This window comes from Copidosoma floridanum, unplaced genomic scaffold (assembly GCF_036245765.1).
Source record: "Copidosoma floridanum isolate Cflo_tuat_1 unplaced genomic scaffold, Cflo_Japanese_pri ptg000020l, whole genome shotgun sequence".
Lineage (NCBI taxonomy): Eukaryota > Metazoa > Arthropoda > Insecta > Hymenoptera > Encyrtidae > Copidosoma > Copidosoma floridanum.
The window spans coordinates 31124788-31268966 of record NW_028321897.1 but is presented as its reverse complement, the minus strand read 5'-3'; the positions used below and the strand labels follow the sequence as shown (position 1 = coordinate 31268966).

General features: G+C 32.4%; 1 protein-coding gene across 1 annotated transcript; it reads right to left on the bottom strand.

Moving 5' to 3' along the window:
- Nucleotides 1-40142: 40142 nt before the first annotated feature.
- On the bottom strand, nt 40143-127996 carry LOC106639717 (uncharacterized). Its single transcript, XM_014353472.2, has 2 exons — nt 126084-127996; nt 40143-44202 (listed from the first exon to the last, which is right to left on the bottom strand). The coding sequence occupies exons 1-2, from the start codon at nt 127001-127003 to the stop codon at nt 41757-41759; spliced, it is 3366 nt and encodes a 1121-aa protein (XP_014208958.2). The 5' UTR covers nt 127004-127996; the 3' UTR covers nt 40143-41756.
- Between the last annotated feature and the right edge of the window lie 16183 nt (nt 127997-144179).

Sequence of the window (144179 nt, the reverse complement as noted above, 5' to 3'; positions counted from 1 at the left end):
TAGTGTATATATATATATATATATATATATATATATATATATATATATTGCATTAATATATTTAAGTTGGACTATGTGAGCATCTATAAGTATCTACGCTTGCACTATATCAGTATTTTGCATCATAGTACTCTTCGTATTGCACTCTATTTTTCTATATATTCTCATTTTATAGGTTTTTGACATCCCATATGGCGACATCTATTTTTTACAAATGATAACTTTTTTTAATCAATAAAAGTCTTCTCATTAAATAATTAAATTCTGTATTTAATTAGACACTTACATTTAAAACTTCAAATATGTTTTTACAACAAAAGTTAAAGGAATAGATTTGAAGGCAGCTTTGTGGCGCTCCATTGGCATCAGCTCTCATGTACTGTATTTAATTTATTTGTGGTTACATATAATCATTACTCATGCTATCACAATTAAATCTGTGTATGCATTAGAATTTACTTTGAGATACCATTAATTCTTTCTGTTTTAAGCAGTACTTTTTGAATCCATGTAACGTTATTCCATACTGTTAACTTCCCCTCGTAAATTGGGCCAAAGTATAGTTGCGTTGCATAAAATGTCACTGATATTTCCTATGGTCAAGTTGCGTCTTGATTATTAAAGTGGATTATTCAGGAGCGTATTTTTTAAATCAAGGAGTTTATATTGTTTAAAATTTTGTTTGTACAAAACTTCCTTTAATTTTGTTTAACTATTGCGTATTTTTCTATAGCAAAGTTTTAATTGCTCATTTCTTAAACTTTAATTATTTACTTTGGTATTTTAATTTCAATAATTTAGAGTATTAAACTATCATCAAGGGGCTTGCATTTTTTTTGTATGGTTAAAATATGTTGATTGATAAACAAGAGAAATAAACACATTGATATAAACTCAACTATAGAATTTATTAATAATTCTCAATGGTTAAATAACAACTTTATTATAAAAATCGGTTCCAAAACTTCGTATTTAATTACAAGTATACGTGCAGCATCAAAATATAGACAAAAAACGGAAGACAAGAGAATTTTAAATGCCACAAGGACCGGGTTCAAAAATAAAAGAATGTTGCGGTGTGGTGCTCTGCTTCACGAACCGTGGTAAACTGATGAGAGTTAGCACCAATATAACAGTTGAGTAAGCCACTGCTAACTTTACAGTTATTAGTGAAGGCGGTGACCAGTGATTGCTGGTTCTGAAGAGAGCTCCTACATACTATCTGTGCGTGAATATTAGTGCGAACTGATACTGAAAGTTGACTCCACGCAGTAGACAACAGTGAATTTGTAAGGTTATAATCTGTAAACAGCCAACAAAACAAGGTCCTCATAAGCCACGCATCTCTCTTTCAGAGACACTGAACAGTATAGTTCCCAGATCTTGAGCCTCTCGGTGCACTAGTCACAATCCGAGATAGGCCAATAGTAAGAAAAAGCTTTTTCCGGACAGTTTCATAAATATATATCATATGGCTGGTGTCGGAGGCGAGGCCTGGGATCGGTTTTGCTGGCTTCACGTGACGGGAGAGACGGGGGATACGAACCAATAATCCAATAACCCCGAAAATTTGTAAATAATGGCACTGAATTTCGCGCAATTTAAATGTTATCACTGACATTGCTTGGCCGGTAACAATAATTTTTTTGCAGACGTCACGAGCGAGCCAATAACTTAATAAGCAGTGTGCAGAAGAAGGCGCGAGATGTCCTGCGTAGTTTTAATATTGCTTGGATGGTAACAATAATTTTTTTTCTCCAGCAGAAAGAAGTTTCAATGATTACCGACATTGCTTGGTTTGTAATTTTTTTTTTTCCAGCTGAGGGAAAACTGAGGAGTACTCCAATTATCAGCTGTCACTGTGAAAATTAATAAATTCGAAAGTGCAAAAAATTGATTGTTTAGTAAAGGGAAAGGTTACTATAAAAACAATATTTAATTCATTTAATACATATATTGTTGAAAAACATACACTTTAAGTTTATATATGTGTGCACATAAATTTAAAAAATATACTATTCTATGATTACACTTAGGCCTGCTAGTTTAAGTACAAAAATTCATAAAACAGTTTGCAAAATTTTCAAAACAGTTTGATTCACCTATATCATACAACAAACAACATTTTGAAATGCAACGTCAAACATGATATTTAAATATCCTACAACATTAATTCTATTTCATTTAAAATTTATGTTATTTAAAAGTATTTCTAAGCAGTGCTCATCTAATAACTCTAAAAATCCCATGTCAAAATTTTTTTTCTAAGATTTTAAAAATATTTCCTTTATTATATTTTCGTAGATTTCAGCATTTTCTTTAATTAGCTTTTCCAAATTTTAAATACTGTTTTTATTCACAAGAGTGATACTTTCTAATAAAACAGTCAACTCGTTAACTATAAATTCCTTGCAGTTATTAACTAATGTTGCTGCACACTCGATATAGCGTAGTCTTTCATCTACACATATGACAGCTTGAGTGAGTCCTAAAAAGTGTTGCATGACAATGGTTGAACTGTACGTTTTCTTTTTTTTCTTATTTCCATCTTGCCCGTTGCTAATTTTATTTTTATCAAAGATTACTGATTTCATTCCGTAAGATAATGTGAATATCAACTCGATATTACCCACTTGTATGCGTTCCATTTGATTGATGTTGTTATCAGTAAAGTAATCATTTATATATACAAAATAATCTTTCAACTGGCTCTATACATGTGCATTTATAATTACACATCCTGTAAACTGACATTTGGAAAGTTGCAACAAAGGCTCGAAACACTGACGATTTACATTATAGTGAAGTCCCACGACGATTTTTTTCGTAGCTGTTTTGTTGAGTGGATACGAATGTAGTTATACCTTTGCAGTGGATATTACAGCACTTTTATTGTCTTTTTGGTTTTCTGTAAGGTTAATAAAATCTGCTAGGTATTTAGTGCTGTCGCGTGATAAACAATACATTTTTCTTAATTCAACACGAGCTATTTTTTACAGATTTGTACGACATAGTTAATTTAAATTAAAAATCACTCAACCAACAAAATTTTGCAGGCACTATGAAAATTATCTGTGTCAAATATTATCTAAACTGTAAGGAAGACTATATCAGGTCTGTAGAAAAGTGAGACCCTATCGTTCAAAAATTTAGCTGTTGCACTTTCCCTCTCAAAATTTTCATATTCGGTGTAATCTCCCACTCAAATTTTTTGAGCAATATATGATTCATAAGGAGAGATATAATGCCCTTCATTTTATCATATAAAATGCTGCGGAAAAACTCGTCAAACATGCTCAAACCTGAAAGACGTTTCTTGTTTAGTCACACGAAAAATATCTGCGAACGGTTGTTTAGAAAAAAAAAGTGACGACACCGGATATGTGCAATTGTCCTTCAGCTGCAATAATTTTTTATCTTTTTTAAAATATGAAGAAGAGTAAGTAACCGCGGCGGAAGTGAGCAACTGTCCCTTAGTTACAATTCAAATTTTAATGGAAAAGGTCTCCATGACTATGATTATCGAGAAATATGATACTAGAATCAGATACACTTGGCAATTACAATCTTCTTTATTCTAATACGATTCAATTTACTTTTTTTCAACACAGTCACTATTTTAGAACTTATTATCATCTTGATTAATTACAACCGATAGTTAGAAATTACTCAATGCTTGAACGCAGAAGCGGTCTTACAATAAATTATTACGAGGTGGCAAGACTCGAGTTACTACGATAGAACGCTCGATTAAGACGTCCGGAGGGGCTCAACGATCGGAGGCGGACTGGACAAGCTCGCGTCGTTCTCGCAGAGAGCTGCTGCTCTCTTTACAAATTGCAATGATTGGTCAAAGAAGTGACGCTCGTCGTACTTGAATAGGTACATGCGCTGACGAATAAAATCCAGAAGTGAGCGCGCCAAATTTTAACTTCAATACTAAACAATGATACACTACACTAACACAGGTAACTAATAAATTTTATATTTATATTTCTCAAAAGCTTTGTATCACATTCTAATTACAACTATTTTTTACTTTACAGATACAGTTGATAGATTTAAGAGTGCTCCTATCGAACAACCCCAAGAAAATCCCCCATGCCATCGCGAGCATTAACATGGAAGAGGCGTTGCAAGCGTCGCTGTGCCGACCAAGGATGAATTGGACATTTCAAGAGGTACAAAATATATTATTTTAGAAAGTGGAAAAAAAAAATTTATTGAATCATTTGAAACAACGTATCACGCGATAAAATTTAAAATTAGCAAGCCTACGGATACATCGAATACTTTAGAATGCTTTAAAAATAGTTATCGGTAACTTATTACAGTTATTAAAAAAAATTACCCTACGAGTAATTATCTTGTAGATATTGACTTGCACTCAAACGCATTAACTGAAGGATCGGTGGGTATTTATTTCAAATTAATAAATCAAATAAATTTTTAAGATATCTTAGATCCCTGCGAAAAATGGAACAGAACAAACGAATAATCGATATTGCAATAACTTTAATAGGTGAGGTTACGTACGTCAAACTCTCTCAAGGGTGGGGTGCGCCGGAAGATGTTATAAATAGTTTAAGTAAAAAAGGTGTCTTAGTGATGAATAATAGGGATAACTTATGTTTAGCTAAGGCTCTTGTATGTGGTAAGGTTTTGACCGCAAAAAATTGCTCACGCGCATGGTCTCGAATGGGAGAAAATAAAAACAGAAAATAAACAAAAATCAGAGGTTGTACAACTAATGCAAGAGTGTGATATTGAAATAAATAATAAACAAGGGTATAAAAACATGTAGAGTTTTCAAAATTTCAACGATATTTCGAGTAACATTATATACGTATTCGGGTATTTAATTACGACACTTATGGCGATGAATCTTCTTTAATTTATCAAAAATATTATGTATTACGACAATATTGGTCACTATAATTAAATTAAAAATATATTAGCCGTAAACTCGAGTTATTTTTGCATTACATATATCAAATCATACAGTTATGTAGAAAGTCATGATTATGTATCGGTACGTTCTGCCTGCAATGGAAACCCCAATTGCAGTAACATAAATAACTTCAAAAAAATACTATGTACGGATTGTGGGTGTAAATTTCATGGTCAGAAATGTTTTGATAATCATAAAGCTAAAGGTTCTCTTTCTAGAATGGAATCTCCTTAGCAGGCAAGAAAAACCATTTGTGAGACAATAAAAATATGTAACACCTGTGACAGATTCATAAATTTGTCAAAAGGTAAGCAGGATTGCAAAAAATATTGCAAAGAGTGTTAAAGTATTCATAAATTTAACACGATGTGTAGTATGCAATGTAATACATCGAGTAATAAATTAAATACTAAAGAGAATTGTTTTATTTTTTACGATTTTGAAACGTGACAAGACAGAATTACATGATACTGCCGACAGGCGTGAACACATAGGGGTAAACGGTACAGTTGTTGACCCCCCGATAGTGTCAACCCCCCGCCACATGCATTTTGAAATGGAGCCTTTATATATAGATATACAAATTATACAGGGGTCAATCACTACCTTAAGGTGTCAATAACTGTACCGTTTACCCCTATCGATCCTTTGTGTGGTACAAGTACAATTCAATGCATGTATCGATGAGGTAGAAGAAAATTTTCACGCGATTTGTCCCCTTTGCAGTGTTAAACAGCTTATTTTCGAGGGTGAAGAGTGCTTAAAAAATTTTGTTGATTTCGCAGTAAGGTTTGAAAGTAAAACCTTCACTTCATTTATTTCTGTAGAACATAACTCTAAAGCTTTTGATGTTTAATTTACATTGAAATATATTGTAGATAGTAAAAGGTACCCCCAAGGTTATTCGTAACGGGCGTAATATAAGTCGTATGTTATTAGGAAAACTAAGTTTATAGATAGTTTAAATTATATACCTATGAAATTAGCTGATCTACCCAAAATGTTTAGTCTTGCAGGAAATATACAAAAAGAGTATTTTCTACATTTATTTGTTACGAACGCCAAACATTATAAAGGTTTTTATCCCGATTTACGCTTCTACGTGCCAGATTCTATGAGCACCCACGATCGCACAGAGTTTTTAGAATGGTGCGATAAAGTAACTTTAAACGTAAGCGCACAGTTCGAATTTAAGAAATAACTTGTTAGATATTGTGTGCAAGAAGCTAAAATATTACGCGAAGCTTGCACAGCTTTCTGAAAAATGTTTATGCAAGTCGGAAAAGTAGACCCCTTTGTTGGAAGCGTGACAATAGCAAGTGCGTGTTCCGTTCGATACAGAAAAAATAAAAAAAAAAGATATAATCGGTATTATCTTTCCAACTGGGTATACACACGCAGGGAAATTATTTTAAAAATTCATTCATTGGCTTTTGTGGGAAGTAAAAGTAAGGGATATAGAGATCATTCATGCAGGTAGATCGCGAGAATATGGTTTAATAGAAGGCTCTATCGTTGATGGTTACTTAAAACCTCAAGTAGAAAAAAAAAAAAAAAAAAAAAATTGGAAAGGAACCGTGTTTCAGTTTTGAGGGTGTTATTTTCATGGTTGTGTCCGCTGTTTCCCTAACGATCGATATCAAAAATTACACAATAACGAAACTTTCACTGTACGATACGAAAATACAATAAAAACAAGTTTAAAAATAAAAGAACATGGTTATGAACTGATTGAGATGTGGAAGCATGATTTTGATGAGTTTATAAAAAATAGTAACGAGTATTTAGAATATATAAAAAATCACCCAATTGCTAAAATCTGCATTTTAAACCCTTAAGATGCTTTTTACGGCGGTCGTACGGGAAATATTATTACTCATAATACGGTTAAAGATAGCGAAAGGATAAAATATTTGGATGTTTGCTCACTGTACCCTTATACTTGTAAAACAGGGACATTTTCACTTAACCATTCAAAAATTTATACAGGGAATGACTGTTTAAAATTATCAGGAAAAACTTTGAAAATTTTAAAGAAAATGTCGAGGGTTTAGTAAAATGTACAATTTTCCCACCACAAAACTTATTTCACTCTATACTCCCTACAAAAATGAGGAGTCGTTTACTTTTTTGGTTATGTCACACGTATTTGGCAACATCCATTCAAGAAGAATATATTCACGATTTAATGTCGGATAGGGTTTTATCCGGTACATGGGTATCCATAGAAATAAAGAAGGCTCTAGAACTAGGGTATAAATCAATAAAAATTGATGTCATTTGGCAATATGAAGTTGGTAAATACGAACCCATTCCCAAAGTGGTAGTTTATTTACAGACTATATAGACACTTTCTAAAAATTAAGCAAGAAGCAAGTGGTTGGGCCAGTACAGTTAAAATGAAAGAAGATAAACTACAATAAATAAATTATTATTAACATAAAGAATTTATTGAGTGAGATATCGAGAACATTAAAAAAAATCTGGGTTTGCGTTCTGTAGCAAAATTATGTTAAAATTCGTTTTGGGGATAATTCGGTCAGAGGGAAAATTTACCTTAAATTAGTGTAGTTAATGATTATAAAGAGTTAGTAAAGGTATTATGCGATGGTGAAAAGGATGTAGAAAATTGTCTACCAGTGAATGATAGTGTTATATATGTAACGTGGTGATATAAAAAGGAAGCGTCACTTTCTTACCCGTGTACAAACGTTGCTATAGCTGCATATACGACAGCTCAAGCGCGCTAATACTATACTATACTTGTAAAAACTCGATCAAATAGTTTTGTACTATCATACAGATTCGATAATATTTATTAGTAATGACGAAAATCTCAGTGAATATAAACCACCCACTGGTTTGTTATTAGGACAGTTAATTAATGAATTAGAAATGTACAGTGAAGGATTGTATATAGAGAGCTTTGTTTCAGAAGGTCCTAAATTTCATGCGTATCGTTTGCGAACAGCTACTGGAGGATTTTACGATGTATGCAACGTTAAGGGTATTGAACTGAATTAAGAAATTTCGTTCAAAATAAAAAAATAAATTTTCATTCATTGTAACTATGTAATGAAAAAAAAATTTGTATCATAGTTTTAAAATAGCGGCAGTTTATCTCAAAAACCTTATCGTATTGGGTTATAAGAAAAAATAAATAAAAAAGAAACAAATTATTTTTGTTATAGATACAGTACGCGCAATCAAAAAAGTCTGTGCTGACGGAAATTGTGATTGCCATGTGTACTATTGTCGTGTACCAACATGCAAGTACTATCCGCGCCACAAATCTTCTTTAGGGAGGTTTAGCATGACACTTCCTTTTACGGAGAAGTCAGAGTATATCGTAAAATGCATAAAAAGCTGTTTAAGTATGATTTACTTGAAATGTCGTTTGAATACGTAAGAGTATTGGGTTACTTTGATAAGTCAAGCGTCATATGGAAACTTCAAAAACCTGTTGAAAATTGGGACTTCGACTATGAGTTAAACACTGTACCGTGTTATAAGCTATTAGATCCGCATGATTTTTTAAACATTTAAACATCGGAACTCTTACATATAATCGATATACATCGAATTATAATAATTTCATAAAGTTCGACGTTTGGATGAAGAGTAGCGTGATGACGGTGTAATTTATAAACGTTGCAACGGACATTTGATAAAAAGATAGTATTACAACCTATAGATTGACATAATTAAACATAGACGTAGGCTGAGATTATTAGATAATTAATTGTAAAAATTTTTGTTTTTATTTATATTACAATTACTTGAGTAAAATAATTTAATACTTTAATTTATTTGTTATAGATCTCTCTTCCACTACTTAAACATACTGCTCTTCATCACAATGTTCATGTTCTGAAAAAGTTTGTAGATTTACTGAATGTGTACGCTTTCCAACTTTTCGCCAGACGTTGCAAGGCTTATCGTGGCACTCATTATTTCACACACTGATAGAATTAAGAAAATATGCAGATACCAGCCTACAGACAATTATATAAAAAATCTACAGTATTCAAACAGGTTCAAATATATTATTCCATATGAAATTTATTGGACAATTCATAACTTCAATTATAATAAATTATCATGGTTCTGACAAAAATAATGATAGTATTCAAGAATTTGAAAATATAACGATATCTAAAACTTTATTTATAATAAATACAAATACGATAACAGATATTTTTGTAATAGCTGTGCAAGATGATGACTGCCAAAATGAGTGGTGTGCGTCTGTTGGTATACATTTGTAACAGATAAAGACAAAATATATTGAAAGTACTATTTAAAAAAAAATTTTTCGAAAAATAGAGTTTTTCTCTAATATGAATGTGAAACCTTTTATTTTTCCCTATTTTTATATTTTCTTATAAAATTTTGATACCAAACATACATTATTTACCAACGCTGTAGAAGAAGACACGACGACGATGGTTATAGTTTTGAAAGGTGAGTCACTTGCTTTTTTTATCTCTTTTACTCATAGCATGATGATTTTTATGGTATTTTTGAAAGGGCTTATTAAGATAAAGGAGAGAGTGAGACAGAGAGAGAGAGAGAGAAAGAGAGAGAGAGAGAAGAAGAGATCTGTTGTAAAAAAGTTTGCGTACACATTATTCTAACACAGTTAATCGTATGTTTGTATTATTGATGATTTTCTTAAACATATAGGGGAGATGGCGCTACATTCTGTAAAAAGATATTATAAATGCATGTTGCAACTTGTTTTTACTTAGTATTTCATGATGTTGAAAAGTAGTAAGAAGGAAAAGAGTGCTATAGAAGAGAGGACCCCTTCTCTCTTTAACAGGGAGGATGAGGAGAAAAAAAAGAGATCGCTATTTTCGTCGGTAAAAAAATTTACGACCGATCAATTCTCCAGTAACCAAAAATCTTGTCCAGAGAATAAAGATTACAAGAAAATGTGGTGGTTCACCATCATGGATTTCGTAATATATATCCAAGGTTTCTATGACTCTGACAGAAATTTTATACCAAAAGAAGTTGCAGTGGTATCGATACAAGCAAATGTCATAGGTTATTGGTTAATTAAGCCACCCCGCCTATTTAACAATTTATTTTACGATGTCAGAAAGTAAAATAATCAGCGCAAGCTAGAAGCTTACGGCATAGAGTGGTTTGACAGAGGTATCACAATAAATTATTTAAAGTATTGTCTTATTGCACTTACTAAAAATCTCAAGAGAATTTATATGTATGGTGATGACGGAGCCAAATTCATAAGTTCAATACTAGCACGCAAGGTTCATGCCTTTTTTCAAATTCGTAACTTATTTACAATGCATGAAAACAAAAAAATTGGTTTGCCAATTTTTCTAACGCATGCGCAAAAACATTTTAAAGACAAGCAGTCATTTTGTGCACTGTACAGATCGTGCGTGTTAAAAGAATGGCTCATCAAGACTTTATCCCTAAAAAAAGCCTCATTGCAGGATAGTGATATATATGCATATTACAACGCCTTCCAGAAACTTAAACGTCTAAGTCCACTAGTGCCATTCCCCGGATGTCCAAACGTTGTGGATGGTATCAGTGATCATAAAAAAATGAAACAAATATTTTTACTGCACCTTTTCGAAAATAAAGTTTAACTAATATTTAAAATGAACCCAATTACAGTTAGAATAAACGCGTCATAAGTAAGCAGTACTGAATGATTTACAAGCTTCTTTAATTACAATTAAATAAGTAATGTCATTGCATCTTTTACATGTTTCAAAAAATTGTTTCTAATTTCTGCAAAATTATAACCTATGACATAAACTTATTATAATGTTATTCTAAATCATGCAAGTCGTGTCTTTTACATTACATTGAAAAAAATCATATTGTCTTCAATATAAAACCGTTTAACTAATATTTTTGCTATTTTTAAAGTAGTACTCTAACCAAAAATTTATTTAAAAAAAATTATATACTTAAAACTGTTAGGAATAGTAACAAACATGAAAAAATAAAAAAATAAATTATAATATGCAAGTCCAAAAGAGCTCAAATTGAATTAACGTTCTATATCAATGAAATCATTAACCAACTGAGTCATTCAGGACTTGCATCTTCGAAAATTCAAATAAGGTACTACGACTACCTTGTAGGTAAAAAAATATACTAGTTAATCATATGCGTTGTTAGTTACCAAAATAGATATTGGTTTTTGCTGCATGCTCGTTCCATTTACCCTAGGGAGTAGTTGAGAAAAGGAGAGAGTGGTGTTTAATGTGTACGCTGAGACAAATCAGCTGACGCTCACACATCGAGCCATCTCTTGCGTAGATTTATAACTGTGAATGGGAGTATACATAAACGCATAAGTATTAGCTACAACACCACAGCATCGCAGCTGCCACCACCTAGTAGGTATGCTTTTTGGAAAAGTATTTATCTTACAAGCTTTTCAAAATATAATTAGTAAGAAAAATATTGCCATAATGGATACCCGCTAGCAACAACCATTCAACTGTCTGCGTAAAAACATTTTTCGTTAAAAGATTTTAAAATAATTTAGAAAAAATGGCAAACGTTACGTTTGACTGTATTTTATTTTATTATGCTGAGTGGCAGGTTCTACGATCCTCATCTTAAAAGCTTTTAATCATAGGTGATCTGATGCGTGAGTCGTCAAATCATGTTGTGGTAGATATTTTTACAAAAGGGAGTCACCATAAAAATATTAGCATAATGTTTATAACGAAAAATATTTTTTATAAGTCAACTCATTCGCGAGACATAAGTCTGAACGCGTCCTATATCGTAGTATTTAAAAACCCTCGCGATCGTGCGCAAATACGACATTTGGCGAGACAGATATATCCTAAAAATCCGAAATTTGTGCAAGAGGTATATGAAGACGCAATGGCTAAAGGTCATGGTTATCGTATGATTGATTACAAGTAAGACACTTTGGATGAGTTAAGATTCCGTGTAAGTGTATTTCCCGATGACGAGTATCAGTACGTTTACCTGCCAAAATACGCTACGAGTGCATTTATGCATCTGAGATAAATTAACAGATTAAATAGTTAGCAGTAACGATCAGCTCTCAATTTTCTTTTGACTATGAAGCCACCAACATCAAAAAACAGGCGTTTTATACAAGCCCCTCGTCGTATAAACGAGTTTTACGAAGCTCTGTTTGAGAGAAGGTATATTGCAATTTAAGAAGCTCTCACTCATCTTAACAAAAAACAGAGAGCTGCATTGTTAAAAAAAGGAGACAAAAAATTAATCGACTGCTTGTGTGAGTGTGTTCTAGATGTTCTCAAAGGTGTTGTTTCTCTGAAAAACAGTTTAAAAAAAAGTTTAAAAAAGTTTAAAAGTATTTTGAGATAATTGATTGCAAAGTAGATGTAAAAATTCATGGAAAAAAAGAGGAAAATAATCGTAGATCAAAAAGACAACGGTTTTTACCGTTAATATTGCAACCTATTCTAAGTAAAGTATTATCAAAAATACTGTCAAAAAATTAATAAAATGGAAAGAGGGAAAAAAATGATTTCACTCTTTGAAGACCAGCTCAAAAGAATAAAAAAAAAGCACTACCATGAGCGCTAACCCCGGTATATCTACCCCAACATCTGCAAATAATTTTTTTACGCAATCTGTTTTACAAACCACGCAGAAAGTTGAAGATAACTTGAGTTGGTTCGATGACTTGATGATAAAAATTCTAGATTCAAATTCATTTAGTGATAAATACGATTAATTAAAAGAATACTTAAGAGTTTTACACAAATATTTATACTTTATTGATGAAAAGCGTGAGCCAATGCATACTACAGAAAACAAGGTTGAAAATATAACTATTACAGATTATGGCATGAATGATGAAACGATTGTCAGTTCTGTACCTAAACAAAAAACTTTGTTGCTTTTAATACATCTAAAAGGAAACAAAAACAATATTACGTAGGATGGTTCAGGTCCAGTAATTTATAAACGTAAAAAAATTGGGTTATTGGGGGTCGAATATTATCGACTTAATTATTAACGCTGCAAGGCGAAGAAAAAATGCTAAACCAGTGTGTAAAAAAGTATTTACTACAGTACTCCGACAGATAAAGACTCCTCAAGAACTTATGGGACACTGACCTTTTGAAAATCGTTGACCGCAACAGTTCAAGTTTGCTGTTGGATGGGACCAGTAATATAAAGTCGCGCGATGAAGATGGAGAGACGTTTGAAAACGAGAGTTTTTCACTATCTTAGGAAAAAACTGTACACCATAGAAAATCTAATGATGATAAGCATGTAGTACAATCATTAACTCCAAAATCAAGCGGTGTTGAAAATTGGCTACGCTATTATTAAATAAAGAATACGTTAAAGCAACAATATTTTAACTCACGCCGCGAAGCAGCATTTGCTTGTACACGCAGTTTAATAAAAGTAAATAAAATCAATGAGTGGCTACAAAAACATGATGCTTATAATTGTGGGAGGCTGATCTCACTCAACTGACGTCATTAAAAAACTATAACGATGGAGTCTCTGTTATTTTAATTGTAATCAATGTATTGAGCAAGTTTGTATGAGTGCAACCTTTAAAAGATAAAAGCTGTCGTAGTATAACAGCAGGTTTTAAAAAAATTCTTGAAAACAGGTAATCTCGTTTCCCTTCATGTTACAGATGGATCGAGGAACTGAATTTTTAGGCAATGAATTTCAATGCTTTTTAAAAGACATTGCCTCAAAATTTCGAGTTGCCAAAAATCCTGATGTTAAAGCTGCCGTAGTAGAGCGTGTCATTCGAACGTTTAAAGAGCGTATATATAGTGATCTTACATACAAAAATACATACTGATATGTAGACGTTTTACAAAATTTAATTAATAGATACAATAATACCCCTCACTCTACAACTAAGATAGCACCAAGCAGTATAACAATACATAATGCACATATAGCCCGACAAAATTTAGTCAATTCTCGACAACCTCCAACAATACAACGTAACAGTCAAAGTAAAGATAAATATATAAAGTAGGTGATTATGTACGCATAAGCCGCGATAAAAGTATGTTTGAAAAAGGTGCAGTAGAAACCAGGAGTGTAGAGAAATTTAAAATTACTGGAATTTCTACAAGACAAAATTTACATCTGTATGATCTTAGTGATTTAGATGGTGAAAAAATTGAGGGGTTTTCTTACTCTCAAGAACTTAACCCTGTTCACTAAGAGCGTATCTCAGAACAGAAGCATGAAATTGACAAGATCTTGAAAACCCGAGGAAAAGAAAAAAAAACAACACTTTGTAAGTTAGCTTGGATACCCTGAAAAATTTAACTCGTGGATAAATTCAAGAGATTAAAAAAACAATGCACCATGATTAGTTTACGGTAACTCTACCTAGCAATAGTAGTATGAAGTTTTTTCCGAACAACTTTACAACAAATTTTTCTACTCAGTTACCGAAATAAATCGAGCTAAGCGGAGGAGTATCCTACACAGCACGGGGGAAGGAGAGGAGTCAAGCATATGTTTGCAGGATCGTATAGACAGAGAGGGCATGGATTAGGCTCATTTTTCACTGGACTATTTCGGAGTGCTATGCCTTACATAGTCAGAGGTGCTCGTGCCATTTGAAAAGAAGCTTTATAAGTGAGAGTAACTATAATTGACGATGTTGGAGAGAACAATATACCGTTTAAGCGTGCATTCAAGAATCGGATAAACGAATCTGGTAAAAATTTAGACGCAAATCTACAGAAAAAATTGTTAAGCTGATGTAAGGATTAGGCTATAATGATTTACCATGTAAAAAAATAGCACAGTCTCAGCGTAGAAGTGGTGGTATAAACTCTCGTTAAAAAGGGCGAAAAAAAAAAGAAAAAAAAGTTAATCGAAAGTAGCCAGACGAAAAATAGGTGCACTTAAAAAAAAATAGTAAGAAGAAAGAACCAAACAGAAAAGTAAAAAAAGTTGGTCGTAAAACAAAGAAAAAGGTGGTAAAAAATAAAAAATCAAGACCTGTAAATATTTTTAGATAATCATGTCTGGCCTACACAGTCATACAGATCCTTGCCTGAAGAGCGAGTTGGATTTATTTTCCGTTTCTCTCACGCAGACTGCATGTTTTGTCTTTAAGCGACGAGTGTCCCATAGAATTCGGTATCAGTTCTCAAAATGAGGATTGCATCGACTTGGCCCATACGATACTTAGAGTGAATGTCAAATTGACACCTTACGATAAGAATGGGGATGCGCTTTTACCTCCAGTGAACAATTTTTTACATTCAATATTTAACCAGATTGACGTTTATTTTAATCAAAAAATCGTGACTCCTCCAAATAATGCTTACTCATACAGAGCATACATTAAAACTTTTTTAAATCATGGTCCTGCTGCAAAATCATCGCATTTGTCAACAAATCTGTGGAAAACAGATGTTGCTGGTGAAATGGACGAATTACCCGGCTCGAAAAAAAATTTAGCTCTTAGAATATTTCAAAGACGGAAAGATCATAGACCTAATGGACTATTAACACCGTGACGTATTCAATCAGGATAAATTATTATTAATTGGCGTCAAAGTTCTTCTACGTCTAGTACGCTCAAAAGATGCTTTTTGTCTCATGGATGCATCAACGAAAAATTATTCTGTCAGCATTACTGAGGCTACGCTTCTTGCTTGGCGAGTAAAAGTTAGCCCTATAGTTTTGATCGCTCACGCAAAAACTCTGGCAAACACTACGGCAAAATATCCAATTACGTGCATCGAAGTCTAATCTTTTACCCTACATACCGGTGTAAACGGCGACTGTATACATAATGTTATCCTTGGACAATTTCCAAAAGGAATCATTTTAGGTTTTGTTGACAACAACGATTTTAATGGGGATCGAAGAATGAATCCTTTCAACTTTCAAAATTATTCCATAAATTTTTTGTCAGTATACGTTGACGGTGTACAAGTCTCTAGTAAGCCGCTACAACTGACTTTTACAGGAAGCAAACCTATGCACGTGGAAGCATTTTGTACTTTATTTTCGGGCACTGGGATCCACAGCATGAATGAGGGAAATAGTATTTACAGGAAAGACTATCCCAATGGGTATTGTCTGTTTGCATTCGATTTTACGCCCGATCTCTCGTCACATTTTAATAATAATGAAATAGACTCAAATCGTCAAGTAGTTGTGGATTTCAACTCATAAAAATTCACACATCTTTTATTATGAACTCGTTGCAACTACCTGGAGCTCTTTGCAGTATACATGCAGCGACGGCCGGAGTATGCCCTGCGGATCAGTTACTTTTTGTTTTGGGCGAGACCGCGAGCTCTCATAGTTGACACCGATGAAAGTTTTAAGCCAAGCACGCATTGGATAGCTATATATGTTGATATTGAAGGTCATGGAATGTACTTTGACAGCTATAGTCTGCCTCCCGTGGTATCACATCACATCGATAGACTCAAAAGAAATCATGTTACTTATTATTGGAATGTACAACAGCTTTAGAATATTAATTCTAGCGTTTACGGAAATTACTGTTTCGATTTTTTATTTTTTATGTACAACTATTTTTTAGGCATATTTTGTTAATTTTTTTCATCAGATACTCTCACCAACGATAAAATAATTGTTACCTTTTTAAATCGTATTACTAGGGGTAAGAATTCTAGAAATAATTGTTTTGTAAGCGATATACGTACTTAACCTATTAATCCTAAGTGTAATCATAGAAAGCGCATTTTTAAAATTTATATGCGCTCATATGTAAACTTAAAGTGTGTGTTTTTGAAAAACATATGTATTAAATAAATTAAAAATTGTTTTTCTTTTAATAACCTGTCCCTTTGCTAAGCAATTAAATTTTTGTACTTTCGAATTTATTAATTTTCACAGGTACAGCTGATAATTAGGGTACCCCGTAATTTTCCCTCCGCTGGAAAAAAAAATTACCGACCAAGCAATGTCAGTAATCATTAAAATTTTCCTCTGCTGAAGAAAAAAAATTGTTGTTACCATCCAAGCAATATTTAAACCATGTGGGATACCTCACGCCTTTTTCTGCGCACCGCTTATTGGCTCGCCAGGTCACGTGACATCTAAAAAAATGATTGTTACCGGCCAAGCAATGTTGATAATTATATTTAAATTACGCTCGAAACCTGGCGCCATTATTTACAAATTATCGGAGTTATTGGGTTGTTGGTTCGAATCTCCTGCCTCTCCCGTCACGTGACGTCTGCGAAAAACCGATCCCGGGCCACTCCTCTGGCGCCAGCCGTATGACACATATCAATAAAACTGTCTGAAAAAAGCTTTCCCTTACTACTCAGGCCCCTGTGGTGGAGGTGTAGTATTCAAGAAAGGTAAGCAGAGTTGAAAAGTAAGTCTACAGGCACAAACTATACTATTTGGGACTTGGGAAATCGATAGCGTCGTTCATGGATTCTACATACCTCCCATGTTGTCGAAACCCCTTGAAATCAGAGCATACGTTCCTTAGGTAAAGTTGGGTAGAACACTAGGACAGTATCCTAGACGCCCAAAGACTTCGAGAACGATTTGAATTGAGACCATTTCATTCGCGTAGTAGAAGCTCCTACACTAACATATTATTGCAGTTAATATTTGTTTCAAAAAGTATATGTACAGTAATTGTACTTTTGCATTAATCAAATGTTCCAAGGAAGTAAGGCTTAGATATAAAATGGATAAAGACATTTAGAAAATTAGTTATATTAACTTTCAAAGACAACAGATTTGGTGAATTGACAATATCCTCTTGAGAGAATGAGTTAAAAGATAAGGAGGAACAATTGAATGATAAGCTTAAATAAATAGAAGTCAATTTTAACATATTAAAAATATAGATAAGTTTCTTGACGTAAATATTAGTTTTTAAATTTGAATTATGAATCCAAAACTCATTTTAACAAGCAATCCTTTTTAGGTAATGTAAGAGTCTTAATATTTACGAAGATATAACATTATTTGTACAAGTACATGAATAAAAAATTATTAATAATATGTTTTATCATTACATGAAAATTTGATGAGTATGGGATATTGAAATGTTCGGGGAAACTTAAAAGTTTTAAGAAAAAATTATATTTTTAAGCAAAAAAAGTAAAGGAGGATGTGTTTTTTTCATCTGTTTCATAACGAGAATATCAATACAGAAATAACTATATAACAGTTGCTGTGTCCATTGCAGAAATTACTTGGTTATTCGACAGATAACGATAGTAGTTGCAGGTTTTTTGGTGACATACTCTTTTAAACTTTTTTTGCACCGAGGCTTAAACTCAGTTAAGGCTTCAGTTAACTTAAACTAAAGGCCTTTGATTGGTGGAAAAATCCGTAAGTCCATCTCTAGTCACTTATAGCATGCGTAATCAAGATGCACCTAAGAGGGGCCAAGAACTTCGTTTTTTATCAATGTACATAAATATAAGTGCTTGTTTTTTATATGCGTGTGTCTTTGCGTGTGAAACTAGATTTTTCTCAAATATTTTATACATCTTATTTCAACATTTTCCTCATCCAAGAGACATCCTAAGTACATTCACACATTCTTGTTAATTTTATATTTTTGTCTTTTTATTTAACTTGCTGTCTTGCTTCTCCTTTCCTTGAATTAAAACTTTAATGTTATTATGGCTCTTCAAATATATCTTTTTATTGCTGGATTTCTAAACTGATACACCTATTAAGTTTAATCATCCATTAATTAATTATCATCAGAGCTATAGATATTTCTTGCTTGTTTTCGTTCCCTTATTCAAATCCTTGTCTTTTTAACTTCTTGTCTTAGAATTATTGTACATACAAATTAAAGATTGTGTTATTATGTCTGCAACTTCTTGTACTTATTTTTTCATTATTATCTTCGATCTCTTATCATAAATTCTGATGCCTCTGTATCAGTATCTGCGTAGGAGAAAATAAGACTATATGGTCTGAGGAATATAAGATTTGATACATTTCATAAGTTATACTATGTTTAGGGTTGATGTATTTTTTTTAATATCATACTAATGTAATACATTACGTAATAACGCGAAAACGCAAAATAATTTACAGAAAAAAAAATTTATTTAATCAAAGTTTGCCAGAGAAAAAAATTTCTAAGTAGTTTTTACGATTAAAGAAAGTATAAAATATTTTTTTTCAACTACCTATAAAGCTCCCTTAATGTCAGTGAGTTACGTGTTGAGCTCTTTTTAGGCGCCTTTTGAACGAATAATTTTTTTTTTTTTTTTTTTTTGTTACTAATGTAATTGAATGTTAAAAACATATTTTGACACGGTTACTCAGAAGCTAAGTGAACTAACAAAAAGTAGGAAACCCATGTCCACATGTATACAAACGTTTTTACTGGGTTAAGTATAGCTAAATTTGTTCAGAAGTAAAAATTAGTTATTATATTAAAATTGCTACGAAAACATTCGAAAAAAAAGATTGACATTCAAATCATGTAGGTTTTATGTAAAAAAATGTCACTTACATTTTGCTTACACGTTCTTTTGTTATTTGAAATTCAAAATGAAAGATTAAGTGCGTAAAATTATAAAAGCAGTTAATACCAACTAAATGGTTATTAATTATTTATAGATTATTAAATGATAAGTTTGCTCAATCATCATATTTGTTTCTGGCAAATCATAATTTACTATTCCTTTTTCTTACTTACGTTTAATTTAAGCCCCTCACATAAAATGTATAACCTCATTTAGCCTCACTGTGAGACCCACAATGCCCTATATCTAGGGTTCGATGAATTATTAGACGTTATAATCTTAGAAGTTATTCGTCTAAAAAAGTTCTACTTTGTATGAAAAAAAAAAAAAAATGTTGTTTTGGTAACTTCTTAACATAATATTTTCGTTAAATAATAAATATTGAAAGGCATATAAAGAATTTTTACTTATGTAGCCCAAGGTTCTCCTACCTCTTCAAAAATTCATGCTTACGTTGTTATTATTTCGTGTCAGCGTATCTTTCTCTAAAGTTTTGTATATTTTTTACAGAGTATTTAAACCTGTAAACATGCTTCTAAACATCTAAAACCCTTCAATTTTACTATTATTATTCTACTTTAATGTATGTTAATTTTTTTTAAAGTTAACCTATGTTTGTATCTCTATCCTTCTCTTACCTAGTGAAAATTATTCAGTGTTTTATCTCTCACGAGTTCTCAAAATTTGTATTTTTAAATTTTTGTAAAAATATTTTCAGACTGATAATTTGTGTTGCCAAGTTTCACCCTTAAAATCCTGTTTTTTAACATCGTTCATGCGAAATTATATTTTTGTTTGTTGATTTTTTCATGTATTGTATCCCTGTTTACAGGTTTCTGTATCAATAATATAAGTCATGACTTTACTACAGAAGTTATTAATACATGCTAGTCTCATTACCCTATCTTATAAAGTATATATATGAATATAGTTAATTCTTACTTTTTTACTTATTATTTTGTTTTCACAACTGTGTCTCTATCATAAAGTTGATATCTGTGTTACGTCGGCGCAACGTATTATTTGAGCCTAAGCTTTCGCTCAATAGCTCGGGATTCACACTGGGCGCGTATGTGGGACGCGGGGTTAAAAGAGTAATTCAGCTTAACGACGCGTTACTCAAAAAAGGGTTACTATTGCTTTCACGCGACTAAGACTGACTGCTGTGCAATATTCCGATGCACTTGCTCGCGGCTTTCTTTTGTCAAGAGCGGTGTATAACTCGTTCACGATCCGAAAACTGTTAACACCGTCACGAGTAAGGATATCGTACGTAATTTGATCTTGACACACTAATATCACGGTGGGTATTTGCCTTAATCCGATCGTTCGTTGTTATTCTGATGGTATTATTACCGCGGAGAGCAACGGATTGTGCGTGGCTAATTTGCTATTACCGGTGACCGACGGGTGCCAATACTGTGGCGAGTAATGGCGTTCGCGAAAAACACTTTATACTTCCCCGGTGATCCACGGGTACCAATACTATAGCGAGTAATGGTGTTCGCGCAAACAAAGCACTTTATAATTCCCGGTGATCCATGGGTCCTAACATGGCATTCGCGCAAACAAACACTTTATACTTCCCGGTGATCCACGGGTACCAATACTACCAGGCGAGTAATGGTATTCGCGCAAAAGGAAACACTTGATCAAAAGAAAGAATATGATATTTGGTCACTTACTTTTATTTAAACGTGAAAGTTGCTACAGGCGTTGAACCAGCGTGGATGTAAGCCGCGCTCGAAGAAGATCAAGTGGCAGTAGAGACGGACTCTGGTAACCAGTTAATCGTTTGAGGGTGGTAACGAAATTCGACTGTGTCCTCGCTTCGTAGTAAACTGGGTTGTAGCAGAGTCGGACTCTCACTACTCAGTCTACTTTGAAGGGTATCGTCGAATTTCGCGTGCCGAACTGAATTGAATTGTTCTCTGGGCCTACGGGCCTTTTTATGGCGAGAAGTGGACCTCGGTCACGCACTGGCTCGAAAAACGCAGGAAAACTTGCCGGGGGAAAATTTTGGAGAAAAGACAATAGCCGAAAATCTAATTGGCTAGAACTGCTCTAGTTTAGCCACTTAGAAATTGGCACATCCCACATCCGGCTTATTCTCCTCTGTGCGTCAAGAGAAGGGAAGGTGATTCACCTACTCATGCCCTTCCTTTCCCTTTTACATCAAAAGTCACAAGATTTTATCAATACTTAATATTAATGTTAAGATGTAGTATTAACAAGTATTAACTAATAGTAACCGTTGTTCGCCCATTCAATCGAACCCAATGCAAAAAGAGCGGTGAAAATCGCTTAATATTCAGGTTTGATTGAATAAGTGTTCGGTACTTTACAATATTAATAATAGTCTTAGTAGTAGTAAATAATTGTAATAATTGCTAGCTTTTCCGCTTTACACGTGAGCATTGATCGGACTGATGAATTATCATGAATGATTATTTAACAGCAGCGGTTTCTTTGGTTAAAACACGGACATCTATAGAAACGGTAGTAGGGGATCGTTGCGAACTATTATATTGTTAATTTACTTAAATTTACCAATAGTTTCCATTCATTGTTAGTTGTCAATGTATTTCAAAATGTTAGTAGCATTTCGTCAACTATGGGTTTTTCTGCTTGTTGTAGGAGAGGAAGTCGGCTCAGGGTGCCCTGGGGAATCGGGAATTCCGTTACTCGTGTTGGGGCAAGAGTGCGGACTCTCTCTCGACATCTCTGCGTCAGGAAAAGGGGGAAGTGCCGTTGTCCCGTCTCTTTCCCGTTGTCCTTTAAATTTGAAATAGTGACAGTTTTTAACAAAATTACAATTTGGGCTATTGCAGTATGTTTATGAAATTGTTGACGTGATACAAAAGGGTTGTACAGTAAACCATGAGCCTGCGAACATGAATGGTGAAAATTGGATAATTCTTTGAAAGTCGATAGGATTGATTTCGTAGGTTTATGTAATATTGTTGCTGGCTAATGGTACTGCAGGTTCAATGGTGCAGCGTGTACAGGTTGTATTAGCAATATGTAATAATTTTACCATTTGCTACTATCTTCGCTTAGCCTATGGGTTTTAACTCTAAGTTATTCTAGTTTTTAACATTATACTAATATCTAATATTAAACTTCAGCGCAGCTGTTCCCAGTTGGATTATTGCATCAATTGATTTTCATAATTATTTCGTTTTAACTTTGCTCGTTGTTTCCGGTTAGCATAGACCAGCGTGCATGTATGTGAGTCATGCATGGTCGTAGTACCTTAGCTAGGAGCATTCTTGCAGGTGATTCACCTCTTTGCAGATGCGCGCATTTAGTATTCTAAAATCAGCGCGGAAAGTTTTGAAGCAAGAGGAAAAAAATTAATGTGGAAACACCGATGTTACACCTGTTTTGTAGGTATATACACTATAATTTTCAAATAAAGTTCTTTGCCTTTAAACAAACTCAATAACCATCAGTTATATAAATTATTAATACCTCAGTTATCTTAATTCAATTTTCTAGAGCTCTTATCTTTGTAACTTACAACTACTGAAACAAATCAAATGTTCCATTTGTACAGTACACAAAAATTTTTTCTTAACTTTTGAAAATTTCGAAAAAATATGAAAAAAATTGTATCGACAATTATTTATTTATTGTTAAAGTGACAAATTAATCATAGAAGAATAATTATTTATTAATGCGTAGAAACGCTGCGCTGCTAAAATATACTAATTTGTAATTTTTTGAAATAAATAATTAACTAAAATGGTTAGTTTATTATGTACACTATGTAAGTTGTTTATTATAATTTATTTATTATTTCAATTTCTAACTAAACAAAGTGAATAACTATAAAGTAACTACAAATATACATTAAAAATTAGTTACGAACTACACGATAAGAAGCAAGAATCGTATCTTTATATCGAGATCGCTCATAGCAGAGTGGGTAAGGGCCTTTGCTAGTGATCAGATGGACAGAGGTTCAAATCTCTTTGAAAACTATTTTTTATTTTATTTTATTTTTTTCTAAGAATTGGCTAAAAGAAAAAGAAATACAATTCATAAAATTCAAAATGTGTGGTGATGTGGTATGGTGTGGTGTTGTGGTGCTGTGCGATTCAAAGGTAACCGGATTGTTGTTGTCGTCGTCGCCGTTGCCATTGTGTCATCTGTCTACCAGCATTGTGTTAACTGTTGAAAACCTAACAAAATTTGATCCATTAAGATATATACATACATTGTCGTAAAGATATGGCAACACAAAAATTAAAAAGTCTAATAAGTTTATAAAAGGTTTTGATAAGTTTTTATTTTTGTAGCATTTTAACAAATGCCAAATAACTTTGATTTTGAAATCATTTCTGAATAATAAACAATAATGACCACGTCACTTATTGTTGAGATTGCAGGATATTGGTCCATACGTTTTCATCCTTATGTTTATTTTGTTATTATCTTCTCGTATCGACCAGCACTTTTCGCAACTTTTGTTTCTGGCGTCTTGTTTTAAAAATTTTTTTTAATCTAAGAAAAACTAAAAATTACTACATTTTTATTTTATTAAGTAGGTAATATGGTTTCACAGTTGGGATTTTTTCTTTATTTTTCAGGTTGTTTATACAAGTGGTCACGAATTTTTGCAATTAATGTATCTTTCTATACTCTCAAATATATTTTGGAGGGTGAGTAAATTTAGTTTGATTAAATAACATTTTTTATTAAAAAATAAATTATTTCATATAAAAAGAAGAATACATGGGAGATTTTAAAAGGAAGTAAAATAATTGTTGTCAAATACTTAAAGTGTAAAGGATAAATATATTTAATAAACGAATTATAAAATTAATAAAATAATACATTGGTACTTGTATCTCGGTGTTTGTTTTAATGCTTCACGCATTATTGTTCTATCGTACATGTAAACGCATCTTTATTACCATATAACTAATGTAACAGTAAAAAATATTATCTCACAGGAACAAAAACCATACATGTATTTAACACAATTAATTGATCGTTTAGCTTAAAATTACCGTTATATTAATTACACAATTTGGATTTTATTTTATGGCACACATAAGTTCAAATTACGAAGTCCTAATCACCACTATGCAATTAACATTTTGTTTGGGTCTATTTTATATGAAAAATTATTTGTATTGCTTCTAGCAGCATCACATTCTGTTTTAATACATTACAATCAATTCAAATATTGTGATAAACTGTTACTACTATCTTCATTATGACAATATTTGTATGAACAACTACATATATTAGAAAAAAAAAATTTTGGAGCCTGGTGACAACATTTAGAATATTTGAAAGCGTGGTAAGCTTGACAAAAAATCATAAGATCAATGAATGTTCCTACCAAACTGTGAAATATCATCTACAGTGATCTGTGCCATGCTGCTTCTGCTGCTATATAAAGTTCCTCAGGTCATTGATGACATTCCTTGCATACGTTCATCATTTTAATTTATTTATCTTTATGAATGTTTCCGAAAAATATCTATGTACTTAGACAAGTGATATCGAGATTGTTAGAACAAATCTAATTTTTTTTATTGCGGTATATTAGTCAATTAAGTTGAAAGTATTTATGTAACTTAAAAAAAGCATTGTTTTATTGTCAGAGTCACTAAAGTCAACTTCGTTTAAGTAAACTTTTATTATTTCATTACTGCTGCACTCACTCTTACAAAAACAATAGCAGTATTTGCAATTCAATGAAACGACATTTTGTAATTATAAAAAGTGTTATTAAAATTAACTACAATCGAAAAAACTATTTTTCTGTATTCCGTTAAAAGCATAGTGGCAATATATTGGCAAGTGTGTGAAAAGCATAGTTTCGTAACTTTGCTGGATACCGTATCTCACGCGTTCTATCATGTTTACAAAATTAAGTGCACAGTAATACTGTTGGATATGTTTACTTGTTTTTTTGTAACTATTTTATTTGTGGAGTACTTTCAGTAATGCGCTCATAAGTACGTATTTTTTGGCTCGCAAGTATACTCAACACCCAAATAAATTATGTCAGTTGTGTAATATACATTCTTGTTGAGATACACGCTTGTAACAGATCATTGTTCATAAGTTTCTGTATATTTTTGTTATTAATATCGATAACTTTTCTCCTGCAGGTGGCATTGTTTCAAGTTGCTGCACAAAGCGAATACTCATGACTCTTGCCCATATGCTAGCCCTATGCGTTATGTAAATATTATTTGTCGATTGTATTTAAGTCTATGCTAAAAACTTGTCTTTAAAATTTTTTTAATTCTAAGTTTGTTATACTACTGCGTGAGAATCTTATTCTACTCAGTACAATAACAAAAATTATTTTAGTGAATTACCTTCTCTTTTGTACGCGTTATTTTGCGAGTTGTAGGAGTTTTTTACACAAGGAAAATTACTTAAAAATTGTTACTAAAATATTAGAATCTTCAAAACATTGAAGAATGCCCATAAAAATACCGCACTATCACATCCTAAAGTTGAAAAAGTTTATAATATTAAACATTACTTTACATTGTTCGTTGGGCATGTGATGATTGATTTTTTTATTTACATTTTACTCATATTTTTATTTTAATTAGTATCGTTTGCCATGTCAATCTTGTTTCAGTTGTAGTTATGACTATTATTATTAATATTACTATTATTATTATTATGATTATTATTATTATTATTATTATTATTATTATTCATATTTCGTTTACAAGTAGACTTACGATAGTTATTTTTATCTTTCTGTCATTTTCATTATTTTCAGTTCTAAACGTTTTATATTTTTTCTCAGTTATTGTCATTATTATAGTATCAATGCATAAATTATTTTTTCAATCTTAATTCTGTCAATATATTCTGATTTTATCATCAAAACTCTAGTTTGCTTTAATCATTACAATATAATTGTGTGTTAAGATAATAGAAAAAGAGGCTACTATTTCAGTTGTAGGTCTTCAATAGCATTTAATACTAATACCATAAATAGATATTTGAAGATGCATTATATAAACTATTCACAGTTTTTATCACATGCCAGTCTGCTTTTTTTTTACGACCAACAACATATTTTATGATATTCATTATGTTGCCTGTATAAGAGGCTATAACTTAAGCGACAACTAATACATATAAATTTAAAGACTAATTGCTTGTGAGCCACTGTAAAACCATTTGAAGACATAAGAAATTTTGTTAAACTCTAAAATGAGCAAGAAATGCTTTTTAGATGATTGATCCTCGTTTCTTTTTTTAATAGGTCACATGTTTTACAGTTGTAAATATTGCGAGCTTCTTTCAAGTACAAAACGCATTTTTAACGCAGAAGATATGTGATTATATCTGATAGCCTAATCGATACCATATTCACAATTGTTTCCTTGAACAACAACAACTACAAATATTAAGAGTTGGAAACATGAGAAACAAGACCGTTGGATTAAATTTTGAGGAATCATTATGGCAAAAAATGGTTTTAAATGAAAAAATAAAGTTATAAATAACAAATTTTTCATTTAAAACAAAATAAATGCAAATAAAGATAACGTCAAGGCTTATGTACTAGAAAAAATTAACAATAAACTATTGTATTGCAACTATTAATTTATCGTATGATTTCTCTGAACCTTTAATTACGTAGTATCACATTTTCATACTGCATCAGGCTAATAATGTGATTTCTGAAAAATTAATGCTAACTATGAACATTCCATTAGTACTGAATCAATGAAAATTTAATTCTACAGTTTTAAACTTGGTTCCCCTGCTGTCATTTATTTTTTGAGTTATTATTAGACTGTTTTAAAAAATATGACCTCTATTAAACATATAGTACATTAAGACACGTTTCCTTTTCTTAAACAACATATATAAATTTGGTTTAGACAAATCTTATCTTGACAGATTGCTTGTTACATTACTAAAGCTTTTTTATTTGATATGTTATTGATTAACTCAGATTGCATGGCTTATCCTGTGTGTTTTTACCATATAGATGGATGAGTAGAGCACACCACATGCCAAGCTGCTTGATACAAGCAGTGAAAGTGACTACTGCAATATTTCCCTCTGTTGTTATCTTATTCTTATCAAAATATACATACTCACAGTTCAATCTCGATATCAAAAAAGATCAGCAATAAAAAGAAATCTGGCAGCATTCTCTTTCTCTCCTATCGTTACCGTACATTATGACATTAAGTAGACATTTTATTTTTTTATTTAAGATTGTTTTTGTTGTATATTACATTTATTTAGAAAAATAAATACTGTGACTAATTATTCATTTACTTATGCAAAAGTTTTCAATTAAAAAATATGAAAGATTACAAAAATTTAGATTGTTAGTAAAGATAAAGCAAGAGAAAACAATTGAGAAAAACTTACTTAAATGTAAATAAGAAATAAGTTCAGTAATAAAACAAAAAGGAAAAAAGCAAAATACTAATTAGATCATGCGAAGCACATCTAATATGACTGAATTTTGATTATAGCAAAGTTTTATTTGTACGAAATTATCATACTTTACACGAGTGTTTTTTACAAAAATCTGAATTGAGTATACATCAATGTACTTAAAGAAGTAGCTAATAGTAACATTAATCAGATTAATGAATTAGAAAATCTAACTGTGCTTCACTATTAAAAAATCGAGTATCTGCAAGCCCATGAACGGCTATCAATAGTATGTTATGACCTTATAAAATTTACCGTGCATAATAGCTTCATCTTGATTTTACTCTAAGTGATTTAATCTTTTGAGACAGAGTAAGCCAGAAACGTTGAATAAGCCAGATATTTCGATTTTAAGATATTTTTATAAATTTATTCTCAGTTTTGCGTCTTGTAAATTACTACGTCAGTAAAATTTTATATAAAAGTGATGAAACGTAGACCAAATTAGTAAGATACTAAGACCCTTGTTTGGAAAAAAAGAAAAGAATTCCAACAGCCACTTTGTTATCTTACGTGGAAGCCTTGAGTAGTGAGTATTGGGATTCCAAAACGTCACGTGACTTTCGCAATATATATATAGCCGAGTCGGGGTAAATTAACACAGGCCTTATGGGGACGAATCTATTTTTAATTTTTTTTACACCTACAACAGCTGTAATACTACAAAAGCTGAAAAATAGCATGTTTTCCAGGAAATAATGGTTTTGCAACTAATTTTTTTTCCACCTCAATCGTTACATAAAGCTTAAAATCTTACTTCGAAAATGTGAAACGCACATTTAACCTAGATAAATGCCTTCCACCGCTGCCTATATATAGGTGTATAAACAGTACTTTTGTACAGGTTAAATGTGCGTTTCACACTTTTTAAGTAATGTTTTGAGCTTCATGTAAGGATTGAGGTCGGAGCAAAATTAGTTGCAATACCATTATTACCTAAAAAACATGTTATTTGCCAGCTTTTGTAGTATTATAATTATTGTAGGCGTAAAAAAAAATAAAAACAGATTCGTCCCCATAAGGCCTGTGTTAATTTACCCCAACTTAGCTATATATATTGTGAAATTGACGTGATGCTTTGGGATCCCAAATCAGTTGATAATTGTTTCGGATAGCCGTATTTGTATAAAAAATTTATGGTAATTCAATTACAACAAAAAGTACTTCTATGACTGTAGCATTTCGACTGAAAGAATTATTATTAAAAAGCAAGGTAGATAACAATTAAATATTATCATAATATTGAGTGGCAAACATTTTTTTATGATAATTATATAATTCAACAGTCGTTTTATTATGAATTTTTCTGCGTTTATCAAGGAGTTAAGGAGACTTGGGCGTTTGGTGTCGTATCTACTGAGGGGCCCCTGTGGGGTACTTATCATGCAAATGATTATTTGTATTTTTTTTCACAATCATATTTATAATACAAGCGTGTCAACTAAGTATCAATAATACGCGGAAAAGTCACCAGGAAATAGATATTTAAAAAATTATTAGTTTCCCCGCGGTACCTTGTGTAAAGATGACGGCCCTGCCACGATAAAACTGACAACACCGTACTCTCTTGCTCTCTTCTGCTATTATATACCTATACTTGTGTTGGACCTAAATCTTTATGCTCATAATATGTTTAAGTATATACAGTGCAGTGCATGCACACTTACTATACCTGAACAAAACAACTCTCACGTTCAACGTTTTCCTCACTGTTTTCTCAAAATTTAACGTGTTGACCCAATTTTTTTCAAAGTAATAGATTCTTTATAATTAAAAGTATTTGTACCAATTCGACTTCTGGGACCACAGCTTTTTATTGCAGTACAATAGTCAATTTAATTTCGGGTTCCGTAAGATTACGCGCGTACTAAAATGACAAACTTTCACAAGCGATTTTCTCGAAAATAAATGAGTTGACCTACCTATTTATTTTTCATAAAAAAATCTGGCGTTCTTTATTTACATAATCTCTGAATTTCAGAGCTAGATATCATTTAATTCAAAGTTGTCTAAGCCTCCTTAATGTACACAAAGCCAGGATTTAATTCTCTCTACTGTTGCTATAACAAGCTGAGCAAGAGACTTTCTCACGATAATGAATGAAAAAAAAAAAAAACCATTGTCTTATTGTTTTACTTATTTTGCAAGCAAAGAAATAATCTGATCATTAACCATCAACCATCAACGAACCGATCTCTCCGTAAACAGAAAAACGCATTAAATGCTCTTTAACATTTTCGTAAGTGGAGATAATTGACCACATAAATTTTTAAATTTAGTTTCTTATAATAAATCGACTGGTAGCAGTAACTAAGTTGCATCAGAAATATTATTATTATTTTTTTTTTCAGTTAAATAGCAGGGTATGGTATTGTATTTTCAAAATAAAAATATTTTATGAGTGTAACACAGTGAAAAATTCTGTCACTTTAAAACATTAAATATTTTATTTTGACTACTGTGCATTAATACGCACTATTAAAAAATTTTACTCGTGAATAATAATAAGATAGGAGTTTTCACAAATTAAAATAGCAACTTTTTTGAACACGTCTACAGATCTGTGTATTAACCACTACTTCATAATATTATAACATTCCTTACGTATACATTAGTCAAAGTCTATTTTGCCATGCTTCCAAGAAGATCATCGTAAGAAATCGTACATCTAAGATCTTAAAAATTTAAGTGGAACGAAGATAAGTTAATTCGTAAGTGAAAAATTTTAAAAGAAAGTCAATAGTAAAACCATCATCGTCTTTTTGTACATATGCTTGAAGTAACGTGTAGTGTAGGGCTCTCTTAAGAGAAACTGTTTATTTTTAAAAATTGTATAATTTCGTGTAAACGTGATTTATAATGTGACCTATCAATCTTTCAAGAAAGATAATAAACAAATTTTTGATCAAATTGACAAAAAAGTACAATTTTTGTTATTCACAGAAAGAAACTTTTATACAAAGTAACAGTCAAAATAAGTTTAAAATCATCAAATAATTTAAAACTTCATTTTCATCACACATCAAAATAAAATTTGCTTTTGACGAAAATTGTGAAAATTACGAATCTTTCTTAAATATCTTTGAAATAACTCCAAACGCCCAATTTTATTATAAAAATAATAGGGTTCTTACTTGGAATTTTTAAAACCATTTCTAATTGATGGTTTATAAACAGTTAACTTATGAATAATAACTACACCTTCTTGCAGCTGTTCAGTTTTTTATTTATAATAACTTAACAGCTACTTTGGTAGCAATGCCGTTGCCAGAAGCTAGACATAAGCTATCATTAATTTAAATTTATACACACAACAAAACACAAATACACTATTGTACACAAATAATGCGTTTACATTAATTTTTAGCATTTTTCATACTTTAGCGTAAGTGCCTACACAGTGAATATTCGCTCCGAGACGATGCAGAGGTTGCGCCCCCTCTAGCCAAAATCAGGCAAAATTTCTTGCATGTAAACAAACGGTTTAGAACATATATACATGCGTATAGCTGCTTGTGATTGGCTGAATAAGACAGCAGGAGAGGATCGTCGTTCTCTCTCTAGCCTGCCAAGTGCCAATCACAAGCAGCTGTACGCATGTATATATGTTCTAAACCGTTTGTTTACATGCAAGAAATTTTGCCTGATTTTGGCTAGAGGGGGCGCAACCTCTGCATCGGCTCGGAGCGAATAGCCGCATATGTCATTACGCGTATGTCGTAATAAAATTAATGGCGTAATAGAACATATTATGTTATATTACGCCATTAATTTTATTATTTTGTTATAATATAAGTGTATGTTTATTTGCGTATAATTAGATATATATATGATATTTTATATGTCTTAGTGACGAAAAGACAGTGTAAAATAAGTGGTAATTCAGGAAGATAAAAGTATTTATGTCTTGTGTCTGAAATAATAGATTCATAGCTGCACATAATCACAGAACCTTATCAAGTACACTTAAGGATTTTTAGAGTTTTATTTAGCATTTTTCTGGGCAGATCATTTATCCAGCATCTCTTTCGTAAAATCTCCTGGCGGATCTTCATAACGTTGAAAAAACTCGATGACACAATGGACAAGCAAGTTATTTGTGTGTATACATGCATATAGAAGTATGTTTCTTTGTGCGAACTTTTCCAAGCATATAATTATAAAGTGAGTTTTGAAAAAACAATTCCGATTTTCTACAGCGTACTTGAAGATGATTTATAAAAATTTTTTTTTTTTTTTATTGCTCATTTAATAATAAAAATGTGTGACAACAATTTGTATTCGGTCTAAAGTATTCGCAGTTAAGTATAGGTGTGTATTACTTCTTCAAGTTTGCGAAAAGTCAACTGGCAAATGATTAGGTATATATGTACTGTACAGAATACTTTGTATTATCAAAACGGGTTAAAGTGTTTAGTTCTTATCACATCCCTGCCCTTAGCTTCCTGGAAAATATCACAGTAAGTAAATTCACAGTCTGTGTGGATGTACTATTTTACAGACAAGTTGACAAAGAATTTCAGGGTACTTAATTGACTTGTGGTATCAAGACAATAATTCACAATGGGTTTTGAAATCTGGCAATAGGTTTCCTTAAAACGATCCAAAACCGCACAAATCACAGTATAGTAAGGTTTTGGCCGTCTGCAAATACATACCTTAGATCATACATTATATACAAGGAGGTAACATTTAGTGGTTGCCGCGCGAGACAAGATGTGAGATAGAGATCCGAGTGTAAAGGTATTGTCTGTCTCTCTGTAAGCAAATCATAGATCAGCAAGATAGAAAACAATGCCACCTTTTCGCTTGGATCTCTTTCTTGCATATTGTCTCGTGCCGCAAATACTGAATGCTACCTCCATGTAGATATGCTTTAAGGTACATACTTATCTAAATCCATGTATGGCATAAAACTAGAGTAGCACCTATTTATTTAGCTTGATCAGTCAAAAACCATTGTTCTCGTTCTTTTAATATGCATTAATATAGCTTTGCAAGTTATAATGTTAAAAAAACACTGCTGTATCTAGTTTTGCGCCACACAATAGTCCAGATAAGTATTCACATGCAAACGGTAAAAACTGTCCTCTATTGTGACTTGTGAGTTTGTAGATAATTTGACAAAAATGAATTGACAGTTTTCAGAACCCATTATGCATTCTTGTCTAGGAATCTTTAGTTGATTAAGCTGATTTTATAATCATGAATAGTAATAGTAGCACTAAAAAAATTATTTGAAAAAAAAAAATACATAATAATATAACAGAAAAACGTTTATCGTTTTAATCGCATAAGATGCTGGGGGTGGAGATGAAATGAGACTACTTCAGTTTACATCAAGAAACACCGAGAAATAAAGAACTTGCACTGTCAAAAATTTCAGGGCGTAGTAGTTGAATCATGTACCTCTACTGATCTTATTCCCAGCGATGACTTACATTTTTTTTGGACACTTTTATCTTGAGTTTACGTAAATATTTCGCACTTTTTGCGACTATAATCCAAATTTGAACTCTTGTTACACAATTTCATCATTAAATGAGCAATAAAAAAAATAAAATAAAATAAATGCTTGGAAAAGATCGCTTGAAGAAAATACTTACATAAAATAACACACACACAGAAATAACTTACTTGTATTGGCTACAAGTACATCTCAGGTAGCGCTGCCAATGCCGAGGTTCAGTACAAAATTTCCTAGCATAACAACATTGGATATTTTGGGAACAGTTCTATTTTATTAACTACAATATTCTATTTTCATGTGGTAATAATGATTACGAGTTCTTATAAAATCATTAAAAAATCAATATTATGACGCACCAAATGTATATAGTAAACTTAGCCAATAAGTTTTTATACTACATACTCAACAGCTATATTTTAATTCACCATCTTCCGAATTGATGGCCTAAAAACCTAGCAAAAGCAACGGCTCTAAGCAAAAAAGAAGTGTTGCGGGTTCTCGTGAAATTGTTGAAAAACTGACAGAGTGACGCATCCAATGGCTATCAAACTTCGCCACTGCACTTAAGGATGTTTATCACAATTAGCGTTTTGGGTAGAATCTTCCTTAAATTTCAACAGAATATTCGTAATGATGTTAGAAAGTCACATCTAAAATTTGAGATTCTGTCACAACACCGGTTTTTCGATATTAAATGTTGTCAAAACTTCAATATAACACGTAACCTTATGGAACAGTCCCATAAAAATGGAATTCATGAGAAAATGGTTGGTAGAATTCATCCAATTTTTTTTTTTTTTTTTTCATGACGCAACACCATAATACTGGTATTATATTCATTTCTCAGAGGGGTCGACAAGTTATTTTTGCATTTAAAAAAAAAAAAGCAGTGTCAGACGCTTATATATACAGGTACACAAATGCATGAAAAACAGTTGCCGGGGCTGCCGCATGCTCGCTCCTCCCTCACTGTACTTTCTACATTTCCCCTCAAACTGTAATGAACGTCCTTAATATGTAATACCTCGTAAAGTTACATGAGATTCTTTATCGTTGTGGGTTCTAAGTTTCATTTTAGGGGTAGCTGAATTTACTAATTCGCCATCCTGGGGTTCAGTCGACTGCTTTGATAACGCAACAGGGTTCGAGATTGACTGTCATGAAATAGTAGCTTTAACTACCGAGTGATAAAAAAGAAATTGTAGATCCCAAGTTTTCTGGTGACAAAGTGATAGGTATATAATATTTCGTGACCGTCAATCTCGAACCCTAGCACATTATTGAAGCTCTCGATGGAACCCCTATAGCACTGGCTTGTCGTGATGCAAAAATCGAAAAAAGTTCCGGAAACATCTTTAATTTCCCTAAAATACAAAAAGTCTAAATTGGAATGCTCAAATTCAATCGTGTGCGTTTGTGAGAGAATTTTCCAAAAGGAGTTATTGAGCTTGTCACATTTTGGTCCTGTAACTTAACACCATCCAAGTATAGGATACAAATTTTTTTGATTTTCTAAAATGTGTGAAAATATTGTTTATGTAAGTAACTTTATGATTTCATGTCTTAGAAAAATTAATAAATTTAGTTTGCTTTAGACATCGTCAATAATAAAAATTTGAGAGGGGGACACAAACCCGTAACGCTAATTGAGCCCTTTTTTTGTAGCTTAGACTGAAGCAATACTTATTTATGATCTGAATTCTGTTGTACCTACAGTAAAAAGCATCCCTTGATTATTTAAAAAAAGCTTTGAAATCGATATCTCCATACATGACGTTGTTATTGACTGGGACACGAAATATACTATTTTTTGTACAATGGGTCATGAGTATGAATATCTAAAGTTATACACTAAAATTATTACAAAATATAAAAAAAATTTTTTTTTACTATTTATTATTGTTCTTAGGCTAAGACATGGTTGTTTTACATAAGTATAGTGTTTTTTAGCCATGAATGCAAACTCACGTCATGATTAGTATAAACACGTATGAATACCAGGACTTATTTCATCCCACTTATGATCATGTTGACGAAGCGTAAGAGAAACAGTAAATTGACCCTTACAAATTAACAGCACAGGCGAAACGGCAAGACTCCAACAGTCGCTCATCCAAGTACTAACTACGCCAAATGTTGCTTAACTTTAAAAATCTACGGAACTACATCTCCATTGCTGCACTATTATGACAACTTTAAAAAAAATAAATAAACAGATTGACAGCGTGATACAAACGATCGTCACTGTGATGCAGACGACACAGCTTTCTGTATGTATTGTTACGGAACAAGCTTCGGGAATTCTCGTATAGATGGGGAGCAGGTTATTTCGATTTATTAAATAAATGAATTAAAGAGTCCTAAATATTGTAGTGAAATGCTCCATCAAAAAGGCGGAGCAGAGGCTCGAACCCGTCAACTAAGGATTCGCGAAACTTTACGCTGACCGCTCAGCCATGACCGCCGCCACGAGCGGCTGTATTAATTGCACTCTTAAATGCACTCTATTGTGTCGTCAGTTGTACGCCAGTGTGCCAACATATGAGCGCTGGCTTGACTGGAGCAAGCCACGTCCGTGACAGTATGTACATTGTATACTCGCTTGTAATAGTGACCAATTAATATGATATAGTCTAACCAAATTAGATGTCCTGGTTGCGATGAACTATACCGCAATGATACATCTAATTTTATTGTAAATATTTCTCTGTTGGAGAATTTTCGAAGCTGTATAATTCAATCAGTTTTAGACGAGAAAATTGGAAATTAGTAAGAAATTGAAAGTTACTGCAATAAAGGATGTCTATTGAAAAAAACTTTAAAAGTAGGTTTATCATACAGTAAGACTGTTGTAATTGCACAGTTAATGTTATATAAGAAGACTGATGAAGGTATTGTGAATATGATCTTCTTCAAAATAAGTGCCATACTGAAATGTAAAGTAAATACAAATGGTAAAAAGAATCAGGTTCTAAGTAGCGTTAAATAACGGTAGAAAAAGTAGTAAAGATCCTTACATTTTATTTTTAAAGTAAATTTGAAGTATTTTAAGGAGTTTAATGAAAAGAAGGAAGATTTAAATAGGACACCAAAAGAAGATAGGTAAGTGGGTAGTGTAGGGAAGTAAAAAAAGTTGATTATTAATATTACAATTCTTAGAGTGTGATTTTGGCAACAAATAGTGCATATTTGAATTTCTGAAGTAATAAAGTTTTTATTTGATGTAAGGAAAAACTGTCACTCATCGTAGTACAGATAAAGCAATATAGAAAGATATCGATAAATCATTAAGTATTTTTTAATATTTTCTAACAGAAATTTTGAATATTATTTCCAAAGTTCTACACCTCATCAATTACATTTAAAAATTATAACAGTGGTGAGGTTAATTGGATACTTAAGTAAAGTAGTGGTATTTTTAACGACATTAAAAATAACAATGTTTACAAAATATAGTATTTAATCCAAAAAAATAACTAGTAAAAAATGTACATTAAAGTGTATATTTCACCTGAAAACTTTATTAGGTGGCAGAAAAATTAACATAATCATTTAAACATGAAAAATTTTATATCGCTTCTTCTAGTTGAAATAATTCAAAAACTGTTTTCATACAGTATCAAGTCAGAAAACGATTTATTAATAGAACCTATAGCATGAAAATTTAGTACTTCTTATTTGCTTTTTCGAGTTAAAAAAAAATATATTCCCATAAAAAAAAACTAATTAAATCTAAAATAAAAGGTTAGGCGAATTTGATGCGTTTTGGATATCTATTTAAAAAGATTCATGACTACAAAATAATATCCTAATACAGTGGTACGTACTACAGAAGTTATTTTAATAGTAGACACTATATTAGTTTTAAGTGCCTTTTTTTCACGTATAATACTTTATACTGCTTCTTATTCCAAAGTATTGAATAAAATGATAAATTTTGAAAGTAATAAGATCAACAAAAAAAATCAAGTTTGTTGTTCCATCAAAGAGCTGTTATTCTCGAAAAAATAGCTTAATGATGAAATAAATATCATTATTACCATATTTGAGTGAAAAAATATTCTACAAATGAAGTTTTAAAGATTTACAACGTAACGAGATCAAATAGTTATTTTTGTTATGTTATTTACATGCTGAAGAGTTCTTATTTACTTTAACTAAATAAATAATAAAATAAATATCATGATTAAAATATCGAAGCAAGTAAAAAATTTCACTAAACGAAATGAAAGATTCATAAAGTAGTGAGATCAACAAAAAAAATCATGATTTTAAAAATCACCGTGAATTTTAATTATAATTATTGTGATACTTAAATAAGGCAAATATCTCATTACAAAATAAAACATGTCAACATTTTGCAAAATTATTAAGTTTGTTCTATATAACTGGAGTAGCTGGCTTTGTACTGTTAGTTGGTAAACAATAGACATTAAATTTACAAAAAACTATATGCTTTATCTGTTTACGTAAAATTTATTATAAACTGATTTGCATGCTAAAACTTTCATTTATTCACTTAGCTGTTTAGTACAATTAATTTTTACAGCCTTCAAGTATTTTTTTACGTTTATACATACAGTTTGTGCTTCAAACAATGAACAGCTAAAATTTTTTTGTTTAAATGTAACTAGGTCATAAAGTCATACAATCATAGTAACAAATTATATTAAATAAGTTATTTCAAACGGCAATGCTATCAAATGATATATAACATTAAATGTTTACTCTTATATTGTAACCATTAAAATCATTACTCATTTTTAAACGAAACGAATGCTTCATATATTTTTGTTTGTAGAATTCAACAATTTATGAAATTTTCTTACAAACAATCGGGGCAATTTTTTAAATTTAAGTATCGCAATATTTATAATTACGATTCACGATGATTTTTAAAAACATTACCGTTTTTGTTGATTTTGTTCCTTTGTGAACTTTTAATTTTGTTTTGTGAAATTTTTTTTTTGCTCAGCTGTTTTAAATAAAGATATTTTTCTAATTATTTAATCATTTATAGTAAATAACAAATTTTTAACATCTTAAAAAACTTTTAAAAAAATTGAATATTTGATCTTGTTACTTTGTAAATCTTAAATTTCCTTTTGTAAAATTTCTTTTTACTTATATAGTATTATAATGATATTTATTTTTTCATTTAATTATTTCAGAGAATAACAACTCTTTGATATAGCAACAAATTTGACTTTTTTTTGGTCTAATTACTTGTAAAATTTTTTATTTTGTTCAGTACTTTGGAACAAGTAGCATAAGAAATATTATACATCTTCAAAAAAAGGCTCTTATAATTATTGTAGTATCCGCTATTAAAGTAACTACTGTAGTAAGTACCACTATAATAGGACATGAATTTTGTAGTCATGGTTCTTTTTTTTTTTTATATATTCAAAACACATGAAACTTGCCTAACCTTTTACTTTAGATTACAGTTGTTATTTACAAAGTTAAGAAGTCCAAGCTATTTATACTTTCTAGCACAAATGTGAGCTTTTTGCCAGGTACTAAATTATTTTTGTTTGTGATAAAATTAGTTATACTTTCCTCTGTCTCCTTCCAAATACAAAAATATCACAAACTTACCTGGACCAGTGGATGACATTTCTCCCCCTTTTTTAAGAAAAATATTTATGCCTGCCATGGTGGATGTCATTTTTAGCATTGCTAAAACTATTGCAAGAATTTTCCTCCACTAATCAAGATATGGTGATGATGTTTTTTGCATTTGGAAGAGAACAGAAAGAAATATAACAATTTTTTTATTATTGTGCGTAGTTTAGTACCTGGTACTAAGCTTACACTTAATGTATTAAAAAATAATAGCTTTAACTTTGAAGACTTAAAAATCATAAGAAAACATCACTAATTATCATATAAAATTCATAGAAAACCTTCATTTACAGATACCTTGGTGCCACAGGACTCAAACTGTTCATAAGTTTTAAAATGAGCGCCTTTTATTATTTTATAATAAACGCCTTTTATCTATACTTTTGACCAAAGTTATTTATGACAAAGAAGTTAGATTACTGAAATGTCTTGCAACTAGTAGTGGTTACAATAACATTCTTCTAGATATCTTAATTAAAAGGTACATAAAAAGCTCAACATTTAAATGCAACTCCTCCTCAAGGACAAAAATTCTATGAACTCAATTATGTTTTTATAATTTTTGAGAAAGTGGCTAAACTTTTTAAAGACTATTAAAAAAAAAATTCATTATAAACGATTATCTTAACTCCTCTTCATCGCTGGTGTTAGAAAATGTAGTGAATAATATTAGTTCACACGTTTATGTATTTACATGTTCGTCAATCTACATGCATCATTTGTGTACATCAGTGTACTGACGTAGCATTTCGTGTGTACATTCAAATCAATGGTGTCGTCTTTGGCAACTGTAATCATGGTGTGTTAAATATTACAATCAGTATATACTGAGCTTTTAACAATGGTATACTTATTAAAACAGCTGTTAAGTTTATATAAATAAATAATTTGTGGAACAGCAAAAAGTTATTATTATTAGTTATAAGTTTATTTTCATTCACTTTATCATGCATGGGTATTTCAAAGTTACGGAATACTTAATACGTAACAGTTAAGATCAATGAAAGTAATTTTATAAAAATAGCTATACTTAAATCAGTAACAGATTTATTAGATAACTTATATGGTTTGGTTGACCAATACAATAACATAATGTACGTAAAAATAAAAAATATTTGTTTACATTGGCAGAACAAAGAAAAGTTTAGAAAATATTTTATTTTAATAATGTATTTTTAATTTGTTTGATATAAGTACTAGTGGTAAAACAAAAGTGCGTTTTGAAAAGCTTGCGAATGATTAAAGCAAAATTAAAACTCTCTTTAAACAAAAAGATAACATCATAATAACTGTTCTCGATAGTCATGAGAACCATCACAGATCTTAAATAGTGAAAAATATAGCAAGAGACTTCAATCAGTTTTTCGCTTAATTAAAAAAAAAAGAATACAATAAAATTAATATTTTGTTGATCTTGAAGTGGACTCAGGTATCATAACAGCGACAGTAATAAGATGAGTCGCAGTATCAAATAGCCAAGCAAAAGTTGATATTCTCGTCCAAAAGTACAATAAAACATCCTTTTGAGGTCAACAAATCGAGCCGACTAAACGTTGGTTTTTAATAATTAACACTGTGTTATATTTATTTACAGTATTTTAAGCCCCTCAAAAATCAAAAGAAGATCAATTTCATTGCGTTGAACAATATGGGACAACAAAAAAGATTTTAACAGAGTTAAAAAACTAATTGCAGGTCAACATCTGTGAATATTTTTATAATTGTGAGTTGTTAGAGTGTATGTAAAGTGTCAAGTTGTATAGGACAAGAAATTGAACATATAAATTTTTTCTGGCATAAAGTGTCATGCAGAAATTTAGATGATACATAATTACAAGTGCAAGGTGTTCTAGAGAATATGAGTTGACATGACAGAGAGTATGACATTTCAGCAATCAAAACTATAAGAATTCCTGCAATGGTTTTCACCAGTAAGAGAAGTGTTTTTATCATTTTTATATCTTATACGCACTAGAATAATGCGTAATTGCAGAGAAATTCACAAGTATTAAAGAGTGATTTGGTTTCTCACCCTTAACTTTATATTTGACAAAAAAAAAGTTAAAATCTTAGCTACACTGCAGGAAATTAAAGATTGGCTATTTTTTTCATAACTTTCATCAAAAAATATTGTAGTTTTACAGAATTTTTTATTTATTTTGTGTTTAAATCCTCTGTGATCTCTCAAATTACAAACTTTGGCCATAGTTGGGAGTGCCACTAGTCGTTCTCTAAGCAAATAACTATTTTAGGTATTTTTTAATGAAGTTAAAAATAGTGGATTAGTAAATTTTACAAAAAAATTTAAAGAAAGGCACACTGTGCATGTCTATCAATATTGTAACTGCCTATTTTGTTATTGAAACTTTTTGTCTTTTGAAGGTCTCATTATTACGTGAAAAACAATCTAAATATTTACTATTTTTTAGAGTTTTCGATTAAGAAGCACAACTCATATTTTCTTTATTTTTTTGAAGAACACGTCCGTCGTTCAAATATAGTAAGCTTAAAAAATATGTTGAACTGTAAGATTACAAATGATCTATTAAAAGAAACTATTTTTCGTACTTTTGGTTCATCTAAGTTTTCATTACAATTCTACAGAAAAAATTTAAGCGATAAATCAATAACAAAATATTTAAGATAGTACGCATTTTTCTATAAAAAAATTTTTATTGTAAAAATTTCTTCTTACATCTCCAATCACTCGACTTTTTAAGCTTTACTATAGTTTTTAAGGATTCTTTTATGACTTATGATTAATATTACCACTGGTCAGTTCATATATGTTTTCATCATTGTTAAGGCCAATAAAATTATTGCTCGAAGTCATTTTTATGAAAATATTATTATTATTATCATCATGGTTTATATTATGAAATGAATCGTAATTGTTAGTATTATTAACGTCGTTTTTAGTATTTTTTATACTTTTTTGTTTGTTATACTTGTTATTTTGTCTGTACTCACTATTGTTGTTAAGAAATTTGTTATTATTGTTTCTGTTAAATTTTACATTATAACTGTTATTCTTAATTTTCATTCTAGTAGTACTTTTTTTAGTATGCCCTGCTACATGCTTTTCCATGTGATCTTTGCGAGTGAATTTTTTGGCACATAAATTACATTTGTAAGGCGTGATGCCAGTGTGCATACACATATGGCGCCTCAGGTCAGTTTTGTGATTAAAACTTTTCGGACATACCTCGCACTTATGAGGCTTGTCATTGAGATGGACCCGTTCATGTACCTCATGCTTTTCTTTTTCAAGAAAGCGTTTGCCACATTTGTCACATTTAAAGGGTCTGACTCCTGCATGAAAACTTTTATTGTGCTGCGTGAGATAGCAAGATTTATAAAAAGTCTTAGAACATGGTTCACACCTTAATTTGACACTTTCAGTTACATAATTATCTGTTGATATTTTTGACAAAGTTAAATTGATCTTATTGTTGGGATTTATTTTTTTTTTTTTAACATAATTTTTCTTTTTAGAAATGATATTGATATCAACATCTTTGGCTTCCCATATTTTATTGTCCTTAGTTTGGTTACGTTCATTTGTGTGTCGCTGCTGATGTTGTTGCTGCTGCTGCTGAGAAACGTGTTGAAATGATGATAATACATTAGGAGAGATACTTTCACTAGTAAAAGTTGACGATTGAATTGACTTGCTCAGTATCTGTGTGTTTTTTTTTTGACTGGTTTTGCCTAAGTTGAAGCCTTGAATGAAGCTTTGATGAATTGCAAATTTTCCTAAAGAAGCGTCATTTGTATCATAAGTGCGGAATGCTGAAGCTTGCTGGTTAATTGTAGAGAAGCCGGGTAACATCTTAATCTGATTTTTCCTTTTGCTACTACTCATGTACTGTCTATTAAATTTACCAGTGGTTGTTAGTTGACTGATAGTACACACCAGCAGCTCCGGAATTTTGACAGCCGTTGTAACGTGGGGGGGCAGGACGTTTGGGTAAATCTGATGAGGTGTTAAAGTATCCTTCATCATGGCTTCTGGTGACGATAAAGTCATTACGTCTGGTATAACTCTCGTTACTGTAGGTGAAAGTAAACTCTCGGATTGCTGCTGGTGGGTTATTGTCATTTGTAATGGTGAATCCATGTGTACTTGCTGGTGCGTGGGAGATCTGATCATAGTCATGGGCTGGTAGTCTAATGTTTTGATTGGAGAATGTGAGACCATTGGTTGATGTGGCTGTGGAGATAACTGGAGGAGTGTCGAAGCCATTGGTTGTTGAATTTTTGGATAGATGTGCTGATTTTGTTGGACTTGATCCGTTGTTGAAATTGTTGACGAAAATGTTAGTGTCAGCGGAAGTGTAGGCTCCAGAGATTGGATTGGTTGTTTCTGAATTTTTTGCTGAAGCTGTAACGATGGTTGCAGAATTTTCTGAGGCTGGGTTACGTGGTTCGTTGTAAGCTCGCTGCTGACGCAGGCAATGTTGCTGCTGCGACCGCTGGGAATATTCATGCTGATAATAGGCGTATGAAGCAGGCCCCTCGGTGCCTTTTCCGAGGGACCTGCCATCAAGTTTGGGGGACTGTTAGAAGTTAATTGATCGGGTGAGATTTGGTTACTAATTGTTTTTCTTATTAAAGAAGAGTCCCCACGATTTGGGTGATGGTGTGAGCTTATTGGTTGAGTAGCTGGATCAGGCATATTACTTTGCTTCACGGCATTTTTATGAAGAGTTGTATTGTAGTGTCTTTTGAGGTGCCCAGAGCTAGTAAACCACTTGTTGCACGCCGTGCAATTGTAGGTCTTTGGTCTTCGTGCTTCATTGCTTTTCCATGATTGATTACCACCAAGTGGTGGTTTATTACTTTGTGGGATTATGCGCCCAGATACAGGATGTATAAGCATTTGTTCTGTACTCGTAACGAGTGGTGAGCTATTGAGTGGTCGTTGATCAACTGGAGGTATCAACGGTTGGCCATGTACAAACTGCTTCTGTTGCTCCTGACGAGATGGAGGGTTATCTATTAGCATTGGACTATGATAATCCTGTGGTAGCACGGTTGTCCAGTTCATAGACTGACCAGAAAATAAAATGGGCATCTGTTGATGGTGATTCTGATCGGATCGATTCTGTTGATGTACCATGTGAGCCTGTGTATACATATCCATTTCATGAGAACGATGTGGATGAACTCTAGAGTACTCATCCTCGTACCTGTTGAACATAGGAATAAGAACATATCACTTATTTTTGGTAGCATAATAAATCAAGACATAGATATATATTTTAATGTTAAACAAATATAACTGAGGCCACCTTTTTTTGTAAATCTGTTTAGTTTATTACTTTCTAAGCATAGTTGGTGAGCATCTTTATTTACAAATATTAACAATAGTCTTACGCAAGTAAGAAAGCTAGTATTTTTATTGCCACTGAATAGAAATTTTTTTAAAGTTACCTTAACGTAAACATAAAGAAAATTTTTAATATGATGTACTGTTGAGCAATGAGACAAAAGATTAATTGTTAGAGCACTAATTATTGGGGTCTTTACTGACTATCCGATTCATCAGCTTATCATTTGTCAGTGTTAGTATTGGCATACGATATTTGTAAAAAGTCTTTATGATTTTCTATCAAGAAACAAGTATCGTCAAGTAAACAAAGTTAGATAATTAAGTACTAATAAAATCCTTAAAAAACTTAGACTCTGACTCTCTATCCCAAGTACTCGAATTTTTTTTTTTCACTGGAACAGCAGATGTCTTAGAAAAGCCTAAAAGTAAATTCTTCCACGTTTTTCAGGGGTTCTTATAGGGTTATTTACCAAGCTTTAAGTTTGAAAGCATTGAGAGAATTGGTAAACAGTGTGAAAAAGTTAGTTTAAAAAAAAAGGAAAAGAAAAAAGCTAGACTTTTGGGATGCATAAATATTATAAAGAAGTTAAAGGAAATTAACTATTAAGTTTCGATAATGCATATTTTGTTACATAAACAAACTTTCATTAAATAAAAACAGAAAACCATGGAAATAAATTGGTAAGCTTAACAGGATTTGTTACTATGTATCCCTATAAAGATGAGCTCCCGATTACTAAGCTCTAGTAATTTATGTCACGAAGAAAATTTAATTAATTATGTTTAGATTGCTAGATTTTATCATACTTATACAGTTACTATCTTCTTTGAGTGTTCCAACTGAAACTACGTAATATAATCTAAAACAACAACTTAAAATTTAGGTCAACATTACGAATGAGTTACATTACTAAACACCTGATACTTACTACAATTTTAATCAACATGTTATCGTAATCAACAAAATGTTACATGAAACCTTAAATTAAGAAAAATAATTAAACAAGGATTACTGTAACGTAACGAAAATAAAACTTTCAAGGAAATATTTATTCATAAGAATTTCTAGTATCCACGTAACATTTAATGATAATCATTTTGTATTGTCAGAAATATTACGTGGTAATTATTCATAAAACTTCAATACTATTATGATTAGTATTTCATAAAGAATAAATTGACGAGCCATCTATTACAAAAAATTAAGTAAAATTTGCCATAACTAGTTATCAAGGTATACAAAAAAAATTATTTTCAGCAGATATAATATGTAAGGCAAATTTGGTGTGTCAAGATATATTATCTTTATTACCTTTAAATTTCGTTTTTCTTATTCAACCTGATTTTTTCCATTATAAATTTATATTATAAACTTAAATTTTTACCATGAAACTTTCAACTCCCAAAGAAATAACATCAACTTCGAACAAGACATGTTTTGTACTTTTAGTGCTACATAAAAATTGTCAAACATGTACGACTTTCCAATGATTTGTTTTTTGTTTTACTTATAGTCTACTATAAATATTTGTTTATAGCAAGCATACTTCCAGTTAAAAAAGGCAAAGAATGTTTATTTCTAATTTTTTTCTATGAAAATCATACCGTTATTAAAATTAACAGAATTAAGTGATGCAGCTTAAGAAATTGTTTTTATAAAGAAAATAATATACATCATAGCTCCACAGAAAAAGTTGTGTAAAGACTTAAAACAGTCTCACCATACGTTTTTGCGGTTACTTTATCCGAATCCAAGGTAAATTTTGTTCTTTCACGTCAGAATTTTTCATAACCCCAAAAATAAAGCTCAAAAAACCTATAACACGAGAAATTATGAACTCTTAGGAATGTTATTACATAAAACCCCATAATTTTTCCACACTACGAACTAAAAACCACATAAGCACTAAAACCTTAGAACCTCATGACTTCATAACCTCAAAACTTGATCAAAAGCAGAGATACATATGTCTTATGTCGAAAAATAGCAGAGAATGGGCTGTGCTTCACACCTCGGTGACCTTATGGATTTCAAGATCGACATTCTATTAATCAGAGAGACTCTTAAACCCAAGTAAAGCTATGGCAGAACAAACTTTCGCCCCTTTTTTGACCTTAAGATTCTTAAGATTCTTAAGATTCTTAAGATCGTTGAAAAATCGGTGTAGAGACTTACAGGGTTACAGAGATTAGATAGGGTCAGCAAGAATGATACATTTTTGTATTACATGATGTAAAACTTCTTAGAACGTGTTCCAAAATAATGTACTTAGGGGTAAACGAGGGTATTATTGTGATTTTTTAATGATTAGCTTAAAACGTTTTTTAAAGAATTCAGTGTGTCAAATCGTTGTAATTTTTTTTTTTTTTTTTTTTTTTTTTTTTTTTTTAATATTTGACTCAAAAACTACTGAATTCCGCTTTCATAAATGTATAAACTCATAAATATTGATTTCAATTTTAATGCTAAATCAACGAGGTATCCGAAAAAATACCATCATAGTGAAAGAAATTATGTGTGTACCAGTTATTGTAGACATGATTTTTTGTTATGCAAGTGTAAAGTTTTTAAGGCTATTTTGGAACTAGCGTTCAATGAATTAGGTACTCTATAAGTTGATTTAATGATTTCAAGTGTTTACTTACCATAACTCATCAGCTGAATTAAAATATGCGCATTATTTGAGAGTACCGCAATAATTAGAGCAACCGCAATAATACCCTTGTTTACCCCTATGTTACAGAGATAAATTTCTTAAGGTATATTACGTGTGTTTGTAATGTATGGTTATGTGGTTAATCTATCGTTATGGTTACGTGGTTTTGGAAAGTTTAAGGTGCCAAAGTTGAAGGGTTCAAAAGTCTAGGGGTCGAAACACAATGGGAATTACGATACACTGACCAAATGCCTATTAACTCCATTTTTCGGCATCAGAGACGCGTATCTCTACTGCTTACCAAGTTTTTAGGTTATGAAGTCATTGGATTGTGAGATTTTAGTGCTTACAAGGTTTTGAGAGGGTGAGATTGGTAAATTAGGGGGTTTTTGGTAATAATTTTTTAGGAAATTCATGACTTCTCGTATTAGGGGGTTTTTGGATGGAGAGAAACTAGCTTCAGATTCAGATTCAACGACCATAAAAACGTACATTAAGACTGGTCCAGGTCTTTGCACAATTTTTCTTGATCTTCTCTGAATTCTTCTCTCTTTTCATTCTCAATGAAAATAAATATCGTAGAATAGCATATACAAAATTTACAACACTGCAAAATACGAACAATGCAAAAACAATGATACATCACAATTTCAATAGTATTCAGTCACGTGAAAATAAATAATTATAAATAGCCTCCTTAAAGCTTGGCAGTGAATCGATCTGACGTATGTCACGAGTAATCTCGTCCCAGAAGCTCAACACAGAGTGCAAAGGATCTATTACATGACAGAGTACGAGCCCTTAGATAAACAAATAACGATGCCACCTGCCGAGTTGATCGACACAAGTCATCATTAACTACAAATATTTTGGCTTTATAGCTTGGTCTGTCAGTCTGCAATACTCGATACATTTGCAGTGCAAGGAAATATTTTCTGCACACATGTAGTGATACTGAGACAGAGTAAAGCTGTATGAGAGGGAGAGTGCATAGTAAAAAAGAGAGATTACAGAGAAGTGGGCGTGAGAGCGTAGGTCAGGGTACACGAGAAGAAGATTTCTAGGTTGGGGACGAGAGCCTGGTGGACGTAAACACTGGGATCGCGGGCGAGCTAGGGCATTCAGGATGGCCAAGAGTTACAGCACTACTAGTTGTAGAGGTGTATCAAGTGTAATAGTCGAGATGTAGAGTGTTCGAATCTCGGCAGTCGGTGGGAGTTCCTCTGACCGCTGTGGTAGGATAAATGTGTGAGTAAATTCGAGGAATGGTCCGAGTTTCAGCAAACGGCGAGAAATTGTCTATCCATTGTGGTAGGACGCCGAAAAAAGAGTGTGTGTATGAGAGTTTGCAAATTTGCCTGAGTCTCAGCAGATCGGAGAGCGTGACTGACAGCCCATTATGGTAGGACTTGTAGGACTTCGTACGAACAAAATAGGTAATGTGCAGTGTGTGCTCTTGTTGTTGAACTGGTGCTTAGGATATTTCGCAGTCGTGAGTATTGTGCGATGACCGGGTATTTATGTAATGAAGCCAGGTTGTTGTAACCTTGGAGTTGGACACTCTCCGGGTGCAAACCTGGAGGTGAAGATATACGGATGTAGGTGTGAGTGTGGGTGTGCAGACTTGCAGGTGAAAATGATCGGATCTCGGCGTGTATGCGTGAATCTGCAAATTATGAGATAGTGCTGGAAGTGGTGAAGATTTTTGTAAAGTTTATCTTATGTAAATAAATAAACCAGTTATCTAGAAGAGGATTCTGTGTTTATGTGTATTTTATTGTATGCATCTAATGTGTGTGTCCTGGTAATTTCCTTCCAGAACTGTTCGATTCTTGACGGACAGTTCCTGGCGTGGCCTCTTCTAGGAAGAAAGTTTTCATCGCGAGAGCAGAGCAGAGCCAAATAAAGGTATGAGAGATAGTTTTGACTCAGAGCATTTTAGTGTTTTAGGTGGTATTCATGTTTTAAGGTAGTTTTAGTGTGTTGCATCGGGACGGTTTCTCATTGGTATAAGAACGTCAACAGAGCTCGCAAATACAATGTCACAAGATAAACAATATGAAATTTGATACGAATACAATTTTTCCGGGAGAAAGTATACAAACTTGTTGCATTTTGGATAATGTTTAAGGTTTTCATGTACAACTACTTGATTATAAAATATGAATCTATTTAACAAATTTATTAAAAAATATGTACGTATACATACATCCATATGTATATGCATGTGCCTACTGACATAACATTTTCTATGTTAGTAATTTGCCATTTGATAAAAAATGAATACGTACAGTAAATGAACATTGTTTATAAAGAAAATTAAAAATAATACAAAAATTAATGTTTACTAGTATTTAATAGTAAGTAGTTAGGGGTCGTACCCAAATGTCATGGACAGTATTAGGAAAAGGGAGGGTTTGGTTGAATTATACGCTGGCTGTTTACGCTGGGGGAAGAAGGACCAGGCAATAAGCTTATGTGTGACAAAACACTCTTTTTTATTCTAAATTATTAATTTTTAAATTATTTTCTACGTACAAAACTTTTTTGTTACATTGAAAGTCACTTCTTTTAAGATCCCACTATGATTTTTAATGATTAAGGCATTCTTGGACAACATTACTAAATATGCTTATATTTAGATTTATACTTACTATCACTAACGTTGCTTCGTTTGCTCTTATGCTTCGTTGTAAGAAATTGTTATTGTAACATGATAAAAACTTTAAATATTTCAATATTACAGATAGACAGTAGTTAATCAAAAAATAAATTGTTCAAAACGTTTTGTCAAAAATGTAGAAAAAAAAGTAAATCAACGTAACTTTGAGGAGGAGGGATTCAATTCTGATTCACACAAAGTTTACACGGGAAAAGGGGGATCGAAAAATCAAACAAATCGTCCACGGCATTTGGGTATGACCTTTTAATAATGAATCTTCACCTTACTCATTTCTAACGTTATAGCTGTTTCAGTATCACAGTATTTTCCTTAGATGTATGAACAGCAAAACTATTTAAACATTTGCCACCACTACGCCAAAGAACTAATATCACCCCTTCTAAGAGCATGAAAAATTTATTTTCACACTCATGTATATATATTGTACAGTTGTTACCCTACATACCTCCTTGCCTCAACTGCACCCTGTAAACCCTAAATAAAAAAGCAAAAATTCAGTCTTCTTCTCTCAATCCTCCTGCACAGATGTAGACACTAAGTATCATCGTGCATTTAGAGCGTCAATCAGTGGCGAAAGAGAAAGGGCTTAAGTGAAAAAAAGAAGCAAGACGCCAATGAGCGGTCGATAAAAGAAATCATTAAGATCCTGAATCGAGAAAAAACCCCAATCAAACCCGAGGAAACACGGATAATTCGTGAGTAAATTTTCCGGTGTGAGAGATCTAGAGTCTTGCACTCTTTTAGGCGTTAGGTAGTAATTTTTGCCCATGATTGTTTAATAATCAGTCAAACGGTATATCAAAGCTGGCCGATCTTTTAAACCGAAGGTTCTATGTGTTCATTTGTCATTCAAAATAGTCACCAAGTTCGATTTGTATTTTTTTTTTTTTTTTTACCGGGTTTCCACGACAGCCTACTGGCCTAGTCGTGGGGGCCACCCACTCACCACCTATGTGTGGGGGTGTATTGCCACACCCATCTCCAAACCTTTTTCTTCATATCCTACCTGAATCCATGGGGACAGTGTGAGTATCTCCAGTGGAACACCTTGCCAGTTAAGCTGACACTCTCTGCACCGATGGTGCATCGGGTCCACTCGCCACTGTGTAGCCTTTCCCCGGAGAAGACTCCATTATTCCAGGACCTCCACTCCTCGCCGGTTAAGCCAGCACTCTCTGCCGAAGGATCAGATCCAGGCTAATGAGCATCCCCGGAGAAGCTCCATGTTTCAGGGACCACTCCTCACCGGTAAGGCCGACGATCCCTGCCCGACGCATGGCATCGGGTCTGCTGATCCCTACCTATAGCCCTAACACTGTTTCGCATTCACCCAGGCCCGAAAACCTGTGGGGCAAGAAAAAAACCCTCGAATTACTCTGAAAGAAAATTTCACGGAAAAACCCACCCCGAAACAGCCGGGGTTACACAGGAACTTTTCCCGATAAAAACAATTTTTGAAAAAATCTGCATTTACCGGGAATCAAACCCATGACCCCTAAAACTGCGTTGTATCAGTAAAAAGCACGCTTACTACTGAGCCAACGCCACTCCACGTTTGATTTGTATTATATTTACCTTTTAATTGTTCGGTCACATAATATTGATTTGTTCGTTTCTCGGCTTGCTCCCTATATCAGCGTTCGTGTCGCCCTGAGTCTTGAATCCTTTTATATAGCTAATCTATTTATTTATTTTCCACATTGACTTAGTTCACGATTATTTTCTTTTATTTTATTTGGGTTATCTACATGACGTATCAGTTTTAATACGCAAAAACTGTGATATCGCGTATGCGCCGATTTTTTGGTAAGATTCATCATTGTGACGGTGTGATTAGTGTGTTAGTTATATATTATTTTGAATCAAGTGCAAGTTCTATTTTGATTAAGCGTTTATTGTTAATAGACCTCGTAAATCTCCTGTGCGCTCTACAGGTCTCGCGATTTCAGCCAAAGCTTGCAGTGTAGTCTGTAATCTTATTTTGACGTGGTATGCGATCCGTGTGTATGATTTCGTTTGTCAATAAATCAAGACATTTTTTAAAAGTCATGTACGTTTAGCGGCGAAGAGCCCTGTCCAATCCATTTTTAATATCAATTCACTTCATACTAAAAATGTATCCTTTAATCTAGTACCCCTGGTGAGACAGAGGTTCTTTGCTGCACGTATTCCATCATGATGCAACACTCATCATCCGGCGCATCGGGGTGGCTGACTGATTTTTCCCTTGATCTGCTAGAGCAGACCGCCGAGGTTTCAGGTGCCTGTGTCAAAAAGAAAAAAAAGAAAAATAATGATAACAATAATAACAAGAATTTATTGCTGTCTTCACGCCTGCTACGATCACACGAGCGCTTCCAGGATACAGAGTGTATCGCCAATAATAAAGAGATCAGAGGTTTCGAAATAAACCCGACTCATAATCAAAATCATGGCTTGATTGAATCAGACTTAAACCTAAACCTGCCACCAGTGGAGATACGCGAACTTAACTATGTAAATTCAGACGGTCTTTCAGTCCACGACTAGTTGAGGGAACTTGAATCGGTATGTCAACGTTTAGCTGAGGTCAACATCCACCTTAAGAGGAAACCTAATAATTATATCGATCAGGTAACAAGCATGTCAGGATTTTTGTAATTAGTCCCAAGAGCAAGACAATCGCATACGGTGTCTAGAACAGGCTAATCTTATTTTTCATACCATGGGTAAAAATTTGTTCGTTGCCCCGCAAGCACGCAATGAAATACGCTAACCAGAGTTGGTGGGGGCGGGGGGGCGAGAAATATCGGCCCTTATAATGGATTTGCCAAATTTTTTAGCGGCAGCATACGACCACCCAACGCGATTTATATGCGGACTTACCTACTATATGGATGGAATTAATATACTCCCATACGAGGGGAGAATTCAACGGAAATCACCCAGGTACAAACTTCTTACGTAGCAATGATAGTAGTTCCAGTTCAACGACTAATAACCAAATCGAAAGAAAAAATTTGGCGACAACGGCTGCACGTCCCCAAAATTCAAATCCAACCCCAAGAAAACTAAATTTGGTTGCGGATTAAAATTTCCCGTGGTTTGCAACTATCAAAATGGGGATTAATTCCGTTACGATACAATGTCTTTATACAATGTTAATCTCTCCTTAAATTAAACAATTAATTATAAAATTGATTTTTCCAATGTCGGTTTCTTTTCGATCAGGCGACGAATGAACCCTTGGTGTATATTGCCCGAAAGTAAATATTCAGATCATGACTGTACCGGTATTAGCTTTAATCGATACTGGCTGTTGCATTACATGTGTATAGTATCAGTTCTACCAAGCTAACAAGCCTGCTTTAGCACATTGTGCTTCCTTCCCGGTTATTGGGGTATAAGCAACCGGATCTATGGGAGAAAGATCAGCACGAATTAGACGACAATTTAGAGGATCTATTCAGCTTGAGGAAGGGGAAGTTGAATTGGATTTTTTGGTAATACCTAATTTGTTGCGTGAGTGTAAAATCAGAATAGACAACATCAAACGCATTGGGGTAACGATTGACACGATAGGTAAATCGATATCATTTTGCTGGAAAAAAACAACCCAGGAAAATCACTTATACTTTTTCAGAGCAAAAAAATCCTATGTTTCCTTCGGTTGAGCTAGTGGAAGGGTCTGATTATTATCTCACTGACTCTCAGATCAACGAAAAAATCTATAGAATCAACGAGCTCTCTTTGGATCAGAAAAGCTTGCTTAAATCTTTAATTGCCGAGTACTGACATACTTTTCGAAATGAGCTGGAATGCTTTTAGAATCATAGTTATCTCTCTCTAGCTGAATCAACGAAGCTCTTCTCTCCTCGATAATGGACTTTCCCGTCACGACGCATTTTTATTTTTGGATTGACAGTCAACAAACTCGCTGATTAGAAATTAGGTTATCCACAGTTTAAGTTGGTGGGGCAACATTTTTTAATTTAACAATTTATGAAAAAAATGACTTTTTTTTGCAGAATATCTCCTCTCCAGTACGTTTTTTGCCATATGTGCTTTAAAAGGTTTTTTGTTTCCTATATACCTACAAAGTAGTGGTAGGCAAAAGTCGCTAAATTTTATTGTACATTGAGAAATTTAGTTCAAAGTTCAAAAAGGTTATTTTTTTCCAGTATCTACGGACTTAAAACTTTCAGAATATATCACTATCACTAATACGAGTATGTTTACCAAATTTCAGAACAATCAATTTAAACTTTTTGATTAATTAACATTCAAAAACTTTTAAAAGGCTTAGTTGCATAATGCACCAAAACTTTGGTATGGTCTTATTTTGATTAAACTCAGCTAAAAAATTCTGGAAACAATTGAAATTTAATATTCTGTTGGAATGAAAACGAAAAATTAGTTTTTACCGATTTTATAACGATTTCTGTGACCATATTGGTTCACGACGGACGTAAGTAACAACATAACATTTTTAATTGTGAATATTAAGGATTCACTTTTGCACAGTTCAATAGCTGATATTTTTTTACGAATTAAAAAAAAAAAGATTTTACTTTAGGACCTTCTGGAGCCAAGAAGAAATATTTTCTTCAAAATATTCGTGACAGCGTATTTTACGTTGTTGATTCCTAAAGTTTAGTAAGGTTCAAGTTTAATAGTTGTGTTTTGATTAAAAAAATATTTCGGTTCCTTATTGCTATTTTTTTTAGTATGAGAAAACAAACGTCAAGTGTACCGTGCGGTAGCCGAGCGCGCTGACAGGCATACAGCGGTGGAGTGAGGGGAGGGACCAGCGCTCGGGTTTGGCTCTGCTGCTGAACTGAACTTTTAGGCTCGAGGTCGGACGTGCTCGTAACGTCTCATGTAACTTATCTGTCATACTACACGGAGGTAGATTTTGTACCACAGGATTACGAGTGGTTGTGTTGCTGAAGTTCGATGCATCACTGAGATTCTACAGTATGGATGATGCCTGCCACCTAACCCAAATTTTGAGCGCATACAATACAGCGCAGCATTGAACGGTGGAAGTTCGAGAGAGGGGGCTGTTTGAGCCCAGACGTTTGGACTCTCTGAGTTCAAACGCTTGAGCTCGCAGTCATGAATGTAATATACACCTGTCATGACTGCGAGGCGAGCTCAAGCGTTTGGACTCAGAGAATCTCAACGTCTGGGCTCAAACAGCCCCCTCCGTCGAACTTCCACCGTTCAATGCTGTGCTGTACTGTATGCGTACAAACTCTGGAACGAGGAGAGCCTGATTCATTCGTACTGTAGCAGTGCAGTAGGGTTCTAAACTGTGATGGTACAAAATTTATCTCTGTGTAGCTATGGAAATCTCTTTGGAATGGATTTGGGGTAGCTTGACGAGATATACACGAATGTACAATTTAGTTTTTTATAACATGTTAAATGCGGCAGTTTCGTAAATATTAATTGTATAATGTACATTGATACCTAGCTTAAAACATTAATACTGTTGTTTTGGAGTAGGGATGATATATTTATACAAAAAAATCTGTTATATGCGAAGGTTGCTTAATTTATACTTAAAATAAAAGTCCTTCAATGTTATGCTCAGCATAACTTAAGATTGACTTACAAAACAACCGAGGCCTTTGACATCCAAAAGAATTGAGTTATTTTATTTACTTTCTGTAATATCTGATTTATCGATATTGTTATCAATTTTGTTATCTGACATATGTGAAATACGTTAAAATCCACCATACATATGATAATACTGTCATGTTCAACGGACATCCTGATGCCAGTAATTTATATACAAAAACCACAGAGAGATTGAGAATGTTTATTCCTACTCCAACACAACGGTATTAATGTTTTAGGCCAGGTTTTAAAGTACATAATACCATCGAAATTTACGCAACTGCCTCCTATAAATAGTTATAAAAAAGTAAATTGTATATTCGTGTACATCTCGTCAAGCTACACCAAATCCATTTAAAAAGGAATAGGTGGTATGACAGATAAGATACATAAGGTTTTATGAGCACGTCTGGTTTGAAACATAAAAGTTTAAATCAGTAGAAAAGCCAAACCCGAGTGCTAGTCCCTCCCCTCACTCCACCGCTGTATGCCTGTCAGCGCGCTCGGCTACCGCACGGTACACTTGACGTTTGTTTTCTCATACTAAAAATAGCAATAAGGAACCGAAATATTTTTTTTATTAAAATACAACCATTAAACTTAAATCTTACTTAATATCAGGCATCAACAACGTTACATACGTTTGCACAAATTTTTTTCGGCCTCAGAATGTGTAAGAGATTTTTTTTTGAATTCGTAAAAAAATGTCAGTTTTTGAACTGTGCAAAAGAAAATCCTTTATATTCACAATTAAAAATGTTATATGATTTCTTACGTCTGTCGTGAACCAATATGGTCACAGAAATCGTTATAAAATCGGTAAAAATTAATTTTTCGTTTTTATTCCAGCAGGATATTAAATTTGAATAGTTTTCTGAATTTTTAAGCCAAGTTTAATCAAAATTAGACCATACCAAAAACTTTGTCGCATTATACAACTAAGCTTTTTAAGAAATTTCGAATGTTAATTGATCAAAAGTTTACATCGATTGATTTGAAATTTGGTATACATACTCGTTATAGTGATAGCAATATATTCTGAAAGTTTCAAATCCGTAGATACTTATGTGTTTGAGATATTTGGTGTGGAAAAAAATGACCTTTTTGAACTTTAAACGAAATTCATTAATGAACAACAAAATTTAGCGACTTTTTCCTACCACTACTTTGTAGGTAATTGTATGGGAAACAAAAAACCTGCAAGGCACATATAGCAAAAAATGCACTGGAGAAGAGATATTCTGCAAAAAGTAAAAAAAGTCATTTTTTCATAAATTGTTAAATTAAAAAATGTTGCCCCACCAACTCAAACTGTGGATAACGAAATTTTTAATCAGCAAATTTGTTGACTATCAATCCAAAAATAAAAATGCACTGTAACAAAAAATTGAGGTCATTTTGCTTCCTGAACTGAGCTACTTTGCTCGATTAAGATCTGTTTTTTCTCAAAAATTATTCAGTACCAATACACTGTGAAGAAGCCGTATCACTGGGAGTCAAAAAGATGCTTGCTGTCGGGACTACAGAATGATCAAATAGTCCTAACGTCAATCTAATTTGCATAGCAACAAAGTTAAACGGTTTGATTCGGTGATGTCTCGATGCTCGAGAATTAAATAAAAGACTGCAGCTGAGTCATGACGAAGCACTCGATATTGACAATATTTTTAGGTAATCCCAGAACGTAAAATTCATGACAAGGTTCCCCCTCACGTTGAGCCTTTAGCAAATAAAGCTTGATCCCAAATGGAGAAAACATTCTGCTTTTTTTATACAAAGGGTACACTTACCATCATAAGCGTGTCTCGTTCAGACTTAAATTAAGCGGTGCTGCGTTATTGAATGACACCGAACGGATTTTGCGAGAAGTATCAGATTGCATTCTTAATTTTAATGACAATTGGTTGTGGGTATCCATGGATTTTGATGAGCATTTACACCACCTTAACAAATTGTTTGACGAAATTTCCCAGAAGGGGTTACGGTAAAATTTGACGAACTCCGTTTTTGTCGCTAAATAATTAAATTTTTCGGGCACCTTCTGACAACACATGGACTGGAAATTGATACAGATAAACTTGTGGCAGTCGAGGAGTTTGCTACCCCGAAAAATATAAAACAGCTACAGGCATTCCACGGCGTTATTAATTTTTTCTCAAAATTCTTGTTTTAAATTACGGAACGCATACAACCACTCTTAGGGTTGTGAAAAGCCGGTGTTAAGTGGCAATGTAATGCATGATAAAGCTTTCTCTGAAATCAAGCAGATTTTTTCAGAGATAATGATGCTCACTCACCTCCAGCGTAACAAACCCTTTTATTTATATACTGACGCTAGTATAACTGGTCCCGGCGCAACTCTATGCCAAGAAGAAGCTAAATGTGAACGAGCCATTTACATGGCTAGTCGAACACTACGAGATATTGAATTAAATTATTTAACTACTAAATTTGAGCTCTTAGCGATTGAGTGGGCACTCGGAATGCTTCGATCATTCTTGTTGGGTGGTAAGGTGATAATAAAGACCGATTATTGCGCAATATCATATTTAATAAGTTGTCCAACGCTCACCGGACAATTAAAATGGCAGACGCTTGCTATACGAGAATATCATCTTCAAATTATTCATACGAATGGTGCGGAAAATACAGCTGCAGATACGTTCAGTTGGTAATTCGCGGGTATTAGAAACGAATCTCAATGGGTTTCTTATTAGAACTATTCTGTCCAGGACTCCTAATATTGAATTCGTGTGGGACCTTTAGAATATGGTCCAATTTCAAGAAAACGAGTCTAGGATATCGCGGCTTAAAATGAACGTTTCAAAAAATAAAGGCTTGGGGTATGTCATTATCCACGACGTTATATACAAAATCGTGCAGAGAAATAACAAAATTCTTGTTTCCAAACAGATTGTTAAAAAAATGACGATTGAGACACATGAAATCTACGGTCATATTCGAGCGAAAAAATGTATAATAATGATCCAGGCATTTTTTATTTGTTCCAACCTTAAGCGAACTATCGCACGGGGGATTAAAACTTGTGAGTCTTTTCAAAAACTTGAAGTTTAGTTACAGAATAAGCAGCGGCGAGCGAGACGGATCACGCGGCCCTTCTATCAACCGGCATGGTAGGAATGACGGGAAATTAACTTAGAGCGCTGACTTTACGATCTGTACTATGGGCCACCCAAATCAACGGCTTGCGTTCCTTAAAAGCAAGACATCACAACGCAGATGGAGATTACATGCCTTAAGGAAAAAAAAAGACGACAACGTTTGATGGAGTAAGAAGCCTGTTGATTCGAACGTCTTCGAGAGTTGGCCCTTTACGAAAGAGTGGAAGATTTCGAATATTCGAACACAATAGTTAACCAAAAGACTGGAATTTCAATCGAACTGTCTAATACAAGTATTACATCAGACTCCTCCAAACTCTTGTATCTTGTCTCACTAATGTACGTTGGATATTTATCCATGTTATACTTTTTGCTAATTATTTTCGTATGTGCTTGCTACAGGTAATCATAAAGCGCCCCATTTCTATCAGTTGGAGATACACCATCAGCGTTCTGCATCATATCAGGCCGAAGCTAGACAGAGTCATTCACATAGAGGAGCGAAGGCTTTGGAGGGAATGAGCACGGATCCATCGGAACCGAGAAGCCATAGGCGCTTGACGTCAACTTGTACCCGAAGTTATCGAACTTTCCGATGATACCGACTCCAACTTAAATGGCAATGGGTTGAGATGCCTTTTATCTCCAAAAAATGTCATCTGTACCGCATTATCAAGATCTAGTGGTGCACCCTTATGCAATGTCTCGCCGGGTCCTTCAACCACGTTATTTTCTGACACGTCTTCTGATCGTAAATCTTCTGTCCTAAGTGCGAGGGCGCCTCGTGCGTTGCCTGATTATGAGGATAGCTTTCCGTATTTGTCGAATGTTAATAGTATCCATTTAGATAAGATATTTGAAAACACGTATGCCTATTGGAACTAATCCGCTTTATCTTGTGATTTTTTTGTCATTATTTTTGTTCACACACTAAAAATGTATCTCATCAAAAAATCCGAGGGGGGCGATGCAAGGTGATTCCCAGACACACACACGCGTATAGTATGTATTTAAAATCGATCTGTGTTAATTTCTCTCCAGCCTCCTGCACAGATCTAAGCCGCTAAGTATCATCGCGCATCGAGAGCGTCAATCAGTGGCAAAAGGGGAGAGGCTTAATTAAAAAGGAGCAGCAAGTCACCGAGAGTGGTCGATAGAGAAAATAATTAAGATCCTGGGTTGAGAAAAAAGTGGTCACCCCAACCAAATCCAAGGAAACACGGATAATTCGTCAGTAAATTTTCCGGTGTGAGATAGGCACAAGAGTCTTGCACTCTTTTAGGCTTTAAGTAGTAATTTTTTCCCATGATTTGTTTAATAATCAGTCAAACGGTGTACCAAAGCCCGCCGATCTTTTGAGCCAGAGGTTCTATGCGTTCATTTGTCATTCAAAATAGTTACCACGTTCGATTTGTATTATGTTAACATTTTAATTGTTCGGTCACATAATACTGATTTGCTCGTTTTGCGGCTTGCTCCCTATTTCAGCGTTCGTGTCGCCCTGAGTCTTGAATCCTATTATATAGCTGATCTCTTCGTTATTCTTTATTTATTTTCCATTTCAATTCAGCGTTTAGAGTCAATAGACCTCGTAAATCTTCTGTACGCTCTACAGGTCTCGCGATTCCAGCCAAAGCTCGCAGGGTAGCGTATAATCCTATATTAGGAATTTACCAGGCCCTTCGATCTATGGTATCGACATGTAAATTCGAGCGTTTGTTTTGATGTGATGCTGTTCATATTTTCTGTTTAAATATTATAGTTATTATGTTGCTATACGCCTGCTCTAGGAAAGGCTCTTGTTAAGTCAAGACTCCTAGTCAGACGTAAGCAAGAAATCCGTTGATACTATATTGTAGCTATGTACGTGTAGCGTCCGGTATTCGAGTGTTATTATCAGCTGGAATACAAATAAAATGTAGAGTTGTACTTGACGTGGTATGCGACTCGTATGTATGATTTTGTTAATCAATAAACGAAAATATTTTTTCAAAGTGGTGTACGTTTAGTTGCCCAGATCCCTGTCCAATCGATTTTTAACATCAATTCACCCGATCCTAAAAGTATACTCTTTTATTATATATCTACATTAATAGGGCTCTACTTCCTGTGCGCTCCGTGCCCTATCCCTCGACTCTTACTTTACATAAGGATCTTTCAATTCAATATATGATATAGTAACTTATGTAACATTTAAGTTTTAATACTGCTCATGCTCATGATCGATATAAATGTATATTATTAATAGCTCAAGTTTTTTTTGTTTTCAAAAATTAACACAAAGCTTACAATGAGTGTGGATCAGAATATGTTCATCACACTCATGGTTTTTAAAAGTGTTTGTGGTCTTACCCAGACATCCCGAAGGAAACACTAAGAGATATACCATTTTGTCTACAAATCATGAGAGCTTATTTAAGAATGTGTGATTTTAAACATTGTTCAGCTTATTTTTTAAAGAACTACAAATGTCCTTTTAGATTTTGATTCTATAATTTCGCTGGATTTAGTTGCGATTGGTTTTATTGTCAATTTTGTAAACTTTTTTTTTTATTTTTGTACGTAAAAATACATTATATAGTTTATTCATTCATTTGTTTTTGTAATTTACAATAAATATTTAATATTTTTTGGTATAGGATTTTTTTTTTTTTTTTTTTTATTAAAAAATCTTAATGTGATTCTTAATTATCTTTATATTTCTGTTTAACGTTTTTTTTATGAATTTCAGAACTTTTAGGACGAATACGATTTATTGCCAATGTGTATACAGGCTCAGGAATTCCTTACAAAATATGAACTCAACACATCAAACTTACTTAACATTTTAGTTTTGTTAAAAGCTATTTTTAAGGGGACATCATCACTTTTCAGGAGAATACCATTATTTCGTTGTAATGTTAAATAAAAAAAAACTAAACATAACTTTTCAGAAAAAAGAGAACAGATATTCTTTATTGAAACCCAGACAACAACTTGGGCTTTTTCTCAATGTTATGGGAAACGATTCTCAAAGAGATCTGGCGAAAACAAATTCTCCACTTGCTTGAAAAAAAAAAAACATTTCTTCATTTTAAATTGTCATGACAACAAACTCGATCATGTATGTTCACCTGTTAAACGTTTAAAACGAAAAACAATTGAAACATTCTAATGACGATAATACTAATAAGAGAATCACTGTTTCTCATTGATATAAACAAGTTTTTCTTCTGTCTTAAAAAACTAGCTCCTGACCAACCGTCTGCAAGAGTGCCCCTTTGCTCTCCTGCTCCGTAGTTCCTTTCTTTTATCGAACTACCAGAATGTTCGGTGAGGGAAAATAGATGCCCCTGATCAGCCCTTATTCGACTGGCCGTGGCACGGCCTGGCACGGTTACTAGCGTTGTGCTAGAGCAGCCCTTAAGATCGGAAGACCAAGCTTAATTTTTAGTAGGCAAACGTATTACAAAAAATAATTAGCAGTTTGAAACATTTTCTCTCCCGTACAGAATTATAATTTTGAACCTCTAGAAATTTAACTAGTTTTCTCGTCAGACGCTTTATGATTCTGTTCGCAGTTCTAATTTCTGCTACACGAACTTGCTTGTCTGAACCGGGAAAACCTGACTTATGAGTCCCTTCCTCCATTGATTTCTCTCGATATTTTTATAGGCGATCAACACCACATTCCCTACTTTTAAAGGTATTTCTTCGTCATGCCACTTTGACTTTGGTAACAATGAAGGAAGGTACTCTCGAAGGTACTCTTCCAAAGAAAACGTTGAGCATTGCGATCTTCTGGTCTAATCTTGATTTTCAAAAACATATCGCGCATATCCGATTTCACGGCAAAAACAAACAATGACGAAATCGCATAACGACGCCAGGAAGAGATTTTAGTAGATCAGGACCAGCTAATAAGAGATCGTTTAAACTTTTTGAATCCGTTTTGGCTGTGACGTCAAAAACTAACCTGACTTTTTCTGGTTTATTTATGTTTTAAACGCCAAAATGTGGAAGATACCGACTTTTTTTTCCTAAAACTTTCTCACCAGCCTTGATCGTGAGTTTATTTTGAAACAAATGCATCATTTTCTTGTAATGTAGCTGAATGTACTCAGAGTCTTTATCGAGTTTTTTCTTTAGCAATATTGACCGTCGAAATGCGCTTGTTCGACTGTCAGAAAAAGTTTCGTCTCTTGACTTCCATAAAAGTCCATAGGAAACGTCCATAAAAGTCTACAAAAAACACATCGGAATCAGAACTTTGATTTTTGTCTTGGTCTTGCACTGCTTTGCCCGCTGCATAGTGATTTAGTTGTTAATGTGGCACTCTAATGTGAGCTGCCGCTGCTGCTCGTGGTTGCAGATCTGCGGGCTGGAGGACCGCTGCCATGAGGGGACAACGTAGTGCTCGATTGCGAGCTATCGCTGATTCAAGAGGTGGCAGAGCTGCTGCATGAGGTGGTGGGGCCGCAAGCTCGATGGTCTCTGCTGCTGGACAACGGCTTGGCACTCGATTGTGAACTACCACAGGAAGTGCAGGGGCTGTAGCAAACTCGAATTTTTCAACTGCGTCAACTGGAGCACAATTTTGTAAGAAGTCTGGCACGGCTAGTAAAGCTGCAAGCTCGGCATTTGCATTCGCATTTGCCCGTGCCTCAGGTTAACAAAATTGCCGGGCCCCTTGGAGGCTATCTTCTTCTTTAGCTTCCGATTCTTCTGACGACTGAATTTTTCGCGCGTCTTCTTCATCTTGAAGGGGTACGAATCTCAGGAATGGTCTTGCTACGAATCTGTTTGGGTTCATAGCAAGAAATCGTCCCCCGAGTCTGGGTCTAAGAAATGGTTTTCTCCATGAACTAGACATAAACGTATTTCTGGAGGTCCGCCTATCGGTGGATCTAATTGTTTCTTTACTGTCCACAAAACACACGAAAAGGATGAAAAAACTTTTTTGCTTTTTTTTTCGATTTCTCGGCTGATACACTAAAAAATGTTTCGCTGTAATGTTAAATAAAAAAAACTAAACACATCTTTTTATAAAAAAGAGAAAAGATATTCCTTATTTAAACCCAGACAACAGCTTGGACTTTTTCTCGATGTTATCGGAATCAATCCTCAAAGAGATCTGCCAAAAATATATTCTTCGCTCGCTTCCAAAAAAAAAAAAAACATTTCTTTATTTTAAATTGTCATGACAACGAGCTCGATCATGTACGTTCGCCTGTTAAACTTTTAAAACGAAAATAATTGAAACATTTTAATGACGATGATACTAATAAGAGAATCACTGTTTCTCATTGATATAAATAAGCTTTTCTTCCGTCTTAAAAAACGAGCTCCTGACCAACCGTCTGCAAGAGTACCCCTTTGCACTCCTGCTCCGTAGTTCCTTTCTTTTATCTAACTACCAGAATGTTCGGTGAAGGGAAATAGATGCCCTCGACCAGCCCTTATTCGACTGGCCGTGGCACGGACTTGCACGGTTACTAGCTTCGCGCTAGAGCAGCCCTTAAGATTGAAAGACCAAGCTTAATTTTTAGTAGGCGATCATATTACAAGAAAAAATCAGTAATTGTAGAAACCATTTTTAAATGTTTATTCAAAAAAACCTAATAAAATTAGGTATCGCTCAAATTAGAAAGTACTGGATTGAAACGAAGACTGTACAACATAGTTACGGTGATCTACAATGGTCCCAACGAAATTTCTTCTTAATTTTTCTCATTTAACGATGTTTTAAATATATATAAATGAGTGCAGAGGTTAATTTGTACAAGTAGTGTAGAAATTCACCAAATGAAATAAGTTGTCTTAAAAAATGCAGTTGCAGGATTTGTGTCTAATATGCTTTTTTCTTTTTTTTTCTTTTATTTAACTACTGTATTGTATAATTCTCAGCAATCTTTTTTCAGCTAACTACGTAAATTCAATTAGTACTTCCATAAAATTTTTTAAATAAAACTCTCAGTAATTATACACATTAATAATCTTAAAATTTGTCATTTACTTAACTATCTTTTATCTTCATGTCTTTTTTGTGTATTGATGAAATCCGAACATTCCAAATTACAGTTATTTAATACCGAAGGAATTCTTACAATAAAAATTATTTATCATGAAAATACATCAAAAAATCGTACAAGTGATGTACAATTCACTAGAAAAATTGTTTTACTACTACTTAAAAAATTGATAGTTAATGTATGATTATTAACTACCCAAATTGCTGAGTTGAATGAAGCTTAGGTTTACAGCTTGCTGTTGAGGGTAATCCGGAAAGTAATTAGAGTTTCCTATTTAATCGATCAGATTATGTTGATATTGTTACAGCTGTGTTATACAATTTATTTGTAAAAGATAAGAAAGGTTTACTAAAAAAGAATAAAATTTATTGCTGGTAATTAATTTATTAATTTTTAATTTTAATTAAGATACTGAAACTAAGGTGTTTACATTTAAGATAAGGCACACGAAATTCAGGGTTAGGATGATAGGATACATAAGTATTCTAGATGTTTAAATTTTTATTCATATTTCAAATTTGCCGTCGAGTAGGTATCCTACCTTAGCAATACTACGTCTTATCTGTCGTTGTTTAAATGGCTGGGTACATTTTACATGTTTCTAAGAGCATACGTACACATTCGACTTCGATTTTCTACATGTTTTTCATTATTTGTGAAGTGACGGAATGGAGTTTCGAACCCGAGCTCTCCAGGCAGCGAGCAAGTGCTCTACCATCTTAGCCACTGAGAACTCCTAACGATGCAAGCTATCTGCTGTAAAGTTAGGAAGTACCTAAAGCCAATATTACACAGCTGGTAGCTCTGCTTCATTTTAAGAATATGCCTATCACAATTATACACAGGAAAAATTTGGCTTGCAGCTAAGTTAACGATAAGACCATTTCTCTGAGACCGAGTCTAAAAAAATCTTGTTTTGAACATTTTAAAATATACATATCTCGTTTTCCTTGTTCTAACGACTTTTTGACCTATATTTTTCGGTAAAGCTGTGGAGTAGGATCAAAGATGAATTAAACCAAAATACATCAGGCATACTGGCAAAAATACTTATTTTTCGGCATTTGAAAATTCAAGAATGCAAATGTGAAGTAATTAGTAGCACGGTCACCAAGGCTTCGTCTGCTTTTACAAACTTACCTCATCGCCCTCCCGTGCGACTTGATTATAAGTAAAAATTATAAGGGGCAAAAATTAAACGTTACAATTTTACTTGTAAATTTCTATACATACAACTTCATCAACTTCGTATTCAACTTCAAGCTGGGGCCTCTGAGACTTTGCCCTTGGTATGGGCTTCCTCTGATATTTCGTTACCAGCACGTTCTCTAGGGCGTTTTTTAGTTGCCGAAATTTTTCTGAGCAACTGTTCCCTATATTATTAAAGGAAAGGTGTAGACGCTCCCCAGTATAAGTGCAGGCCCAGGCACCCCTACCTCCAGAGGTATCAAGATCGCTGCACCCACCTCAGAGCCCGAAAATTATCATTATTATCTTGATTATTATTGTATAACTATCATTATCATTATAATCGTTATTATAAGTATCATTTTCCATAATATTATCATCATTAACATTATTATGATTATTAGTGGGTTATCATAATTTTATCAATATAAACATTATTGTTATCGTACTCCTATTGAATTTTCGTCCATTACTTTGCTATAATTTTAAGGTCGCAGATTTAATAATGTTTAAAGAATCTCTTAAATAATTATAAAAAATCTTCCATTGATAAGAAAATTAGTCATATACTGCTAAAAGTATTTATTAACATGATGTTATATAGTGAGAAAAAAAATAAAAGTCTTTGTATTGTATATGTTGATAATCTAAAAGTTATACTAAGTTATAAAATATGATTCAATTAAATGTTATAATTAAAAAATATATTGCATTATTATAACAGTACATTATTAAAGCTAATGCTTTTCTTACTTAGTCGAAAGTGTATATTAATTAACAAATGGATAACCCTTCATCATTTCAAATGTTATGAAGATTAGAAAAAAACGTTTTATTTTGAATCGTTTTACAATGCCAAAGTCAGTATATAACTAAATTACCGTCCCTGAGACAGAGGACTTATATTTACCTGCAGTGCCCCCTGTGATACCCATCTACAACACTTGGACTCTCCTGGACACACCAGTAAATGCCCCCGAGACAGCACACTCATATTCATCCGTAGTGCCCTCTGTGTTACCCAGATACTACACTTGGACATACCAGTTAACGTTACCTAAGCATCGTACTCGCATCCATCTGCAGCGCTCCCCTGTGATGCTCGACAACTAAGCTTGGATACTTCTGAACACACCAATTGACGTCTTCGAGGCAACGTACGCGTATCTACCGACAGCGCCCCCTGTGATGCTCAACATCTAAACATTTAATTCAGCGTTGGCCGCGATGGTTATAAGTTTGATGCTGACCGCAACCTTCAGAGCGCTTCTTTATAAGCTCCACCATTGTTAAAGCCGTGAACTAACATACATATATATGCATATATTCTACTGAAAACGGCATATTTCGAGAGCCGGAATGAACAAATACTTATAAATGGTTCCTAATTAAAAAAAAAAAAATTCGTATTGTCGGTGACCAAAATAAGATTACATTTTTTTGGCCCTGCCAGATCTGCAGGAGAATATTTTTTACGTCGATTTTCTTATTTTATTTTTGAAAAATAGTAGCGTTACGGGTTCGAAAAATTACCTTAAAATCATGATTATACCATTTCCAATGGAAATTTAACTTTATTCTTGCACTTGTACGATGTACTATGTCCAAACTATTGTATACTATACTATTTCAGCTGATCTCAGTGAAGATACAATGCGTTTTGTATCGTTGCGGGATAGCGATTCAAATTCGCAAGCCTGTATAACTGGCTTATTAGGGTGCGTATACATGGAGTCCACGAGTCTCGGAGACTGGCAGACTAAGCTCATAAAAGCACATTGGCGGTACATTGTGAATTGATACTTCTGAATGTTCCTAATATGAATTCTTGAAGAAATGGAGTTTGACATGAACAAAATCAGTTATTTTTTTAAATAAACTCAATAACCATGCCACTTACATCTTATAACCTAAAAAATATCGTATTAGTCAGTGACTAACGAAACAGCAAATGATTTTATGAAAAATAAGCAGTTTATTCACCAGGTTATTGATAAAAATGTAATCCGTTTATTTACAAGTTAAAAAACTGATTTTGATGTTTAGGTTGTTTATGTTTTTGTTATGATTTTCATAAAGCGCAAGATATAACATTATAACTACTCACCACTGCGTTAAAAGCATCCATTTTTTATCAAAAGTCAGTAAAAAATATTATTTCAACGGTTTTTGCTCGTTATTGATAACTGTCAGACTAATGTACTGAATATATAATCAAACATGCATTGCACGCATGTTTTGATTTTTCCGCCAACGTGCTTTTGTGAGCTTAGTCTGCCAGTCTCCGAAACTCACAGAATCCATCTATACGCACCCTTAGAATAGAAAAATCGAAAAAAATTCACGACCTTTGTCGAATACAAAACGCTTTAATTAGAATGCCCAAATTTCATTGTGTGCGTTTATGGAAGTATTTTCTGTTGCAATGTTAAATTTATGAGATTTCTGTCCCGTAACTTTAATATCATCCAACTCTTGGATACCATTTTTTTGGTTGATGCAAAAGCACGTTTTCTTACGATCATTTTTAAAATTTGTATGTGCATCCTATTTATCGTCATGAATATGTACAAAAAATCTCAGATCATTCTTGCGTAATAATTTTGAGGTATTGAATTTAAGAAATGCAGTACTTAACATTTAATTACTATGCAACTTCTCAACGAAATGTTTTTATCATTCGAATGCAGTAAAACGGCTCTTACGATTTGGCTAAAAAATAGATATATTTTACAGAAAAACAAACAGAATCTTAAAACATAAAAAAATAATCGGGTTTGCGTGCCGTTGACTAAAAATTATATTTTAAAGATTGATAATTTTACGTTAAATGTTTGCAGGAACGATGCCAGCGAAGAAGCAAAACAAATAATTGGCATCGGCACACTGATGTCGACACGAGTAGTATCTACTTTAATGCCCAATGACAATACGTTTTGAAAAAAAGTTTGTCTGGTACATATATAGTTCGCTAGTGGTTCTTTTCTAAATAATTGTTATTAAATGACTATTGTTACTACCCGATCGAAAATCGTACCGTGGCTGTAACGGGGGCCTAGCTAGGCATAATACACTACTAGCTAGGCCCCCATTACAGCCAAGGTATGATTTCCGATCGGGTAGTACTAAATCATTATATATATCAAATATGATCAAATAAAATTTTTAGAACGAAGTTCTTTATGTCGCGTACTCGGGGGGCTGGAATTTTAAAACTGACAGATTTTTTGAAACAGAAGTGGTTTACCCGAAGTCTCTTCCTCTCAAGTTTTCCCCCTTACCCCGTCCCCCTCACCTACTGTTCTCTACACACTTCACCTCCCCCCCACTATATATGTATATCTGCCAACCGTGCCGTGTTACTCTTCTGCACACCTTTGCCCACTATTCCCCCTCACACTCCCAAGCAATTAATTTGTAAATAAATTTAGAAACTACAAATCTAAAAGAAAAAAAAAAAAAAAAAAAAAAAACAAAAAAAAAAAAAAAAAACAAAAACGAGAAATGACAAAAACAAAAAAAGGAAATGAAAAATATAAGATTAAATTGAAAAGTAATAAAAGAATTGAAATAAAGGAAATACAAAAGAATGAAAATAAATGGAAAAATAAAAAAAAATAAAATAAAGGAAATACAAAAGAATGAAAAAAAAGTAATGAAATTAAATATGAAAAAAAATGAAATATGAAAAAATGAAATATCTTAAAAAAAAAAATAATGAAATGAAATGAAATATGAACAAATAAAATGTTATATAAAAAAACAATGAAATAAAATATGAAAAAAAATCGAGAAATGACAAAAACAAAAAAAGGGAATGAAAAATATAAGATTAAAAAGAAAAATAAACAAAGAAACGAAATAAAGGAAATACAAAAGAAAGAAAATATGTAAAAAAAAAAAAATGAAACAAAGGAAATACAAAAGAATGAAAAAAAAAGTAACAAAATTAAATATGAAAAAACAAGAAATGAAATATGAAAAAAAAAGAAATGAAAAAAAGGAAATTAAATGAAATAAAATTAAACAAGAAATGGAAACAAAAAATTAAATAAACGAATAAAATATAAAGGGAATTAAAACAACAAACCAGGGGGGATAAATGGGTCATGGGATCTACGGTGAGAACGAAGTTCTTTAAACATGACATGAGTATAAAAACACAATTTCTCAGGTAACAAGGGGGTGCCAGATCCGTAGGAAGAACGAAGCTCTATAAACGTTAGTACTGCATTCATGTAGTTCACTAAACAAAAACTTGAAAAACGAATAAAAAAAATTAAAAAAATGAAATAGTTCAGTACTCACGATGGTTAAACTTCGTGAGTACTGTATTTATGCACGACGTTCTCACGAAGTTTAATCATTGTGAGTACTGAACTATTTTTTTTATTTTTTTTTTATTCGTTTTTCAAGTTTTTGTTTAGTGAACTACATGAATGCAGTACCAACGTTTATAGAGCTTCGTTCTTCTTCCTATGGATCTGGCACCCCCTTGTTACCTGAGAAATTGTGTTTTTATACTCATGTCATGTTTAAAGAACTTCGTTCTTACCGTGGATCCCATGACCCATTTATCCCCCCTGGTTTGTTGTTTTAATTTTTAAATAAGAAACGCCAGTATACTTTTTAATTTTTATTGTACAAAATATATACACTCAAAATTAAACTATTCATTCATGGTACAAAACAAGATTAAGTTTATTTTACATTAAAACTTGAAACACATTTGTGTCGTATAAAGAAATTCTTGAGACAAGCAAATTTACTTTTGTTCAACATTGTTTTTAAAAAAGTATTAATACTTTCGAGTATTCTCTTATTGTTAGTAAAACGTGGTTTTCCTTTTTCCGTTACTTTACTTAACATTTTTTACAGCATAATCACCTCCTTCAAGAAAAGTTTTTCAAATCTTCTCAAAGCTTGGATTGATTTTTGCCAATATTTTCATCATTTTTTTTAAAAAAACATTTTTTTAATGAAAAAAAATTTATAATATTTGAATTTATACTGTCAGACACAATTTCATCGCTGTAATAATCTTTATGGCTTTTTTTATACTTCAACAGTTCTTTTTCTTACCCTAGTTTAATTAATGATTTTTGTAAAATCTATACATCAAAATCAGCATCGTGAAAATTCTATTTTTATTTTGAGACCCTTAAATATCTTAAGCTAAATTGAAAATTTGTAACAGACCAGGAACTTTTTCTTTCAGTTCAATGTTTTTTAAATAATTTCAATGTATCTGAAAAGCCAGTTATAATATCAAAATTATTTTGTAACTCACATTTGGCCATTTTTTTAACTAATCGTGGAGCGTCCAATGTCATATTATGAGCAACAAGTAAAATAGATTTTTTTGCCAGATGTCAAAATTCTTGAAAAGCAAGTAAAGCTTCTAATAACTCTACAGTTGGTAACTCTGTCTTATAGTAAAACAAATTGCTATTTTTAACACTCAAACCCGTTTTCGTTGTTGCTCATGGATTGATTGCTTGCGTTGGTTTTCTTTAAATGTTAAAATTATGATCGAAGTAAACAACGACATGTTCAGATATGGTTTTGGAAACACGTCCATCGGAACTGAATGTATTTATCATAATAAGATTTATATGTGACACCGTCAGATCTTTCCTTCTACTTTCTACAGAGCTACTTTTCGTTGACAAGTTGAAGTCATCTGTATTTTTGTTTAATTTATTTTGCTTTCAATGCTCGGTAGGTACTTCCTAATACTATCTGATCTTGAAGCATGTTTGGCTGTAAATATTCCCACAGGTAGAAGTATTTTTCTTTCAACATTTAAAATAGATGATTCTCCATCATTTTTATTGCATACAGCATTTGCCACTCTAAAGTCCACTGATGACTTTGACTGTAGCAAACGTTTTTTGGTAGTTTGTGAGCAATGATCTTATTAACTGATTTGTTGGCCTGGCTGGATGCTCAAAAACAGAATTTGCTGGAATTTTTTGCATATTTATTAAAAAATATCTTGATAATCGTAATTTCATGTGTGAATTTATTTCTGTTAAATTAAAAGTTTGATGATTGAGATTGTCTTTACTTTTACACCAGTCACTACATTGTTTATGCTAGTTAAATAAATGATTAGGAATATTACGTAGTGTGTCAGCAAGCTCAATATTTTTACTTTTATTTTGCTCTACTGCATACGAAAAGCTTTTTTTTTTATAATTGTTAGCCAAATAGTACAAATCTTTGCCGAAATTCTTAATTAAATGATTTTTATCTGATAATTTGTGGACTGTGTCTAGGTTGATATTTCGTACACAAGCTACAGTGCTATTATCATTATCACCAATCATAACTTTCACCTTTAAATTTTTTTCTCTAAGAATCAAACTGCTGTTAACTAACTCTTCTCCAGTATGAGCTTCCATAGCTTTTGCACAGCCAAAAAAGTTTTTGCGGCAATCATGAGTTTAGGACATTCTAAGCCACATTTGGTATATTTATGGTTACGCGTCGCATAATCTAGCATTTTTCTGCATAAAAAACCTATTGTAGTGCCGTACCCATTTAGGCTGTTGCAGGTTCTACCATTGCCTCTGGTACTCCATCCCATGTCATACGATACAATTATATTGACTATTTCATCAAGAGATTTATAAAACAAAGGTTTGAATTCATTAGTATTCTAAGTATGATCATTCATGTTTGAGTGGAGTATTTCTATGTTAAGATAAGCATCTGTCAGGATATCTTCTGGTCTAAATGATAAAAAAAATCTGAATTATAAAATATGGTTTATTATAAAATCAATACGTTTTCGTAAAATGACTACTACTTATAAAAACCATTCTTACTGTAGCCGACGTGTGCGTGGAAGACTATCACAGCGTGACGTCACTCCATGTTATTTTAAATGGGATGACGTCACGCTGAAAAAAATTAATACTTCAAACTGTTAAAAAGTATTTCATAACATTTTGTAAAATGTCAAAATAAAAAATAAAAAATAATATGAAATATATTTTTTAAGAATTGTGAAATCAACTGTACATAAAAGACAGATTGACCAAAAAAAATAGTCATTAAAAAATTTAATTAAATTATTGTATCTTTTTCAAAATAATGAGAATCACATCTTTCACTTTAATTGAAAAAAAACTTACAAAATATTTGACAACTCATTTATTTTCTCCAAAACAAGTCGCTTTTTTTCATTAGCTGCTCGTCCACAGATTTCTTTCGTAGCTTCTTTGATATGTTTTTCTACCTCTGACTCGTTCTTTTCATACATTCTCTCAAACAACATGGAAATATCAACACAGGAAAAAATTTTGGACAAAAAGGTATATCCTGAACCTGCATGTACTGCTCCTGTAAAAAATATGTCATTATTAAAATAAACTGCAATTAATTATTCATATTCAATATTTATTATAGTCATCTGCAAAAAATTACCAAATACTACCAAAGTATTTATGTCAGAAGTCATGACATTTGTCAAACAGTACACTGAAAGTACTGTGGAATCCACAACGTGTTTCTTTAGTAATTGTTCCCAAATTTGTTATTCGGTGCCCTTCCAAAAACTTCTTTCAGATACTAATTTCATGGTCTAACTTTTTTTTTATTTGCTGTATGCATTGCTGCAAGTGACTTTTTCTCTTTTTTTCATTCCTCCTTTGAACACTAAAATCTCCTTTAGAACTGCGATATTGATTTTTCCTCATATTACGGCACTATGTTGTAACGCAAATACTAAATTATTTAAGATATCCAACGAATAAACTGCAACTAGAAAAGTGTATAGGTTAACAGTATGTAAACAACATTCCACTCGAGATAGTAAAGATCTGACATTGCCAGACTTTCTCTTCTGCTCATGTGCTTACATGCACACAAATGCAACACGTATGTAATATAATAGATGTGTGTGGTGCAGTGATTCTCAATGATAGTCTCACCCGAACATAAATCTTGTTGAGGTGATCAAGAGGCCCTCTAGAGGATACTTAAATAGCCTATGAAGGACCTACTGAGGCAAAGTAACGCGGCGTACAGTTGGTCCTCTGTAGGTATCCTAAATAACTGTGTACCTAACCAAACTAAAAGAGTCTCTAGAGTTAAAAAATATACATAAATTTAATGTGAGAGAGTAAGATAGAATTATAATAAAATACACTATCATACCTACAGGTATTTTATTATAGAATAAAAAATAGATTGGTGCAAAAAATGTATACTTGTTTAAATGACTTTTACGAGCTGTACAATAATTTAAAAAATTACGACTACTTTAACGCTCCAATTGTAATCATTTTTTAACAGAAATGTGCAGAGTGATAAAAAATGTAAACTTTTGGCATCATACTTAAGCCTATTGTGTATAGTTTTGAGATATTGCATCTCTAACGTACTGACATTGCTTGTAAGTACTTTCAATACATAATATATAGTTATATGTTAAATAACTACATTAAGTATTAAAAGTATAAGCAATTAAAGTACTTTTGAGACATAAAATATCTCATTTAATCAATAATTTACATATTTGTAGGTTAGATTGTTTTTGATTTACTAAACGATTGTCATCATAATTTGTTTATTGTATTTAGCAGCTCTCTTACTCTGCCAAATTAACTCTATTTCTGTCTCTCGGTTTTATTGAATTCACACATATATTTAATGACTGGAAAAATGCTTTAAGTTTGGTTATGTACACAGTTATTTAGGATACCTAAAGAGCACCAACTGTACGCCACGTTACTTTGCCTCAGTAGGTCCGCTGTAGGATACCTATAGAGATCCTCAAAAACTAAGGAGTTATCCTCAATAGATTTCTGTTCAAGGCTCTGAACGTTTTCAAACACATAAGTTGGTTACCTAAAACACAACCTTAAAAACTCCGTCTTTTGATTCCAGGCGTCGATTTTCGAACAAGACATGAATCCGTAACGCTTTATTAGCCTCTTTTTGCTTCTCAATCTAAAGGAATACTGTTTTATGGTCTAAATTCCGTTGTACTTTTAGCAGTAAACATCCCTTTAATTAATTAAACAAAGTTTCAAGATCGATGTCTCCTTAAAAAACTTTTTAAACAACTGGGACATGAAACATGCCGTTTTCAGTAGAATGATCCGTATATATGTATATCCTAACACTATGTAGTTGTATGGACAAAGTTAAGTCTCAGCTCCCTCCACTGCCCTTCACTCCTCTTTTGTACCGCCATGGTTTGCTCTGAATTCACAAAGTTATTTGCTCATTTTCACATAAGTTTTGATACAATTATATTTCGGCAAGTATCCCCCTGCTCCCCCTCAGCTCTCTACAGCTCCTCCTCAATCCACCTCTTCTCCAAAATTATATGTGTATACTAGCGGCCCCCCGCAACTCACTAAATGAAATACCGCAGTGTGTTGACATGTCATGTAAAACGTTTTCAGTTAAAATTTTATTGATTTTCAGTTAAAAGTTTATTCGGTCAAGAAAAAGCTGTAAAAAGTGAAAATAATATAATTATGCTGAAAAGTACCGTGCATTTTCCATAAAATAATGAAAATAATCGTTGTCCCTAAAAGGCCGCTGACTTGCAGTTTCTCCCCTATAATCTATGAAGAGGGCTATTTTTTAAAGTTGTAAAGATTTAAGACTCACAAAAAATATGTAATTAAGAAAAAGTTTTTTCTCTTATTTCACTACTTTACTACCACAGCAACAAAATTCTAAAGCCTAATCTCTACATTTTTTAAGGCCACAAAAATACAAATACATATTCTACCTATTTTAAAATCTGAAAGATTCAAGAGATTTCTATGAGGGTAATAGTGTAAAGCTTATCTCTCACTTAATGAATTCATTATTTATCGATTTTTATGCTGCTTCAATCGTGATAAATGTTCAGCGTCATTTTCTTGACGCCTCAAACTGTATTCATAAGATGCATTTGAAGTTTTCCTTCCAATTCGATATCTTGCGACTTTTGGCATAGTTAAGACTTTTGTGAGCCTTAAAGGTTATTTTTTTTAACTTTATAATTTTATCACATATTTGTTGGCAAGGTAATTCGATGTCTGATGACCGGTGAGATTTTTAAGTAAACTCTTTCTTGACTGAAGTTTCCAGCAAATGCGATTGATTCAACACCTCAGGGTGATCGTCTTTGGCCTGTTATTGTAGCACCACACTGATTGAGAGGAAAACTACAACGTTTGAAACGTTGGAACTAGTTGAACAGCTCTTTCTCATTGCTTCCTGGTATTACGCCGAAGATGTTGGTGTCTAAAGCCCCTTCTTTTTTTGCAGACTCAGTTGTTTTAGTGATCTAAGGTGGAGAGATTGCTTCGTGACGCTTTCCCGTTGGAGACTGTCTCGTTGGCTCAAGTTTATTTTTCCTTCATAGCTGTTAGGTTCTGCCAGCGCAGACCTTGAATATGATTAGTGATTCCTGGTTGAATGCTTAAAGTCGAGAGGGTAATATGGGGTCGTCGGTCACCGGGGTTCCCTGCAGCCTTGCGACGAACAACTCCGATTGTGACCTCTGCCAGTAAATGACTGACTTGGGTTATAGTGGCTGGCTGTATATGGCCTTTTAGTAGATGAATCATTGCTGGAAACGGTAGTAAACATGAATGTGTTGGCAATGTAGTGTAACGTTAGGTGGCTCTAAAAAGAACCGATGAAATTGATGGTTAAGTAGGGAACGCAAATACTTATAATAGCCTTGAAAAGGGCCAGTGGTGAAATTTCCAGTTATTCCTTATTATTATTTTTGACAATGAAGAGCCAGATGTGGGTAGTTTGTCTTTTATCCTTAGAGTCTCTGTGTACAGGGACCGTACTGGAGGGACGTACACCGCTGGCCAGTGAATATACCGTCTTCAGGTCGTTGCCCCGATAACCAACCACTTATCGTCAGTCGGGAAAGTGGGAGTGAAGAATACCTTTCATGTACCATTAGACTTAAACAATGTAGAAATTTCGTTCTTGGAATTTAAATTTGCAAAAAAAAAAAATTAGAAGAAGTAGATTTGATTACTGAAAAAGAGGCTTTTATGATCCAAAAAAAAGCCTTAGAAGAAGTTGAAAGAAACATTACGTGAATAATGTGATACAAATATTCATATTAGTAATAAATTTATTGTTTAAGAAGGCCACTTCAGACAGATTTTTCCAGTTTAAAAAAAATAGTTATACAAGCATGATTATACCAGAAAGTAATAAATCATCATATCTTTGGTCGTTGTTTTGTATTCTAAAACTTATTATCAATATTCGTTAAATTAACTGAGCATTTTAAAAATTATTATTATATATTGGAGAAGAAAAAATTAAATCATTCAAGTACCAAATAAGTCAAAACAACTGATGTTTGTTCCGATATTTTTGGTAAAGATATTAACTTTTTAATAAATAGCATTACATTTACTTCTCATAATGAATATATTTTCTTTTTGAATGATAAAATTCTAAATCACGTAAAAGAAGAAATGAAATCATATGACTGAATAGATCATGCTACTTACAAGGGTGTTGATAAATCTGATAGTGATATTAATATAAATTTTCCAATTGAATTTCTGAAAAATATTCGTGAAAGCTCACTACCACCTGATCCTTATTTAAAAATAAGAGCAATTGTTACGTTAAATATAATATTGAAGCAAAAATTATAACTGGAGAAAAAATTAGAACGAGAGTTTTTATACCATAAATAACTCTTAATATAGAAAACTTATCATCATTGCCTTTTATTTTATACAGAAAATAATTTTTTTTAGTCTGAGCATTTTCAATGACTATCAATGTATCTCAAGGTTGAATTTTTAATAATATTGGATTATATTTAAAATAACCACTGTTTTCGCATTGTCAATTATACATCGCGTTATCAAGATGCAAAAATTAAAACGGAATTTATATTTAAATAGAACCTGATAATAATTTAGAAATATGAATTATTGTTTGGAAAGAAATTTTTGATGTAAACTAATCCAAAGTAGATACAAAAAATTAAGTTCCTTTACATTAGCAAAAGTATGAAATTGTCCGAAATATTCTTGCACAGTTCATTTAAATAATAAATAAATGTATGGAATTAATGAAATTATTATTTAAATATTGTTTTATGACGATGCGCATTATTTGACATATTTCAATAAATACGATTTCTATTTTTTTGTGAGAAATAGGGCAAAGAGCAAGGTCCACAGTTTAAATATTCTATTAATTTTTTCGTTCTTATTGATTAAGCATGATAATTCAATGTCATGATCTTATACATATTCAATAATGCAATTAATGAGTGCCTAGAAAATTAAAGAAAAAAAAAAAACCAGCGTGCCATAGCACTACCTCAATGATGGTGTATAATGTGCTTAGGTGCTAGAAATTAGGGGTTTGCTTAAGACTGTCAGGAGAGCTGAGACAGAAGGTGCACATAGTCATACAACTAGAAATGCTATAAAACCAATATAACTTTACCTCATTTAGAGGTGCGGCCGAAGGGTGACTGAAGAGAGTTCATAAAAACTGTCTTGGATTATCCGGTAATTGGGTTACGATAAAGGAGGGGGTAAAAACGAAAAAAAAAATCCAATCCAACAAAAATTAGGTAAAAACTGACAGCATTAAAGTGTGCTAACAAATTATACAGCTAAAAGAACTAGTACATTAAAATAAGAAAGTGTGGTGAAAGAGTGGTGAGAAGTGGCTGTTCAGAAATTGTAGGACGGCTGAGAAATTTTCTTAAAAAACGTAAGGAGAGCTGAGAGTGGGGGTGTAAAAAGTAATTAAACTGAGAATAATATGGTTATTGATATAATTTCACTTTATTTTGAGATACTAATGGAAGGCTCAAGGAAGTTCTTTCAAATTATAAGGGAAGCTTATTAGGTTATCCAGTTATTTAGTGATAAAATTAGGGGGGAGGCTGAGGGGGTAGAGGAGTCAGAGGGGGGGGGGGGTAAAGAAAAATTTAATTCAATAAAATCATAGTTAAAACTAATAGAATTTAACCTTATTTAGTGATGGAGGGACTGAGAGGGGTCTCATTAAGATCGAGGGGGTGGCTATGGGGGGTTAAAGTGGTGAGGAGGGAAGTCCAGCCGAAAATTCAACCCTAAAAAAACTACGTTTAAACTGTTAGGGTTTCCCCTTTTTCAGAGGAGTATGCTGGGGAGAGTGTGAGGAGTGGCAGATGGGGGTTATTAGGTCTAAGTTATTATTTCTTATTTTAATGTACTAGTTCTTTTAGCTGTATAATTTGTTAGCACACTTTAATGCTGTCAGTTTTTACCTAATTTTTGTTGGATTGGATTTTTTTTTTCGTTTTTACCCCCTCCTTTATCGTAACCCAATTACCGGATAATCCAAGACAGTTTTTATGAACTCTCTTCAGTCACCCTTCGGCCGCACCTCTAAATGAGGTAAAGTTATATTGGTTTTATAGCATTTCTAGTTGTATGACTATGTGCACCTTCTGTCTCAGCTCTCCTGACAGTCTTAAGCAAACCCCTAATTTCTAGCACCTAAGCACATTATACACCATCATTGAGGTAGTGCTATGGCACGCTGGTTTTTTTTTTTTCTTTAATTTTCTAGGCACTCATTAATTGCATTATTGAATATGTATAAGATCATGACATTGAATTATCATGCTTAATCAATAAGAACGAAAAAATTAATAGAATATTTAAACTGTGGACCTTGCTCTTTGCCCTATTTCTCACAAAAAAATAGAAATCGTATTTATTGAAATATGTCAAATAATGCGCATCGTCATAAAACAATATTTAAATAATAATTTCATTAATTCCATACATTTATTTATTATTTAAATGAACTGTGCAAGAATATTTCGGACAATTTCATACTTTTGCTAATGTAAAGGAACTTAATTTTTTGTATCTACTTTGGATTAGTTTACATCAAAAATTTCTTTCCAAACAATAATTCATATTTCTAAATTATTATCAGGTTCTATTTAAATATAAATTCCGTTTTAATTTTTGCATCTTGATAACGCGATGTATAATTGACAATGCGAAAACAGTGGTTATTTTAAATATAATCCAATATTATTAAAAATTCAACCTTGAGATACATTGATAGTCATTGAAAATGCTCAGACTAAAAAAAATTATTTTCTGTATAAAATAAAAGGCAATGATGATAAGTTTTCTATATTAAGAGTTATTTATGGTATAAAAACTCTCGTTCTAATTTTTTCTCCAGTTATAATTTTTGCTTCAATATTATATTTAACGTAACAATTGCTCTTATTTTTAAATAAGGATCAGGTGGTAGTGAGCTTTCACGAATATTTTTCAGAAATTCAATTGGAAAATTTATATTAATATCACTATCAGATTTATCAACACCCTTGTAAGTAGCATGATCTATTCAGTCATATGATTTCATTTCTTCTTTTACGTGATTTAGAATTTTATCATTCAAAAAGAAAATATATTCATTATGAGAAGTAAATGTAATGCTATTTATTAAAAAGTTAATATCTTTACCAAAAATATCGGAACAAACATCAGTTGTTTTGACTTATTTGGTACTTGAATGATTTAATTTTTTCTTCTCCAATATATAATAATAATTTTTAAAATGCTCAGTTAATTTAACGAATATTGATAATAAGTTTTAGAATACAAAACAACGACCAAAGATATGATGATTTATTACTTTCTGGTATAATCATGCTTGTATAACTATTTTTTTTAAACTGGAAAAATCTGTCTGAAGTGGCCTTCTTAAACAATAAATTTATTACTAATATGAATATTTGTATCACATTATTCACGTAATGTTTCTTTCAACTTCTTCTAAGGCTTTTTTTTGGATCATAAAAGCCTCTTTTTCAGTAATCAAATCTACTTCTTCTAATTTTTTTTTTTTGCAAATTTAAATTCCAAGAACGAAATTTCTACATTGTTTAAGTCTAATGGTACATGAAAGGTATTCTTCACTCCCACTTTCCCGACTGACGATAAGTGGTTGGTTATCGGGGCAACGACCTGAAGACGGTATATTCACTGGCCAGCGGTGTACGTCCCTCCAGTACGGTCCCTGTACACAGAGACTCTAAGGATAAAAGACAAACTACCCACATCTGGCTCTTCATTGTCAAAAATAATAATAAGGAATAACTGGAAATTTCACCACTGGCCCTTTTCAAGGCTATTATAAGTATTTGCGTTCCCTACTTAACCATCAATTTCATCGGTTCTTTTTAGAGCCACCTAACGTTACACTACATTGCCAACACATTCATGTTTACTACCGTTTCCAGCAATGATTCATCTACTAAAAGGCCATATACAGCCAGCCACTATAACCCAAGTCAGTCATTTACTGGCAGAGGTCACAATCGGAGTTGTTCGTCGCAAGGCTGCAGGGAACCCCGGTGACCGACGACCCCATATTACCCTCTCGACTTTAAGCATTCAACCAGGAATCACTAATCATATTCAAGGTCTGCGCTGGCAGAACCTAACAGCTATGAAGGAAAAATAAACTTGAGCCAACGAGACAGTCTCCAACGGGAAAGCGTCACGAAGCAATCTCTCCACCTTAGATCACTAAAACAACTGAGTCTGCAAAAAAAGAAGGGGCTTTAGACACCAACATCTTCGGCGTAATACCAGGAAGCAATGAGAAAGAGCTGTTCAACTAGTTCCAACGTTTCAAACGTTGTAGTTTTCCTCTCAATCAGTGTGGTGCTACAATAACAGGCCAAAGACGATCACCCTGAGGTGTTGAATCAATCGCATTTGCTGGAAACTTCAGTCAAGAAAGAGTTTACTTAAAAATCTCACCGGTCATCAGACATCGAATTACCTTGCCAACAAATATGTGATAAAATTATAAAGTTAAAAAAAATAACCTTTAAGGCTCACAAAAGTCTTAACTATGCCAAAAGTCGCAAGATATCGAATTGGAAGGAAAACTTCAAATGCATCTTATGAATACAGTTTGAGGCGTCAAGAAAATGACGCTGAACATTTATCACGATTGAAGCAGCATAAAAATCGATAAATAATGAATTCATTAAGTGAGAGATAAGCTTTACACTATTACCCTCATAGAAATCTCTTGAATCTTTCAGATTTTAAAATAGGTAGAATATGTATTTGTATTTTTGTGGCCTTAAAAAATGTAGAGATTAGGCTTTAGAATTTTGTTGCTGTGGTAGTAAAGTAGTGAAATAAGAGAAAAAACTTTTTCTTAATTACATATTTTTTGTGAGTCTTAAATCTTTACAACTTTAAAAAATAGCCCTCTTCATAGATTATAGGGGAGAAACTGCAAGTCAGCGGCCTTTTAGGGACAACGATTATTTTCATTATTTTATGGAAAATGCACGGTACTTTTCAGCATAATTATATTATTTTCACTTTTTACAGCTTTTTCTTGACCGAATTAACTTTTAACTGAAAATAAATAAAATTTTAACTGAAAACGTTTTACATGACATGTCAACACACTGCGGTATTTTATTTAGTGAGTTGCGGGGGGCCCGGCGGGAGTTGTCCTGGATGGTGAGGCAAAAATATTTGTGTGAAAAACTTGAATTATTATTTAATTTTTCAAGGAAAAAACAAATCCATGGCTTGGATTAAAATTGTATTCTCTTAACATTAAAAAAGTGTGACCAGAATGTAAGTTTTAATTTATCTTCAGTTTGAATATTTTAGTATAACCATTTTAAAAGGACCAGAAAAAAAATTAGAAGTCGATTTAATTTTATGGATAAATCTTGTCTGATTTAAAAAAAAGCTTTTAAAATGTAATGCGAGATTTTTCGTAATTTAATTATAAATAAATTTTTTTAAGAAACAACTTTATAGTAAAAGGGATGGATTTTCTTTAATTACTTCTTATTTTACAAAAACAGGTGATAACAAATACATTTATATAAGAAATGTATTTGTGCAATGTGAGACAGTTCTTGCTTGGAAAACGTACAATAATTAGGAACTCTTTGCATGTATCTCCCATTTTAATAACATTTCCGCTCAATAATTTTTTTGTTAATATTAGCAATTAACTAAGAAAAAAAAATTCATTTCTTGTATGACACGGGGCTAATTCATACGTAAATTTAAGTGACACTTTGTTATGCAAATAATTCAACCGAATAGAAATATCGCCGTAATATGGCAGCTCAATATTATGACTTAATTTACAGAGCCAGGCCAGTAAATTAATTAATAATTATAATGCTGCTGGATGCACACATATATTTATGAGGTGACTAAGTTGTTATTTGTGTTACAAGCAGAGTGTTAAATAATAAATAGTTTTGTCTTTTGTTAATTAAGAAATTGAAAACATGTACATGTAGCTAAAAAAAAAAGGTTTATTTGGAATTTGTTTTCTAATCTCCATCATCGACTAGAAATTTTATAGAGTAGGAGAAAATTCTATGTAAGAGATACTAAACAATGCACCTCATACACTCATACAAATTTTTCCTTGTTTTAAGGGAGAGTTAATATGAGTGAGAGGCTAAGAATGGGGGTGTAGACAGCCCTGTCAAAATCATGATATAATATAGGACGGTATATATATAGTGTGTGTGTGTGTGTGTGAACGTTATGTTCTCTTGTTGTTTGATAACATATTTCATTTGAACGAATTACTTGTTAAACTGTTAAGGTTTTTGGATAAGAAAAGGATAAGAAAGATAGGAAAAAATATAGTATTTTCTGCACTCTCTCTTACCTATGCGCATGGGAATAAGTTTGAGTAGAGAAAAACCTCAACAGTTTAACAAGTGACTCGTTCAAATAAAGTATGTGATCAAACAACAAGAGGGAGTAACCTTCACCTATATGAAACATTGTGCAATGAGATTATCTGATAATCTAAGATGACTGAGAGTGCTGCAGAAAAAGGATTTAGAATACTTACCTGCCACAACTCTCATAGGATTTAGAAACCCTATGGTTTGTGATGATCCTGAAAATTTTTGTCGTATTTAATTCTGGTAAATAGTGCTGTTGGTATTTCAGAAGTGCTATTTGGCTAATACTATATACCAGCCACAAACTAAACCAATGGATAGATAGTAAAATGTTGCTACTAAAAGATGTTATTTGTGTCCAGATAGGAACTTGTTAAAAGTTTCTAAAAAAAGGTGTTATTTGTGTCAAGATAAGAACCTGTTAACGGCCCGAAAACTGACCTCCAAAAAATTGGATGCTTTAATCTTATCTATAATTTTATCTTTAATGATGTATAAAAGTTTCCGTGTAACTTTATTACTAATACAACAAGCAATACTTGTGATACATTTGTATTATCAAATGAATATGCAATATACAGATAAAGATTCTATTTCAAACTTCTTCATGTCCTTTTATGGTGACAAATATTTTGCATTCGAATTATAAAAAGTCAAAAATTGTAAGTTTGAAGAAATTTTATTCATCGGGAAAAGTTCCTATGTAACCCCGGCTGTTTCGGGACGGATTTTTCCGCGGAATTTTCCTTCAGAGTAATTCCAGGGTTTTTTCCTTACCCCACAGGTCTTTGGGCCTGAGTGAATGCGAAACAGTGTTACAAGGTATAGGGATTAGCGGATCCGATGCACCAGGCTGGGATCACCGGCTTTACCAGCGAGGAGTGGTCCCTGAAACATGGGGCTTCTCCAAGGATGCTAATTAGCCTGGATCCGATGCTTCTGCACAGAGCGCCAGCTTAACTGGCGAGAAGTTGACGTCCTAGAGTATGGCATCCTCTCCAGAAAAAGGCTACACAGTGGCGAGTGGACTCGATGCACCATTGGTGCAAGGAGGGTCAGCTTAACTGGCAAGGTGTTTTACCGAAGATACTCGCATTATGCCCATAGATTAGGTATAATATCAGTAAAAGGGTTGGAAATGGGTGCGGCAATACATCTCCACACAAAGGTGGTAAGCGGGTAGCCCCGGCGACTTGGCATAAGAGCTGTCACGGTAATCCGAAAAAAATAATAAATAAATAAAAAAAATAAATGCAAACAAATGCTTAAATAACATTGGATTTAATTGTAAACGTTATTCTACTAAAGTCAATATTTATATACGTGTATACATATATATATATATACCTATATCATATAGCAATTTTAGAGGGTCATTCTACATAACCCCCATACATGCAAAGAGTTCCTAATTATTGTACGTTTTCCAAGCAAGAACTGTCTCACATTGCACAAATACATTTCTTATATAAATGTATTTGTTATCACCTGTTTTTGTAAAATAAGAAGTAATTAAAGAAAATCCATCCCTTTTACTATAAAGTTGTTTTTAAAAAAAATTTATTTATAATTAGTTGACGAAAAATCTCGCATTACATTTTAAAAGCTTTTTTTTAAATCAGACAAGATCTATCCATATAATTAAATCCGCTTCTAATTTTTTTTCTGGTCCTTTTAAAATGGTTATACTAAAATATTCAATCTGAAGATAAGTAAAAACTTACATTCAGGTCACACTTTTTTAATGTTAAGAGGATACAATTCTAATCCAAGCCATGGATTTGTTTTTTCCTTGAAAAATTAAATAATAATTCAAGTTTTTCACACAAATATTTTTGCCTCACCATCCAGGACAACCTATGATTAAAGTTCGATCATTTACATATGATTAAAAAAAAATTTTTAGTTTTTGTTTCATTAAATAAGTAATATGTTTAATATTAATAAATAGGAAATTATCCTAACAATGTTCTTATGTTGTTCTAAGGCATGTTTTTTAGGTATTAATACGTTTAATGAGTGATCTTCGATTTTTGTCTATTAATAAAGCTATTTTGTATAATAGCATTGTTTATTGGTATTACAAAATGTTCTTAGAGGGCCGAGACAATTTAAATAGTGAAGAGTGAGCCAGACGCCTGAGTACGTTAAAAAAAGACCAAAAGATTGATGTAGGTATGTGATCATATTATAAAAAAATTGTGATAGCACTGTTTTGATAACATTTGATCGGTTGTTTTACCATTAGTATTTTGAATTGTAGTTGTAGAATTTAGTTTGTGTTATTGTTTATTGAATTAATATACATCAATAATGATTTATTTATCAAGACGTATACGTTGAAGGGATAGGTCACAAATAGACAGGTTCTTTACGTTAGAATCATAAATATTGTGATTTATACACGTATTTTTATATAAAAGCTGAAAACATATATAGCAATAGTAATTTTATGATACGTTTGCAGCACCCGTAAATGGTTGCTTATACTTTTTCGTTAATTTTTACGTATAAATTAATAGAACACATAAAAATTATTTTGTAACATTCTTATTTGTACATGCGATTGTATAATATAATATAGATACATATAATAAATAATAAATTCCTCGTTAGCAAAGCTGCCAGAACTTCTCAGAGTTATTTTTCCTTGCTTGCTATTGTAGCAATATCTGCTTTGGTAGCATCAGATTGGTTAGAAGAACAACCGCTGAACCCCTAGTTATTAGAGCACACTGTGCTCTGGCTGGACGTCTCCTGGTATTAGCTGGAGGCGTTGGCAGTCAGATTGCCTTTTGTTCGAGGCACTTGTTAATCTTGGTGGTTCGAGATGAAATTTGCCGTAAGTCGCTAGTGATCAGTGTCGAAGATTGTTATCGGTAGCCGGGATGCCCAGCGGCAAGACTTTTAACTCTGTTCGTGATGCACTGCCATGAACAACTGAAGCATGGCATGCGGCAATTTTCTCGGGGATATTATAACCATACCAACTTTCTTCTTTTATGGGTAGCTTTGATTTTACTTCAAAGACACCTAGTGGTTCCTAATGAAGTAAAGTAAATATCTTGCGTATTTTACAAAACTTTGAGATTATTTATTGCTATTGTTATTGATTTTTTCAAGATAAAAACTATACTAAAACCATCGAGAAAGTATCAAAATATAGTATGCAAAGTTTTAGAAAAATCGGTTGAGTAGTTTTCGTGGTTAGCGATTAAAACGGTTTTTGCGACTTTGCTTTATATATTAGTGAGATTTTCATACTGCTCATAAAGCAGAAAAATGAACTTTATAGTTATAAAAATAATGTTAAAAAAATTTGTGAACTAGTTCTTACACTATTTTTGTTTATAAGATTTTAAGTGTGATAAATCGAAGTAAATTATTATAACCATACAATATAGATAAACTTTATAATTACAAATAATGTTTATGGATTAAGAAAAAAAATATACAAAGCTTATTAACCATCAAAATTGTTTTGAAAATAAGTTTTTACGCTATTCTAATGTTTAAAATTTGATGTGCGGTGACTTTTTTAATATTATTATTATATAAATATGAAAAATTTTTAAAAACATGTCTTATATAATACACGTTATAACATCATCTAATGTGAAAAATTTAAGTATTTTGATAAAATATTAATAAACGTAGTAGTCATCGCCAGTAGTCCTACAAACTACGATGATGTTTAACTTCTCCGTACCCAAATTTTAATAAAACAACAAAAATGAATACCTAAATATTTTTGTTTTTTCTGTTATTTTGTTTATTTTACCGTTTTTGTATTAAACTTAAATTAATAATGAATATTTCTTATTTACGTTTTAACTGAAAATATTTTTCCACCCATTATTGTCTATTTTATAATTATTATCACTTTCAATTTATATAAATATAAAGTTTTTAGTTTAATATCGTAATAACGATACATACAATTGTAAGAGGTCAAATAGTGGTTACTTTAAGGAGGTTCGGTCGTTTTTGAGGAGATTTATTCATTCACTGAAAAAAAAATGTTGTACTTTAACATGCTGGAAGTATATACGAACTTTTCAATATTTTTTATCAGACAAAGTTTCAAGTAAAAAATTCCCGAAATGGCATGATTTAACATTGCTCTTATGGGCGAGAGTGGTTATTCAGCCTTTGTTGCACAAATTTCGAGGCTAGAGATTTATTCCTGATGAGAAAAAAGTTCAAATGGATAACTTAACTTCTAAGGACGACTATCGTTTTAAAAAATGTGCACCTAATCAGACATTTGGAAGAAATATCTGTGCAAACGGCAACAAAGTCGTGAGCAGGTTTTACGCTCGGTGTATGGGAGAGAACCGAGCATCGTCTGCTGTCAGCTGGTCTTTTTACATGGAGCGAGACGTCTTCATAAAATTACTTTTAGATTTTGTGAAACTGAAAATCATGATCTAAAATTTGGCCCAGCCTTTTTTAAGACTTCAAACTATAACGCTGTGCAAGAAAAAGTTTGTTTTGCGAAAATTCATAACACACTTTTGTTGACGAAAGTTTAGTCTCCTCTTACTTTTTTTAGGTTATTTTTTATCATGCAAACATCATGTTTTCAAGTTTATTTACTCGAACTATCGTGAACAAGCTGCTTTAAAGTGTGTACCGTAATTTGTTTATAACATTTGATGGTTTAACTTTTGAGCTCTGAAGAGTTGAAAACCCTTAAATTAACCATGATGCAGTAGGCAGACGTTTTCATGCACGGTTAGTACGACTCACTTTAACACGGTGTCTTACGGGAGCCCTTGCACACCCGTTCATCCTCCCGGGAAAAATGACTGAACCTCCTTAAATATAAACCAAAACTGTCAAAATTTTTTCTTTATGACTTATTAATTGTCATGACAAATGCTGAAACTAAAAAAAAAAGCTTTCTGTATTATATAACAGGTAACGACAAAGAATTACCTGTATTTAAAGTTTTTTTTTTTTATATAAACTATACTTCCTAAGTTTTTTGAGTTATTATTTTTGCGTGGATATTATATTTAAATAACTTTGTAACTTTTAACTGTGTACCATTGCATAAAATATCGCATATACTTAATTTAAAATTTTGACCAACAGTTACGTCAAAAAGAAACTGAACTTCATAGTTACCATCATCAATCATCAACATCATTATTAACACTGTTGTAAGTTACATGATTTACGCTATAGTAAGCGAATGTATTCCTGTCCAGTCAATTCAAAATTTGTTTATTTGGCAAGTAAGTGTATTTAAAATGAGAAGTGACTATAGCTTCATCAATCTAACAGTTATTACGCTTATCATATTCATTATTTTTTACATATTATAGGTTTTCTAATATCTGGAAATTTTTAATAATTTAATTTTTCTTTTTCCAATCCCTACTAACAGTTTAGAAAAATATATATCCATCGAACAAATATTCATAGTTAATTTTAAAATATGAAAAAAAATTTATAAAACTAATGAATTCATAGTCTCAGCTATTACAATACTTCTCTATTTTTTGAAATAGGAAGAATGCGATGAAAATCTCCGTCTAAACAACTAATTTGTTTCAAAAATATATGTTTGTATTACATAGATCACGCAAAGTCCTTTTTACGATTTTTAAGGCTTTTTTATGTCATGGAGGCTTCATCCCAAATTATTAAATCAACTTTCCGTACTTTTTTTGATTCCATCTTTAAAAATACACTCTATATATATTGTCTTAGTCCAAAGGTGAACGAAAGGTTTTGAGACTGGTCATTCCTTTTGGAAGCTATACTGATGCAATGTCAGTCAAAGTTATTAATAAAATTTTTTTATTTTGAGAAATGAAGTAATAAATCAATGTTTTGCACAAAAAAAGTTTTTCTTGATCCTCTAGGGCCATAATAAAAGCAATTCTATTAGTTTTCTTACATATAATTACAAAAAAAAATTTTTTTATCATCATTTAACTGAAGATATATTAAATTAACATTTAAATTAACATATGAGTACAAAATGCAATTCCTTTAGTGATATCATTTGGGTTCAATTTAAGTTGATTTGGTTTGGAATCGGAAATACAAGGATAAGCATAATTCATCGACTGTTTTAAGGGTTCGATTTATGTGTAGAAGATAATAAATATAGAAGAGTGAGAATTCAGTAAAATATAGTTTATGTTTTATTTAAGTGTCATCTCCTTGAACGTTTTTTAAAATTAAAAACCACGTAAAAATTGTCGTTAGTAAAAAAGAGGCATAATTGTGCAAGTTTCTTAAAAAAATTTTTTAATATGAGTAGTATAATGATCAATTCAACCGATAGCAATTGCAATATCATTAAACGTTCTATATTCAATATTGTTATATATTTTTAAATCTTCAAAAAATGATGCTTCATGTTTTTTATTTAATAATAACTTTTGAAAAAATTGTTCATGATCTTTAGAAGAAACTATATTCAATCTTTCTATTGATGTATTTTTTTTACATTTTTTCTTCTTTCTCATATCTAAAGATTATTATTAATAATATAGTTTTCTGGAATGTTTACGTACTTCAAAGGTTTTGAAAAATCGTCAATTTTCTTTAACTCAAACCAAGCTGTTAAGAGTGTCTGCCATTTTTTCAATGTGTTTTTAATTTTATTTCCTTCGAATATTAACTTTTATTTATTTTCAAGATGTACGGATGAACTTACCACTTTGTGGCTCTTACTACAAGTCAATGAGCGATGACCTCCACAGTTGTTATTATTTTATCATAATCTAAAAATACACAAACGTATGTTATATCATACATACAAGCGTATCTAATTATTTTGTAGAATCATCTATATTATAACCACAAAAAAATTAACACGTATGTCTACTTACTTCATGAGCATTGTGAAAGAAATAGAAAATATTATGTACAAATCTTATTGGGTTCATTCTATGTGAAAATATTGGCTGCGTGAAAAATAGATGAAAATAAACATTGGTTTCATTTAGTTAATTTTATATGAAAATCAAAAAAATGTCGTCTTTTTTTTAGGAACGAGGCAGGTTGATGAGTGCTGGACCAAAATAAAAAGAGTGAGGGTATCAGATAAAGAGGGTGGAAGGCAGGTTAACCAATATATTAATAAATTGCTAACAAAATTTCAATTACAATAACTTGACATAAAAGTAACAAGAATTTTTCTTTATTTTCTGGTGGGCCTATATGGAGCTAAGAAGGAGACCAACAGAGTAAAAATGAATAAAAAAATTTTTGTCTGTTTTGAGGATGGCGTAGAGGCGCACTAAAAATGCTGTTACCATTCTGGATATTATTTTTTTATTGTTCGTTATTAAAATAACTAATAACTATCAAATCCAATCCCTCTATGTTTTCAAATGTCACGTGCAGTTCCAATTTCAAACTCTGCGCTTGATAGTATCGCCTACCACACGTTAAGTAGCGACTACTGGTTTCTGAGAACATGGCAAGTAATAAAGTAGCTTCTCGTATATAAGAGAGGCTGCACGATGACTTAAAATTATCCACCTGGATCATGCAAAACTGTTGATTGCATGATTTTCGCTTGCTTAAGCGAAACTCTAATCGATAGCTGTGGTAGAGCAGTGCATATTCAATGCAGATCACTGTACATTAAAACCACATTCTTGCTGTGTATTTTCCCTTTTCCTACAATCGCACGCCTATTCCTAAAAGTCAAGTACTCATGACTCCTTCTCTCAGTCAAAAGTAACGGCAACTGATCCCAGGGCAAAAGATAGACGACTGTCTTTCCCAAGACAATGCTGTAGTTGCTTTCCTTGAATTTCTGCCTCAAAAGCCGAGCAGGAGCGTAGCTACATAATCCCCTGAGGATTTCTTCGAGAGCATCCATCAATACACCACAGGAATGACTGGAGGTGATTGGACCTAAAGGGTCAGGAGCACGTCAATCAATCTTAATGCCTTTTCACCTTAAAGACGAACATCCGCTACTACTTCCTCATCAGCTACCATTCCAGAGCCAGAAGAATCCATCATGCCGTTTGTGAGGAGCATCGTTGAAGTACTTCCCCTGTTACAAGATCCAGTAGAGCCCCAACTGAGAAATAACCATCGGAAAGATAACAAGTGGACTGGGAGATAATAGAAAAAATGTATCTAATGTACATTGTGTGAAAAAAACACAAAAAAATAAAAAACAATCCTGGTGCCTCAATCGTCTCATCCTCTGAAGATCACTGCTTAGTCACCGACGGACTTCAACAACGATTCGAATCCTGAAGAGGACACCATCGTTGATTGGCTTACGTATCTACCTCAACACACTCAAAGACGACTCTAACCACCTTTAAAAAGATTTTATACTTGAAAAGGTGACCTATATTCCATATAAATATTTTCATAAAAAGAAATAATTTTTTGGAACAGACGTTAAGCTCAAAAGTTTTGTTGAAATTTATGATATTTTTTTAACATTTAAATATGGTAATTTAGATTTAACTCATAGCATTAGAAACAATTCAAGTAATTTCAACTCAACGCTTTTTTCCAGGTAATAATGACAGTGGGTAATATGACTTATTACAACAAAATGATGTCGGAAAGAGTAAAAAACTGAAGGTAATTATAAATAAAAGTTATTATAATTTTAAAAAAAGTCGGTTGCAAGACAACACAAACATTTAGATTTCTGATAAAAAACAAACAATTCGTAATGATACAAATAAAGAGAAAATATTTTAACAAACATAGTCCGGGAGTATAAAATAAATCAACAAATCAAACAGATACAAATAAAAAATTTCATTCACAAAAAAAAAAATGTATAAAAACATGCTATTTTGGAGAACATTTTTCTACAGAAGTGACGTCATCAATATATATCATTCACTGTAAAAAGGACTATCAAAATTTTATATAATAGATTTAGGTGTCATGTGACAAACTAGATTTTAAATTTTTTAATTACAAATAATTTTTTTTTCAATTATGACATTGGCACAAAATGATGCTAAAGAGAAAAGATAATTATAATGTCGAATAAAATATCTTAAATCAATATCGTTTATTTAGCAAATAGTTGACTTAGTTTTTTACTACACAGACTAAAAGCAAGTGAAAATATTTTTCCATTTAAAAAAAATATAATTATTGATTCTCACTTTGACAAAATTTTGCAACAAGTTTCGCTATGATCATATTCTAAAATACTACTGTTTTAATAATCATAGAGGTATTATGGTTTTAATTCAGTAACATATTCTTTGGTGAAACGAAAAAGAGTTCGAAATAATTTAATAATAGGAAGACTTAGCATCCCCTGAAGGCTAGTACATTTAAAGATGTTGCTATTGCTTTAGGTTTAGTGGAACACGATTTCCAAATTCAGAATGTTTCTGAAGAAGCATGTAACATTATGCTGCCATGATAATTGAAAACATTTTTTTCGTGGTTTTGAATGTCTGAAAATATTTGTGGTAAAAATTGATAAAATTCTTTATCAAAGATTTTTAAAAAGATAACGACAATAATACTTTACTACAGCTAAATTCAATCTTACATTTAAAGAAAACTGTAATAATTCCAAAAAATCCTTTGAAATGATTAAAAGAATATTGCGCAATTTATGTGATGCAAACATTTATTTTGGTAATGAATTAATTATTTCAGTAGATCTTTAACAAATTCTTCCAGTTTTAATAAATAGTAAAATAAGTACAATTATAAAAGAAGTTATTAAATCATCATACCTTTGGGCATTGTTTTGTATTCCCAAACTTATACTAATATTCGTTTAATTGACAAACCATTTTTAAAATTACTCTTGGATATTAAAGAAAAAAAAAATTGCACCATTGCGAGTGCCGAATAAATGAAGAACAACTAATACTTTTAGCAAAGATATAAACTTTTTAATAAGTAATGTTATACTTGCTTCTCATAACGAACACACTAACTTTTTGAATAATAAAATTCTAAATCATGTAAAAGGAGAAATGAAAACAAAATATAGCATATATCATGCTACTTACAAGTGTGATGATAAATATTACTGTGATTTTTATATGAATTTCTTAATTAAGTTTCTAAATAATATTTGTGAAGACTTACCCCTACATGAGTCTAATTTAAAAATTGGGAAAATTGTTGTGTTGATACGAAATTTAAGTATAGTTGATGGCTTACGTTACGGTATGAGATTACGAGTTACAAAATTACTTAAATACAATATTACAGTAGAAATTATAACTAAAAAAATAATAGAAAACACAGTTTCTATACAAAAATAACTCTCAATATAGAAATTCAAAGTGATCAGTGATCCGTTGGGGGCGAAATGTAAGAAAATAAATAAATACAAGTAAAGTGTATTTAAATTTTCTTGCGTTGATTTATTGATGCGCAACGTTTCGCTGACAATATGCGTCAGCCTCATCAGGCGCAGGTACGCGAGAATTCGTAAGTTTGGTTAACTTACTCGTCACCTGTCGTGCTGTCGACTGCATCAATAAATCAACGCAAGAAAATTTAAATACACTTTACTTGTATTTATTTATTTTCTTACATTTCGCCCCCAACGGATCACTGATCACTTTGAATTTCCAAATTGACCGGAGGGCACTGATATATACTAACAAATCAACTCTCAATATAGGAAATTCATCATCATTACCTTTTATTTTATACAGAAAACAATTTCCTTTAGTCTTAGCGTTTTCCATAACTATAAAGAAAGTTCAAGACCAGAGTTTTAATAATTTCAGATTATATTGGAAAAAATCGCTGTTTTCGCATGGTCAATTATGTGTCACGTTATTAAGATCCAAAAATGAAAATGAAGTTGATGTTCTCGTAGAACGTCATAATAATTTGAAAATAGGAAACATTATTTAGAAAGAAATTTTTGACTTTAACTATTGAAAGGATTCGTATAAGTATAAAATTATACGTAATATTATACTATACAGTTTATTTGAATGATAAATAAATTTATGAATTCAATGAAATTATTATTGAAATATTTTTTCATGATATAATAACGTAATTACTGATCAATATTTTATACTATTTACTTTTATTAAAAAACAAAATTATACTGTGTTGTTATACGTAAATATCAATTTTAAGTATATTGTTTCGTTTTATTAAATATCTTTAATTAAAAAAAAATTTTTTTTCACTCATTGTGGAAATTTATAATATTTATAAATTTTCAAGAAATAATAAAGTAAATTCATTTTTGTTTTGTGAGTGTGTGTAAGGAGCCTTTTAACTTAATAATACACATCGTATATACAGCGTACATTAAAGGATTTAATAATGCAATAACACATGGTATACAAGGTTACGAGTGGAAGTACTAGAGAGGCTTTATAAATTTGAGCCAGCACAGAGATACTTTACAAATTTATCACACAAAAGATCTATGGAGTGCCAATGGAGGCTGTGTGGTAGACTGCGTAGAATTCCAGGGGAGTATTATGAGGTTGAACAAAGATTTCTTAGGGTTCAAATGACAGAGAAATAAGTCTAATTTTTTTTTGTTTTATATGTGATAATGGTGAAGGCATGAGTGGCTGTGGAGATGGTTGGAGGGTGGACAAATCTACTAGAATATGTATGTATATTATATGAGAAGGAATTCATCTACTATTATATCTATGTGATAAAAAAAATCATATCTATAAATTGTGTGGGGAATGTTAACAGACAAGCTAAAAAAAAATTAAAAAATGCAGTCATACTTTAGCCAGGAATTATGACTGGCATAATCGCTATAATACACTAGTAGAGGAACAACTTCTTGCACTCACTGTTAACACACAAATACTGTCGGATTTTTCTTTGTACATCTATGAACGCTCTCAGAGATAGCTACAAAAAACAACGCGTTTATATTGCAACAATAATATTATATATACTCATTTTGAATTGTTATTTCGTTCAACTATATTGCGTAGCATACTACTCAAGTGACGGCCTCTAACTTTATGGTTTGTTCTCGTGATGATACATTTTGTGCGTTACTCGAATAAACGTTGTTCTTTTAGATGTGGTAGGAAAAACTCGAGTTGACTTTCATGCTAAGAGTAGTACGTGGGTGGGGACGACTGCTTTAAGACACGCACATACCAACTGCACTACACGGTTACACTAAATTGTTACTTACCAGAGTATTTCTGCAGTCCCATAGAAGTAGACGTAGCTAGGTCTCGGGCACTGGAAGGCGAGATACTCTTTGAAGTTTATTTCCCAGAGACAAAAAAAATACGATGTAAACTTATATATTAGAGTAAAGAAAAAAATTGGTCACTTCTCTAAAGAATTTCCCCAAGGAAAACGGTTTTATCTAAATCAGAAGTTGGCTCAACTAACTTATTTTACAATGTATCAACCAATGTCAATTTTTAATTTCGTTTTTTAATAGATCTCCACTTTTGTTACACTTGAAGGAGTTTTACGATTTTACCGTCAGATTTTACGTTGTATAATAAAATGCTATTTGTAAAATAACAAAACAATTATTAGTTTTTTGTTCATCAGTTTTCTGAGGTAAAACTTTAAAGTATGATTACAAACCTAAATGTCAGTTTATCAACATTTGGTTTTAGTAAAAACATTTTATATGGTGTTGATAATGATAATCAACAAAAAACTATAGATTTTTGTAATTTTAGACATTTTGTAGATAATCTAATTTTGCATCTTAAACAATTGCAAATATTTTATTTTTTTTGCATATTTTTTTCTCAATAAATGGCACTGCATTCAACATTAAAAAAACATTAAACTGAAGAAAAAAATGGTCTAGCTTACTCTGAAGCCAAGATACAAGGAACTAAAATTTTTGGCAATAACGGAATAATAAGTTAATTTTTCTTTCAAAAAAATTCGTGTAGCCTCTTCGTGTATTTCTACACCACACTACTAGAGTAATTTATTGATTCCATTGAAAGGGTAGATAAAAAAAATAAAGAAAGTCGCTTTATGACAACTAACGGCATCTCTACGCTCTCATCTGTACTCCTCTTCTGCGACTAGGTAGCTGAACTAGGTTGCAGTGTGCATAGGGTGAAACATGGATTGTGGCTGGAATTTTGATTTAAATAAGTGTTTGTGCATAATTGTACAGTTGAAAACATATATCATACATTTAACATGTTAATTAATAAATTTAAAGCAAAAACTCATTGTAATTAATAATATATTGAATTTGATTTTCGTGTACATGAGAATCCATTTTTTATTTTTTATGTTCTACTTTTGCAGTAATTATGGTTTGTCACACTATTTGTTGCACCATCAGTCATATAGCATACATACAGTTTGCAGTATCTACGAAGTCTTGCACTACATTGTTATTAGTTCCGTCGTCCATTTTGTCGAGGAGTAAATTTATTTTAGATATTTTTCCTGCAACTTAAATTACTTCAACAGCCTTTTTTACACGAACATGAATTTATTTCAGCAACAGTAGATACCATAAGTTTGTTAATAGTGTTAACTGAAATAAGACTTTATTAGTCATTTTCCAGCCTGAATCTAAATAATTTATAATTGCCTTGCCCTAGCCATTTCGTCAAGTCTATTTTTAAGTGCCTAATGCACAAAAAAAAAATTGATTCTCAGTGTACACATTTTTTTTTTCTGTACTTGGTAAATATAAAAAAAAAAGTTATTCAAGAATTAAACACCTAAAAAACTATATAACAAAGTTTGAAATACAATATACTATTTTTGTAACTGTAAAATTACGTACAGAAACTTATTCAAATTTAAACACTAGCCACAGCATATGTTTTGCCCCATGTGCACTGCAACTGTGGTCTGCCACCTAGTCGCAAGAGTTCACTGCAGATGGGTGCCTAAAGCTGCTACTGGCTGTCACAAGTCACAATGCGGCGTTTTTAAGTTTTTTGAAGCTACTCTTTCAATGAACTTAGTAAATTACTCTTCCAGTGTGATATAGAAGTACAAGAAGATGTTACACAAACTTTTTCATAATAAAAAATTCATTTATTAGTCCATTACAGCAAAAAACGTTAGTTTCTTGTTTTTTTGATTCAGAGTAAGCTAAAGAATTTTTTTATCTTTATATTTGTGTTTTTTTATGACGAATACAATGCCATTTGTTGAGAATAGAAAAATGCAAAATTTACTAAGATGTTTGCAATTGTTTGAGTTGCAAAATTAAATTTTCTGTGGCAAAGTATCAAAAATCGCAAAAATCAACATTTTCTCATTGATTATTTATTTATCATTAACATTAAATACAATATTTGTACCAGAGCCAAATATTGATAAACCAATAATTAGGTTTGTTATTATACGTGAAAGTGCTACCTTAAAAATTTTATTAACAAAAACTAATAATTGTTTTGATATTTTACAAATATATTTTTGTTGTGCAACATAATATTCACGTTATCTGACGGTAAAGTTCAAATTGATATAGTGCCTTTATTTTAGGTCGATCAAAAGTTTTTTGGTAAAAGAGATTTTTTTCACACTATTTTGCCATTAATATGTTACAAACAATAAATAATGTATTTAAAACACATTTTAAAATAGCTCAAGGCTCCGTTTGCTGTATACAACAATAAAGTCAAGAATCAAGCTTAAACTGAACAATTTATGCAAAGTAAGAAGTTAAAATTAAGAATTTTTTGAAAAAACCTTTTCTATATTTTGATTACAATCAAACAATTGCAGTATAGGCAAGATGAAAATTTATCAGAACAAAGAATACGAAAAAAATTTTTGCAAATTTTTGTTTTTTGAAAACGATACATTGGTTGTTAAAAAATAAAACTAACCATTTATCAAATATAAAGAAAGTGGTCACAATAGTTTAGACTATGTGAAACATTTTCAACTTAACTGAAGCAAGTAATAAAATGATGAACTTAACAAAAGCACGCATAACTCACACTGTATATAACACTGAAGTTCTACGGCGAATAATATTGTTTCATAAACAAATTGATTTGAATACAAGTATAATAATAGCAAAAATAGCAAAAAGTAACAATTACATTAAGTGGTTTTGTCAAGGAGTAAATTCTTGATTAACTCGCATCAAAAAGTTAACTTGAATTAAATAAAGTATGGCTTACACAAAATTATGACCTCCGAGTGCTGTATATTTATGTATACATGCAATTTATAGCCAAATGCTCATATATTAAGACCAAGGGGGTGACAATCATGACACCTAACGTACATACTTTCATTTAAATCTGATATGTTAACTATTAATATACGAATGTTTCGTACGAATATACTGTTGGTAATGCCAACTATACGGATAAGTCTTAAACTAACATTATTGATTTGACATAAAGTAATATAACTGTAGCCACAAATATTCGTACCATCTTCAGTGTAAATATTAAACACATGTTTCATATAAACAAATCGGTCTCTCAGTGTAGGGTACTTTCGTCGAAAGTATCTATTAGTTTTCTAGCAGAGTTGTAAGAAAGCCTTCGCATATGATTTAAAGTTGGTAGTGCTTATAAGCTATATGTTTTCGCCAACCATGCAGATAAGGCCATCCGTGTGAGTGAATAAGCTTTCACAATAACTGCATGTGTGTGCATGAGTCTTCTGTAAGATTTGTCCAAATTGGTAATATCAACATGCGTGATAAGGACTAATACGTCAGAGTCTGTACAAAATTTATAAATCACGAAAATTTTAAGCCCATCATAAACAGGATACCCCTAGATGCAAGCCATTCAGGATTAAAAGTTGTTGTTAACGTAGATGAAGGTGAGAAAAGCTATTTAACACTAGAAGTTGTTTTGAGAGCATCAGAATGTGATAATTTATACCAGAGAGGCCTCTCAAGGTATTGGAACTATCAAACCAGCCTTTACTTCATTATGACAAAAAAAAAAAAAAAAAAAAAAAAAAGAATAATGATTCATAAAGTCACTGACATTAAAGGACTCTGAACCTCATCAAAAAAATTTTTACAACACTGAAGTCACCAACCAGTAGCCCAAGATCACACAAAATAAGATCATTAGACGTATACACGCAGAAAAGAATTACAGGAATTTTTACCATAAAAGCAACGGTAATCCTGTGATAATTTGTCATTACGTAAATTTTTACCATAGATGTTCATGAATTTTTACCGTAGTTTACAGTAATTTTTATGGTAACTGTAAAATTTATCCAAAATTCACTATAATTTTTACTGTACGGCAACGGTAAAATTTCCCCTGAAAGTGCACCTAGCTATAGGCTGCAGGGTCACGTGGGCTGTAGGGAAGGGCTGACCAGATGTCTACTGTAGTGGGCTATATAACCTGTATGAGAGAACGAGATAGACGTAACATCTGTATTACCGAAATCAACGTATAGATGAAAGTACGGGTATCTTTTATGAATGACTGTAAGCGAAGGGGTACTGTATCATGTGTCCAACAATTCGTTAAGTACCAATTCTATTAATGCACATATCCGCACAGGTCTAGAATTTGTAGGTTAGTCCGCGCTTTAGCACACAACTGATCAGGTGCTCGGCCTTCCCCTCCAGCCCACGTGACCCTGCAGTCTATAGCTATATATATACTCTTTCAGGGGAAATTTTACCGTTGCCGTACAGTAAAAATTATAGTGAATTTGGAATAAATTTTACAGTTACCATAAAAGTTACTGTAAACTACGGTAAAATTCATGAACATCTACGGTAAAAATTTACGTAATGACAAATTATCACAGGATTACCGTTGCTTTTACGGTAAAAATTCCTGTAATTCTTTTCTGCGTGTATATGACCAATGCTCTCAATTTTATGGCTAATAAGATTGACACCCTGATATGAACTATACACTTCATTTAAGACTCTCTAAACTGAAAGGTACCAAACTTATTTAACTCTACCATTAACAATCAAAGTTCCTAGAGGTACACTAATTTTGCTAAATTTTTTTTTAACAATAATTAATTTCCAACTTTCTTTGATCATAATAATCAGAGCCCATATTATGACGATGATTCAAATGACACTGAAATTTTAGAAACCATACATAGTTATAAATATAATTTTGGACAATTGAATGATCTGGATAAATTTTTATCTTAATTTATTTACAAGAAAAACCATGCTTTCATTCATGAAGGGCCACTTAGTGTTGGGCTTAATCATTTAGCTTTACGGCTTATGTCACAAATTATGTTGTAGAAGTAAATAAATACATTGATTTTGCATTTCTCGTAATAATAATCCATAATGTAATGTTAAGTAGAGTAAAAATATAACGGCTTTTACCTCATTACCACTTGAAATATTATTTTTATAACACATTAAGCACACTGTGTACAACTCCATTTCATGCTCACGTATTGCATAGTTAGAAAGAAAAAATGGATTAAAAGAAAAGGAATTGAACAAACCTCAGTCTCAACCACTAGTCAAACTTAATATTATGGCACAATAATGTTTATAGACATAAACGAATGCGACTATATATTTGCTCTTTATGTGCTTACTTATTATGCGTCTGGAAAATTTATACAGCGTGTTGAGAGAAGAAACAAAAAAGGAAATATAAGCCAGAAAGCTTGTCCAAGTTTATTTTGAATAATACATTTATTTAGCGTTCTTCTTGATACTAATCCGTATTACAATATATGTAATCTATATTTAGTAAGACTACCTAAATTTCTAGTTTCTTGTCGTCTAAGTCGATGTATGTCTAAGCCAGCACCCGCGACTTGGCTTCGGAAATTGAGTTAATAAAGATATATTTTGCAGCTATCATGTTTGTTGATTCCTTGTTAATGTTTTGCTAATGTATTTATGGCACTATCCTTTTTACTCACATAGCTATTATCTTTGAAATCAAAGCTACTTCTACTTTCTTAAGACTCATCTCTGTATTTGTGGTGTATCAACGAGCCGTGTTAACTACACACAGCTTTAAAAATCTATCAGCTGCTGCTAGATTGGAGGTAGGTAAACCTTTTCCATTCTTTAATTTGAGTTCTTATATTATTCAATAAAATAATTCAACTGATTAAGGGAGTATCCCCTATATTGACTAGATTCGCTGTAGAAAACTATAGTCCGGCATAGTTTTCAATGCGTTGTATACATGTACATGTGAGTTTTAACCTAGCTTTTTACTTGTTTTTTCATTTATAAGTAATTTTACATCCACTGAATGATTATTTAAAGAACAATAATGTGATCCTTAAATATATATTCGTCTTATAAAACAATATGACTTTAATCTTGACGTTATTTATTGAGATATCAACAGATGAAGAGGTAAAAAATGCGTGCACCCATTAGATGCCATGTTAGATTGAAAGATACATTTTCATTAATAACTCGCTTCCAAAGCTGTGAACAGTCTTGAAATTTTAACTGGAGCTTTGTCTTGCCATCATTTACCAACATTTCAAATATCATAAAAATCTTGACGTTATTATACACATGATGTAAAAATACAAGGTGTGGCGTTCCGAGGTCTCATTTTTCATGCCGTTCTGCGCCTTCCATCACGACGCCATACTTGAGGGAGATGTGACTATTACAGCGCTGAAGAGCCTATACAATGAAACGAAGTGGCCAAAGTTGAAACTAAAACCTATCTCCCGCATCCATCTCGAAGTGAGACATATACATATATAGATATAGACATACGTATGAATATACATGTACGTCAATTGATGAATGATTACCTATTTAGTCAGTTTTTTCTGTGTAAATATTCACGGATTGTACGTTTGGTCACTGAAACAACTGGAATGAAAATATTGAAATAAAAAGTATAAATTGTTTCACGAGTTTCTTGATGTTAATATGCTTTATATTTTAAAAGCTTTTGAAATTCGCAGACAGACATGGCGGTACGATGGAAGCGTTCCTAATTGGTCAATCATGGGGGCGCAACGCCACACCTTATATTTTTACATCATGATTATACATTAGGGGGATACTCCCTTAATGCAAGTGTTGACTTTTCCATTCGATGTTATTGTGAAACTATTTACCGATGCTCTGACTAACGAATCTGTTGCATTGGCTTCATTGGTTCTAAGAAACTTTAAAAACTAAAAATCTTTAGTCAAGAGAATTCAAACCAAGCATTTAGATAAAAAAGCATATTGTATGGATGCTTAAAATATCTATAAATATCTTAAAATGTATTAAAGTTTTAATTCATTCCAAATTGTAGTCTTTCTTAAATTTTGAATTTTAAGGATATCTAAAAATAATACAAGTAAAAGAGTAAAAATACCTTGATTTTATAAAATAATGACTTAAATATTAACTTTTATAATACATCATGCATGCATGTGTACAACACCTTTTTATGCACGTACATAAAAATGTTTGGAAAAAACGAGGAATTAAACTCGTTTCGTTTGGATATGTTCAACTAGTGATTTAGAATAAATTGTCTTCGATTTGTTTCCTATAAACTTTTTTTTTAACTTTCCAATGCATGTGCATAAAAAAGTATTGTACACTTGCGTACCTGATGTATCATAAAAATAAAAATAAAAGTAATAATCAGATAAAATTTAGGTAGTCTTATTATTCTACTCATATTGTAATACGGAATATTACTAAGAAGAACGCCAAATGCATGAATTAATCAAAATAAGCTTGGACAAGCTTTCTGGCTTATATTTTCTTTCTTGTTTCTTCTCTCAACACGCTGTATAAATCTTGCAAATGCATAATAAGTAAGTGCATAAAAAGTAAATATCAGTCATGTTTGTCTATGGCTGTGATCATTATCATGCCATAATCTTGAGTTCAACTAAGGTAAATTGAGATGTATTGGGACACTTTTGACGGTATGAAATTATCATCCTCGGTTTTTCAAAAACTATATCACAATCGTACGTAAAATCGTTTTCAACCGTGAGCGGAAAATCAAATTTTTAAACTTTTGTCTAATTCAGCTGTAATGGGACACACTTAATTTGTATTAAGGTAATTTGGGACATTGATTAAGCTAATTCTGGACTAACGCCCAATTTCCAATTTAATTACGTGTAATCCAGTCCATATTGCTATTACACTGATTATTCCTAAATTAATTAACTATTTATAGATAAAACAATAAGAACTGGAGCTTATTTTAGCCTACAAACTGATAAAAGTTGTTCGAAATGGAGAGAGTGTATCCTCACTTACGTTATATATTGTCACGTTCTAAATAGAAATTTTAGTGATAGGTAGTCAAAAAATGTGAGATTCAATTTTTTAAACAGTTTTTATATCACAAATCCATGTTTTCTCTGCCACCGCGTGGAGGACTATCGCGTACGAAAAATTTGAGGTTATGATCTAAATTCTCCGTATTACAGATAACTTACATTGACCAATTCTACCAAACTTTAATGTTTGTAATATCTCTAACTCCAGTAACATTAGAAAGTACAAGAAAACGTTCGTATTTATGGAATTATTCGAAAAAAAGTACGTACTCGATTCTGTCCCGCTAAAGCTGAAGTGATTTAACTTTTATGGTAAAGTGGGACACATATGATTTGATAACCACATAAGAATAATTAATTTTTGTTAATTTATCACTTCAACTCATACATTTTTTGTTGTTTTTCTTATAAAAAGTCATGTAGAATGAAGAGAAATTTTTTGTTTTAAATAATAATTTTTTTAACACTGTTTTCGATGCTGTCCCGAGTTACCTTAAACATTTTTCGTGTCCCGAATTACCTGAATATACCTTAGTGATCGAGATCGAAATTAGTTCAATCCCTTCTCTTTCAATCTGTTTTTTCTTCGTAACATGTAATATGTGAGCATGAAATGGAGTTCTCACATGCGTGCTTAATGTATTATGAAAATAAGATTTCAAATGGCAATGAGATGAATGCCATCACCATCAGAAAAAAATTATTTGAAGTAAATTATAAATACTATACATACTATATAGAAAGATTTAAACGTAATGTAATTCAATATACTATTGAGACTTTCCACCTCGTCAACTAGCTTTGTTTATAACGTTCGTATTCATAATCAAATTTATTTTTTTTGAGACGAAAACTGATGGAATGGAAGAAACACAAATTGAAGTTATTGTACAGTGAAGGTGGGGTGTCAACAGATATAAAAATAACAGGTATCTCAGAAAAATTCTAAATTTTTGATGAGGGGTGGAGGATTAGCTTCTCTTTTCCCTATCATAAAGAAATCTTTAAAAAAATTATAAGATAACTTCGAGGGTGTGGAGGGGCTATAAGGGTAAGTATTCAATAATGACCCTACGATAAAGTATCTTTACAATACGTTCTAAGTTTTTGTGGGAAGATTCAGGAAGGGCTGTGGGGTGGACATATCCCCCAATATGTACTCTTCTTTAACACATTTTCATTAAAAGAGGATGATTCTAATATTTTCTGAAAATATTTTAAGTTTTTGTGGCGATAATAGGGGGTGTAGGAGGGCCTCTAAATTCGCATCAGGAGCCGTGGAAGGTAGTAGGGGGACTGGGGGGTAACACATTTTTGTTGGGTAATAAAAAGAGTTTTTGCTTGTATTGTGGAGGGTTGAGGGGGGCTGTGGGGACCATAGAAGGTGTGGGGGAATGTGCAGACAGCCCCACCAAAATAACTATATAACATAAGAAGAAATGTATACACAGCACAGCTCTTACAACGAACTTTACATTCTAGAAAAATTCGAGATTTCAGGGTACATAAGTAACCTTTTTTCTTGATACGTACATAATTAATAGCATCTTACCTCTATGAATTTCTCTCGCAGATCTATAAATAAGGGAATTACTAAAATTCTATAAAAGTGAAAACAACAAAATTCAATACCTTACTTACGAAGCTTTTTTCGGTCCTCGTGCTTATGATGCATTAAAGTGATCATCATTTGTAGTTAAATTGAAAATTATGCCATCATCAACTACTGGGAGATTTCTTGAGTCATCTTTAATAAAATTGCCATTAAAATTGGCTTTTTATTTTTTAGCCATCGTGTAATGTGTATAGATATAGAAATAAGGATAAGCAACTGTACGATCTTTATTTTTGCACTTAGTGCCATTTTAAAAAAAAAGTGATCTACACGTGATACATATTTTAGACTCATGATGAATTCTCAATTGAAAAAAATTTCGAAAAAAGAAGGAAATTAATAAAAAACCATACTTTTTGTGTCCTCTCCAGCTTGAGGGAAGATCTTGACCAATAGAAAGCGTTTTGAAGTCCCTGGGATACAGTTTAATTTTTAGCATCTTTTGTAACTATTTTCGTTATGAAAATGACATAAAAAAATTCTGGGAAAAAGACTATGATAAAAATCAGGGGGTTGGATTCAAAAACTTATTAATTGAAAATTCATGAGGAATGCTAATTGCTTAGAAACTCTAACACTGGTCGTTTGAAAATTCGAATGTGTTGTAAATAGTACTAAAATCAATTAGTTAAGTTTTTTAAAGATGTTCTTATATGTATATTATTTTGAAGATACCCACTTAACTCCTTTGTAACTTTTTTCTAAAGTTTTATTAAGATTTTGAGTTTTGTTCAGTTACAAAGTAAAAAGAAAAACCATCAAAAATGAGATTTTTTCTAAGATTGAAGCTTGATTTACCATTATTTTTCAAATTAGGATTCTAAAAATAAACAAACGATTTTGCAACTTGAGACAACAATAGTTACGATGGTAACACCACTGCTCGCAATGTTAATACTAATTAATTTACACGTGATCTGATTTTGGAGTTTCATAAAATTCTACTGTTAGGAAAATTGTCTTAAAATTAGTTACATTAAAATTATATCAAACTTACTTTGATTATGCTAAGAATTTTGATTTTTGGAAATCACATCACTTGGATATAAAGAGCAAATTTTAAAAATGCGGTTGTTGGAAGTTTGGACCTGAGTTGTGTTATTGTTTTACTTACCGAGGGCAGAAAGTGCGATTTTGCGCCCATAGGCAGAACTAATACTTTTCGTCACAGAAGCACCCACACCGGCACAACCAGAGCTATTTTTCAGCCCAAGAAACCATAGGGTAGACCTGGTTAAATGGTGCTCACGTGCCGAACACAATTTTTTTTATCAAGGACAGAGTGTTTAAATATCATGAAAAACGCCCTGGGGTAGGAAATAGTAGTTTTCGAACCATAGACGCAAAGTAAAAAGATCTTGTGATAACGCGAAGGTTTTTATATTTTTTGCCTGGTGTGAAAAAAGGTGTGAATAATGTATTCTTTTCATTGGCAAAAAGTCATATTTTGTGACCATGGTAAAAAAAAGGTCTTTGTACCCAAAGTGATGATAAGTAATTTTCTATGTGAGGAAGCAAAGTACAGCCAGAGGGCAAAGAGCGTTGGTTGCGCTAATGCAAGTCTCATACAATTCTTACGCAAGTTCCTTATAAAACTATCTGACTGTACGTCTACTATAAATTCATTTGCATTGTTCAATCATACTGCCTTTTTTACGCTGCTTAACGTTTGTTTTACGCAAGCCTTATGAAAAAGTCATACATTGAGTCTGAAGCAAGTCATACAAATTATTCATGACTTTAGGAATATTTCAGATATTTTTAAAAATAATTTAAAAATTGATGTCGAACTGTTAGCAAGTATAATACAAAAGGTTTCTCTATTTGATTCATAAAGTTATCTTTAGAGACTAAGAAAATTTTTTATGATTTTGTGAAACTATAAGAAAATATTTAAACTATACAATATGACGATTGAAAGGATTCCAAAACGGTATACCTTTTAAGATTCTATTTTGGACAATTTTTTTACCTGTGGAAAGGTAAACAAAGTGATATATTTATGAAGAATAATCAATTTACGCCTGTATCTACTAAAAAATAATCAAATTGTGAACATAGAAGTTCTTGCAATTTTTGACATTTTTGCAACTCAAAAAGTACAGATATCCTGAAACAATTAAAAAAAAAAAAAAAAAAAAAAAAAAAACGATTTAGTTTTTTGGCTCATGATGTATTTTTACCATGGTGCACTTTGAGGGGTGTTATCTCGAATCTGTTATTAGACAGAAAAACAATGTATACAAACGTATGAAAATAGTTTTTTTTTTTTCATTTCTTTTTTAAGACGTGTTTACGATATCAGAAGAAAAAACAAAGTGAATTGGAGGAAAATCATTATTTGATAGCAAACAATATGCATTACGATGCAACAACTACATAATTAGTTCGCAGCGAATAAGTTACTTACAAAATGTGTTTAAAAAAAAAAAAATAATAAGTTTTAAAATATTTATTAAATTTAAAGAAAAATAAACTTTCATTTAATAAAACCATTTTGAGATATTAAGATATTATATATTTAAGAGATGATAAGCATTTTTTACGATTTAATAAATATTTATTCGAATTAACAAACCTTTTTTTAAAAGCAAGAAATGTATTCTTCGCATTAAATTAAGCATTAATCAGAGTACGTTCAAAAATAAGATTTTTTTTTAACTATTCCTTTTTACTGACAGATAAATAATATTTGTATCATCCCTGACAGTAAAGTTTGTTGTTTACATTTGCTTAGTAAGACGTAAAGCGACAAATGTACGGATGTAGGATTTCTTGTAAGGCACTAAGCGAGGCGCTTCTACGAGATCCGTGCTCTCAAGTGTTCAACGAGTATCTATCTATATATATGGTATCTATAACGAATATCTGTATCTATATATGTGATGGCCAAGTGTTGTTTTTTTCTTGACGGCTTAGCGCATATGCACATCGCCTTTTCAGTGCTTGTCCTGTACGACTTTATAGCGTTGTTCGATTTTTTACCTTCTCTTACTTATCGTTCACCATGGATTCTGTTTCTCGTCTCTTGTGCACGCGTACTCAAAATTACACTACGTGCTCTTACAAACTTAATTTCAAATTCAGATTTATTAGTAGATCCCGAAGAGTAAATTTTCATGGCTATCTGAAAATCTTGTATAACTTCAAAAAGAGTAAGAAGCTAAAATAACGGTTCTAAGTAGCATTACATCATCAAGACAGCTACTCTTACATAGTTATTAAAAATGTCGCCAGACAATTTGAGTGACTCTGAGTTTGACGAAGAGACAGTTGTGAGAAACTTGGAAGAAGAGGCAAAGTCAATTATTAGTGGGCTGATACATCGAAGTTCTTGCACTCTATATGAAAAAGCACATATTTAATACATGGACTGGAAAATCAAGAACGTTTGATGAAAGTTCTTTTTTAGTATACTTTAAAGAACTATCGAAAAAATTCAAGCCACTTAGTCTGTGGAGTCATTGGGCAAGACTAAAAACAACGTTGAATACAAAAAATAACATCAAAATTAAGAATTACTTATTGTTAAAAACTATGCTGAATATTAAATCCTAGGATTATAAGCCGAAAAAGTCTCTTATTTTAACTTGGCCGCGGATGGCAAAGGCTCACAACTCTGCTGAAGATTGTATTTACTTATTTATGAAGGTATTTAATATGACTAATATTATTTTTGTTATTTTATGCACACTATTTATTAGCTATTTGTACATGTTAACTCCTGCAGGTAGTTATTATTATTGGACTATTTGGAACCATAGGTTGTATGGAAATGACTAAACTTAGGACGAACGATGTTAATGATACGAACAATTTATACATCGTTACTATTGGTGATACACAATCCACTATTCTTGCCATCAGTTCGCCTTACTATGCCACAATAAAGGAATATTGGCTTTAAGACCCAAAAATCCACTCACTGACAGATGTTTGCTTTAGTATAGTAACGCAAAATGTATCTGTCAAGTGGTAGGGAAATACAAAATAGCTGACATAAAATAAGTTCCGAAAACTATCGCTCTCTATCTAAACTTGGAAAATCCAAACGGATACACTGTTTTAGACCCAGTGACACCACTGCTCTTTTAAATTCAGGAGCGAACCCACTCACGATAAAAATAAAAGAGCTTGGAGGCTGTTGACCAGATGCTGTGGCTCAAGGCTACTTTCAATTTTTTATAAATAATAGAAAAAAAATTTTTGAAACAATCTCTGGTGCCAGTTGTTCAATATTCGAACCTTATCCAACAGAGAATAATGAAGTAAATCCGATATCGAAACAACAACATGAAAACAATCAAGAATCAGCTGAAATATCTGAGCCATTCGATAGTATTTTAGAGGAAGAAAGCAGCATTGACAGTGAATCAACAGGAAAAAAAAAAACCAATAATAAAGAATTTCAAAATGTACCTTCTGTAACTTTTAGAAATTGACAACTACGAAGACTACCGAGTGAAGATATCGATGTGTTTGCTATACGCTAGGTAACTATTTTTGGTGCGAGCCAGTAACGCCATCTCCTGGATTTTTCATTTGAATAGTGGTGGTATCGAAACGTCTGCATCATAGTAAAGCCAACAGAAATGAATGTTTTTCGTTTAAAAATTTAAAATAAAATGTAAATTTTAGAGCTGAAAAAATGGTTGTTATTATAAAATCAGATATTCAAAAAGTAGAAACCAACGATTTTTGCTAAAAAAGCCTCTCAAAAGATAGTAAACTTGTTGACAGTTTTTATGTTAGTAACACTTAGAAGTAAATTCTAGACAATCAGCCTCGTTGTTTAAAAGAACTGGTTTTAAGAGAAACCCTTGGAGCTGCAAGTGAGAAGTCAAATACTAATTATTACAATGTTCAAATAAAAGTATACAAAACTATGTTATGTAAATGTTTTGTTGACATAAATTTTTTACGTGAAAAAAAAAAAATTATTTGTACAGTTTTTCTCCGAAACTTATAAATTAGTATGTCTTAATCATTGTTTCAATAAGAATTTAATTGTATATTGTCATACTTTGCTTGCTACATGAAGACCAGACTTAGAAAAATTATTCATGCAATTGTAAAGCAGTAAGTATTGAGTCTGTGCAAACATTCAGCAGCAATATGCATTTGGGTAAATTTCAAAAGTAGTCACTCAAAAACTAGAGAGCCAATAATTTAGAATATTCCATTAGATCTCCAATTACAGAAATATTAGAAAGGCTGTATATTAAAAGAATTGTTTAAAAAAGAAATTATTTTTTTTTAATTTGCACAACCAACAACACACAACAGTAACGATCTGATCTTTTTGTTTTGTTATACGACATTGCATCCATCGATAGTTTAAAGCTGTAACAACAACAGAATCATTCGTGATGCAGACAATAGACTTTTCTCCTTGGCACCTTTTCCCACGAGAAATACTTATCTGAAACAGTGCACGAAACAATCGTACGTCCAAATAGTTAAAACTAGATTTTTCTCCTTTAAATGTGTAGTCCCGCTTCTTAAGAGTCTACTTTTGTATAAAAAATACATTTTTTACGTAATAAATACCTAATTCATTACCAAACTTAAAAATAAAATGGTTTATTTAGCGTGGCTATGCATAAGCGTACTCGCTTGTGCGACACTGCATTTCAAATTGACTGCCAACAGATGGCGTTTTCAGCGTTAGTTTATAGCGATCAATTGATGCCATGGTCACAAAGAAAAGTTTGTTTGATGTTTCGTCCCAGCAGCACGTCAGGACTCATCAGTAAGGCTGATGACGTGCTCCCTGCCTTAGACACCTGTATCGGTGGGGATACCCTAGCTCATCTTAAACGCCCTTATATAATAACCAACATGAGATCCGGGCACTTGCGAGGTTAATTTGAATGGTTAGACACCTATCGGATGATTGGAGAAGGACGGAGAGCAGTAGTGTACATGTATGTGTGAGGGTCCCCACACACTCCCCCTCCAGTTACAACGCCGGATGAGGGAGTGAATGACGATATGTAGAATGTAGTGGTGTGTAAGTAGAAGGTAAGATAGAGAAAGATGAGACGATAAGAAGCCGAAGGCCGATGAGGTAGATCTCCGAATTTTCCACGCTCTTTGTAGAGTCCTAGAAAGAGAGACGAGCGGTTGCTCAAGTCAAAAATAGAGACATCCGAGACCTCTGGTCGAGTCGTAGAAGCGAAGCTGGTTGCTGATGCCGTGATCGAGACGTCCGAGACCTGTGGTGGTCAAAAAATCGGATCATAAGAGGGAAAGCTGTAGTTGCTGTACCCGAGGCGTAGAGAATACGGAGATGCTATGAGAAGAAGGTTTTCATGTTCAAATTGATGGGGTCACCAACATGGTGATTAATTGATGCCATGGTCACAGAGAAAAGGTTGTTTGATGTTTTGTCCCAGGAGCACGCCAGGACTCCTCAGTAAGACTGATGACGTGCTCCCTGCCTTAGACACGTCCCTGGTAGCACAGTCTTTGCAATTCTAACGTTCTTCTTGCACAAGATTTACATTGACAGCGAAATTGTGTAAGTCTGCATCTAGTCTGCTTCCAAGATCTAACGTAATTCTGATGCACGACAGGTGAGCAAGACTCTTGCGTAAGAAGTGCACAAATCTGATGATCAGTCGAGTGCGTTATTTATCTTGATTTGACGCACTTCTGATTGTGGCAGATTTGTGCAAGATTTGGGTGCAAGCGAGTGCGCAAGACTCTTGCGTAAGAAGTGCGCAAATCTGATGGTCAGTCAAGTGCGTTATCATTCTGACTTGAGGCAGTTCCGCTTGCAGCAGATTTGCGCAAGATTAGCGTGCAGGCGAGTGCACAAAATCCTTGCGCAAGAAGTGCACAAATCTGACGATCAGTCAAGTGCGTTTTTTGTCTTGACTCGACGCACTCCTGATTGCGGCAGATTTGCGCAAAATTTTCGTGCAGGTAAGTACACAAGTAAATAAGTAAGTTAGTAAGTAAGTAAGTAAGTAACGTTTATAAGACCATGTGGTATAACCACGTTTGGTCTCAAATTTTAATTTTACAGAGTATAATATAAAAGGCGCAAAAGTTACAAATTAGTTCACAAAAATAGATTTACATTTGAAATTAAGAAAAAAATTCATTAATAAACAAAAATAATGTATGAAAAATAGAAAATGAATTAAAAATAAAGGTACAGAATTAAATACAAGTTATATAAAAACAAAAAAAAAAACAGAAAAACTAAAACAAAATTAAAGAAAGTGATGGTCAAGTGACATGTATTAGTAAGTCGCATGTATTACAAGTGGATGTAATGTGTGATTAGTTAATCAAGAAGAATAAAGGGCGTAAAAACAGTTACAGCCTAGGGGATAACCTGCATTCAAAACTCCAGTCATTTTTATCAAGAAAAAGGAGGATGTTGAATAATGACTGCTTGACACTATAACCCAAAGTTTTTTAACCCAAGATCCTTACGTAAGAAGTGCACAAATCATGAGTTTGTACTTGTTTCCTATAAAAAAAATATATAACAGTATTTTTTGACTTCCTATTTTTTTTCTGCACTTTGTAGCTTAACACTTATTTGCAGTATCATTATGAAAAATAAAATCCACAGGTATAATTTATATTGATAATAATTTTTCTTATATAAATCAGAAGAAATTCTTAGCGAAAAACATACTGTTAGTGTTTGGTGAAAAATATACTGTTTGTATTGGTCAATTATTAAAAATCTTAAGCTCTCTTAACTGTCATTGTATACACACATATCTGTTTTTCTATTTAGTGATACAGTTTTCTTGGGTGGTTATTTCAACCCCCCTCTGTCACGATATCTTGACCTTTTCAACCACACTGCCAAGTAAGAAACAATTTGCTTGTTTTTTTCAAAAAGTTTATAGGGTGTATTCATTATAAGAAGCACTCATACCTCCACCCCAAATATTTATATTTGCACCTTACACTCCTGCCATGATACCCACTAAATATTTTATTTTGCAATAAATTTGAATGAATTTGTTAACTAGTAATTTCATTATAGCATATATTTTATTCATGTTTACAATCTAATATATCTATTTTTTTCGTGCAACTTTATTATTTCAATCCTTTTGATCCAAATTTTATCAGAGAAAAGTGTAAATACGTTTGTTTTGGTATCTATAGTTGTTTTTCTGACACATTAACAAATCTTGAAATTTAAGTATTGTATACGAAGTAAGAAAAAAAAACCTTTTAAAAGGATTTAAAATATAAAATAGTGTTGATTCCATACGCAATAAATAAAAATAATTTTAAAAGCAAAAACAAATGTTTTTAAAAACCGTTTCAACAATCGAAAATGAACAGCATCAACCTTGATACGGTGCGAAACTAAAATTTCTTTTTCGAGCCAGTAGAGATATGCAAAAACAATAAGTTTGAACCCGAAATTATTAAAATTTGACCACAGGGCTCTGAGACACGGCCGATCACATACAAATACACATACATACATAAGCACACATGTACATACATTTTTGAATTATGAACTATTTTAATTCTTAACACTGTAAAAAACATTGGGAACTGAATTCCAGAAAAATTTTTTTTTGCCGATACAATAAAATTTCCTTAATAAGTTAGCAAAACTAGTGTATTCATAGTATTTTCCTAATTTTTTCCTATATAAAGGTAATTTGTGATCTTTTAGTGCCGATTGTACATAAAAAAATGTCAGTGCACAAAAATAAATGTCTTCCATAACCCTGTTAAAAAATCTCAAGAAATTTCTGATGTTAAAATCTCACTTCAGATATTTCTTCACAATTTCTACACCAGCAAAAACGTAAGAAATATGTTATTACAAGCAAAATAAGTCAAAACCATAGTTAAAACAGCTTGTGTCAATTGTTGTCTCCCAAGAATTCTGCAAAATTCTGCAACAAGGAGGAGTGCATCGAATAAAAATAATAACGCCCTCGATTGACCGTCAGATTTCTGCACTTCTTACGCAAGATTTTTGCGCACTTACGTGCACGCAAATATTGCGCAAATCTGCCACAATCAGGAGTGCGTCGAGTCAAGACGAATAACGCACTCGACTGATCGTCAGATTTGTGCACTGCTTCTTACGCAAGAGTCTTGCGCACTCGCCTGCACGCAAATCTTGCGCAAATCTGTCGCAAAGCGTCTTATGCACTTGTCATGTATCAGAATTACACAAGATCCTGGAAGCAAACCAGGTGCAGACTTACGCACTGCCAGTGCGTAAGATTGTGCTACCAGGTACCTATATCGGTGGCGATATCCTAGCTCATCTTGAACGCCCTTATGTATTAACCAACATGAGATCCGGGCACTTACGAGAAGGTTAATGGTTAGTCACCTAGCGGATGGTTGGAGAAGGACGGAGAGCAGTAGTGTACATGTGTGTGTGAGGGTCCCCACAAGTTACCTAGCGTATGGAGTAGATATCTTACAGCAACAATAAGTCTTATCTGTCTTTGTTTAGTGACTGTGGATACATATATAACTATATATATGTATATATATATATATATCTACGTAATTCCATAATTTGTGTTATTGATTATTTACGGAGTGATGTAGCTATAAGCGAGTCATCCCCCTTCCATTCTTGAGGCCTCGTTGTTCTTTACTACGAATATGGCATCGTAAAATCATTATAGCAGGCAGTAAGTTATCGCAGAAATAAAGTTATATAAAAACACCTCAGAGTTATCTGGAAGTACGTGGTGGAGCAAGATTTCAAACCCAAACACACTAGGCTGGAGGCAAGCACTCTACCACTTAGTCACTAAGAGCTCTCAACGCTGCGTGCTGTCTACTGGCAATTAAAAAAATACCTGTAGTTAAGATCAGACACTATTGACTGCACTGCTTTATTTTCTGAACACACCCATCTGCATCATGTTAAAAATATTTGACTTGCAAACAACTTAACCATAATAACACTCTTCGTAAAGGCTAAGCCAAGAAATTAAGACAGTGTATTGTAGCATTTTTATGTGCGCAGATCTTGTTTTCGTTGTTCTAACGATTTTCTGGCCCTTGTTTGTTAAAAAACCTGTAAAATAGAATTCAAGAGAACAGATTAAATTAAAATACATCAGGCATTCCGGTAAAAATACTTATTACTCGCTATTTAAATATTCGAGTATGCAAATCTAAACAAAAAGTATGTCAAAGTCTGGTCTCTTTCTCAAACTAACTTCGTACACGTGCTCTCACCTTACTGGAGACGTATGATTAAAAATATGATTTGGATAAATAACTTGTAAGAAGTTAACTCCATTTCTCAAAAAAATATTTATATGCCCCTTATAAGTCCTTTGCTTGTGACGGCATGTACCTAGTAGGATACAATAAGCTTTTTAAAAAATTAAATTGCTATTGACACGAAAAAAAATCATGTTTGTAGTTATTCGGTTTCTGAACAAATCTATAGATAGTTTTAGACTCCAAATTGTGTCAGCTAACGGCCCAAAAAGATGGTAAATGTGGTCAAAAATGGATTTTCACGTCTAGAAAAAAACTGAAGAGTCGGACAAAAAAGTTGCGCAATTGAAAAAGATACGCAATTTCAAGACGAAGAAAATGAGCTCTAAGGAAATAAAATTGGCCCAGCCATTTTTTCGCAATTCACCAAAAAGTGCTCTTTTGGACCGTTTTTTTAAAAATCTATAACTCACGTTCATTTGAATATTAGGAGTTGAAAGTTAAATACAAGGTATATCTTGTGCCCCTTAACATACACACTAAATTTCAAGAAGATCGGTAGTAAACTTTTTGCAAACCGCTGCAAGAAGCAAAAAATGGTCCCTCCGTAAGAAAGTTCGACGTGGCTGCTTTTTCCACATATTTCCATTTTTCAAGCATTGTACTCGTCGAGAGTTATTCTATAACCTTCCAGAACGCCGTTCCGTTCAACATTCTGGAAGTACGCGGCAAATCGATGTCAAAAACTGGCTATTTTCCGTGGATGCGGCGGCGCGGTGAGCCGCTCGCAACCTCTAGAGCTATGATGAGGATAGGGGTATGGCCTACGGCGGCGGCAATAAATAAATGTTTGTAAATTTAAAGATTTAAATTATAATTTTGAATCCATGTATTTATTTATAATAAATCAAGTTTTATTAGATCGATGTTAATGTATTTTTCTGCTTCTAATAAATTTGTTTCTAAATTTAATATGTATTCATACAAAATTGGTAAATTTTTAGTAGAATTAAAAAATTATTCATTCAGTGGCAACAATCATTACTGACTGAGCTCTTATTTGGTGTCAGATTAATTTAATATTTTAAAAATTGAAATAAATATGTAATAAGGGATACTAAATTAATAATGCTTTTCAAGACTATCGCTTTTGATCTAAATACATATATATTAATTTGACACAAATAGTGTATTTTTTAATTTAATAAAATTTACTTGTCGTGGGGGTAAATATCTTAAAAAAATTGTTCAATATTCATAAATTTTGAATAACTTCTTTGACAATGAATACATGTTTAGTCACTTATGTTTTATTTAGTCTTAAGACAAGTGAATATTTTTATATACTTGGAAAAATATTTTTCAAAGGATAAAAAATATTTACAAGGATACAAGTTTTGTTTATTTAAAAAATAACTTTTATCTAGAAAAATAAGATAACACTAATTTCTTAAGTTTAACAGCATAACGAGAGCTTAAATCTTAATTAGCTAATTTTTTTCCGGGTTACCGCGATAGCCCTTAGGCCTAGTCGCCGGGGCCACCCACTCACCACCTATGTGTGGGGGTGTATTGCTGCACCGATTTTCAACCCTTTTACTGATATCATACTTAATCCATGGGCACAGTGCGAGAATCTTCGGTGAAACAGCCTTGCCAGTTAATCTGACACTCTCTGCACAAGCATCAGATCCAGGCTAATTAGCATCCCCGGAGAAGACCCATGTTTCAGGGACCACTACTTGCCGGTATGGCCGGCGATCTCTGCCTGGCGCATCGGATCCGCTAATCCCTAAATGTGAATTTATAGTCTTCATTTTTTGTCCAAAATCACTCTTTACTTGTTTCGATGTGAAATTTTTGTGACGCAACTTAATTTTAAGCCTCATTGATTCTTTGGAACTCCAAGAATTAGTGTCATATTTTTTTTGTAAGAAATCAGCGCTTTCTTAATACTGAAGATAAAAAAGGAATGTGAATTGTAGCAAGAGTGTTGCTGCCCTGTTGGATGCGTCTATTTTGACGAAGTCAACTAATTTGTTACTTAAAATTTAGGAGGGATCGCGGCACAAAAATACTACTCAATTTACAAATAATTAATTAAAATCCACCTAAAAAAAAGACAATTTTGCTGAATTTATCGGAACGGAGGATGGGAATGAACTAGGTAAAATAAATTTAAAATGCACTGATTATGAGCCACGAACGAAGATATATTTCGTGGCTCAAGGGAAAAACTCCGAAGAGAAAAACCCAAGAGAAGAAAAATTATTGAAAATACAAACGAGTGAGGTTGAACAATAAATTTACGATAAACTTCCTGCAATGAAGAGTGTGTACTTGTGTATTGTGTGTAGAAAACGTATACGTGCGCGTCCGCACGTGTCTCGACAAACTCACGAATCGACAAACGTCGCACGGTCCGTGAAGCGGATTTTCGCCGTGCTTTACTCGCAGCACGCCGAGCTTCTCGAAGATGATGCAGATGACGATGATGATAAAAAAAGAAAGCGTGAGAGAAATTAACCCCAAAAAGGTGACCCCCAGATACACGTGTGCGTGATGATGATGAGGAAAGATGTAGAAACCAGTAAGACGAATATAATACCCAACTATGCCAGATACTCGAGATCGCAGTTGACAACTGTAGACCGCTCTGTATAGACAGATAGTTCGGAACTGACCCGGCGCGCCCACCCAAAGTAGTCGCAAGACCCCCCTTCCCCTTTTTAATTCTCCCACCCGCTGCAGTCGTCAGGACCCATCAATCCCTTACACCTTATGTGGAAAGCCAGGAAAGGAGAGAGAGAGAACGATGTAAGCAATTAAGAGAGGGGGAGAGACCTATGACCCGAGGACACTTAATAAGAGCAAGGAGATGGAGATGTAGGCGCATGATAGAGAAGGAGAGAAAATGTCTAGCTAATGAGAGTATAGAGAGAGTGACATAATGAGAGTTGGCGCGAGAGCGATTAATTGTACCGACTGAAACAAAAGGAGAAAAAGGATGAAGGTAAGAGAGAAATTGACCGACGCTTGCATATGTGAATATGTGATGAATTTTGTATGAACTCGGTGTGCTGCCACCTTCGGCGTGCTGCGAGGTCGATCCTCCACCGCTCACGAGGCGGTCTACGAATTTTAGTCGTTTCGACTAAACAGAATGCAAGTGAATAGAACTTACAAATGGTAAGGTAGGGAACCTCAAAGATTTTCAAAAAGCCCTTTTTAAAAAAAAAAACATTGAATATTTTTTTTATAAGTGATACGATGTAAGCAGTTAAAAATTTACGATAACTTTCTTATGAATTAAACTGGTTTGCACATGATATACAATTTACTATGATTCCATTTATTTAATGACCTCATAAGTCCTTGTGCATTTCAAACGGTCTAATAACTCCTGCAATCTGCTTGTAGGTGGCGCTCTTCCGAAGCATATGATGAGAATATACTTAACGTACATCAAACAAGCAAGCACTATCTACTCACAACTAACTTTACTAACAAAGACGTTTTATTTAAAATTGTAATTTAAAATATGTAGCTTTTTATTTGATTTTGTATGTAATTATGTATCATTAATATTCACATTTCAATAATTTATAACCAAGTTTTTTTTTAAAAAAAAGGTTATACTATCAATAATGTTGATTTAGTATTTTCCATCTAACAAAGTTTAAGTTCTTACATTATTAGACTTTGATGATCAAAAACTCGAAATCTTCAAATGCCGTAGATACTTTGGTTTAAGCATTATATTGCCATTTTATGGAGGGTTAGCGATTTTAACATGAATATCATGTCTTTATTTTGGAAGGTTCAATAGTTCTGTGCAATGGTTAAATGTTAAGGGCTACCATCAGATTGCACGTTTAATATATAGTCATGTCCAGAATTTGTTGCTGTCTCAATTACGGAAAACACAAGCTCAAGAAGACTTAATAAAATAACAGTTTCGAAATTGGGAAAAATCGTGCATCCAAAAGTAGTTTAGTGTACGTAAATATGTACACATACACAGAAACGTTCGCGCGCGCCCTTGCGTGAACACACACTCACACGCGTGAAAATACGTTGACAACAGGTAACTTCTCCGGATATTATTGGAAATGTATTTGGCTATCATGAGATAGAAAGTTAATACCATGGGCTGTCAAATCTTTTATCGATGTGTTATCAGCGTTAAAAACTAAAAATTTTTTGAAACACATTTGTTTGTTTATAGAAATATCCTTGTTTGAACAGAATAAAACTATGTTTACGTCAAATAAATGTATTTGGAATTCTTAAACACTTGTGAATAAAATAAGTAAGTATTTACTATACTTTAACAAATATTACTTCAAGCTTACAACATAGTTATTCGCTTAAAACGATAGTACTTAGTTGAATTTGATAAATATATAAAAATTTTGAAAAATATCTACGAAATTGACAAGTACATTCATATTTTCTATTATCAGTTCTTTTTTCCTTTATAAATGTCATTCTAGAAACATATAGGGAAAAAAAGTAAATGGAGAGAACTTTTATTCATTGAGAGAAATTTTTTATAAATTTTATGGTAAATGCCTATAAAAATTACCATGCAAAACGGTAAACGTGGAACTAAGACGCCACTCCAGACTCTTCACCTAACCTTAACAATTTTTACCTTTACGTGTAGTACAAATCATCTGGTGCCTAACAAAAATTCCTCTCACGACTCACGAGCCAAAATTCACTGTAGATAAAACAGAGACAATAGTTGAATTGCATTGTATTTGAAAAAATAAAATTATTATAGTATTATACATTTTTTATTGTAGTATATACATTATTTAAAAATCTTATGATCAATAGTCGTGATAGTCGACTACGAGCACATATCAGGTGGTGCCACCAACGTCGGAGCTCAGTACCAATTTTGCCAGCATAGAAGCATTAGATCTTATGGGAATGGTATGATTTTAATTGGTTACAATTCTATTATCATGTAGTGATTTATGGAATCGGCACTTCTTACACTATATTGGTATACTTTATCGGATTAAAATTATTTTGGAATGATTACTACATTATCTTCGTTACATAGTCGAAATTAATCACAAACTAGCCAGGCAAGGTAAGTTAGCTCATCAGACGGGCCATATACATAGGTACAGTCAATACGTGCTGTTTACCTGAAGAGCCCCATGATTCCTATTTTCTTGTTCTTCTGCCGATTTTTTTTCTCTTGAATAATTTTTTTTCAATAAACTATTCCAATGTCGTGTAAGAAGTACCGATTCCATAAATCACTATATGACAATAAAATTGTAACCAATTAAAATCATACCGTTCCCATAAGATCCAATGCTTTTATGATGGAAAAATTGGTACTGAGCTCCGGCATTGGCGGCGCCACCTGAGATATGCTCGTAGTCAATATTGGACAGTCCGCTGGCAATGTCAAATTACATTAGGTTACAAGTGTTTGAATAAATTTAATTGATACATTTAAATTATTGTACAGAAATACTTATTTAAATTGGTACTATTTCTAACCAGTAACATTAATAAAAACAATTTTTTTAAATGAGTACAGTGATCAGTAGCGTACTATAATTAAGTAGTTAAAAAAAATTTTTTGTCGCATCTTGTACTGACAACAAATACGTTAACTGTAGTCTCTGTTTTACCTCAGTGAACCTTGGCTCATGAGTCGTAAGGGGAATTTTTGTTGGGCAGCCGATGATTTTTACTGGGCGGAAAGGTAAAAATTGTTATCGTTAGGTAAAAAGTCAAAAGTTAGTAAAAAGTGTTATAGTTAGGTATGGAGTGACCTTCTATCGTTCTGCACAGTAATTTTTATGGGAATTTACCATAAAACTAATAACAAATTCCTCTCAGTGTTGTTAATTATCACTATCGGATATTTGACTTTTAAAATTAATAGAAAACTAATAGTTATCAATAATAGTGAGTACTGGATTATTTTTATTTTGTTATATTATGCATCATATAAAACAAATAATCACCTTTGCATGCAGTTTCTGTACCAATCGAACTTGCGAACAAAAAAAAACTTGATAATTAGTATTAATAAGTTTCAATAATAACTTGGGATGGATAATTCTGAATAATACGTTTCATCGTTGCCTCAAATCAAGACTTTATAAACTGTTAGTATTTCTTTTTAATTTTTAACTTATGGTTTGAAAAACTTATTACAAATTAATTAAATGAAATTATTTCCCCTTAGGAATGAACAATAAAGAATATCTCAAATCACTAACATTTAACGCCCGAGGCAAAGTCGAGGGTTACGAGCATGTGATCTAAACATTTCTTTGTTTCCTTCCATGATTTGTAATGAAATGGCTTTGTTCAGTAGTACCTAACGATGATTATACTTAAAAAAATATATATTGAAGTTCACAATTTATTTATTTAATATAAAACCCAGCAACAAAGTATTATGCATAAGGATATGTTGATTTACAAATAAATTGATCAGAAGCGAGAAACGCATTCATTAGCTTGTCATTTAATAATATTTACCGAAATAAACATGATTTATTCAATTAAATGTTGCTTCATTATCAGCAAAACTACTTATTTAAATCGAACGTATCATGTTTTTGGACGTATTCTTATGAATAATTTATTTGCTATGGATGACCTATTTATTGCTTTGTATAAATCACTCAATGTTGTATGATTGGTGTTACTGGAATATACGAAATAATCTTACTAAAAAATGTTTTTAAAACAACAATATCCTCTTATTGAACGCACTCTGAGAATTTAACTTATCATTAGGAATAAAATTGTTTTCCTTTTAACTAAACTTAATCAAATGTCAAGAAACAGTTTGAATTTACTAAAATAATCATAAAGATAGCACTAATTTACTGCTTTCTATTTTATCACAAATTTTTGTTTTTACTTATAATGAATAATTATTTTAGTACTTTTATTACGAAAATGAACTAAATAATCTCTCTAACTAATGTTTTTTTTTTTTGAGGAAATAAATATTTATCGAAGCAATGTTTCTGTCTGTTATTCTGTTATTCTGTAAATTGATTATCTTTAATATTTCTCTAACTACAGAATTGATGGGTTATATAGTTTGAAACATGTACATTTTTTGAACGTATACTTATAAACGCTTTATTTTTGGAAAATTAACCATGGCTTGATGAGTTTCATATTTATCAATATAATTTTACTGAGTTATTATTCTTTAGATCAAGAAAATATTCATTGAATTTTGTGAAATATTTATTACATTGTTATCCCATAATACTGAAGTGTATAGTAATTCGTTTTATATTGACAAATGTTGTTTCTTCGTCAGCAAAAAACTCATTTAAAATAAATTATATTCCTGAAAATATAATAAATATTCAATTCAGTGTGGTCAACTATTGTTTTTTATTCAAATGAATGATTTGTACAATTTGTTTCCATGAAGTGGTCAAAATAATCTCGCTTGAAAATAATGTTCTTAAAACGATTAAATCCTTTTTTTGAACTCGTTTCAAGTACAGTTTATTTCTCGAAAATTAATTACTATTTTCTTTAAATTAATATCAATCGATTGTTAAGGGAAAGATTAATTGACTAGAACAATCATAACGATGTAAGTAAGCTACTGTTCGTTGTATCAGAAAGACATATTAGCTCATCATCTCTTAATATTAAAAATAGTCTGGTATGGTATTTTGATTTCTAGGACTCTTTTCAGCTTTTGCCACATCAAAGACCTTTTTTGCTTTCAATTTTTTGCACTAACCGCACCGTGTGCGAATCTTTCGTGCGGGTCCGTTGCAAAGTTCCCCTCAGATAATTTGGTTATCCATCCTACTGGATACTATTTACAGGGTGCAGCGATTGTTTCAAGCACACTCCAGCTATTATCAAGTTTAATGGAAAGATATTTTCTAATAAACCATTTAACTCACTGTACCGGCCTTTTTACAACTGACAGTGATTTTTACCCGATGAGCTGGCCGTGTTAGCTTTCCTTTGAAAAGGAAGCCCCTGGAGATCCAGACATTACTAGAAAAATCGACTGTTGATTATAAAAATCGAATGAGCGGTTTTTCGGTACCCTGGGTACTCTGTACTCGTCCCATCGAAAAAATTTGAGAAAAATATCTTGATGATTTTTGACAGGATTCGGACCCACGACCCCTTGAGTATCTTCGGCTAGGAGGCTACTAGCATGTTAACCACTAAGCCATCGAAGTTCTTTTGAAAATAGTATGAATCTGTTTCATTGTAATCAGTATATATTCTTCGTCAGCAAAACTATTCATTTTAAACGGATGGCACATGAGTATTCATGACAAAAAAATTAGGTATTTAATAAGTGTAACCAACAGTATTTTGGAACGCATGCCATTAATTTCTACTGTATAAAACAGTGTGTATTTAAAAATACTGTTGTTTCAACTTACTAAGTACTAATTTCGTCGTTACAAACATTTATAATCCTTGAAATGCTTTACTTTCACGAAAAACTTATAAATAAAATAATACTTTTTATATAGTTATGTCCTATTTTACTAGCTTGTGTGCCCTAGTTTTGCGACTTCCTGCCGAAAGATAGCTCTGCCGGTAGTGCTTACCAAGCATTTAACCTTACTGTTTGTTAAATCAAAAAAAATTTCATTCAATTTCTAAGATTAATTATTAGCTTTCTATTCTGAAGTAAACAAGTTCGTTAATGTATGTTTTATTTGAATGTACGTTGTTTCTCCGTCAGCAAAACTACTCATTTGAAGCAAATGAATTATACTTCTGTAAACGTAATCTTTTCAACATTGTATTTGGTGTGGTTCACCATTTATTGCTCGAGATAAAAATAAATTATTTATTACTCTACATCTTGTTTTACTGGTAAAAATAAAAGAATCTTACTAAATAATGTTTGCTTAACCAAATTAATATTAATTTGATGGTAACAAGTAGTCTTTACTCTTACATAAATCTGATGTCTTCCAATGACCGGATATTTATTTGATTCGTTTGAAGGTTATTTTTTTTTAACAAAATAATTTTTTTTAAACAAATGAATCTGTCTGGAAAATACTGTTACTGTTGACTTATTTGTCACAAATGGATCAAAATATATCTTTTAATTCGAATAAATCGGTTGTTAGTATACAGGTCAATTTATTAAAATAAATAATAAATCCTACTGATCTGCTGTTTCTTGATATAAAAAAATGTTTGTTTTATTGTAATAACACTCATTAGCTTGTTATCCAATAATATTTAAATAAATGAATGTTTGTTTCATTAAAATAAATTTTATTTGTCGGCAAAACTACTCATTGAAAATAAAGACATCATGCTTTTAAATTGATACATATGAATGATTTTTTGCAATAGATGAATATTTGTTGCTTTTGACAAAATTGAATTCACTAGTTATTGTTACTTAGATCAAAAAATGTTTACTAAATTTTTATAAATCTTTTTTAACTAGGAATCCAATAATATTGGAAATGGTAAATATTTCTATGATTTTAATAAATACTGTTACTCCGTCAGGAAAAAACTTATACAAACAAATAAATTATATTCGTAAATGTTTTATCAAACCGATCTTATTTTCAAACAAATAACTAGAAAAGTAAAGCATTAAATATACGTTATTGTAAGAATTAACCATAATTTTTATCCCACATATTTAAGAAGTTTGTAAAAATGCCGACATAAAAAACCATCCTTTCGTTACTTGTTGTTTCTACATTGATCAATTACAGTTCGTAGCGGAATACAATGTTTTTTTAAAAATAAAACAATAATACAGAATGTAAACGAACATCAACTACTCAGACGGTGGGACCAGGTGTACAACAGGATGGTGGGAAGAAATTGTGGAGTTAGTCACACCACGTTTTAATTCTCTGCCTCACATTATTTATAGTATTGTAATCAAAACGTAATAGACAGAACTCTTCTATGCAATAGTTAAAAATAGTTCTTATACAATATACACATTTTTACAAACTATCTATACAATTTTTGTAATCTATGTGATCGGCTTAAAATTTCATTGGAAAATAAAACTTATAAAAATACGGGGGTTGGTAAAAATTGAAGAATGATGTAATAAAAAAATTTTTACGCTGTCAAAGTAAAACTTAGGCTTGCAGAAATAGTATAATTTTTTTAACATACGAAATTCATTTCTATTTACTGAGAGTTAAGAAGTATACCAAGCTCAGAAGATTTCTCTAATTTTCAAATCGATTGTATAGTTTCATGAGAGACTTTTGTAGTTTCTTTAGAATTGCGAATAAACTTTAATGAATTAGGGAGCAATAATCTTGGTAAAAATTTTTAGCTATAAGAATAAGCTGTGATAATGACACTATATTTATCTGTTATGTAATATACAAAAATGTAAAAAAAGGTATAAATTGTATGTTTTTGCAGTTTAAAATTGTATTACAGATTTTCAAGACAAAAAAACTTTTTTTCTTACTCTTAGCACTACTCAGACAATTTATCTTTTTAAGTAATTCCTAGCCTACGGAGAAAAAATTATTAGAAAAATTTTTTTTTTTAATCATTTCTAATCTACCAGGAAACAATTATTTAAAAAAGTTTTCTGTTTCGTTTTAGTTTTAAAATCACTTAAAATTAAAAACTGCTTCTTTACACGATTTTGATAATAAAAATCATAGCTATTTTTTGTATTATCACAGCGAAAAATTAAACCTCATATTTACAGCAAAAAATTATTGACTGAGAGAAGAACAGGTGTTTCTCTATACTAACCTGTGCGTTTGAACTTTGTGAGAGTCAAGATCAAGGATCTCAGCGTGCTCCTCAGGCTCCTTCTCATTCTTGCACGCAATGATTGCATCAAAGTCATAAGACTGTCCCGACATCTCCTGCTGCTGATCAAGTCGTGTTTGTGAACGTAAAGCGTGTATCTGATGCTGTGGCTGTTGCGCTTGCGCTTGGTTCAGCTGCTGTTGCACAAGGCTAGTTGTTGGTGATTGTAGTATGCACTGGGTACCTGGTAAGAGCTCATGGCTACGCTCAAAATGTTCGGTGAGTTGAGTCACATCTTCAAAAATAGAACTGCACTTGTTGCGTTGTACTATACCCGATGAGTTTGTTTCGGTGGTTATGTCAGATTGATGGGTGGGGAGCTTGTAAGAGTAAAAGCTACGCTCAGTAGTGATATGTGGTGATAATTTTTGTTCATCTATCTGTTGCTGCTCGGAATCTAAAGAGGGTGATGGTAGTGCAAACTCTCGACTCATAAAGTACTGTGTATCGCTGAAATTAGCCAATGTAAAAGGCTGGTCGTAATTATGGTCTTGTAGTTGTTGTTGTTGTAGCATTTCAGGTCTAATGTCACCAGAGTTTAAGCGGAAACCTGCTTTGCATATACGAGATGATGCAGTTTCGTTACTGAGTATGTGCTTCCTTGAGTTACTAACCTGCTGTTGGCCATGCTTATTGTCACACTCACTAGTGTCATCATGAATATTCTCATCGTTATTGTTCTTTCTTGTCTGACCTCCCCATTCATTCATTAAATTTGGATGATGAAAGCGTATGTGGACATCAAAACTATTACTACTATCCAAGTGGATATTACAATTGCTACACCACAATAGGTTTTCATCAATGTTAACACCAAGTTGGTGCTGCTGATTATTAACAACTTTAGTCATTTCACTCATAACAAATTTTTTTTTTTAATTTTTGTTTCCAGACAAAAAATAACTTTCGCCCAAGTAACTATTTGCACTAACACTGGCACGTTCACTGGTCATTAAGTAAAATTAAAAAAGGCTGTTATTCTTGAAATAAGATAAATAGTCAAATTAAAATAAAATTAATGGGACATAAGGAACTCGATCTCTTAGAGCCCGCACGTGGAACTAAGCGTTTGCACAAAACAGGCTTGTGCTTCGGAACATCCGCACATTGAAACCCTAAGCTTTATCAACTGCGTAATTTTTTCCATAATGTCTTTTACCACCTTTATTACTATTTATCTTCTTTGACTGCCTTACTCTTTGTTTGCAACAAGCTGGAAGTCTTGGAGTAAATGGAAAAAAAAATAAAATAAAAAAATAATAATAAATAAAAAAACTGAACAAAAACAGAGAAACTCTTTTTAGTCAGTTCACATCTTAATATTTGTCCTGGGCCTGCGAAGATCTCAATCTCAAAAATAATCTTCGTTGGCAAATGTCACAAATTTTTAATATTTCCACAACAACTATTATAGCTGCCACCTCTTCTAAATATGAAACGAGCCTTCCACATTCTTTGTTGATTGAGATGAAGTTTTGATGTAAGCGTTCAGAAATGTGACATATTTAGTTACGTAGAATGCCTGTTAAAAATTTTCCGTTACCACTAAGGTTTTCTAACTCAAGAAATCTATAAAAAATGCGAGCACGAAAGATAGAAAGTAATCGCTTCAGCAGATAAATGCTGTTACTACGAGTCCTGAGCTAAAATACCTACTGCCGAAATTCTATACTAACGCTGCCTTGAACTGCACATTCTCCCTACCATCATACTGAGCCTTAGTCAGCTTTACTTTCTCTTTGCCCCCTCTTCACAAGCTTGTTGTTACCTTATACCTTCTCTTCTACCTTCTCCCCCTCACTTTCGCTGATTCTCTCTCTTTCTCTATCTCCATCCCTCTCTCTCATACACTCTATCTCTTGCTTGCATGGGCTAGCATTGATAGCTGAAAAGCTGAGTCTGCATAGCCCCTTTCCTCTAACGGCACTACTCCTCGAGACGCTTCGAGAGCCAACCAACCAAATTTCAGGATCCTCTTCTTAGGATATGGCTTTCTCTTTCCCTTCCTATTCTTCCCCTATTCCCTTGGCACTCGTCAGCAAAGTTCCCGCTCCAACTCTCTCGTTTCTCCCACTACCCTATACTAATGCTCTCATCCTTCTTTTCTTAGTCTTCTCCTCCTCACATCAGACATCCCAGAATGACTAGATTACCCTTGCCACTGCGCCCCCGCTTGAAATAATGTATGTAGTACACATTGTCTTTGTCTCTCTTTTCCCTTTTCATAAACATTAGAAAAATTCGTCCATTTAGTTGTTTATATCTGCAGCTCTCTGCTTACACAGTCACTTGCCTTGTTCAAAGACCATGTAGATCCTCGAATTCTTTCCCCTCAACCTTCTGTTAAATGCTTGACTCGACATTTCATCCAAGTCGAAGGTCATGCCAGGTTGCTCTCAACCTTGTATATCAGGTAAGATACTAGATACGACATAGTACCTTTACCACCCATGTTCGTACCACCACCCGTGGTCATGGCCACGGACTTCGACTCAACTTGCTTCTCGCTGGTCTTCCCCTTACTTACTGTGGTAGTTTGAATCTGGTCAGAGAAATGGAGTGAGTATTTTGCTGCCTACAAAAACTGTGCAAAGATAGGATAGGAAATGGAGGGCAAGGAGAATAAGCACTCCTGGTATCCCACATTCTTTTTCTTTTTCTTTCTATTTTTTACTCTCGGTAATATTGACAGGATGAAAAATTTGATAGCTCAATTTATGAAGAAAAAAATTAGCATAGTCCAATCATTTGCTTAGTTTCCCAAAAATAAATAACCTTACATACTCTAAAAGTTACTGATATTAACAACCCTACAAATGTGTCTCCATTTTTGTGAGTACATGTATGATAGAAAATCAACAAAAAATTTACTGTTTTTATCCCCCAGTTTTTTATAAAAAACTTTTTTGAGGCACACTCTCAAGAATGGGCTTATTTTGCTCTCAATGTTTTGTACTACAGTTTTCAGTAGAGTACCGTTTTTCTACGATTGACATAAAATTATTACACGTATGGACATAATTTTTTTCACAAAAATGGCGAAAAAACGGTTTTACCTCCTCTTAAACTTGTGTTCACGATTTTTTCCTTATCGTACATTATATCACGAGTAAAATAAACCTTATCTCAAAACTATGCCTAAAAAGAAAATCTTATCAAAAACTGAGGGGAAAAACGGGATATTTTTTGTGAATTTACTCACATAACTAACATTCTGATTTACTTAACTTCAATATACAAATACACTACTTTAGATAACGTAAACTTGCAATCATAATTAAAATCCTCTAAAGTTTAAAACTTTTTACGTACATAAGGTATTATAAATTAATTGTGAGTTTGCTATAGTCTGAAGTACTATTTTATCCAATGATTATATTCTATTTTTTTTTTTTTATAAGGTATTTTACGTCCAACTAAAGATATTACACATCGTATTAAACATAATATTTTCAATCAAAAGGATTATTTAGTAAGACAATAAATTTTTCAGTTAATTTACTTATTTTGACAACAAACACAGTGTACAAAATAAAGTTATTTTGAAGTTACGAATAATATGTTATTTTAATATAGTACTCTATGTTGGCGTGATAAAGAATTTGAACTTGACTTTTTATGATGAGGGTATTAATAATCAAAAAAGTCTAGCGTATACTTTGCAAACCTAGACACGTTCCAGTATGTTGTGATCTCAATTATTACAGCTACAGCTTATCTATGGCAAAGAAATAATGTTCCAAAAGACAGAAGTATCAATTATATTATCTTTTATCTTTTAAATAGAACAGTTTTAGTAGTAATACACGTCTAATAAAAATAAGATCATTTCTATGCCTCGTATGAGAGATATTTAAAAATGAAGTCCGCGCTTCTTTCTTGGTTATACCTGGTATCTTATAGAAAGGTACGTCCTATTAATTACTGTTTTTGATTTGCTTCCAAAAATATACAGTTTTCGTCAAAAAACCTATGTGTTAATATGTTAAAAATATTGTACTCAAATTTTAAAATGATCTTGTGTGTAGTTGTCGAGATATTAACACATAAAGTAAAAATTAAAGCATGAAATGAAAGTGTTTGACAAAAAAATAAAAATAAAACTACAAATACTTCTCAGTGAAGTTACTAATAAAATACAGTAGAGATAAAGTAATCAAATGCAGATTTTAAAGATTTAACAGTACTTAATAAGTTAAACACATAAAAAGCTCAATTATTTTTCAAATAATACTTCTTTCAACACATGACATAACTCTCATAACTCATCTACCTTAATAGCTAGTAAATATGTTAATGAACCTTTGTTGGCCGTGATCGTAATGGTCTCCATTTAAATTAAAAAAATTATTGGAGGTTCAAAGTTTTTTTAAACTAAAAATTTTTTTTATTTTTCTGTACCAACACCCGTACAATAGGGTACCTAACCCCAAATATTTATTATTAGCAGCCCTGTCCAGCTTTCCTCGAGATTGACTGAGTGGATCATCTTAGTGTGATGACAATAATAATGTAAAGTGTTTTCAGTTTATCAATACATTATTATTTTTTATCAATTTTTGATACTTCTCAGAACAAAAAACTCTAACTAAAAAAGTTCTTTGGAATCCATGCAGTTTTGCAGTCAAATAGTCAGCGGTAAAATAATAATAAATAAAATTTAATGATGCTGTTGACCCAAAAAAAAGGGCCGTTGATTTCTACTTTCTTACATTATCATATACCAGAACAGCAAAGTCCTGGTGTGGAGATTTTCTTCATCTACTGCGTCTTCCCTCTCTCTCTCTCTCTCTCTCTCTCTCCTCGTAACCATTACGACACACACACGTTAGCTTGCACAGTCGTTCAGTACCTTTATGCCTATCGATGCTGCTAAACGCTTGTTTCCTGCGAAACACCTTAAAAATTGTTTCAATTGAGAACAAAAATTTTCAATAAGTAAGACACTCAAAAAGCAATGCGTGGAGTGAATATCTTTATTTCAATAACAGATTGTCAACATTTCGCCCCTCAAGGAGGCCTCTTTAAGGTATATCATCAGCTACGCTTGAGTAGGTGCCTCAAGCACTCTCCACAATTCGTAATTGGCACTCAAACTTCAACTTACATATTTATTCAGTAAATGTTTCAGCCGCACTGACCAGACATATCGTCAAAGAACTTTCTCCCACCAAATACACACGAAAGTGTATATTCGTTGTATATAAACAACAAATTATGGCAAGAGCTTGAGGCACCTACTCGAGCGGGGCTGTTGATACAGTTTGAAGAGGTCTCCTTGAAGGGCGAAATGTTGACAATCTTTTATTAATATAAAAACACGCACTTCATACATAGCTTTTTAATTGTTTTATTTATTGGAGATGTATACACGAAGTGACAAGAAAGAAAAAAGAACCATAAAAGTAAGGAATAGAAATCTTAATATTGTTGATAAACAAGGCTTGATCAATAAATAAATTTCTTCTGGTGTTACGCTGGAAACGGTGGCGTCCAAAGCAGCTTCTTATTTCGTGGAGCTCAGTCATTTTGGGGATCCAAGGTGGAGGTTAGTTAATACCACGTGCTTGTTGAAGACTGCTCCGTTTGCTCACGTTAGCTTCTCTTTTATAGTTTCACTTTAGGTTCACAGAGCATAGGCCTTAGACACAATTAGTAATCTCTAGTTGAATGTTTCGAGTCGAAAAGGTAATACAGGATTGTTGGTGATCAATGCTCCCAGCATTTCGACGTACAACTCCACTAGTGATCTCTGCCAGTAAATGACTGAATTGGTTTAAAAGTGGCTAGCTTTATATAGAATATTAATAGATAAATCATTGTTGAAGTTTACTTTAAAGTATTTGTCGCAAATAATTGTTTGAAAAATATTTGTTGGCAAGATAATTCAACGTTAGATGACATCAAAAATAACCAATGAGAATAATTGTGGTTTAGTGAATGTAAATATTTAAGATACTCTTTTTAGTAGGAGGCTGATGGTATTTTTAGCAGATAATATGGATGCCCGATCTCTCAAAGTTTGTTCTCCATGGCTTGCTGTTGTTGCAAGAAATGCTTTGGCAGTATTAAGTTGCTTGGAAGATCGGCCATGACGTGTTGAAGCGTTTGTTTTGTTCTGGCCAGACACCTCTGGGTATTACGATGAGGACGTTGGCATTCAGAGCGCCTTTTTTGCACTCGTTCATTTTGGCTACCCAGGGTAAAAATCGGCGTCAATCGCTTGGTCACTAATGAGTATCAGACTGTTGTCTGTGGCCAAGATGCACGACAAATAGCTTTGTTGTTGACGTACTTCCAGTAAACAACTATGGTAATCGACATTATGCTCAGGAATATTATCACCAGATTCAGTAACTTTTATTGCAGGTGGCTTTGATTTTACTATAACGCCTGCACCTAGCGGCTCCTACTGAACTAAAGCGCCAAGCTAGCAAAACTTGCAACACTTTTTGAAAAACTTGGAGCTCATTCATTGCTATTGCTGTTAATTTTCTATAAAATCTTCTAGACAGTATCGAGAATCAGTATGTGAGATTTCAGCAAAATCGGTTGAGTAGTTTTCGCGCTTAGCGATTACAACATTTTGTGGGACTTTGCTTCGTATATTAGTGAGACTTAGGTGCTAAAATAAACGCATCAAATTTAATACAACTCATACCTTATTCTCGTTTTTTCTGTCAGCATCAAGATAACGAGCGCCTAAGTCAGCAAATTTTTTTGCAATTCTGGTTGAATTACATCTGGCTTTATTAACCGTTTTACCATAATTAACCGTTCTGATCAGTATGTCTGACGAGATGTGCATATATTTTTTTTTTTTTTTTTTTTTATATTATAGTGCTCTACTTCTGGCTCCTTTAATAAGGGCACTACTATGGGCACTTAGCACTTTGAAGAAGGAAAGGAAGAGGGATGGGAGGCCTCCCATTACTGGGAGGGGGGTAAGGGGAAATTAGGCAATTTTTGCTGCGAGAAGGTCGCCTAAACCCTCCTCGAGGAGCATTGCGTGGTGAAAAAGCACATGTGAAAAATCACAGAGGTACTTGCCCGATAAGTCGCACTGGCCGTGAATCGAACCACGGTCTTCCGCATGCCCATCCATGACCTAGCCGACTAAGCCACCGCGCGCTCTGTGCATGTATTTGCACGGGCGCTTTCACCTATATGAAACTTCCTTAGAAATACAGGAAAAATAGGTTTTTTGAAATCAGAAGTTGGCTCTATTTATTTATTTAAAAATTGATGAACAAATATAAATTTTTTTCATATCTTTCTACGTATATCTCCGCTTCTTTTGCTCTTGGAAAAATTTTACGATTTTCAATGTTTTTATCATAAAATTTTCTACAAAACAGACATTTTGTTTAAGTTATTATTTATTGTTTATAACAGATTAATGGTAGAAAAGCGTGAAAAAAAATGATTTATTTTTTGTTGATTCAGTTCTTAAAACGAAACCTTATAGCGTTATTACAAACCTAATTGTTAGATATTCGACAATTGACTTTGGTAAAAATATTGTATTTGACGTCCATACTGATAACCAACAAAAATTGACTTCGCAATTTTGGACGTTTTGCCACAAAAAACTTAATTTTGCAAGTAAAATAATTGCAAATATCACGGTCAACTTTTCATATTTATTTCCTTAACACATTTTAATCACCACAAAAAATCACAAGACTGAAACTAAAAAATGGTCTAGCTTACTTTAAAGTCGAGATACAAGTAATTGATTGACGTTTTTTGCAGTAACGGACTAATAACTCAATGTATGTTTTTGCGAAAAAATTTATGAAGCATCTTTCTGTATTTGTTCATCATACAATCAACGTATTTCAATGATTCTATGAAAAAAGTAAGAAAAAAGTCGAGAATGTCGAATACACGTTCAATTTGCAAATCTAACAAAAAACTCATTGCAATTAAAAATAGTCTTATTTCTGTAGTTTACGTGCTTGAAATTGGATCAATTATTTTCTGAACAGCATTTACACTATTTTGTGCAAATTGTACCATTATTGATGCAACAAAAATAAATTCCACAGCCTTTTTTACATAAACATGAAATTATTTTAGCAACATTAGAGTGAATAAGTTTGTTGAAAGTGTTAACTGAGATACAACCATTGTTAGTTATTCTCAAGCCTAACTCTGAGACATTTATAATTTCTTTTTCCTAACCATTTAGCAAGTTTCCTTTTAAGTGTTTAATGCATTAGAAAAAAAAAATCTTTGTTCTCAGAGTATCTATATTTTCCTGTACTCTGTAAAGATGAAAAAGACGTAATTCATGGATAAAATGCTTAAAAAACTAGACGACGAAGTATTTAATACATTATAATATGTTTTTAACACTACAAATATGTTCCAAAACTTATTTTTAATGTAACTGGTCGGCCACTTAGTGGCAGGAGAAGAGTACAGATGTGGGAGCTTTGACCTGCCACCAAATGTAACAGTGTGACTGTCTAGATTTTTTAGATACTATTTTAAAAGAATTTATAAAGTATTCTGACAGTACAAGTAGAAATACTTGAAGGTGCTACACACATTTTTTCGCTCTGAAAAGTTGAGTTATTAGTCCGTTATTGCAAAAAAACGTCAACTTCTTATATTTTGGCTTCAGAGTAAGTTAAAGCATTTTTTTTAATATGTATTTTTTTAATGATGGATACAACGCTGTTTCTTAGAAAAAAATATGCAAAATGAGATATATAAAATTGTTGGAAGTGGCTCAGATGACTTTTATTGGAATGATAAAACTTTCTGAAATTTTGAAATTGTGTAAATGAAGTGTGCCTAATTATTTTGCGATAAAAAAATACTAGGGTCACTACTTTATTTTTCGGGAAATTGCTATTGAAAACTCACCAATTTAACCCGCAGACTTATCACTGACACAACTACAACTCTGAAAAAAAATGTAAGTAATGAAAATAGTATTTGTACCTTTTTTATACGAAATTCCTTAGAATTGTGAAAATAATATGCAAACCATTTAAATTAAAAAAAAATCAAAAGAAAAGCGGTTTATTGTCTTCTGCACGTGTTCAGATAAAAGTGATGAGTTTTATTATTCTTTTTATCATTATTCCATAACTTTTAATGTCAATAAAACCCTAACATTTGAATGTGTGATTTAGATATTAACTGCAAAATTTAATTTTTTGTAACAAAACGTTGAAATTGCCAAAATTAACATTTTTCAGTTGATAATTATCATTCACATAAAATAAAAAAATTGTTTACCAAAGCCAAATGTCGATGAACTGACTAATAAGTTAAAAACAACACTTTAGACTTAATTAAACTTAAAAAAAACTCATTTACAAAAAACTAAGAATTATTTTGTAATTTTACAAATAAATTTTTGTAATGCAACGTTACATCCATGTTTTTTAACAGTTACATTCAGATTGACTTGGTAGTTTTGTTTCTACGTCGGTCAAAGGGTTTTCAGGGTGACAAATTTTTAGTGCTTTTTTTGGCATTAACGTGTTAAAACACAATAAACAATGAATTTAAAAGAGTGTCTTTTTTATAGGAAACTGAATGACAAAAAAATTTACAATCTCAAATTTTCAACAAGAGATAGAAGCAAAAATGTGCGCAAAAAACTAAAATAATTGGCATTCGTTCATAAATTGGCGAATAAATAAATTAAAAAAACTTTTGGAAAGAACTATTTTTCCTGTATTTTTGGGGAAACTCTGTATGTATATGTACAAGTTTTCCTCTGCTGGAAGATATAAGATTAAAAAATCCTTCAGGAAATACACTATTAGGATGATACGTCGAAAAACACCTCTTCAGTAGTGTTTTGTATTAACTTCTTAAACGTGAAATAAATTTTCGAAATCTCAGGTAGATCTCATCTGATATCTCATATAAGGAAGCACTTGAGAAGTAAAAAAAAGGGTTAAAAAAAGTATTTTAAATATACTAAAAATTACTGTATTTTTTAGGAAAGCTACGATATACTCACCTGATGATGCAAATTACTACTTTTATAGTATTTTTTGTTGTATTTTAAATTATCATTGTGTAGCAGCCGTACAAAAATGATTGCACAGCATGATGAAAATTACTATGTCTTACACAGTAAGAATCATCTTTTACCATACAACATGGTAAATTTTATTGAAACAATTTTAAAGTGCCGATATTTTAAAGTAGAATTTATTATGTAACACAGTAAAATTTCTAGTTCAACTACATTGCTATTTAGTATTGTAAAACCTACTATGTTTGAAAGTAATTTTATTCGACGTTTATAGGTATACACACCTATTGTGTTTTACATTTAAGGTTAGACTAATGTAATTATTATGAGAAAAATGATTTTTTATTTATAAGAGTAAAAAATTAATACGTAAGAATAATTTTGAATCGACTAATTGTCCATGGTCAACGCCTTGGTCTACAGGAAACCCTCTAATTTATACTTAACTTTATTGTGTGTATCATAAGCAGTACACGTTCCCACATGTACTTTATCAATGCTGTTGCTGGCATAGCACGCCGTGGTCTACTGGTTATGGAGCCTCATTCAAAAGCCGAAGGACAAAGGTTCAATTTCTGGTCAGTGCAGATCTTCTATAAAACAAAAATATTTTTAAAACGCATTCATATCTACAATCTTAAGGAAAAAAATGTCTATATCTTAATCTTCCGTTAGTCACATATTACCTGTGCATAAATAATATAAATATAATTCTCTCTTTCTTGAACATAAAAATTATTTCTGAACAAATCATAAATTCTATGTGGAATAGTAAATTTTAATATAATCTGGTTTTACTATGTAGCATAGTAATTGTTTTAATATGGTAAGAATGTCTCAGCTTTCCTAAAAAACGAAGTAATTTTCATTATAATTATAATACTTTTCCTAAAACCACTTTTCTCAGTGTACGTACGTCTGCTGCCCACATGACCATTTGTTCACGCCTGTCATGAACTTTTAACGTCCAATTCTTAGTTCTACTTAATTTTTTCATACATTGCTAAATTTTATAAATAGATTTTCTAGTGTTATAATAAGTCTAATTTTGTTTAATTGTTTCAAATGATCACTTATTATTTTGTAACTTGTTCTTTATTTTCATACATACTTTAATTTCAGATTTTATACTTTCTTGTTTTATCTCTTTATTATACTGTGACTTTAACCTTTAATCCAGCGTAAATATTAGTCAACAGATAAAATGTACATGATTTTTATTATGATAAGGACTGTTTGTATCTATTGTATATAGTTAACTTAAGTAGTTATATCTACTAATAATGTTAGTCGATCCGTCTTAACAAAGAGTCAACTACCATTGTGCTCTGAGCTCCACTATTGTGGTATATATATATGTAAATGCTATTGAATAATAGTATAAGGTAAAAGACCCAGTTATGAGACAGGTTTTTGATGTGAGTCGCGTATTATAAGTGATTTTCGTCATATAAACGGTGTATTATCATAATTTTCAATCAAATAAGTAATATTTGCTGTCAAAAAGTAAAAAAATACTTGAACTCTGACTTTTAAAGTGTTAGATATTATTAAAAATTAATTTTATTTTCGTTGTTCACATGCTCTAGTTTATGGAACATTGATTTGTACTATGACCCGGTGTTCCATAAATTTGCCCCTATTTATGAGACATAAAAAAAATTGAATTAACATACTTATAATGTATATATTATGTTTATTAACATATTTTACATAAAATAATGCACAGTAATAAAGTATTTAATAGCTTGTTATGTATTTTAAAACTAAGTAAATTAAAATAAATACTAATAATGGTAGGATCGGAAATACACAGGTAAATCTCGAATTTAAATATTAGACTTTCAATAAATAATTTAACGTTAAATGCCAATAAAAAGATAAAAATAAAACCGTTAAGACTCTTTTTTTATTTCTTCTTGTAGTTTTAAAATCTGTTCTTGAATATTTTTTGTCATTTCTTTTTTTTGCATCAACAACTTTTTTTTCTTATCTTGAAATTCCTTTTTTTTTAGCTTTTTTTTCCTTGATTTCTTGCTGTCTTTCTTTCTCTAATTTTTCGGCATACCAAGCATCAGACGTTCCCGCAGAGGGTAATCTTGGTTTATTTGAGCCTTCTACCTTTATTCTCTTTTTTTTTGGTAAATATTGGGAAGGCAATGTAAATGCATTTTGGAAACTGGCGGTAATAGCATCTGTTAAAACATTTTATACATGTTATTGTTAATTATTTAGAAAAATACATATTTTATTAAAAATTGTTCATTTATTTACCATTTGACTTGGGCCTATCTTGCTCATTTAGAGTGGATTGAACATTGCTTATTCCTGAATTATTTTAAGGTAAATTATTTTCACTAGAAGTCGACTGTAAATTATTTGATGCAGATTTATCTTTGCTGGCCTTAATAGAAATCACTGAAATAATTTTTTCTTATAATGATTCCCTTTTTTTTCCTCTCTTGTTATGTTTCTTGATGACAACACCAGATTTGTTGTTTTTGAGATTTCACTTTTCAACACTTCATGATTGTCTAATTTTTTTCTGGTTTTCATCGTGCAACTTTCTCAATTTATTTTAAAGGAATCTGTTCTATATCATACCCTTTTTCTGAATCATATAAACAATATAAAGAAAAAAATACAAATTTCTCGTTATAAGTATTCTACGTAAGCATTGCTTTATAGGTTAGAAGAACAACTTTACCTCAAAATCAGCGTTGTTTCAATTACATGTATTTTCACGCATCAACAAAGTAACTTTAATATTTTTTCTTTATTAATAAAAAAAAACTTTCACAAGTGATTGTTTAAGTACGATAAACAACCAAAAAACTTATTGACAAACGCGTATGCTTGTTGTCTCGTAAAATGGTGCAATGCAAGTAAACACCTTAGCCTTAGTTTATGGAACACGCACTAGACTGTCTCATAAATAGGGACAACCCTGTCGACGGTGTATAGATTATGAAACACTCAAATATTTTTGAAAATTATTAAAAAATTAAATATATTTTTTTTTATTTACGTTCTAGTATTGTAATATTACAAACAACTAGTTTTTTACTATACCTGGAATGCTTTTGATTCTCTAATACGGTAGTTTATAATGGGCATATGAACCTATACTATGGTACGAATGGAAGCCACTTATAGAAGAGACGCGGTGCACTTTTACTTTTTATTTTTTTTTTCAAATAAAAATTTTCGCAAGTTAGATTTAATTCTTACAGTTTTATTGTACAATACTTATAAATAAAAATAAATATTTCTACCGTAGATATATATGGACGAATGTTTTTAAAATTAAAGATTTGTGGTGGTGTCTCATAAATACGGACAGTGTCTCATAACTGGGTCTTTTACCTTATTACATACCTAGGTCAGAAAGTAGAGATATTACTGACCGTGCTATATTATCGGCCGAGCCGGAGGTGAGGCTGGTAATTCGCGGTCAATAGTAGCTACACTTTTTGGCCGTGGTATGCATATTTTTTTCCTTACACCTTCGCTGAAAATTCGTCACCACGGTTTTGTTTTACTAAACATTGAATAAGTTAGTTCATTGTGTATTATTGTTAATCGATCGGTCGCTCGAACAATGCTACTTGAATGCACGTAGACAAGTATACATGTGTACAGGTACACTTATCTATAGCACTTGTACATCGAGTAACAGTAGTAGTGTGCGTGCGTATATTTTTACACTTGAATCGGCGTGCAGGTACTGCAGGTTGGACGTGCTGTCAAAGCGAGAGGAAACGAAGTATAAGAAATCAGTTCGTCTTGTTGACGTCAAAGGATTACCGTTGCTGATCTGTGTCCCACCTTTTTTTATTGTATCTCCACTGCCAACACGTTTCTTTGCACGCCAATTAAAAATGTAAGTATACGTGAACATGTGTATCTAAACACATCAAAAGCGATGTGAAAATCATAAAAGTTTTATAAATACGCCGGTGCATATTCATGAAAATCAAAGGAGCAATGGCAGTGTGTAGCATGTTCGGGCATAGATCGATACAATTAAAAACGAGATTGTATTTAAAAGCTCGGTGGTTTTGTACTACTCATGCCATTGATAAAATATCAAGATCGTATTAATATTTCCAGCATACATTTGTCATTGCATGTGCGGGTGAGCACGCGCGGAAATGTGTAGTTAACCTCACTTTATACACTACATAACAAAAAACGGTTTCTTATTTCTTTATTCGATTTGAAGCAGGTATAGTAAAATGGTCAACTCCGCTGGTGCTTGCGAAAGACTTCGAAAAAGAAGCACAGCTCATCAAAAACAACCTTTTGCGCCTCCTAAGTCTTTAGCTCGTTACAATCTGCGTTATAAAGATTTTATGCAGTGGGTTGCTGCTAATAATTAATAATGTCGAAAGTATTGATGAAAAAGTTCCTACTAGTTTATTTTTCTGATATGATAAAAAAAAGTCAAACCAAATTCTGCTTGGGGTCAATGGTCAATGCTGAAGAGTACACTACATTTGAGGAACGGAGTGAACATCGATTTATTTTACAATTTAAAAACGTTGTTAAAGAACAATTCCAAAGGCTACAAACCTAAGAAAGCAAGTGCATTTACTTGGGAACATGTAAAGACATTTTTGGAGAGTGGTGACAATGTTTACTGGGGGTCTCAGGTATTTTACTTTATTTACTTTTTTTTTTTTTCATTTATTAACTTTTTGATTGCTTGTTTTTTTTTTTTTTTTTTTTTTTTTTTTTCACTGTTACATGTATGGTTTTCTACTATTGCAAGTAATACTAATTCTTGGTATTTTTAGTGCTTTGCATACATGTGAGATTTTAAATCTTTCAACAGCTGACTTCAACGAAGTAAAAAATCAGTATTTCATCACTGTAAAGGATACAAAAAATTATATTATCCTCGGACGTTCAATGTTGGTGGTGACTATTACAGTATTGTTAAGAAATATTGGTCTCTAAGACCTAGTTATGTCAAAACTGGTCGATTTTTAATTTGTCATCGAAAAGGAAAATGCACTAATCAAGTGATAGGAAGACATAAAATCAGTGAGACTCCAAAGGTCATTGCTCTATTCTTGAATTTATAAGATCCAAACAATTTTACTGGCCATTCTTTTAGAGTTACTAATACTACATTACTAGCCAACGCTGAAGCTAATTTAGTATCACTAAAATAATTAGGAGGATGGACATCTGATGCTATAGCTCAGGGGTATGTGAGAGACTCGAAATACAACAGAAGAAAAATATTCGAACAAATAGCGAACATTGATAAGCCATCGACGTCTACTATAGTTATCAGATACCTTTAAGAAAGAGTACTTCACCACCAAATAAAAAATCTAACATTGATCACCAAGAAAACTGGGAGTCTGCAAGTATTCAATCTAAGTCAAATCAAGACAATAGTGACCAAGTGCTAGATCGTAATCAAACAAATGATAATGAACTAAATTTAAGCGTTATTCAGGGTGCCAATTTTTCAGACATTTTGAATGAATCATTTTCTCGTGCAGATTCTTCTCATAGATCATTTCAAGATCATTTTAAAAATTCAAATGCTTATATTCATAAGTGTGTAATAAATCAGGTGATTCTCAATAATTATTGTAATTGTGATCAGCACGACTCTTGAGAGATCTCATAGTTGTTTTGTAATATGACATGTGTAATTTATATGCTAAATACGTCATTAAAGTTACTGATTAAAAAAAATTATTTTGGTAGTTTCAATTTTGTGTTGTGTATTCCGTTCATATGAAATTTATATATGTACTTAAGTACGTGTACATACACACACACACACACACTAATATGAAATTTGTACGTAGCCAATACTTTATGTAAATAAATATATACAATTACTCCCTGCAGTGTATAAATTATGGAAGTTATGCGTCCGTTAGCCATATGTATGTGTACATATATTGTGATGTGTCGTGCCTTGCTCACCTTGCAGTCAGCAGCAAGACACGGCACATATAAAATTATTCTTTATTATGACTTACTATAGGGCTAAGCGGATAGGAGAGACAGCTGGCAATCAGTATACATACATGGGCGAGATTAACATTTTATCATTTATTTGCATTTATTAATAACTAAAAACTTATTACTATTTCTATACAATGTTTACTCTGCCCGACTATCCGACTTGGCCTGACTCTATACAACCTCAGCCCTGCAGGTGCAGGTCCGGCAGTTGCTGCTCGGCATAATGCTTGTCTATGGTAGGGACGGGATGAATAGGAAATAAGCCTACCGTTCTTTTGCTACAGCAGGGGTCTCTCTGTAGCACTATCCTCGGGCACCGGGAGGTCCGACGAGCAGGGGTTGGCACTCAAACCCAGTAGTCCTTGACAGCGTGTGTGTGAAGGTCGTTGTGGCAGTCCGGGTAGCCAACAGGTAGTCGTTGTTGTGCGCCTCCGGTGGCCGCTCGGTACAGCACACAGTCGTATCTAGCACACACACTTGTATAACTATACAACACTTCCCTACAAAAAATATCAGCGCTGAAATCAGTCGTAAACTACATCGTTGATTCAGCGTTCATTCCATGTTGATTCAACATTGAATCAGCGTTTGTTGAAAACACTAATAGTAATTAACTTCAAAACAGTGCATTTTTCATGGTAGCATTGCAGTTTGCAATTAAAATAGATTATTTTGAAGCTTACAACCTGTTACAACAACATGTTCCCCAGTTGATATTAAGTCAACGTTGATTCAACGCTGAATCAGCATTGATTCAACATGGAATAAACGCAAAATCAACGATGTAATTTACGACTGATTTCAGCATTGATTCATCACTGATATTTTGGATAGAGTTCGAGGCCCTCGGATTATACGTCCTGGCGGGAAACAGACAAGACGGAGAGTGCCTTTCTTGTCGCCCTGCCGATTCGTGCGCCTTGATACTGTAGCTACCTGCCTGTGTATGCGTCGGTGCGCACACACACCCGCCGCTGCACATAGTCAAGGGCTGGCAATGCTGCCTATAGTAGAAATAAGTGAAGGGATAGGTCGGTACAAGGGCCGTGGGTGGGGTAGTGTTGGTGTGCATAGTGCCGCCTCTCCTCTTGTCTGCTACTACGACATACCTTCCTACCGTGACGTCAGTTTACCACGTCACAATATACTTTTGGCGCAGGTATAAGGAAAATACTATTTAAAAACCATGCAATAATCAAAAATTATATTTCTTCATTTTTTCTCAAACAATTAAATAAAAGATCACCGTGTACGGCAAGTGCTCGGTTTGACCGTAACACTGCCGAAATTATTGATTTCTATCACATTACCTCGCTCAAATGTTCCATTATCCTCCTTTATTTACATAACATAATAGATACTATAGTGTATTGGTTGACCTACAAGATTTTCAGAGAATTGAACATTTTAGAAAATAAATACTCAAAAATGATCCAGTTAAACTTTTGAAGCCCTAGGGTGCATAGGAAGGTAGTTATTAGCATTTTTCTTTCATGAGTTCAACCCGTATTCATTTAAATAACAGCATTTTATTTCGTACTTCAAAAAACTGCCCTACAAGATCTTGATAAAAATTGGTTAAGACAATGCTACAGAGATAAATTCGTATTTGGTCACTTAAAAATATCTTACTGGTGCCTGTGAGATTGGTGATAAGTAATCGAATGAATATGATTAAGAAGTAAAGAACAGCTGGTTTAAATCTATGTACATACAATAGATATACTAGAGATAAAGTACACATTGGTTGGTGTAGTATCGACAGTAATACTTTGAGGACGAAAATTGCAACTACAAAACGTATATATTCACCCTGCTATGTGGGTTAACTTACTTTTCATATAAATGAAAACAATTTGTTTTTATCCCCACTCCATGAGAGCACACGATAACAACTACATCTTTGAGCTTAAATTTCTGAAGGACATTTACAAGCTACAAAATACATACGATTTGGCTGAATTTTGGACATCAATAAAAAAATAAAGTTAGAAATTTTTCAGATTTTTTTACCACGTAGTTTAGCACAT

Coding starts and splice junctions, on each gene's coding strand:
- LOC106639717 (XM_014353472.2), bottom strand. CDS start 127,003: ATGAGTGAAATGACTAAAGTTGTTAATAATCAGCAGCACCAACTTGGT. Junction 44,203..126,083: donor CACAAAGTTCAAACGCACAG/GTTAGTATAGAG, acceptor TATGTTCAACAG/GTACGAGGATGAGTACTCTA.